The following is a 144179-nucleotide window of genomic DNA, read 5'->3' on the forward strand; positions in this document are numbered from 1 at the left end:
TTAAATGATGCATTTTTGAAACTGCTCTTTGCTTCTCATAATATAGGTTGTAGGGTGAGCTCATGGTGCAACAGTTGGTTTGTTGCAAATTACTACAAGCTGGAGAATAGCTCGAGTCCTAGTATAGCTATTGTATTGTCCATCCATTATCTGTAGCTGGTTATCCTGTCCTACAGGGTAGCAGGCAAGCTAACCTATCCCAGCTGACTATAGGTGAGAGGCGGGGTACACCCTGGACAAGTCACCAGATCATCGCAGGGCTGACACATAGACACAGACAGCATTTTTTAACATACTTACTGGGAGACCAAATGGTCTTTGGACTGTGGTGGAAACACAGGGAGAACATGCAAACTCCACACAGAAAGGCCCTCGCCGGCTGCTGGGCTCGAACCCAGGACCTTCTTGCTGTGAGGTGATGCTAACTGCTACACCATCGTGCCGGCCCAATCTGAATACAGTATTTATTTAATGTAACTACAAGACCATGATGCACGGTGGTGTAGTGGTTAGCACTGTCGCCTCACAGCAAGAAGGTCCTGGGTTTGAGCCCAGCAGCTGGCGAGGGCCTTTCTATGTGGAGTTTGCATGTTCTCCCTGTGTTTCCACAGTCCAAAGATATGCAGGTTAGGTTAATTGGTGGCTCTAAATTGACCGTAGGTCTGAATGTGAGTGTGAATGGTTGTTTGTCTCCGTGTCAGCCCTGCGATAACCTGGCGACTTGTCCAGAGTGTACCCCGCCTCTCACCCATAGTCAGCTGGGATAGGGTCCAGCTTGCCTGCGACCCTGTAGAACAGGATAAAGCGGCTAGAGATAATGAGATGAGATTAATTAAATGATGCATTTTTGAAACTGCTCTTTGCTTCTCATAATATAGGTTGTAGGGTGAGCTCATGGTGCAACAGTTGGTTTGTTGCAAATTACTACAAGCTGGAGAATAGCTCAAGTCCTAGTATAGCTATTGTATTGTCCATCCATTATCTGTAGACGGTTATCCTGTCCTACAGGGTCGCAGGCAAGCTAACCTATCCCACCTGACTATAGGCGAGAGGCGGGGTACACCCTGGACAAGTCGCCAGATCATCGCAGGGCTGACACATAGACACAGACAACCATTCACGCTCACATTCACACCTACGGTCAATTTAGAGCCATAAATTAGCCTAACCTGCATGCCTTTGGACTGTGGGGGAAACGGGAGCACCGGAGGAAACCCACACGGGCACATTATCATGCAAACTCCAGGCAGAAAGGGCCTCGCCAGCCACTGGGCTCGAACCCAGGACCTTCTTGCTGTGAGGTGATGCTAACTGCTACACCACCGTGCCGGCCCAATCTGAATACAGTATTTATTTAATGTAACTACAAGACCATGATGCACGGTGGTGTAGTGGTTAGCACTGTCGCCTCACAGCAAGAAGGTCCTGGGTTTGAGCCCAGCAGCCGGCGAGGGCCTTTCTGTGTGGAGTTTGCATGTTCTCCCTGTGTTTCCACAGTCCAAAGATATGCAGGTTAGGTTAATTGGTGGCTCTAAATTGACCGTAGGTCTGAATGTGAGTATGAATGGCTGTTTGTCTCTGTGTCAGCTCTGCGATAACCTGGCGACTTGTCCAGGGTGTACCCCGCCTCTCACCCATAGTCAGCTGGGATAGGGTCCAGCTTGCCTGCGACCCTGTAGAACAGGATAAAGCGGCTAGAGATAATGAGATGAGATGAGATTTTTGAAACTGCTCTTTGCTTCTCATAATATAGGTTGTAGGGTGAGCTCATGGTGCAACAGTTGGTTTGTTGCAAATTACTACAAGCTGGAGAATAGCTCGAGTCCTGGTATAGCTATTGTATTGTCCATCCATTATCTGTAGCCGGTTATCCTGTCCTACAGGGTCACAGGCAAGCTAACCTATCCCAGCTGACTATAGGCGAGAGGCAGGGTACACCCTGGACAAGTCGCCAGATCATCGCAGGGCTGACACATAGACACAGACAACCATTCATGCTCACTTTAGAGCCATAAATTAGCCTAACCTGCATGCCTTTGGGGGAAACCGGAGCAAACCCACGTGGACACGTTATCATGCAAATTCCACGCAGAAAGGGCCTCGCCAGCCACTGGGCTCAAACCCAGGACCTTCTTGCTGTGAGGCGAAAGTGCTAACCACTACACCACCCTGCCGGCCCAATCTGAATATAGTATTTCTCATCTCATCTCATTATCTGTAGCCGCTTTATCCTGTTCTACAGGGTTGCAGGCAAGCTGGAGCTTATCCCAGCTGACTACGGGCGAAAGGCGGGGTACACCCTGGACAAGTCGCCAGGTCATCACAGGGCTGACACATAGACACAGGCAACCATTCACACTCACATTCACACCTACGGTCAATTTAGAGTCACCAGTTAACCTAACCTGCATGTCTTTGGACTGTGGGGGAAACCAGAGCACCCGGAGGAAACCCACGTGGACACGGGGAGAACATGCAAACTCCACACAGAAAGGCCCTCGCCGGCCACGGGGCTCGAACCCAGACCTTCTTGCTGTGAGGCGACAGCGCTAACCACTACATCACCGTGCCACCCTGAATACAGTATTTATTTAATGTAACTACAAGACCATGATGCACGGTGGTGTAGTGGTTAGCACTGTCGCCTCACAGCAAGAAGGTCCTGGGCTTGAGCCCAGCAGCCGGCGAGGGCTTTTCTGTGTGGAGTTTGCATGTTCTCCCTGTGTTTCCACCACAGTCCAAAGATATGCAGGTTAGGTTAATTGGTGGCTCTAAATTGACCGTAGGTGTGAATGTGAGAGTGAATGGTTGTTTGTCTCCGTGTCAGCCCTGCGATAACCTGGCGACTTGTCCAGGGTGTACCCCGCCTCTCACCCATAGTCAGCTGGGATAGGGTCCAGCTTGCTTGCGACTCTGTTGAACAGGATAAGCAGCTACAGATAATGGATGGATGGATGGCTTTTGGGTGGCATGGTGATGTCGTGGTTAGCACTGTCACCTCACAGCAAGAAGGTCCTGGGTTCGCGGCCAGCAAGGGCCTTTCTGTGTGGAGTTCGCATGTTCTTCCCGTGTCTGCGTGGGTTTCCTCCAGGTGCTCTGGCTTCCACCATAGTCCAAAGACATGCAAAGAAATTTATATATATATATATATATATATATATATATATATATATATATATATAATATATATATATATTTTTTTTTTTTTTAATGAAATGACGCATGGTTGAAACTGCTCTTTGCTTCTCATAATATAGGTTGTAAGGTGAGCTCAAGGTGCAACAGTTGGTTTATTGCAAATTACTACCAGCTGGAGAATAGCTCAAGTCCTAATATAGCTATTGCATTGTGATATATTTAAATAATATTGGCTGGCATAGTGGTGTAATGATTAGCACTGTTGCCTCACAGCAAGAAGGTCCTGGGTTCGAGCCCAGTAGCCGGCGAGGGCCTTTCTGTGTGGAGTTTGCATGTTCTCCCCGTGTTTATGTGGGTTTCCACCACAGTCCAAAGACATGCAGGATAAGTTAATCGTTGGCTCTAAATTGACTCTGAATGTGAATGATTGTTTGTCTCTGTGTCAGCCCTGCGATAATCTGGCGACTTGTCCAGGATGTACCCCGCCTCTCACCCATAGTCAGCCAGCTTGCCCGTGACCATGTAGAACAGGATAAAGCGGCTACAGATAATGGATGGATGGCTTTTTTCGTGGTGTATCAGACATACTCAATTCAGCTAGCAAGGTATTAAATTCATCAATATATCATGCTAGCTGAATGGAATATATCTGACATACCACAAAAAAAGCCAGCCATTATTATTTATTTTTTTTCCATTTCCAGTTGAGAGTACGTCGTGCGCATTTTGGCTGCCGCTTCTCACCAGAGCTTTTCATTTTTCTTTTCTTTTCCTTTTTTGTGTTTGTGTAGTTTGATGGGTTTTTTTTGTTTGAGTGTTTTGTCCGTCAGTTGTGGCGTAGCTCCAGACCCAGTTTTGGTGTCAATTCCCTTCAGGCCTTGGTGCACCGTTGGTGATGCCTGTGCACTTTGTTATGGACTGCAGTGAGCTCGTTGCTCTTTTTAACTTCAGGGTTGTCTAGCACTCTGTGCGGCAGTGCTTTTGTGCTTGGCGCGGTGTTCCGAGCAATGTTGCCCAGTGGCATCACAGTGGCTATGCAGGTGGTTTGGGACATACCAGTGCTCTGTGTGGCGGTGCTTCTGTGCTCGTTTTGTGGATCCATGGTGTGGTGTTCCGAGTGATGTTGCCTGGCAGTGTCGCAGTAGCTGTGCAGGCGGTGTGGTATTTATCTTCGTGCGCCTGGTGGGACTGTGTTAGCGACGCCATTAGAATTACATCCTGACCCTCTTTTGGTGGACTTTGTTTTTCTTCCCTCAATTGTAAATTGACCTTGGGTGTGAGAAAGGCGTTATATAAGTTGAACTGATTATTATTATTATTATTATTATTATTATTATTATTATTATTATTATTATTATTATTATACATACACATTTGATTGAACAATTATAGATTTTACAAAAAGTTAAAAGTTGGTTACTTACCAATATCCAATGCTGATTCCCTGCGCATGCACAGCAGAAAACTTTCTCACTGAATACTCGCATCAGCTCCGACGTGTGACATCATGTTGTCTTGACAACCATGTAATATTGTAAACCATATTCAACGCTCATTCTCCATTGGGTAGAGTGATGTCATACATGTAGGATAAGCAATATGCGAACAATACTGCATGCTATCAAACCAAATGAATGAAACACGCTAGAAGGGAATAGAATACATGTTTTTATTCCATGGAAAAAGTGTCCTGTATGCATAATAATGTACTGTAATACATGAGTATTATACAGTACCTAGTGGTAGTTACATTATTAGAACCATGGATAGAGTCATATTCTGATTTTTTAAAATATAATTTTAACTAAGGTTACACTCAAAAATAAAAGTATCTGTAATAAAAGTAATAACTGCTTTTTCTTGATGCAGATGGACACTCAAAGGTAGAATGTGTATATAGTTTGCCTTTAAATCTTCATTCTAAGGTCAAATTGTATGCCTTGAATCATTTTTAAAAGTATGCTGTACTGTATTAATGTTTCCATGTAAGATATAGCGACATTCTAACTGTACCTTCTCAGCGTCAAGGAAATGTGGGCTACAGTTTGGTACCTTTATGTCTGAGAGTATACAAATACACCGATCAGCCATAACATTAAAGCCACTGAGAGGTGGAGTGAATTACACTGATTAGCTCATTACAATTGCACCTGTCAGTGGGTGAGATATATTAGACAGCAAGAGAACAGTCAGTCCTTGAAGTTGATGTGTTGGAAGCAGGAAAAATGGGCAAGTGTAAGGATCTGAGTGACTTTGACAAGGGCCAAATTGTGATGGCTAGATGACTGGGTCTGAGCATCTCCAAAATGACACATCTTGTGGGGTGTTCTCAGTATGCAGTGGTTAGTACCTACTAAAAGTGGTCCAAGGAAGGACAACCGGTGAACCGATGATAGGGTCATAAGTGTCAAAGGCTCATTGGTTCGCATGGGGCATGAAGGCTAGCCCATATGGTCCAATCCCACAGAAGAGCTACTGCAGAACAAACTACTGAAAAAGTTAACGCTGACACTTTTCTGTTTTAGCCAGCATTAACGTTTCAGCAGTTTGGTCTTGTCAAAGTCACTCAGATCCTGACACTTGCCCATTTTTCCTGCTTCCAACACATCAACTTCAAGAACTGACTGTTCTCTTGCTGCTTGATATATCTCACCCCTTGACAGGTGCCATTGCAATCCATCCATTATCCATAACCACTTATCCTGTCCAGGGTTGTAGGCAAGCTGGAGCATATCCCAGCTGACTATGGGCAAGAGGCAGGGTACACCCTGGACAAGTCGCCAGGTCATCGCATAGAGACAAACAACCATTCACACCCACATCCCCACCTCTGGCAATTTAGAGCCACCAATTAATCTAACCTACATGTCTTTGGACTGTGGGGGAAAACGGAGCACCTGGAGGAAACCCACACAGACACGGGGAGAACATGCAAACTCCACACAGAAAGGCCACTGGGCTTGAACCCAGAACTTTCTTTCTGTGAGGCGACAGTGCTAACCACTACGCCATCTGCCACTGTAATGAGATAATAAATGTTATTCATTGTTCATTTCATCTCTCAGTGGTCATAATGTTATAGCTGATATATATTCACCACTCGAAGATAAACTTCATATCTTCGTGTGACACATCGTCATGGGGAAAAGAAAGAAAAGAAAGCACACTCTCCTTTAATTCTATGTTTTTATTTATCAGTGCCTAAATAACAATTGTGGTCATGCCTGGTATCCTTTCTTCTTGGCATGATGCATACATTCCTGAGTGGTCCAAAACACCATACTGCTAAAAGATATCCTTTACACATCTTGATGATGACTTAGTCTTCTGCATTTCTGTAGTAATACCATCCATCCATCCATTATCTGTAGTCGCTTATCCTGTACAGGGTCGTAGGCAAGCTGGAGCCTATCCTCGCTGACTATGGGCACCTGATTGATAATTATTCTCTTAATAATTTTTGAATTAGGAAGGGCATACTTATTTTTTCCCATCTGGTCTTGGAATGTTGGTTTACTTTTGGGACAAAAAATGAGTATATTGTGGAATGTTTTTGTCACCTGAGGTTATTTGTTTGTGGACGGAAGTTGGTGAGGACCACACAATTGTTATTTAGGCCCTAATAAAAACATAGAATTGAAGGAGGGTGTACTTTCTTTTCACCATGACTACATATTTGCATTTCCTTTACGCTTTAATAAGTGTGGCAATCACATGATGCAATAGTCAGTAAACAACTGCAGAACCGTATCATTTAGATTTTGTCACATGACAAGTTGCATTTTATTTCAGTAAACAAAAAAGCTCTGTGATGTGGCAAAGGGTGAGTGATGTAAGTGGTCCATAAGGTCAGACTTGTGAAGGTGGTGTTTGCCGGTATACTGGGATGTGGTACATGATCCAGCCAGCAGGGACCAGGAGACCAAGTGCAAAGATGGACATGGTAAACACTGTCTGCTGTGGAGATACAAGTTGGAAATAAGAGTTTAAACACTTTTCACATTTTGCTAGATGTGATATATCTCCTGTTTTTCAGCACTAAAACCTATGAAGTTATTTGAGATGTATATACAGTAAACTGAAAAGTATACCCCGAGGTAAATATTCTAACAATAATTAACACAAATAATCAATGTCTTTTGTAATGAAAATAAGTGTCATTCCATTTAGAATACAACACCATTATGTGTTCATATGTTTTATGGAAAACTTATGAACAGAGAAGCTTACTTGCATTTTCACACCCATTTCACTACTATCAAAGAAAACCAAGGCACGTTTGCAAAATCACGACAAGCAAGTTTAATTTTCAGTTCCTCATATCATAGACCTCAAATCACTAAAAATTAATGGGCAATTTCAATGTTAATTGTGCCAAAAAATTGCAGCAGTAAATAACAATTAAAGCTTCAACCAAATAATTTATTTATTTTTTTACTTGTGATTGAGAGAGAGGAAAAATACCAAAAGAGATAGTAATAGCCAGAGGTAGAGCAACTGCTAAATCGTAAACAGAAAATAAAGAAACTAAGGTTGAGACTGAAAAACCACCACAAAATGTTGTCTGTCAAGCATTAAAAATAGAGTTTACATCTTGCGAGCGGAAACCACAAGTCATTAGGGTTGTGTGTGATGCAGGGTGAGTGGTGTGTGGTTCCTATTACTGCAGATCACAGAACTGGGTCCCAGTGTCAGCTCCTCGCCACTCTAAATATGAATCATTAATTGCCTCCATGCAAATGGAGAAGAATTGCAAAGAATTGTCCGCGTGGGTTTCCTCCGGGTGCTCCGGTTTCCCCCACAGTCCAAAGACATGCAGGTTAGGCTAACTGGTGACTCTAAATTGACCGTAGGTGTGAATGTGAGTGTGAATGGTTGTCTGTGTCTATGTGTCAGCCCTGTGATGACCTGGCGACTTGTCCAGGGTGTACCCCGCCTTTCGCCCGTAGTCAGCTGGGATAGGCTCCAGCTTGCCTGCGACCCTGTAGAAGGATAAAGCGGCTAGAGATAATGAGATGAGATGAGACTTGTCTTACTGTAACTTTTTTTTTTTTTAAAGTAAGGATCTTACATTTGCAGTGATAAACACCAAACATTATAGACATTAGGTGTGAGACAGATAGTGGACATTGCTGAATATTCTAAGGGACTTGTTTAATAATATTGATTAATACTGCTGTTTTAATTATGTACAATTCATAACTACTGCCAAATAAAGCAAGATGTTATAACCTCTGCTAATGATATACTGAGAGAACTATAGCATAAGTCCTGTAGTATTGCTACAGAGGTGGTGAGAAATAAAACTTGCATAAATACATAACAACCAAAGAGAATATACACAACACTGAAAGTATATAATTCTTATATAATATAGCCTGAGTAATGAACTCTTATAAATGTCATTCAATAATGTAGGCTACACTTAGAATAAATGTAAAAACCCTAATGTAGTATTTGGTTTGTCTCTTTGGGAAAACTATTAAATGTTATATATAGAACTTTTCCTAGGAAAGAGAGTCCTTTAAGAAGTGAAGAATTCTAAACAAAAAGCTTCTTTGAGAAACTTTTTAAAAAGAATCTTAAGTTATTTAGCCATTATAATATATCTACTGCAATGTTCATATCTCTATTGTCAATTTGTCCTGTTCTTGTAAGCTTGAATAAGATATCAGCAAGTGGAATAAAAGATTCTTAACTTTAACCATACAAAAATGTGGAAACATGGCAATGATAATACAAATATTTACCCCAGGTCCAATCTTTTCCTTAGGTGGCTTGCAGTAAATATTTGATCTGTGATCTTGTTTGGCAAGCTTCATTCGCACCACAGCTCTGACATGTCCTCGTAGGCCTGAAAACATTCTGAATGAGAATTCTATGGAGTAATGTGTGCACCCAAGAAAATCCTGAATGATTTATGTGTGTGAACCACAAGAGTGACTTGGAAAATGCACATCCTGTTTAGAAACCAGAAAATCAGTCTTTATCCTGGTATCAGGGAGGAGTCTTCACTTCTGGGCTGTGGTCATGATCCAAAACACTGTCTCAACAGGAAAGTTGCAAAAAGATTTTCTTTCAGACTTATATATTACATTTGAAAAGACATCACATAAATTAATTTACATATGTATTGTTATAAAATCTAAGGAGACAGCCTGGGTTAGCTGGGCCAGCACATGAGGGTTAAACACAAGGGTTCGTCTGAGTTTGCAGAACAACAAAATAATGCCCATCATGTAGCAACAGCTGGATTTTGTGTCCCTCAAGAGGAAGCCAGAAGTCATTAAGTTACCAGAACAGATGGCTCTTTGGAAGTGTATAAACACTGGACACTGCAAACATATAAATAAAAACACAATGGTTAGTTATGCGTTATGGAACAGTTTTCTATAATGCATTATGGAAAGAGATGACACATGCTCTCTGACTAAAACATCCCTGGGAATAATACATTGAATGCTGATTTTAGTCTAGGCCGACTGTGAATTAATTCTTTAAGATTGTCATTGATCATAAAGCAAAAATGAACTGATCAACGCACAAGGAACTACAGTGGTGCTTGAAAGTTTGTGAACCCTTTAGAAACCTTTTTCTATATTTCTGCATAAATTTGACCTAAAACATCATCAGATTTTCACACAAGTCCTAAACATAGATAAAGAGAACCCAGTTAAACAAATGAGACAAAAATATTATACTTGGTCATTTATTTATTGAGGAAAATGATCCAATATTACATATCTGTCAGTGGCAAAAGTATGTGAAACTATAGGATTAGCAGTTAATTTGAAGGTGAAATTAGAGTCAGGTGTTTTCAATCAATGGGATGACAATCAGGTGTGAGTGGGCACCCTGTTTTATTTAAAGAACAGGCATCTATCAAAGTCTGATCTTCACAACACATTTGTGGAAGTGTATCATGGCACGAACAAAGGAGATTTCTGAGGACCTCAGAAAAAGCGTTGTTGATGCTCATCAGGCTGGAAAAGGTTACAAAACCATCTCTAAAGAGTTTGGACTCCACCAATCCACAGTCATTGTGTACAAATGGAGGAAATTCAACACCATTGTTACCCTCCCCAGGAGTGGTTGACCAACAAAGAACAGTCCAAGAGCAAGGCGTGTAATAGTCGGCGAGGTCACAAAAGACCCCAGGGTAACTTCTAAGCAACTGAAGGCCTCTCTCACATTGGCTAATGTTAATGTTCCTGAGTCCACCATCAGGAGAACACTGAACAACAATAGTGTGCATGGCAGGGTTGCAAGGAGAAAGCCACTGCTCTCCAAAAAGAACATTGCTGTTCTTCTGCAGTTTGCTAAAGATCACGTGGATAAGCCAGAATGCTATTGGAAAAATGTTTTATGGACGGATGAGACCAAAATAGAACTTTTTGGTTTAAATGAGATGTGTTGGGGTGTTGTGGCTCAAGTGGGTAAGGCACCATACCATAAATCTGGGGACCCGGGTTTGATTCTGACCTGAGGTCATCTCCTAATCCTGTCTCTCTCTCCTGCTCATTTCCTGTCTCTATGCTGTCCTATCCAATAAAGGTGAAAAAAGCCCAAAAAATATCTTTAAATGAGAAGCGTTATGTTTGGAGAAAGAAAACACTGCATTCTGGCATAAGAACCTTATCCCATCTGTGAAACATGGGATAAGGCCTGTTTTGCTGCATCTGGGCCAGAACGGCTTGCCATCATTGATGGAACAATGATTTCTGAATTATATCAGCGAATTCTAAAGGAAAATGTCAGGACATCTGTCCATGAACTGAATCTCAAGAGAAGGTGGGTCATGCAGCAAGACAACGACCCTAAGCACACAAGTCGTTCTACCAAAGAATGGTTAAAGAAGAATAAAGTGAATGTTTTAGAATGGCCAAGTCAAAGTCCTGACCTCAATCGAAATGTTGTGGAAGGACCTGAAGCGAGCAGTTCATGTGAGGAAACCCACCAACATCCCAGAATTGAAGCTGTTCTGTATGGAGGAATGGGCTAAAATTCCTCCAAGCCGCTGTGCAGGACTGATCAATAGTTACTGGAAACGTTTAGTTGCAGTTATTGCTGCACAAGGGGGTCGCACCAGAAACTGAAAGCAAAGGTTCACATACTTTTGCCACTCACAGAATATGTAATATTGGATCATTTTCCTCAATAAATAAATGACCAAGTATAATATTTTTGTCTCATTTGTTTAACTGGGTTCTCTTTATCTACTTTTAGGACTTGTGTGAAAATCTGATGATGTTTTAAGTCATATTTATGCAGAAATGTAGAAAATTCTAAAGGGTTCACAAATTTTCAAGCACCACTGTATATATTTGTAGTACATATGGTTATTTATGCTTGAAGCAAATGAGACAGCAGCCTACAAACGCCCCCATCTGTCTGACTGTATTATTGTATTGTTATATGTCAAGACATCAGGTTCTTTGCAGCAGTCTTAAAAGGGTTTTCCAATAAAGTAAAACACACTAACATTAATTTAAGCTACTTAGGTCTACTAATTAGTATGCAGATATTTTTACTTGTGCTATTAGGTATTCGTGTACTGTATTCATATCATTTTAGAGATTGTTTTTTATATTTACCTTGTGTTATGCTGCTACTACAAGAAATAAATAATTAATTAATTACCATTATGTTCATATTGAATTTTAGAAAAGTGTGGTTATGAATTTGGAAATATTCAAGTATTAAAAATATTGTTGTGTAAATGTTACTGCTGTAAGAAATTCATTATAGAATGTTGCCCAGGCCAACATCTTAATATGTAGTAAATTGTACTTCGTCTTTTGTGTTTTGATAATATTAAAACATGCTGATGATGAATTTGGAGAATATTTTTGGGGAACTCCTGTTGTTGAAATGTGATTTACTGATGGTTTTAAAGATGTAGGCTAACTGAGGGTGAAACTAAAGGCCTAAACCTTTATCAGTTCAGTAATATACCAGAAGGTGGTCTGAACTGTATTGGAAGAAGAAGAAGAAGAAGAAGAAGAAGAAGAAGAAGAAGAAACCAGTGAAAATATGTATCCCACATTTCCAAACATGCCATTAAAAATGGTTTTTCCTTCACATGTAAACATTTTTCCTTCACATGGAGATAGTGAACACCTTGAGGATTTCTAAAATGTATTCTGAATGTGTTGAGGTATTTTGTTCTATTTATGGAAAACACTTAGGTAAGTTGGGAATTTAAAAAAAAAAGTCCCAATAGATATGAATTCACTCCATAACATGATAAAATAATATGGTTTTGTGCCTTCCACTAAGCTACTAATAAATATTAGGTATTTAAACAATCTTTGAGATAATTAAATAGCTAATTCTTGTATGTTTAAAAGAATAACAACTTAATTGGCCTTAACTATTCTTTGGTGGTGCAGTCGTTAGTACTGTTGCCTCACAGCAAGAAGGTTCTGGGGTTGAGCCCAGTAGCGGACTGGGGCCTTCTGTGTGGAGTTTATGTGTTCTCTGTGTGCCTGTATGGGTTTCCTCTGGGTGCTCCAGTTTCCTCCCGCAGTCCAAAAGCATGTGGATTAGGTTGATTGGCTATTCTAAATAACCCATAGGTGTGTATGTGTACCTGCCAACAGATGAGGGTTTGGGTCCCTCTGGTGTGCTGTAATCATCAAAAGAATTCATGAAAGCTAGCTGATGGCAACAGACAAGTAACCTTTATTTGTTCAGGGTGGCATGCTATGAAGAGGATGGCAGAGTGGTGTAGTGGTTAGCACTGTTGCCTCACAGCAAGAAGGTTCTGGGTTTGAGCCCAGCGGCCGACGAGGGCCTTTCTGTGTGGAGTTTGCATGTTCTCCCTGCGGGTGTTCCAGTTGTCCCCACAGTCCAAAGACATGCAGGTTAGGCTAATTGGTGGCTCTAAATTGACCATAGGAGTGAGTGTAAATGGTTGTCTGTCTCTATGTGTCAGCCCTGTGATGAACTGGTGACTTGTCCAGGGTGTGCCCCACTCTCGCCCATAGTCAGCTGGGATAGGTTCCAGCTTGCCCGCGACCCTGCACTGGATAAGTGGTTATGGATAATGGATGAATGGATGGACGATATGAAGATTATCCTTTTTAAAGAAAAAATAACAAACAGAAGTTTGTTATGTGTGTTATAATTCCACTGAATCCCAAATGAGGGTGGTATGCTGGTGTAGTGGTTAGCACTGTCACCTCACAGCAAGAAGGTCCTGGGTTCAAGCCCAGCACCCGGTGAGGGCCTTTCTGTGTGGAGTTTGCATGTTCTCCCCATGTTTGTGTAGGTTTCCTCTGGGTGCTCCAGTTTCCCCCACCATCCAAAGACATGCAGGTTAGGCTAACTGGGGGCTCTAAATTGACCATATGTGAATGTAAGTGTGAATGGTTGTTTGTCTCTCTGTCATCCCTGCAATGACCTGGCGACTTGTCCAGTGTGTACCCTGCCTCTCGCCCATAGTCAGCTGGGATAGGTTCCAGCTTGCCTGTGGCCCTGCACTGGATAAGTGGTTACGGATAATGGATGGATGATATGAAGGTCCCATGGCATGGTGGTTTGTTGATGCTTTAAACGGGCTCGTGGAGGTTTCCGGATGTTATAGATGTTCTCGAAATGAACCCTCGGCACGTAGATATAGCCTCCTGGGAGAAAGCCCCATTTCAGCGCTTTTCCCAGTGCGTCGTTTTGCTAATGAGAAGCAGGAGGCGGGGAAGGGTAGAGGGTGGGGGCGGGTCTTATCATTAATATTCATGACATGTAAACGTATTACCTCTGATTGGCTAACAGCACTGTGACGCTACCTTCAGTGGGTCAGAACAAGTGGATGTGGGTGTCTTACTATGGCAAGAGAGAAGGAACAAACCGCGAAGGGAAAAATACCGCGCGCTGACGTCATTAAGGTGCGACGCAAGGAAATAAAATAAATTCAACAAATGTTGGGGTTTTTACTGAACAAACAAACAAATAAAATGAACGAGTGACTTAAAAAAAAGAATGTGGGTGTCTTTGTAAAAACTGTTTTGATTGGCTATTATAACAGAGCATGCTGCATGCTTTTTGGTTTTGTAGCGCAGAGTACGTGGCTAACTGCAGGAAGCGGTTAGCTGCACAGCTAATGTAGCCATTGCAAGGCTAACGTGGCACCGATTTTAAAACACGGCAAAACATAAGCTCATAAGTTACAGTCAATTTCCAGACTAAACTCAGTTTAACAGAGCATGCTGCATGCTTTTTGGTTTTGTAGCGCAGAGTACCTGGCTAACTGCAGGAAGCGGTTAGCTGCACAGCTAATGTAGCCACTGCAAGGCTAACGTGGCACCGATTTTAAAACACGGCAAAACAACTTAACAGTTATACACTTACTTGTTCGGTGTTTGTGGCTGATGCGGCAGGGATGCTTGGTACGGACCCAGGCTTCAGTGACAGTTGATGTGCAAAACCTGCCCTGTACTGTCCCAAGTTGTGGAAACATTCCTCAGGAAAATGCTTCCGACAAATATACACCGTCTTAGGTAGACTCGACGGCGTATTATTGAAGTAAATAAAATTAAGCCACTGCGTCTTCAGGGGCTCTCCCATTGGCAGTAAAAACAGACTCTTTTCTGTGTTGTCACATCCATGTACAGCGCAATTTCCATGTTTCGCTCGCTTAGGTGATGCCATGTTGTGTCCTCTATGGTCTCCTCACTACAACTGGGCGGGCAATTCATACAGTGGGTGGGAATCCAGAGGGGGGGCGTGGGGATCATCTCCCTTGCTGACGTAGTAAAGGGAAGAGTTTATCAACACGCCGTTTTGACGCGCCATTCTCAAATGTTGGGCATAGTTTGGTTTACACATTATGAAATTTCTAGCCACTGGGGTGACTTAAGAAGGTCAGAGGAACTCATTTTAACGTTAAAAAACCTCAGAAAGTGAAAATTTCATGCCATGGGACCTTTAAAGAAAAAATAACTAATGGAAGTCTGTTATTCCACTGAATCCCAAATGAGGGTCGTACGCTGGTGTAGTGGTTAGCACTGTCACCTTACAGCAAGAAGGTCCTGGGTTTGAGCCCAGTGGCTGACAAGGGCCTTTCTGTGTGGAGTTTGCATGTTCTCCTTGTGTCTGCATGGGTTTCCTCTGGGTGCTCCGGTTTCCCCCACATGCAAGTTAGGTTAACTGGTGGCTCTAAATTGACCATAGGTGTGAATGTAAATGGTTGTCTGTCTCTATGTGTCAGCCCTGCGATGACCTGGTGACTTGTCCAGGGTGTACCCCGCCTCTTGCCCATAGTCAGCTGGGATAGGTTCCAGCTTGCCCGTGACCCTGCACTGGATAAGTGATTATGGATAATGGATGGATGATATAAAGATTATCCTTTTTAAAGAAAGTCTGTCATATGTGTTATAATTCCACTGAATCCCAAATGAGGGTGGTACACTGGTGTAGTGGTTCACACTGTCACCTCACAGCAAGAAGGTCCTGGGTTCGAGCCCAGCAGGCCTTTCTGTGTGGAGTTTGCATGTTCTCCCCGTATCTGCTTGGGTTTCCTCTGGGTGCTCTGGTTTCCCCCACATGCAGGTTAGCCTAACTGGTGGCTCTAAATTGACCGTAGGTGTGAATGTGAGCGTGAATGGTTGTTTGTCTTTATACATCAGCCCTGCAATGACCTGGCGACTTGTCCAGGGTGCACCCCGCTTCTCGCCCATAGTCAGCTGGGATAGGTTCCAGCTTGCCTGTGAACAGGATAAGCAGCTACAAATAATGGATGGATGGATGGATCCCAAATGACAGACTTCTCTCAATATAAATGCACAATGTACTGTAAGGTGTATAATAATGGTATCTACATGCTTTCTAGTGCACTGTATGTCCAGTAGGGAGCCATTCTGGATTTGTGCGTTTTCATTTTGTCAATGAGGGTCTGTGCGTTACTTCCGTTCACCGCTAGGTGGAGACAGAACACATATAAACAGAGCTCCATTGAAAGATTGCTGAAATGCAGCTCAGTAATGTAACGTCATATTCACTACCGCAGGCCACAACAACACAGAGCTGGCAGAAAGAGAGAGAGAGAGAGAGTTTCCTTTGAAGGAAAAAAAACCCTACTTCCACATCAGTGTGTTTACTTTGGGCAGGCACAGAAGAAAAGTCAGGGTTTTAGTAATTTCTAGATTGATATCCGGGTGGTGAAGAAGACGTGAAGTGCTTTTGTGTTTGTTGAAAGGAATCTCTAAACTTAATAAGCGGCAGAGAGACAGAAGGAGAGAAGGTTGCAGCCCCACAGTCCTGGAAGAAATATGATTCAGCGATGAAAAGGTAAAGGTTTGTGCTTTTGGTTGGCATGTGTTGCAGAACTTTCAGTCTGAACTCATTTTCTGTGCTTTTCTCCCTCCGGTTATACAGCGGGGACTCTCGGTGTGCACGGAGGATTAAAATCGCTTCATTGGCGGATTTGTTCCTGTGTTTTGTTTATTTATTTATTGCATATCCTGTAGTGTCATTTTGTCGCTGGGTTTCATGTGAATCGTGTGCACTTGAAGGCGGTTCTGAATGAGTCGGGTGCAGCGGAGAGGATGCGTTCGGTTCGGCTCCAAACATTGTGTAACCGGAGCTCGGGTGTAGAAAGCGCTCGTGCAGACAAAGCCATCCGGTTTGCTGTCCTCTATTCTCCTGAGATCCAGCATGCTCGGTGTGCGCGCGCAGAGGCTCATCCTGCAGGAGGCTGTTTCTATCACCGATTTCGAACTGCTCATCTTTCTTCTTTACGTCTGATAAGACTCCAGAGCGTCCGAAAGCTTTGCACTATGTGCAGCTGACACCGAGCGAACAGCATCCTGTTTCACATGCAGGTAGCCAAGCAGATAGGTGTGTGTGTGTGTGTGTGGTTAACATGGGCTGATTAACTAGTGTGTGAATATAGGGTGTTATGTGACTAGACAGGGGAAGCTGGTTTCATTTTCTTCTTACTGAATGATTTTTTTTTTGTATATCCAAACACACATTTGTACATCTTCTTCAAAAAATGGTTGCATTATTTAAAATTTCATATGGAATGGAAGTTGGGGAAATAAATTGTTTTTGCAACCTGAACAAAAAAAATGGTTGCATTATTTAAATTTTAAATAACTTCCATTCCATATGAAATTTTACATAATGCAACTTTTTTTTTTTGTCAGGTTGCAGAAACCATTTATTTCCCTAACTTCTATTCCATATGAAATTTTAAATAATGCAACCTTTTTTTTTTGTCAGGTTGCAGAAACCATTTATTTCCCTAACTTTAATTCCATATGAAATTTTAAATAATGCGGGCAGCATGGTGGTGTAGTGGTTAGCGCTGTCGCCTCACAGCAAGAAGGTCCTGGGTTCGAGCCCTGGGGCCGGCGAGGGCCTTTCTGTGTGGAGTTTGCATGTTCTCCTCGTGTCCGCGTGGGTTTCCTCCGGGTGCTCCGGTTTCCCCCACAGTCCAAAGACATGCAGGTTAGGTTAACTGGTGACTCTAAATTGACCGTAGGTGTGAATGGTTGTCTGTGTGTCAGCCCTGTGATGACCTGGCGACTTGTCCAGGGTGTACCCCGCCTTTCGCCCGTAGTCAGCTGGGATAGGCTCCAGCTTGCCTACGACCCTGTAGAAGGATAAAGCGGCTAGAGATAATGAGATGAGATGAGATTTTAAATAATGCAACCATTTTTTTTTTGTCAGGTTGCAGAAACAATTTATTTCCCTAACTTTAATTCCATATGAAATTTTAAATAATGCAACCATTTTTTTTGGTCAGGTTGCAGAAACAGTTTATTTCCTTAACTTCCATTCCATATGAAATTTTAAAGAATGCAACCTTTTTTTGGGGGGGGGGTCAGGTTGCAGAAAATTTATTTCCCCAACTTCCATTCCATATGAAATTTTAAATAATGCAACCTTTTTTTTTTTTTTTTGGTCAGGTGGCAGAAACTATTTATTTATTTGAAAAAATAATAAATTTGTTTATTTGAAAGAAAAGAAAAAAGGTTGCATTATTTAAAATTTCATATGGAATGGAAGTTAGGAAAATAAATTTTCTGCAACCTGACCCCCAAAAAAAGGTTGTATTTTTAACATTTCGTATGGAATGGAAGTTAGGGAAATATTGTTTCTGCAACCTGACCAAAAAAAAAAAAAAAAGGTTGGATTATGTAAAATTTCGTATGGAATGGAAGTTGGGGAAATAAATTGCTTCTGCCACTTGACAAAAAAAAAGTTGCATTTTTTTTTTTTTTTAACATTTCATATGGAATGGAAGTTAGGGAAATACATTTTCTGCAACCTGACACACACACACACACACAAAAAGAAAAAAGGTTGCATTATTTAAAATTTCATATGGAATGGAAGTTGGGGAAATAAATTGCTTCTGCCACTTGACCCAAAAAAAAAGGTTGCATTTTTTTTTAACATTTCATATGGAATGGAAGTTGGGGAAATTTTCAGCAACCTGACACCCACCCACCCCAAAAAAAGATAAAAGGTTGCATTATTTAAAATGTCATATGGAATGGAAGTTGGGGAAAAAATTGTTTCTGCCACTTGACCAAAAAAAAAGGTTGCTTTTTTTTTTTTTTTTTTTTTTTTAAATTTCATATGGAATGGAAGTTAGGAAAATACATTTTCTGCAACCTGACCCAAAGAAAAAAGGTTGCATTATTTAAAATTTCATATGGAATGGAAGTTGGGGAAATTGTTTCTGCAAACTGACAAAAAAAAATGGTTGCATTATTTACATTTTAAATAACTTCCATTCCATATGAAATTTTAAATAATGCAACCTTTTTTTCTTTTCTTTTTTTTTTTTCTTTTGGGTCAGGTTGCAGAAACAATTTATTTCCCTAATTTAAAATTTCATATGGAATGGAAGTTAGGGAAATACATTTTCTGTAACCTGACCCAAAAGGAAAAAAAAGAAAAAAAGGTTGCATTATTTAAAATTTCATATGGAATGGAAATTAGGGAAATAAATTTTCTGCAACCTGACCCAAAAAAAAAGGTTGCATTATTTAAAATTTCATATGCAATGGAAATTAAGGAAATAAATCGTTTCTGCCACCTGACCAAAAAAAATGGTTGCATTATTTAACATTTCATATTGAATGGAAGTTAGAGCAGCCTTTCTGGAGTGCCATCAAAAATTATATATTCTAACGTTAAGAAAAATAAAATGAATTAAAATTCCAAAAAAACGATAGTTACACTAATGCAGATCATCGCCGCCTCATGCATCATCAAAATTTGTCTCACGGCCCCCTTTCCCATGTCATCATCACTGCCGGGGTCAGCATGACTGTGTATATGAGTGCATCTCAAAAAATTAGAATATTGTGAAAAAGTTCAATGTTTTCCATCAGTTATTTAAGAAAGTGAAAATGTTATACATTATAGACTCATTACACATAAACTAAAATGTTTCAAGCATTTTTCTATTTTAATTTTAATCAGTATGGCATACAGTACAAAAACAAAAAAAACCCATCTCAAAATATTAGAATACTTCATTTCGAGTTTGAGTAAAACAGTATGAGCACAGTGTATCTCTCGGTCTAGTTCAGTACACACAACCACAATCATGGGGAAGACTGCTGACTTGACTGTTGTCCAGAAGATGATCACTGATGCCCTTCACAAGGAGGGTAAGCCACAAAAGGTCATTGCTGAAAAGGGTGGCTGGAAAAGGTGCACAAGCAACAGAGATGGCCGCAGTCTTGAGAGGATTGCCAAGAAAAGTTGATTTAAGAACTTGGGAGAGCTTCACAAGGAGTGGACTGAGGCTGGTGTCAGTGTATCAAGACCCATCACGAACAGACATCTTCAAGAAAGGGGATACAACTTTCACATTCCTAATATCAAGCTACTCCTGAGCCAGAGACAATGTCAGAAGTGTCTTATCTGGGCTAAGGAGAGAAAGAAATGGACTGTTGCTCAGTGGTCCAAAGTCCTCTTTTCAGATGAAAGTACATTTTGCATTTAATTTGGAAATCACGGTTCTAGAGTCTGGAGAAAGAGTGGAGAGGCACAGAATCCAAGGTGTTTGAAGCCCAGTGTGAAGTTTCCACAGTCTGTGATGATTTGGGGTGCCATGTCATCTGCTGGTGTTGGTCCACTGTATTTTATCAAGTCCAAAGTCAACACAGCCATCTACCAGGAGATTTTAGAGCACTTCATGCTTCCATCTGCTGACGAGCTTTTTGGAGATGCTGATTTCCTTTTCCAGCAGGACTTGGCACCTACCCACAGTGCCAAAACTACTACCAAATGGTTTGCTGACCATGATATTACCGTGTTTGATTGGCCAGCCAACTTGCCTGACCTGAACCCCATAGAGAATCTAGAGTCAAGAGGAAGATGAAACACTCAACCCAAAAATACAGATACGCTGAAGGCCACTATCAAAACAACCTGGGCTTCAATAACACCTCAGCAGTGCCACAGACTGATCACCTCCATGCCACACTGCATTGATACAGTAATTCATGGTAAAGGAGCCCCAACCAAGTATTGAGTGTATAAATGGACATACTTTTCAGAAGTTGGACATTTCTGTATTGTAAATCCTTTTTTTAATTGATCTTGGGGAATATTCTAATAATTTGAGATACTGGATTTTTGTTTATGAGCTATAAGCCATAATTATCAAAATTAAAACAAAAAAGGCTTTAAATATTTCACTTTACATGTAATGAATATAGAATATATGAAAGTTTACCTTTTTGAATTAAATTATGAAAAAAAAAGGAACTTTTTCATGGTATTCTAACTTTTTGAGATGCACTAGTATTTTATATGGGGTTGCCTTGAGAATTTGCATACTTCTGAAGGGTGCCATGACTGAAAAAAGGTTGAGAAACACTGAGTTAGGGAAATAAATTGTTTCTGCAACCTGACCAAAAAAAAAAAAAAAGTTACATAGTATGTCCTCATAATGAGAGTATTTTTTTAAAATATATAATTATGACTTGGCATCCTAAACTTTTTTTACTCTTTCATAATCATAAAGTTTTCTCGAAATGATCACTGGGATCATAACTTATTATGATCAGATCAGATACCAAGTCATTATGAGATTGTCATACTTCTGAACAGTTTGCAGAATTACTTCTGCCAGCTTTGTTGGAGGAGGTTGTTTTCGCCTCTGTTTGTCTGTTCCCATTATAACTCAAAAAGTAGTGAACATATTTTGATGAAATTTTAAGGCAAGGTGGGACAAAGAACAATTAATTAGATTTTGATGCAGATATGGATGTGGAGCCAGGATTTATTTATTTATTTATTTATTTATTTTTGTGTGTGCGCGCGTGTGTCTATTCTGATGTGTGGCTTGGCAGAGGTATGCACTCTATCAAGTGCCCTTCGAGTTATGAGAAGTACAACCCCAATTCCAAAAAAGTTGGGACAAAGTACAAATTGTAAATAAAAATGGAATGCAATAATTTACAAATCTCAAACTGATTTTGTATTCACAATTGAACATGGACAACATATCAAATGTCGAAAGTGAGACATTTTGAAATTTCATGCCAAATATTGGCTCATTTGAAATTTCATGACAGCAACACATCTCCAAAAAGTTGGGACAGGGGCAATAAGAGGCTGGAAAAGTTAAAGGTACAAAAAAGGAACAGCTGGAGAACCAAATTGCAACTCATTAGGTCAATTGGCAATAGGTGTGGCAGCGGCTCTGAGAAGTAAAGATGGGAAGAGGATCACCAATCCCCCGAATTCTGCGCCGACAAATAGTGGAGCAATATCAGGAGTTCGACAGTGTAAAATTGCAAAGAGTTTGAACATATCATCATCTACAGTGCATAATATCATAAGATTCAGAGAATCTGGAAGAATCTCTGTGCGTAAGGGTCAAGGTCGGAAAACCATACTGGGTGCCCGTGATCTTCGGGCCCTTAGATGGCACTGCATCACATACAGGCATGCTCCTGTATTGGAAATCACAAAATGGGCTCAGGAATATTTCCAGAGAACATTATCTGTGAACACAATTCACCGTGCCATCTGCCGTTGCCAGCTAAAACTCTATAGTTCAAAGAAGAAGCCGTATCTAAACATGATCCAGAAGCGCAGACGTCTTCTTTGGGCCAAGGCTCATTTAAAATGGACTGTGGTAAAGTGGAAAACTGTTCTGTGGTCAGACGAATCAAAATTTGAAGTTCTTTATGGAAATCAGGGACGCCGTGTCATGCGGACTAAAGAGGAGAAGGACGACCCAAGTTATCAGCGCTCAGTTCAGAAGCCTGCATCTCTGATGGTATGGGGTTGCATTAGTGCATGTGGCATTGGCAGCTTGCACATCTGGAAAGACACCATCAATGCTGAAAGGTATATCCAGGTTCTAGAGCAACATATGCTCCCATCCAGACGACGTCTCTTTCAGGGAAGACCTTGCATTTTCCAACATGACAATGCCAAACCACATACTGCATCAATTACAGCATCATGGCTGCGTAGAAGAAGGGTCCGGGGTACTGAACTGGCCAGCCTGCAGTCCAGATCTTTCACCCATAGAAAACATTTGGCGCATCATAAAACGGAAGATACGACAAAAAAGACCTAAGACAGTTGAGCAACTAGAATCCTACATTAGATAAGAATGGGTTAACATTCCTATCCCTAAACTTGAGCAACTTGTCTCCTCAGTCCCCAGACGTTTACAGACTGTTGTAAAGAGAAAAGGGGATGTCTCACAGTGGTAAACATGGCCTTGTCCCAACTTTTTTGAGATGTGTTGTCATGAAATTTAAAATCACCTAATTTTTCTCTTTAAATGATACATTTTCTCAGTTTAAACATTTGTCATCTATGTTCTATTCTGAATAAAATATGGAATTTTGAATCTTCCACATCATTGCATTCCGTTTTTATTTACAATTTGTACTTTGTCCCAACTTTTTTGGAATCGGGGTTGTATCTCATTATGGTGTATTAAGTCATAATTATGAGAAACCTTTTCATTATTATGGTGGCAGAAAAGGGCCTCTTTCGAGCATCGTGGTTCTTGGTGTGTGGGGTGTTTTTTAAGCACGCTGACAGTAAATAAATGTTATTACTCATGTCCCAGAATGGAAAGCAATGCTGCTACTGTGCTACTATGAAGAAGTTCTGGGTGTAAAAATAGAGGTGACTGATACAGTGCCACTTTAGATCCTCATGGGAGTCTGCCAAAAAGTTTGGTAATAGCTCTACTTGCCTAAGCCTGATTACGTCTGTTGAAGGTTTGTAAGATGGGGAATTGTATGTATGCCTCTTTCCACATGCTAGTTTTTAGCTCTGCCTGCTTCTCTCTCTCTCTCTCTCTCTCTCTCTCTCTCTCTCTCTCTCTCTCTCTGTGTCTCTGTATCTGTCTCTCAGACTCTACAGGGACTCCCCTGCTTCCCCAAAGGCGACTGTGAATTAAGCATGATCTCTCAGTTCCTTCAGACGAGCTCTGCTCCTGAAGTTTCCTTGATTTTGAATCCGTTGCTTAAGGCTCCAAGGGATAATCTAACAAAATGTCACAATAGCTGCAATGCTCTCTTGTGCATCTAAATGAACCCCTCTGTGCAGGAAGAAATTGAAGTAAGTGTTCTCCAGTTTCATTCTCTGGGAAATTACTTTTGTAGGCATCTAATTATTTCAGTTAAGAAACAGTCAGATCTATCTAGTGTTGTCCTACCTTTGATTCAAGTAGGCGGATAAAAGCCGTGTAAATTACAGCCTTCTATGTAATTTCAGTGTTGTATTTCTGACTCATTCATTTCTGCTGTAGTGCTTCTGCTTCCTTGGGGAGACCATTTACCTTCATTCAGGGTTGGTTTGTAATGTAGACGGATCGATGGTGCCAGTAAATGTAGCCCCATATTTATTGTTCTATGTGCTCATGTGCAAAGTCAGGATCTAAATCTTTGCAGTTTTTTTTGCATATTCAAAATGTGAGCATTCTTGCTTCCTTTAAGATTTCTTAAGGCTAAATGCACCAACTAAGTGTGGTGGTGCTTTGTCAGATTTTAATTTGTCTCAAGTATTTACCTCTGTCTATTGCTGTATTTAAAAACTGGGACTGCATGATCATTAAGATAAAGGAGAACCTTCTCACTCTCCAATGGTGGGAATGCAGTGTCTTGATAAAGCACTCCATTCGAAATAAGTCCTGATGTTGCATTTCTGTTTCATGGTTAATTACTTCTTTTATGGTCGTTTTGCATAATTTTGATGCATATTCATCAGTCGGATTAGTTAGAGCAACATTTCAGTGCACCAGGTTTCAAACTTATTGTCTGTTCAGCACAGTGTTTGTGACTGCTGTCCAAGTGATGCAGAAAATAAGAGACTTCTTCACATTTGTCAAACGTAAGGACCTTAAACAGCTACATGCTCCATGGAATGGGAGAGCATTTAAATGAGCAGCATGAACATGTCTCAAAATGCTGTTTGCTGTGTAGTGACTATCGTATGGAATAATTATATTGGAGCATTTCAGAACATATATTTTGTTTATTTGTGGTATTACAGTAATTTATTATTATAGGACACTTTTTGGCGGCACGGTGGTGTAGTGGTTAGCGCTGTCGCCTCACAGCAAGATGGTCCGGGTTCGAGCCCCGTGGCCGGCGAGGGCCTTTCTGTGCGGAGTTTGCATGTTCTCCCCGTGTCCGCGTGGGTTTCCTCCGGGTGCTCCGGTTTCCCCCACAGTCCAAAGACATGCAGGTTAGGTTAACTGGTGACTCTAAATTGACCGTAGGTGTGAATGTGAGTGTGAATGGTTGTCTGTGTCAGCCCTGTGATGACCTGGCGACTTGTCCAGGGTGTACCCCGCCTTTCGCCCGTAGTCAGCTGGGATAGGCTCCAGCTTGCCTGCGACCCTGTAGAACAAGATAAAGTGGCTACAGATAATGAGATGAGATGAGGACACTTTTCTCGATGGAATAAAAACCATGTACAGGTAGTCGTCGATTTACGACTGCGTTTGGTTACGACTGACCGGTCGTAAACCGATCTGGTCGTAAGTCGGCCTATGTTAAATGAACGTAAATATATTGTGATGTGTAATGATATTGTAATCATCTTAAAGTCTTATTTTATCAACATTTTCTTATTTCATTACCTTGGCTCATTATTTGGTTTAAGTCAAACACTGCGTACAGTACAATTCGTTTAATATGTGCAAAACAAAAAATACGAAATACAGGTGTGAAAAATGGAAAACATTTTAGTTTGAAACATACCAAAATACAAATGTAAAACATAGTAAAATACAAACTTTAGTGACCGCTGGCATCACTGGTGCTTGGCTGTGGGTCGTCTACGTCGTCATCAGCTGTTGCAGCGCTCGGGTTGGCGGGAGGATTTGCTCGTTTCATAAACCAGGAGCTGGGGCGGAAACTGTATGACTGAGTGCACGAGGGAGCGCGAGAGAGACTGAGCATGTGCCTGGAGCTGGGGCGGAAACTGTCGCACGCTCAGCTGGGAAACACTTGCCAGTCATAACCAGACGGTTGTAAAGTCAATCGGTCGTAAGTCGCATAGGTCGTAAGTCGACGACTACCTGTATTCTGTTCCCTTCTAGTGGGTTTCATTTGGTTTGATAGCATGCAATATTGTTAGCATATCGCTTATCCTATGTGTATTACATAACTCTACCTAATAGAGAATGAGTGTTGAATATGGTTTACGACATTGCATGGTTGTCAAGACAGCATGACGTCGCACGTAGAAGACATAAAACTGCCACGCTAGTGAGGGACTGTGACAATTTGTAAACAAACATGGCTGCCGGGTTTGCTTCGTTGAATACGGAAGATTTTGAGAGAATTTTGAAAGAGAAAGATGCGTTGAACATCTGAAAGGAATGTGTATGTACAGTATTATAATAATAATCTCATCTCATCTCTAGCCGCTTTATCCTTCTACAGGGTCGCAGGCAAGCTGGAGCCTATCCCAGCTGACTACGGGCGAAAGGCGGGGTACACCCTGGACAAGTCGCCAGGTCATTACAGGGCTGACACATAGACACAGACAACCATTCACGCTCACGGTCAATTTAGAGTCACCAGTTAACCTAACCTGCATGTCTTTGGACTGTGGGGGAAACCGGAGCACCCGGAGGAAACCCACACGGACATGGGGAGAACATGCAAACTCCACACAGAAAGGCCCTCGCTGGCCCTGGGGCTTGAACCCAGGACCTTCTTGCTGTGAGGCGACAGTGCTAACCACTACACCACCGTGCCGCCTATAATAATAATAATAATAATAATATTGGTTGGCTTTTTTCATGGTATATCAGATATAGTCCATTCAGCTAGCATGATATTGAATTTGTCTTCAAAATCTCTACTCGTCTTCTACGTTTACTCGTCTTTGACTCATTCAGTATCATGCTAGCTGAATGGAATACATCTGATGTACCACTCAACGGCAGCCAATATTATTTAATTATTGACACTGGCCATAAGTTATGGCGTTACTGGGTTATTTATCAGCCATGAACAGAAATGGACCCAGTTTTCCAAAGCTGTCATAAAGTTAAGATCATTTTAAAGGAAAAATCCATCCTGAATGACTTGATTTTAATTTTTATAATTAGCATGTTGTGTGATCTGTAGTGAGATTAATTTTGTAATACATTCTTTCAACATGTTGGTCCAACCCCCCCCCCCCCAAAAAAAAATTTTCCTACATTCCCCACAATGTTATTACCATTACCTGATAATAGTGGTACCTGTGGGATGCAGCAGCACTTTAGTCTTTCAGGCTGTCCTTCAAGAGAGTCTGCTTTCATGCTGCCCTGCTGTCCTTGATCAACACAATCATGCTGGTCAACTTGTAGGTCACTCAGCACTGTTGTTGTACAGCTGCAATGCATTTGGGAACTTTCTTGTTTTCTCTGCTGTGTTGGGGTCTCTATTACTTTGTTGGATTTCTCAATATGATGTTGAATGGGTGGTGTAGTGGTTAGCGCTGTCGCCTCACAGCAAGAAGGTCCGGGTTCGAGCCCCGTGGCCGGTGAGGGCCTTTCTGTGCGAAGTTTGCATGTTCTCCCCGTGTCCGCGTGGGTTTCCTCCGGGTGCTCCGGTTTCCCCCACAGTCCAAAGACATGCAGGTTAGGTTAACTGGTGACTCTAAATTGACCGTAGGTGTGAGTGTGAATGGTTGTCTGTGTCTCTGCCCATGTTTACATTAGACCGTATCAGCGGATCGTCAGATTAACGTTTTTAAAACGATTAGTGTGCACACAGCAACACCAATACACGATTTGCGTGCACACAGCAATACCAATACACGGATACGCTCGGCTCCGCAGGCATCCTGCGCTCCAAATCACTCCGCCCTGAACAGCGAGTGCCCTCTGGAGGGTGCGCACTCCGGCCTTGCGCAGCTCACAGAGTGCGCGAGTGAAGTGAACAAGCTGTGATTCGGGGCTGAGCCGCTGTGTGTGATATCCCAGCGCACATCACTTACCACTTGCAAGTGGAAGGATGGCAAGCCTAAAGACAATCATAACTACACAATGGGCAGCATTTGCAGTATTTTCATACTTTTATACTCTTTAATGAAAGGTGATACAAGGCGGAAGTCCGCGCCATTTTTCAGCAGTCGTGTCACATGACCAACGCCAGCGAATCAGGAAGGTGGATGTCACAGTGACGTTGTCCAATGAGACGCCAGCTAGAGCTCAGCACAGCGTATCCGCGTATTCTCAATGTTTACACAGCACCGGAGCTGACACGATCTGGATTGAATACGTGGACGCTGGCGGATTCCCGTTTCCCAGCGTTTCCAGGCAGTTTAATGTAAACGGACAGTGCATCCGCGAAGAAAACGAGACAGATACGGTCTAATGTAAACGTAGCCTATGTGTCAGCCCTGTGATGACCTGGCGACTTGTCCAGGGTGTACCCCGCCTTTCGCCCGTAGTCAGCTGGGATAGGCTCCAGCTTGCCTGCGACCCTGTAGAACAGGATAAAGCAGCTAGAGATAATGAGATGACGTTGAATGTCGCTAGAAAATGGTGAGTGAGGCGGGGGAAAAAAGTCTTGCTCTTTTGTTCTTAGACGCTAAGGAAGAAAACTAACCGTCACCCTTTAATGAGCTATTAAATTGAATGATTTTTGTGCTGCAATGCCTTTGGTGAAACACTGTCGTTAAAATGAGCGCGCTTCTCTTGCATGAATATGTAGGTTGATGATGTATCTAAAATTCTTGTGGACAGTGACTGTATGCTGTCACGCACTCTGGCTTTGTGCAGAGCTTTCTAACAGCAGTCCACCAGCTCCCGGTACATTTTTAATTGTATCCTCACGAGTTCACACACGTTCAGTGTTGCATGTCTGAGGTTTTTGTGCCTGTAAGTAATTGATTGGCTCTTTATCTTGCCCTGTTGTTTAACCACTTACTCATATCACTCCACAATGAACATTTTTTTTCTGCTTTTTTGAATCTGTGATTCGTCATGCTTTTGTCCCACAGGTTTCAACAGTGTGTGGTTTGTGTAGTTTCCACCATCTGACCCTGTGTGGGCTAAACAGGAGTGCAGTACACACAGGCTGCCATTGTTTAGCCTTTCTGTCTGAATGAGAAGTGTTGACGTTGCTGTATGTTGGGCTTCAGCCTCAGGGAAACCTATAGCTGTCTGTTACCTATTAGGTGGTACGTGCAGCAGACCTGTCGAATCAGCAGTCTTTGCTGAGGGAGAAAAAAATGGATATGGGCAACAAAATCTCATGAAGTACACTTTTTCAGAACTTGGAGTATTTTCATAGATTTGTACCTTTTTTTTATTTATTTATTTTTAAATCCAGATGGCATATAATGTGGGGGAATATAGCTATCGTTCTGTCTGTCCATCTGTCTGTCTGTAAACATTTTTAGTTTCTGGAGGATAACTCAAACTATAAGACCACCACACACGCACGCACGCGCGCACATCCTGACAGTTATGTTAAGTGACCTTGAGGAGTTGTGCCTTTTTGACATTTTTGGCATTTGTGAATTTATTTATTTATTTTTTTATTTTTTCTCTCATATTTCCATGGCAACCAATTCAACTTGGGAAAACTTGGAGTGGGGTTTCATATGGCGGGCGGGTATGTCATCTCCTGAGGACTCTTGTTTTTAAATGTGCTTCATTGTAAGTAATTTAATCATTTCCTTTTATAACCGTAAGTTACTAAAGCAATATAATGCAACAGTACTAATAATACTAGGATTATCATTATTGAACATGTTTAAAGGCTCTGACTGCAAAGTTGAATTCTGGGCAAAATGTTCTATTTCTATTGCTGTTGGAGTTTCGAGATGTTTCGCTGCTGTACACGCTGTGTATCCTATGTGTAAATGTTTTGCCGAGATAAAAAGCGTCCTGCATTGTACGATTCCAAAAGTTGCCGAAGCGAGCGAGCAGCAATATCGCGTGACAACCATGGGGCGTGTTTGAGCTACTTTTAACCAAAACAAGTCAGTGTGGGCAAACATGGCGGATTCTGCTGTCCTGCCTGCTAAAAGCCAGCGGAAAAGAAAAGGAAAGCCTGCCTAGTGAGTGCAACTGCAAGATGACGTCATTTTTCTGTAAAGATAACTAAATCATTCTAGCTAGTGCTTAGTTATCTTGGCCTTAGAATGCATGGGCTCGACTCTACAGTAGCGAGTATGGAGTTGTACACCTTGTGTTTTGATCTTGCAGAGAAAGAAATAACACAAGCAGTAACAGAGAAAAGATGCATTCATCTTTTGTTTCACAGATCTATTCATGGATGTCAACCACAAACTGCATACCTGTGACTCAAAACTCTCCAAGGTTGATGCAGAGTCACGATGCTTTCCACACGTCACCATCTTGGTGTGACCCAGTTCCATAATTATGCTAAGTAGTTCAAGTTCCTTGCATTTTGGCTTTCTGTGGGGCCATACTGTTTACCTCGGGAGGTAGGATATTCAGTCCTAAAACGGAAAAAAGCGGTCCTCAGCACATCAAAATGATCATCTCATCTGCACTGCATGATATTGTTCTTGCGAGACAGAGGAAAATGCCATGTACAAGAAAAAAATTTGCAGTCAGTGCCTTTTAAGGTTTCTGAATTAGGTTTCTAAATTAGTCAGGGTGTATGGAGTACTAGTTTCAATAAAAACATTTACTGTGGAATTTTTAGTAATTAATTTAGTTTAGAATGACGAGAGACCGAGGGGTGTACTTCTACCATCTGTTGGCAGATGCAGTGGTTGAAGCTAATGGGGGGGGGTGCATGTGTGGATGAGGGTGACTGATGTGAAGCACACCTCAGTGGCCCACATCTGCCATACAGATTGAGCAGAACCAGTGATAAACCTATCTTGAGCCAGATGTTTGTGTGCATGCTCTGATGCTTCCTTCAGCTTGTTGGCTTGTCTTGGCAGCTCTGGCACGTAACCTGGCAGTGGCATGCTCACACTGATTGGCATGAGATGGGAACAAGGAAAGCTCATTCACACTTCAGGACTCCAGAAAGCAGGGCATGTACATTTTTACTGATCACCCCGAATGAGGTCCTACTGCTTTGGAACTACCTCAGAGTGCTTGCACGAATGCATTTATTTGATTTTGAATTGAATCCCAGTGCCTTATCTCCCCCAGCGATCACACTCTGGTATGGATCAAAACTAAACCGATCCAAGAGTGTCTGAGTGAGTTGGTCTCGGTCTAGTTCTGTATGAACTTGAGTGTGGTTTGATTGCAATGGGGGAGCCATTCAATACCCGCACATGAACCAAACATGCTATGTATTTTGGGCTGCAGTCAGACTGCAGAAATGTGATGTATTCATGGACTGACAGACAAAAAGAGAAAATAAATCTGGATGCCAAACACGATTTAAGAGTTTCTATGCTATTCAAGTGTGTGTGTGTGTGTGTGTGTGTGTGTGTGTGTGTGTGTGTGTGTGTGTGTGTGTGAGAGAGAGAGAGAAACCCCTTTGGTTCTGTCCAATTGAGCATGTGAGAACAGCATTCACCCTCAAGTGCAGACCAACATATTCAGCCCAAGGCCATTTGATAAAAAGAGTCTCTGTGAGAAATTGGATGAACTCTGATTTTCCTTGGTGCATGATCCAATGACATGGTATATGATCCAATAAAGGTTCAAATACAAAGTGGCTTTTGCTCAAGACGGCTTTTTTTTTTTTTGCAGACCGTTTCTATGGCTAAATGCAGACATTATCAGTCTGCACACAGTGTTGGAGGTCATAGGTTATATCTGGCATGTTACATCGGTTATTCGATCCACATTCACTGGATATGCACAGTCGCATGCTCTGATTGGCTACTCTACTACTAGGATATCCTCTCATATACCGTGAGTAGAGAAGAAACAAAATGGCAGAGCAGATCAAGTCAGATATATCACTTTATCAAGTAAAAGAAACAAATAGCTAAAAATAGTTCCCCCCCCAATATCTCCTGTTCCACACGCCAGTCAACTCAGTGGTGATGATGCACCTTTTAAGTTGGTTTGCCAACCGCTAAAAAACCCTAAAGAAGAAGAAAATGGCGGAGCCTGTTACTGATCCAACCGAGGGTGAGATAAAAACTTTACTGAAACACACAACCTCAAAAAAGCAACAAAATATGGAATTAAAGTATTTGATGGTAAGAATTTTTTTTCTCTTTCCAAGAATTATAGCGTTTTTCACAAATTGCTACTGTAAATTTGCTGGTTTGTTTCATTCTAAGCGGGAGTGATTTTGTCTGACGTTTGGTATACAGTTTTTATTTATCGAATTTGCAAAAAAAATAAAAATGCATCTCTCAGAATTCAGTGAATGTGCATAGAATAAGTTATTCCACTCAGTCTCGTAGTACTTGGTGCTACGTGCCTCACTGGCTGTCGGTTCATGTCAGACTTGATTTTGTGGAATAACTGTTAATTGTAAAGTGGCTACATGGAGCTCACAATCTACCTTAATCCAATTTTACTGGTGGAATTTTGCTTTACTGCACTGAATCTGCTCACCCTCAGGAGAGAGCAGTATCACAGTGCTTTGCCTCAATAAAGAACGGCATTTGCAGTTTGAGCTATTCCTATCCTCAGTGGAGAACAGTACCAGAATTTCTCATCCTCCACAGGAAGGAGTGTCAACACTTTGAGCAATTGTCACCATTCTTCATTGGGGATATCACGACTATTTATTTATGTCTGGTATTATATGGCGGGGGGCGGCACGGTGGTGTAGTGGTTAGCGCTGTCGCCTCACAGCAAGAAAGTCTGGGTTCGAGCCCCGTGGCCGGCGAGGGCCCTTCTGTGCGGAGTTTGCATGTTGTCCGCGTGGGTTTCCTCCGGGTGCTCCGGTTTCCCCCACAGTCCAAAGACATGCAGGTTAGGTTAACTGGGGACTCTAAATTGACCGTAGGTGTGAATGCGAGTGTGAATGGTTGTCTGTGTCGGCCCTGTGATGACCTGGTGACTTGTCCAGGGTGTACCCCGCCTTTCGCCCATAGTCAGCTGGGATAGGCTCCAGCTTGCCTGTGACCCTGTAGGACAGGATAAAGTGGCTAGAGATAATGAGATGAGATTATATGGCAGGGTGCATGATCAGAATGAGTTAGGACATTCTCTTTTTGTGAAAGAAAATGCCAGGATATAAGGAAGTAGAATGGAAGGCTACATTTGTAACCTTGGTTCTTTTGGCTATATAGAGGTCCACCAGGCCTCCTGGATTGATGGGGGTGTTTGATCACGAGAACTTTGCTGTTGGGACTCAAAAAAGGAACAAGTGCATACCAGTACTGTTCCAATTTTGCATGCCTCACTGAACAAAGTTTTTCAAACACCTGTGATGCATTGGGTTTTTTTTTTTTCCCCATAAATAGGTTTAGGCTTATGATTTCGTTTGATTCATTACCCTCAGGCTTGTAATTAAATGATGATTGAAAGCTAAATGCTTCTTATTATCATAAGTTAATGGACCTCATTGTCATCACACTGCTTCAAGTAATTGTTTAAAACGTGGCAGTTTTAGATTTGTTATAGCAATGTGCAAAAGTGAGTGAAATCTTAGTTTGAAGCTCTACTATTAGTCACATCTTTATGGTAGCCTTTTTTGATTTTAGGAAGTGTTTCATACTAAATTACTCATGACCCGCTGAGTCGGTGGGAAGTCAAAATCCTACATATCTTGTGTAAACAAGGCAATCATGATTTGAATGAAGGATATTGTTAGAATGATTGGTTTGAATGGTGTGGTGATCATGTTTGTTTGTTTGTTTGTTTGTTTTTGGGGGGGGCACTAGTTCAGAGTTTTTTTGGGGGGGGTCTGAGAAACACTATGCCATTCAGGATTGGTTTAATCCATTGTTCTTTGGTTATCTTAAAGTGTTTTGAATCTTTATTACATTGGAGAGAGGTTAGGTTGGGGGGGAAGGGGGTTGGTGATGGTCCATGGGATTGCACCCGAACAAGGCTCAGTCTGTAGCCTGGTCCTGTCCCCTCTCATTAGAGTCACATTGTGCAGCCTCAGTGGCCATCACAACACACTTCCAACCCCACCGCCATTTCCAAACTTCCAACCAATTCCGATTACAGTAACTGTATTCAGTGCATAGATTGGTAGACTGCAGCATTGCATGTGGTTTCTTTTTTAAGTTTTCTGTTTGGATCCTTTTATCTTTTGTTCTTGTGTATTAAGTGTCTGTTTTCTTTTATCGTAGCATGTAGCCATCATGCCAGAGTATTGAGTAGTCAGTGTCATATACATGGTGGATTAATGCTGAACAGAGACTGAGTGCTGGGTAAAAGCTTGTTTCACTTTACTGAGCAATTGAATGGCTGTGCGACTGAAGATTCATCTGTGTGTGCACAGGAAAATTATTAGCCTACATGAGAATGAAGAACTAACATAAATACCACTCTGAACTAAATCCGATCTCCAGAACTGTGTGTGTGTGTGGTTAACATGGGTTTGTGTAGTGTGAATATAGGGTATCGTGAGTAAACAGGAGCAGCTGGTCTCGTTTTCTTCTTTCTTAATGAGGTCCTTGTGTGTACACACACACACACACACACACTTGTCTATCTTCTCAAAATTGGTTACATAATTTAAAAATTCACATGGAGTTAAATTATGAAATGTGCACTTTAAGCTGAAAAAGATGAGGTAAATCTGTCCAACGCAGTCAGTGGTGGACAAATCCTAAATAATTAGCTATCCTACTGAACAAGTAAGATTTATTGTGCCGCCCAGTCTGATGTTTTTGTTGCCTGGAAACCTACAGTAATTGATGAGGATAAAAATGGTAGCTAGCATAATGTAGTTACATATGGTCAGCTAGTTGGGTAGTTAAGGGCATTATTGCAAACCAAGAGAAAAGAATGAGTATGAATTCCTGGGAGAGGACGACTCTGTAGCCAGTTCTTGTCCTCTCCTGATAAAGGTTTTTGTGTAGCATTTTGTCTTCAATAACAAACTCACCATGTTGGTGAGTGTTTTGTCTCTGAGCTGCAGTGTTCTTTCACTGTACTGTTTTATATTGATAGCATACATGTTTATACTGTATATTATAGATTACTGTTATAGATATTTTTGTGTAATATGTTGAATATAATATCTATCTATAATATATTTTGATTATTTACTACTTATTTACTGAGTGTGAGGTCTTTACAGGACAATATCAGACTGAGGTCTTGACAGTATGGACCTGGTCCATACAAAAAGACAGGTCTGGTACTTTTCCTGTAATAACCGAGCAAGCGACGTTAATGAGGTTATATGTTTGTGGGGGTTTTTTGTTTTGGTTTTTTTTTTTATTTCTAAGCTTAAAACAGATGGTCATTATAATGAGGCGTGGCGCTGCTTTCAGTCACATCATATTTGTAAAATAGTTGAGTCCCGCATGCGGAATAAACAGCTAGCGGTTTCAAAACTGAATTTTTGTTGGTGGTTTCTGAATGCTCTTTGTTGCTCATTTGTTAAATAACTTGGGGACTCCTCTTATTTGTTTTGTGTTTCGGCTGTTTTTGATTCCTTTTTGACTTCTAATTAATCGTTTGTTTGTTTTTTGCGACATTTAAAGCTGGCATCTTGGAAAGAAAGTCCGTAATCGCCCACGGGCATTACAGGAAAATGCTGCCTACCAAGGAGCCAATCAGAGCGCATGATTTTACCGGAAGTAGCTTGTGCAATATAATAAAGAGAGATATTTTATATAATAGATATTTTAGGGGCGGCACGGTGGTGTAGTGGTTAGCGCTGTCGCCTCACAGCAAGAAGGTCCTGGGTTCGAGCCCCGTGGCCGGCAAGGGCCTTTCTGTGTGGAGTTTGCATGTTCTCCCCGTGTCCGTGTGGGTTTCCTCCGGGTGCTCCGGTTTCCTCCACAGTCCAAAGACATGCAGGTTAGGTTAACTGGTGACTCTAAATTGACCGTAGGTGTGAATGTGAGTGTGAATGGTTGTCTGTGTCTATGTGTCAGCCCTGTGATGACCTGGCGACTTGTCCAGGGTGTACCCTGCCTTTCACCCATAGTCAGCTGGGATAGGCTCCAGCTTGCCTGCGACCCTGTAGAAGGATAAAGCGGCTACAGATAATGAGATGAGATGAGATATTTTAGGCATATTATCCATAACACAGGGTGTGTGTATGTGTATATATATTGTGGCAGCGGGGGCGTGGTCAAGCGTCGGTCTGTGACCGGAGGGTGGAGTCAGGGAAGGTAAGTGGCAGAATCACTGCACCTGATGTTGGTTAATCTGTGTTTGTATGTCTTCCCCAGTGACCGCGCCCTATATGAGGAGAGAGAGAGCAGAGAAAGGAAGCTCTCTCCCCAACCAGACGACTGGTGTGTGCGCGTGCATGACTAGAGTTGACAACATCTGAAAAGACTAAGAGTTTGTGGAACTTAATTCTGGCCTGCCGTCTTTCTGTGCTTCACCCACTTTTTATTTATATATATATATATATATATATATATATATATATATATATATATATATATATATATATATATATCTCATCTCTAGCCGCTTTATCCTTCTACAGGGTCGCAGGCAAGCTGGAGCCTATCCCAGCTGACTACAGGTGAAAGGCGGGGTACACCCTGGACAAGTCGCCAGGTCATCACAGGGCTGACACATGGACACAGACAACCATTCACATTCACACCTACGGTCAATTTAGAGTCACCAGTTAACCTAACCTGCATGTCTTTGGACTGTGGGGGAAACCGGAGCACCCGGAGGAAACCCACGCGGACACAGGGAGAACATGCAAACTCCACACAGAAAGGCCCTTGCCGGCCATGGGGCTCGAACCCGGACCTTCTTGCTGTGAGGCGACAGCGCTAACCACTACACGACTGTGCCGCCCTAATTGGTAAATTCCTCGGTAAAATAAGTATTTGCTCACCTACAAACAAGCAAGATTTCTGGCTCTCACAGACCTGTAACTACTTCTTTAAGAGGCTCCCCTGTCCTCCACTCGTTACCTGTATTAATGGCACCTGTTTGAACTCGTTATCAGTATAAAAGACACCTGTCCATAACCTCAAACAGTCACACTCCAAACTCCACTATGGCCAAGACCAAAGAGCTGTCAAAGGACACCAGAAACAAAATTGTAGACCTGCACCAGGCTGGGAAGACTGAATCTGCAATAGGTAAGCAGCTTCATCTCATCTCATTATCTGTAGCCGCTTTATCCTGTTCTACAGGGTCACAGGCAAGCTGGAGCCTATCCCAACTGACTACGGGCGAAAGGCGGGGTACACCCTGGACAAGTCGCCAGGTCGTCACAGGGCTGACACATAGACACAGACAACCATTCACACTCACACCTACGGTCAATTTAGAGCCACCAGTTAACCTAACCTGCATGTCTTTGGACTGTGGGGGAAACTGGAGCACCCGGAGGAAACCCACGCGGACATGGGGAGAACATGCAAACTCCGCACAGAAAGGCCCTCGCCGGCCACGGGGCTCGAACCTGGACCTTCTTGCTGTGAGGCGACAGCACTAACCACTGCACCACCATGCCACCCAGGTAAGCAGCTTAGTGTGAAGAAATAAACTGTGGGAACAATTATTAGAAAATGGAAGACATACAAGACCACTGATAATCTCCCTCGATCTGGGGCTCCATTGCAAGAGCTCACCCCGTGGGGTCAAAATGATAAGAATGGTGAGCAAAAATCCCAGAACCACATGGGGGGACCTAGTGAATGACCTGCAGAGAGCTGGGACCAAAGTAACAAAGGCTACCATCAGTAACACACTACGCCGCCAGGGACTCAAATCCTGCAGTGCCAGACGTGTCCCCCTGCTTAAGCCAGTACATGTCCAGGCCCGTCTGAAGTTTGCTAGAGAGCATTTGGATGATCCAGAAGAGGATTGGGAGAATGTTGTATGGTCAGATGAAACCAAAATAGAACTTTTTGGTAAAAACTCAACTTGTCGTGTTTGGAGGAGAAAGAATGCTGAGTTGCATCCAAAGAACACCATACCTACTGTGAAGTATGGGGGTGGAAACATCATGCTTTGGGGCTGTTTTTCTGCAAAGGGACCAGGACGACTGAGCCGTGTAAAGGAAAGAATGAATGGGGCCATGTATCGTGAGATTTTGAGTGAAAACCTCCTTCCATCAGCAAGGGCATTGAAGATGAACCGTGGCTGGGTCTTTCAGCATGACGATCCCAAACACACAGCCCGGGCAACGAAGGAGTGGCTTCGTAAGAAGCATTTCAAGGTCCTGGAGTGGCCAAGCCAGTCTCCAGATCTCAACCCCATAGAAAATCTTTGGAGGGAGTTGAAAGTCCGTGTTGCCCAGCGACAGCCCCAAAACATCACTGCTCTAGAGGAGATCTGCATGGAGGACTGGGCCAAAATACCAGCAACAGTGTGTGAAAACCTTGGGAAGACTTACAGAAACCGTTTGACCTCTGTCATTGCCAACAAAGGGTATATAACAAAGTATTGAGATGAACTTTTGTTATTGACCAAATACTTATTTTCCACCATAATTTGCAAATAAATTCTTTAAAAATCAGACAATGTGACTTTCTGGATTTTTTTTTTTCCTTATTTTGTCTCTCATAGTTGAAGTGTACCTATGATGAAAATTACAGGCCTCTCATCTTTTTAAGTGGGAGAACTTGCACAATTGGTGACTGACTGACTAAATACTTTTTTGCCCGTGTGTGTGTGTGTGTGTGTGTGTGTGTGTGTGTGTGTATCAATATTATTTGAGCCTTGCAAGGGTCTTTATTTTCTTAATGTTTTCACATGCCTGTGTTCCTGAATATTAGTCATCCATGCACGTTAATTAAGGAGCCTAGTAAGTCATCAGACAGATCAAACCACAGCTAAAGTGTATAATGCGTCAGACAGCAGAATTTGGAATGAATAGCTTGTGCTGTAGTTACATGAGGAGTGAAGGATGAGTTGCACCACTGTGAAGCGCACTAATTCTAAACATGTATACCAAATGAAAACTTGTTTTCCAAACCTCAACAGGGACTATTTATTTTCATTCTTTTGTCCACTGCACAACTAATAAATAAAATTAAAAAAAGCCCCCAACATGAAATCTGCTTGTACATCCCTGCGTAATAACCATGTGCTTTTGTTTTACCACCTTCTGAAATCAGTATGATTTTTGAATTGGATTACCTTGACATTTTCTTATTTTAATGACACAATTTCTCAAAACCATTTAACCTGTTTTAGGCACTCTCAGTTTTATTGCTTGCTTTATCTATCTCTCAGTCTCTCTTAAAATATTAATGGCCTAATTGAGCACCGGATTAGAACGGTGTTACTTACAAGGAAAATGACTGACTGTAACCTTTTATAGGCTAATGGCTAAATGCTCTTGTTTAATGCTGCAAGGCAAAAAAAGAAACAGCCACATGTATTTTTTTTTTTTTTTTTTTTTTTTATTCAGAGGATTAGTTTAGTAATGTAAGATCTAAAAGGGAAGAGAGATCTAAAAAGGAGAAATCAAACACAATCAAATGATTTTTGTGTTATCTGAAGGAAGTTGCAGTTTTAGTTGATGGATGATTAGATTGTCATAGTTCACTTCCAGAGAAAAATTCTACAGGTTAAGCTGTTAACATTCATGGGGATGTCATGGCCTAAAGGTTAGCTTTGGAATCAAAAGGTCACCAGTTCGATTCTGTGGACCAGCAGGAATGGCTGAAGTGCCCTTGAACAAGGCACCTAACCCCCAGGCTGCTCTGGGTGTGTTATGTCGCTCTGGATAAGAGCGTCTGCTAAATACCATTCATGTAATGGTAACTGCTATAGACCACTTGCACTGTTGCACAGACTGTCACTTTGATAGTATTACTGTACATTTAAACAACTGTACATGTGTTCAGTATTGCTAACTGTACATACAGCCCTACTGTATAGTCCTTATTTTTAGCAACCATACTGTCCATCACTGTATCGACCCTTTGCACTGACGTCACACTTGCGTTAGCAACCGTTGCCACCCTTGTCCTGGGGGACAAGCGAACTTTGTTTACATACTGAAGACAAGCAATATTGAACATGTCAGACAGTTGTAGTTCAAAGAAAGCTCCAGCTAAAAAAAAAAAGCTTTACTACTGGGCTACTTGGACAATCTAAGTAAGAAGGAAGCAAAGGATAGATGTATGTGGAAATTTAGTTTTAGTGATTGATTCCGAACAGTAAAGAAGGAGGATATAAAAATAAAAAAAAATAAAAAATACAATAATCAAAACCTCTTCATAAACAAACAGAATAGCGTAGCCACAAGGCAGTAACATAATAATGTTCAGAAAGGATTAGGTAGAAGTAAATAACTTATCAAATCCTAACCCTCTATACCACCACTAATCAAACGTCACTTTCCGCCATAATAAACGTGTGTGTGTGTGTATATATATATATATATATATATATATATATATATATATATATATATATATATATATATATATATATATATAAAAATCTCCTTCTCACCCCCGGCGGGGGGGTGGTATCCATGTCATCCTCAAGCTCGGGTCCTCTACCAGAGGCCTGGGAGTTTGAGGGTTCTGCGCAGTATCTTCGATGTTCCTAGGACTGCGCTCTTCTGGACTGAGGCTTCAGATGTCGTTCCTGGGATTTGCTGGAGCCACTCTCCCAGTTTGGGGGTTACTGCCCCAAGTGCCCCCACTACCACGGGGACCACGCAACCCTTGACCTTCCACATCCATTCCAGCTGCTCTTTCAACCCTTGATACTTCTCAAGTTTCTCATGTTCCTTCTTCCTGATGTTGGCGTCAGCTGGGATCGCCACATCTATCACCACCACCCTCTTCTGCTCTTTGTCCACCACCACTATGTCCGGTTGGTTAGCCAGGATCTGTTTGTCAGTCTGGAAGCTGAAGTCCCACAGAATCTTGGCCCTGTTGTTCTCAGCCACCTTCTGTGGTATGGCCCATTGGGACTTGGGTATTTCTATTCCATATTGGTTGCAGATGTTCCTGTATACTATCCCAGCCACTTGGTTGTGCCTCTCCATGTACGCTGATCCAGCTAGCATCTTACACCCTGCTACTATGTGCTGGACTGTTTCAGGGGCTTCTTTGCACAGTCTGCATCTTGGGTCTGATCTACTCTGGTAGATCCTGGCCTCTATGGCTCTTGTGCTTATGGCCTGTTCTTGTGCTGCCATGATTAGTGCCTCTGTGCTGTCTGTCAGTCCTGCATTATCCAGCCACTGGTAGGATTTCTTGATATCAGCCACTTCCTCTATCTGACGGTGGTACATGCCATGTAGGGGTTTGTCTCTCCAGGTTGTCTGTTCCTCCTCCTCCTCTGCACTCTCATCAGGGTTCTGCTGCCTGAGACATTCACTTAGCAGTTCATCCTTTGGGGCCATCTTTCTGATGTATTCTCGGATTTTCGATGTTTCATCCTGGACCGTGGTCTTGACGCTCACTAGCCCTCGGCCTCCCTCTTTCCGCTTAGTGTATAGTCTCAGGGTGCTGGACTTGGGGTGGAACCCTCCATGCATGGTGAGGAGCTTTCTAGTCTTGATATCTGTGGCTTCTATCTCCTCCTTTGGCCAGTTTATGATACCAGCGGGGTATCTGATGACTGGTAGTGCGTACATGTTGATGGCTCGGACCTTGTTTTTACCATTCAGCTGACTTTTCAGGACCTGCCTTACTCTCTGGAGGTATTTGGCTGTGGTTGACTTCCTTGTGGCCTCTTCATGGTTTCCATTAGCCTGTGGGATGCCAAGGTACTTGTAGCTGTCTTGGATATCACCTATGTTGCCCTCTGGTAGGTCAATCCCTTCAGTCCGGATCATCTTGCCTCTCTTTGAGACCATCCGGCCACACTTGTCCAATCCGAATGACATCCCTATGTCATCGCTGTAGATCCGGGTGGTGTGGATCAGCGAGTCTATTTCTTGCTCATTCCTGGCATACAGCTTGATGTCATCCATGTAGAGCAGGTGGCTGATTGTTGCCCCACTACGGAATCGGTACCCGTAGCCACTCTTCGTGATGATCTGACTGAGGGGGTTCAGGCCTATGCAGAACAGCAGTGGTGATAGCGCATCTCCTTGGTATATGCCGCACTTGATGTTGACTTGGGCAATGGGTTTTGAGTTGGCCTCTAGGGTTGTCTTCCACATTTCCATTGAGTTCTGTATGAAGGTCCTTAGGTTCCTGTTGATCTTATACAGTTCCAGACATTCCAGTATCCATGTGTGTGGCATTGAGTCATAGGCTTTCTTGTAGTCAATCCAGGCAGTGCACAGGTTGGTCTGTCTCTTCTTACAGTCTCGGGCGACTGTTCTATCGGCCAGTAGCTGGTGCTTGGCTCCTCTGGTGTTACTGCCAATTCCTTTCTGTGCCTCGCTCATGTATTGAGCCACATGCTTACTCATTTTTGCCGCAATGATGCCTGACAGGGCCTTCCATGTTGTGCAGAGACAGGTAATTGGCCGGTAGTTGGATGGGATGGGTCCCTTCTGGGGGTCCTTCATGATTAGGACTGTCCTGCCTTGGGTTAGCCATTCTGGGTGGGTTCCATCCCTCAGCAGCTGGTTCATCTGTGCTGCTAGGCGTTCATGGAGTGCAGTTAGCTTCTTCAGCCAGTACGTATGGATCATATCGGGGCCTGGTGCTGTCCAGCTCTTCATCTTTGACACTCTTTCTTGGACGTCTGCCATTGAGATGGTTACTGGTTCTTGTTCTGGGAGGTTGCTGTGGTCCGCTCTTAGGTCCACTAACCATTGGGCATCGGTGTTGTGTGATGCCTTTCTTTCCCATATGTCTTTCCAGTATTTTTCCACCTCAGCTCTTGGTGGGTCTGACCGGTTGTTGTTCCCCTGCCATTGAGAGTACACCTTGGCTGGTTCAGTGGAGAACAGCTTGTTTATTCTCCTGGCCTCTCCTTCCTTGGTGTATCTCCTCAACCGGGTGGCCAGAGCTGTTAGTCGCTGTTTGGCAGTTTCGAGTGCCTCTGGTATGGAGAGTGAGTTGTACTTCCTGGGCGCCCCTTTATTCACCATGTTCCCTTTCTGTAGTTCAGCTAGCTGGCTAACTTCTCTCCTTGCTGCCTTTATCTTGGCCTCTAATCGTCTCTTCCATGGTGGATACTGTTTATGTCCCGAGCCCACCTTGTGTCCAAGCATCTCCATGATTACTGTTCTGTGTATCAGCTTGTTGGTCTCAGTGATGGTTCTTGTGGAGATTGTCTTCAGAGCAGCATTCACATCTACTAGTAGATCTTCTGAAGGTACTTGGCAACTCAGCTTCGGTATTCGTCGGGGGCTCCAGGTTTCCAGTTGGGTCACGATCTTCCTTCTCAGGTCAGCAGCTCTTGTGCTGAGGCTGTTAGCTGTTGGGGCTTGGTATCCAATCTCTGGTTGTGGGGATGATGACATCTCCCCGCTGACCTGTCTTCCTGGCTCCCCCTTGCCGTAGCATCGTTGTTGTATTTCATTAATCTCTAGTTGTGATAGCAGATTTCGATTATGGATGTTGGAACACTGGGCTAATAGCTGTTTCTTTGTTAGCCTTGATTGTGGGTTTCGAAGTATCCAATGGTCCCACATTCTCTGCATGTATCCCCTCTCTCTGGGATTGCTTGTATAGTAGCATTCCAGCAAATCCGTATTTTCTGTCCTCGTCCATCGATGTCTTGTTCCAGTAGCCCATTTCTCATCAGTTTGCCCTGGTTCCCTAGCAACTGACGCAGACCTTGTTGACCCGGGCGACGTCTGAGCCGGTATGACTCTATCAGTTATGTTTTCACTCATTCCTGAGGTAGGCTGATATATCATGAGGGGTTTTGCCTAAGGACCCTTACTGGATGATGTTTTGCCCCGACCGGGATTCGAACCCCGATCTCCTGCGTCGTAGTCAGTGAGCATTACCACTGTACTATCCAGCTGATATATATATAAAATATTAGTCGCGTTATTATCACGTTAACTTGACTCAATTTTAATGGCGATAATTTTTTTATCGCGAGATTAACGCTCTGTGACATGATGTAGGTTTTTCATAAGCTTTTGAAACTGCCAGGAACTTGGAACAGAGACTTTGCTTAGAAAAACGATAGCAGCTAGACTGTAATGCCCCGCACAGCCAGAGTCCTCTGCCCTCCCCCCAAAGAACCAGCGCGGGCAGGGCGCGCTCGCCCTGCGCCTCGGGACGAAGAGCCACGGTGCTCGGCTTAGGTTTCGTTTTCCCATCGGCGGCTCCAGCCCGACTTTGCAGTGGCTGTGACAAGACGTGTTATGCTCTGCAATAAAAAAAAAACATAGTTCGAACACTGGTTGTACCAATGCCGATATTTTCGGGGGGGCGGTCCCTTTTTTTCCCTTCGGGGGGTGTGTGCTTGCGCTTGTGCTTGTCTCAGAGCACGGATCTCCATCGCGTGCTCTGAGACAAGCGCGCGCTCCACCGCGGATCTCCATCGCGCAGATCTCCACTGTTGGCACACTTCCTTTCTACTAGTTTGTGTCCCCAACCTGGCAGCAGCAGTCGTTGTCATATCGGTTTATTTTATCTTTGATGTAAACACAACACTTCGGATATGCAAATGCCTCCCGTTACACACGATTGCTATGTCAATAAACATCATTTTGCCAATATTTTAGAGACCATCCAACACTTCCCAAATCATGTTTTCAAGGGATCTCATGTCTGTTTCAGGGGATCTCGGATCCCCCGAGTACCCCCGTAGTTCGAACGGTGAGCAAGCCCATTCACTTTTTTATGCTGATAAGAGAATTACAATGGTTTTTCATGTGACAAAAATGTGCGATTAAATTGCGATTAATCGCGAGTTAACTATGACAGTCGCGACATTAATCGCGATTAAATATTTTAATCGCTTGACAGCACAAATATATATATATATATATATATATATATATATATATATATATATATATATATATATATATATAAAAACACACAAGCAACAAACAAAAAAAGAAAACATACCAACATGGTATAATATCGATCAAATCATATATACAGATACTTATGCATATATACACACATACAATACATATATACAGTACATACATATACACATACCTATAACTATACACAAAATACAAGACCAGTCACAGACTTGCTCTCAATTTCATCATCACCTATATAGTCTGCCTGTCCTGTCCTCTCATCTCATCTCATTATCTCCAGCCGCTTTATCCTGTTCTACAGGGTCGCAGGCAAGCTGGAGCCTATCCCAGCTGACTACAGGCGAAAGGCGGGGTACACCCTGGACAAGTCGCCAGGTCATCACAGGGCTGACACATAGACACAGACAACCATTCACACTCACATCCACACCTACGGTCAATTTAGTCACCAGTTAACCTAACCTGCATGTCTTTGGACCGTGGGGGAAACTGGAGCACCTGGAGGAAACCCACGCGGACATGGGGAGAACATGCAAACTCCGCACAGAAAGGCCCTTGCCGGCCACGGGGCTCGAACCCGGACATTCTTGCTGTGAGGCGACAGCGCTAACCACTACACCACCGTGCCACCCTCTGCCTGTCCTCATTCTCATATATTTTTAGTAACATGTTTTTATATAATTTTTTAAACAGTTTTATGTTGGTGCTATTTTTGAGCTCATTATCCAGACCATTCCACAATTGCAGCCCACAGACTGTTATGCACATACTTTTCAGAGTTGTTCTAACTTTTACTCTCTTAAAATTTATTTCCCCTCTCAGGTTATACCCACCCTGCGTTTACATAAACATATTTTGTACCTCACCCAGAAGAAGGTTATGTCTTGCTTTATACATAATTTGTGCAGTCTTGTTTAACCAGATCAGTGAATTTCAGAGTGTGTGCTTTTACGAATAATGCGTTTGTATGCTCAAGATATCCCGTATTATTGAAGATTCTTATTGCTCTTTTTTTGTAATGTGCATAACGGCTGTAGGTTAGATTTGTAGGTATTACCCCATATCTCCACACAGTAGCTCAGATATGGAAGTATGAGTGCATTATACAGAGTATGTAGTGATTTATAGTCCAGAATGTGTCTTGGTTTCCCCAAAATTGCAGTAATCTTTGCTATTTTTGCTTTAACATGATTTAATATGTGGTTTCCAGCAGATTTTATGATCAACAATCACACCCAGAAATTTTATTTCATAAACTGTTTCTATGGTTATGTTGTCAATTTTCAATTCAACTTGAGGGTTCGACTTATATTTTCCAAATAACATAATCTTTGTTTTACTCAAATTCAATGACAATTTGTTTACATTAAACCACCTTTTTAATTTATTAATTTCGGTTGCGATTGTCTCCATAAGCTGCTGTACATTGTCCCCGGCTCAAAAGATGTTTGTATCATCGGCAAATAAAATGCATTTCATTATACATGATACATTACATAAGTTATTAATATACAATATAAACAGTTTAGAACCTAAGACAGACCCTAGTGGTACTCCACATGTTATGGGCAAATAATCAGACGTGTGATCTTCAATTTTTACAAATTGCTGCCTGTTGCTTAAGTAGCTCCTCACCCAGTCCAAACCCACCCCTCTGATACCATACTTCTCTAATTTGTTGAATAGAATGTCGTGATTTATTGTGTCAAATGCTTTCTTTAGATCTATGAAAATTCCCATAACATGTTTTTTATTGTCTATACCATTTGTGATTTTCTCGATAAGTTCCATTAATGCCAGGGTTGTTGATCTGTCTTTCCGGAATCCGTATTGACTGTCAGCTAAAAGTTTGTGTTTTTCAATAAAGTTATCTAGTTTTGCTGTAAACAGTTTTTCGAGGATCTTGGAGAACTGAGAGAGTAAAGAAACTGGCCTGTAATTTGTGTAATGGTGTCTATCCCCACATTGATATAAAGGTATAACTTTAGCTATTTTCATGTTGTTTGGAAATTTACCAGATTGAAAAGACATATTACATATGTGAGTAAATGGTTCTGCAATTTCTTCAATAACTTTTTTTTTTTTTACTAAACTTGTATCATTCCAGTCAGTGGAGGTTTTGTTTTCACTTCTCCTTACAATGTCTATGACCTCTTTTATACCAACTGCACCAGTGAATATAGATTTAGGATTTCTCTCCCATCGAGCAGCCTCCGCCCCTCCAGGTGTGTCTGTATCCGGAATCTTTTCTGCCAGATCTGGTCCCACATTTAGAAAGAATCTATTAAAACCATTTACCACTTCTTCCATATTATTTATTGATCTGTCATTCTGAATATAATGATCAGGGTAGCTTGTGTTTTTGTTTTTAGCTCCATTCCTAATAATACTATTCAGAACATTCCATAGCCCCTTCATGTTATTTTTATTACTATCTAATTTATTATAATATTCCTTCGTACATGTCCTCATAATGCTGGTTAATTTATTCTTGTATTTTTTTATTTAATTTCTGCCTCTAAGGTTCTTTTTTTTTTTATGAATTGTCTATACAGCGTAATTATTATTATTATTTTTTTTAAATACACAGGCATTTTTTAATCCTTTGGTGATCCATGTTTTAGTGGCTTTGATCCGTACAAAATTCCTCGAAAAAATTGGAATGACGATATAGATTTGTGGCCTAGTGTTACCTACATAGATGGTGGAATATATCTTCTCACTGCATTTTCTGTTTTAGTAAAAAATAAATGAACTTAACATTTTGCTGGAAGAGAAGAGCAGGGAGGATTGAGAATTGAGTGGGTGTGGTTTGTTTAAACCCAATACTAAAACTTATGTCCTAGCAACCACCAGAAAGATGTGTACAAAGCCCAAAAAATTCCTACCTACCCAGGCATAAACAATCCAGGATTTATCTTGTGTCCTGATCCCCAGATCTTTAACCCAGCCACATATTAAAAAGTTGTACACCTCCATGCTCTTCCAGGTTTTCATCTGTTTGTGTAGAACGATGTCTGCAGCACCAGTTACAGTGGTGCTTGAAAGTTTGTGAACCCTTTAGAATTTTCTATATTTCTGCATAAATATGACCTAAAACATCATCAGATTTTCACACAAGTCCTAAAAGTAGATAAAGAGAACCCAGTTAAACAAATGAGACAAAAAAATTATACTTGGTCATTTATTTATTGGGGAAATTGATCCAATATTACATATCTGTGAGTGGCAAAAGTATGTGAACCTTTGCTTTCAGTATCTGGTGTGACCCCCTTGTGCAGCAATAACTGCAACTAAACATTTCCGGTAACTGTTGATCAGTGCTGCACACCGGCTTGGAGGAATTTTAGCCCGTTCCTCCGTACAGAACAGCTTCAACTCTGGGATGTTGATGGGTTTCCTCGCATGAACTGCTCGTTTCAGGTCCTTCCACAACATTTCGATTGGATTAAGGTCAGGACTTTGACTTGGCCATTCCAAAACATTTAACTTTATTCTTCTTTAACCATTCTTTGGTAGAACGACTTGTGTGCTTAGGGTCGTTGTCTTGCTGCATGACCCACCTTCTCTTGAGATTCAGTTCATGGACAGATGTCCTGACGTTTTTCCTTTAGAATTCACTGGGATAATTCAGAATTCATTGTTCCATCAAAGATGGCAAGCCATCCTAGCCTAGATGCAGCAAAACAGGCTCAAACCATGATACTATCACCACCATGTTTCACAGATGGGATAATGTTCTTATGCTGGAATGCAGTGTTTTCCTTTTTCCAAACATAACGCTTCTCATTTAAACCAAAAAGTTCTATTTTGGTTTCATCTCATCTCATTATCTCTAGCCGCTTTATCCTGTTCTACAGGGTCGCAGGCAAGCTGGAGCCTATCCCAGCTGACTACGGGCGAAAGGCGGGCGAAAGGCGAAACTACAGCGAAACTACGGGCGAAAGGCGGTGTCCAGGGTACACCCTGGACAAGTCGCCAGGTCATCACAGGGCTGACACATAGACACACACAACCATTCACACTCACACCTACGGTCAATTTAGAGTCACCAGTTAACCTAACCTGCATGTCTTTGGACTGTGGGGGAAACCGGAGCACCCGGAGGAAACCCACACGGACACGGGGAGAACATGCAAACTCCGCACAGAAAGGCCCTCGCCGGCCACGGGGCTCGAACCCGGACCTTCTTGCTGTGAGGCGACAGCGCTAACCACTACACCACAGTGCCACCCTATTTTGGTTTCATCCATCCACAAAACGTTTTTCCAATAGCATTCTGGCTTGTCCATGTGATATTTAGCAAACTGCAGACAAGCAGCAATGTTCTTTTTGGAGAGCAGTGGCTTTCTCCTTGCAACCCTGCCATGCACACCACTGTTGTTCAGTGTTCTCCTGATGGTGGACTCATGAACATTAACATTAGCCAATGTGAGAGAGGCCTTCAGTTGCTTAAAAGTTACCCTGGGGTCCTTTGTGACCTCGCCGACTATTACACATCTTGCTCTTGGACTGATCTTTGTTACCCTCCCCAGGAGTGGTCGACCAACTATGGTCTTGAATTTCCTCCATTTGTACACAATCTGTCTGACTGGATTGGTGGAGTCCAAACTTTTTTAGAGATGGCTTTGTCACTTTTTCCAGCCTGATGAGCATCAACAGCACTTTTTTTTTTTTTTCTGAGGTCTTCAGAAATCTCCTTTTGTTCATGCCATGATACACTCACACAAACGTGTTGTGAAGATCAGACTTTGATAGATCCCTGTTTCTTTAAATAAAACAGGGTGCCCACTCACACCTGATTGTCATCCCATTGATTGAAAACACCTGACTCCAATTTCACTGCTAATCCTAGAGGTTCACATATTTTTGCCACTCATAGATATGTAATATTGGATCATTTTCCTCAATAAATAAATGACCAAGTATAATATTTTTGTCTCATTTGTTTAACTGGGCTCTCTTTATCTACTTTTAGGACTTGTGTGGAAATCTGTTTGTTTTAGGTCATATTTATGCAGAAATATAGAGAATTCTAAAGGGTTCACAAACTTTCAAGCACCACTGTAGTTTGAGATGTCGGGGAACTCAATGCATGGATAACTTTTTTTCAAATCAAAGGAAAAGTCCTTCTTTACTCACATGTAAGGCTCTATCCCATTGCAAAGATCAACTTTCTGATGGTATCTTGACCATGCATTGGCTTCTAAACTGCGAAAATAATCGGAGATGGTTTCATGAGCTTTATATGTGCTGGCAGCCAAATCGCTTTGTCTGGCCACTTCATTCACTGGAAGTAAACTCGCAAGCAAAAGTCACGTGACAACCTGTATTCTGTTCCTGGTTAACCACTTGCAAAAAATGACTGACTGACTGACAAACCTTTTAACTCCGTGGATTGTCAGTGGAAAAAAATTAATGGCAAGATGGTGGGCGCACATTGTGACTGTATGGTAGGCCTTGGAGAGAGCTGTTCTCACATGGCATCATTGTTGTGGGCTATCAAAACTGGAGTGAAAAAGGGGTTCGCTGACAGTTACAGATAAAAAGGTGAACTGGGTTCTTCCTAGTGCTGTTGTGGTTTTAGTTATTTGATTTGATTTTGATTTATTTTTCTCCCCTCTGTTTGAACGATTGGAGCAACCAAAAATGGACCATATTTAAAATGGATTAAGCCTTGCTTACAGGAAAGACTGTGTGTGGTTGTCCCCCAGGAGAAATTCACATGATGCGTGACGTCACACACAAGGGGTCTATATACTGTAATGTATAGCATTATGCTGCAGTACTTACAGTTGTGCTCATAAGTTTACATACCCTGGCAGAATTTTTGCTTTCTTGGCCGTTTTTCAGAGAATATGAATGATAACACAAACTTTTTTTCTCCACTCATGGTTAGTGGTTGGGTGAAGCCATTTATTGATAAACAACTGTGTTTTCTATTTTTAAATCATAATGACAACAAAAAACATCCAAATGACCCTGATCAAAAGTTTACATACCCCAGTTTTTAATATCGTGTATTGCCCCCTCTAACATCAATGACAGCCTGAAGTCTTTTGTGGTAGTTGTGGATGAGGCTCTTTTATTTTCTCAGATGGTAAAACTGCCCATTCTTCTTGGCAAAAAGCCTCCAGTTCCTGTAAATTCCTGGGCTGTCTTGCATGAACTGCGCGCTTGAGATCTCCCCAGAGTGGCTCAATGATCTTGAGGTCAGGAGACTGAGATGGCCACTCCAGAACCTTCACTTTGTTCTGCTGTAGCCAATGACAGGTCGACTTGGCCTTGTTTTGGATCGTTGTCATGTTGGAACGTCCAAGTACGTCCCATGCGCAGCTTCTGGGCTGATGAGTGCAAATTTGCCTCCAGTATTTGCTGATAACATGCTGCATTCATCTTTCCTTCAACTTTGACCAAGTTTCCTGTGCCTTTGTAGCTCACACATCCCCAAAACATCAGCGATCCACCTCCGTGCTTTACAGTAGGAATGGTGTTCCTTTCATCATAGGCCTTGTTGACACCTCTCCAAATGTAACATTTATGGTTGTGGCCAAAAAGTTCAATTTTGGTCTCATCACTCCAAATTACCTTGTTCCAGAAGTTTTGAGGCTTGTCTCTGTGCTGTTTGGTGTAAATTTTTGTTGGTCTACCTGACCGTGGTTTGGTTTTAACAGAGCCCCTGATTTTCCATTTGTTAATCACAGTTTGAACGCTGCTGACTGGCATTATCAATTCCGTGGATATCTTTTTGTATCCCTTTCCTGTTTTATACAGTTCAACTACCTTTTCCCGTAGATCCGTTGACAATTCTTTTGCTTTTCCCATGACTCAGAATCCAGAAACGTCAGTGGCTGGATGAAAGATGCAGGAGTCTGTCTGGATCCCAGAAACTCACTCAGCTTTTATGCACACACACTGATTACAAGCAAACAGATCACAGGTGAGGACGTTACCTTTAGTAGCCATTCAAACCCATTTGTGTCAACTTCTGTGCATGTTATCAGGCCAAAATCACCAGGGTATGTGAACTTTTGATCAGGGTCATTTGGGTAGTTTCTGTTGTTGTCATGATTTAAAAAGAGAAAACAGTCGTTTGACCATAAATGGTTTCACCCAACCACTAAGCATGAGTGGAAAAGATGTTTTTGTGTTATCATTCATATTCTCTGAAAAATTGTCAAAGAATCATAGATTCTGCCAGGGTATGTAAACTTATGAGCACAACTGTACTTCTGGCACTTATCTGTAAATAATACTATATTTTGCACTTCTGGTTGGATACTAACTGCATTTCATTGGCTTCGTACCTGTACTCTGCACAATAACAGTTGAATCTAATCTATAGATACTTGTAGTAAGTATGTGAGCATATACATAATACAGAAGAAAGACTACTGGCATTTCACACGCTGCAGAAAGGGGTGGAGGAGAGGGATGCTTCAGTGCTGCTGCAGCAGCAAAGAAGGCGACGTGCTCATCTTGATAAACATGACCATTTACAAGAAACTGAAGTATTTACACGTGTACAACAGCATGTACAGGATTACAAAATTAGCTGTATGATTTTAGTTTTTTAAGTGATGGTAGTCAGAATAATAGTACAACCAAGGGAGCAGTAATCAGTGCAGTGTGACTTGGTATCGTTCTGACAGTAGGGGGTCTCTGCATCCCTGACAGTAGGATGATGCGTTATAGAGCTTAATTGCTGTTGCTGGTCAAGACGTAACACTTCTTGTCCTGACAGCGCAGGCAGAGTCGGTGTCAGAACAAATCTAATTGGAGAGTATTAAGTCCCATAGGCTAGGAAAGACTGTCGTTTTAAATAATACTCGCTGAAGTAAAATTGTTCTCGCGTCTTCCCTTTCTCTTACTCAGACATTAGACTGTGTGTACTGTACCACAACAGCACAGAATTGCTCCATGTGATTAAAATAACCATTTTTATTAATCACAAGTGGGAAATTCCAATGTTACAATGATGCATTATACAGTTTCACTCAGAATTTTACATATTCATCATGGATATGAACGTCATGGCAATACTGGGCTTGTGGTTAATTTTTATTCCCCCCCCCCCCCCCCCCCCCCCCTCATTGAACTGTTCTTTTTCTGGGGCAGAATGATTGTACAACATGCATCTTGATTAGAAGAAAAACAAGAATTTGGTACACAAGGTGTAACTTTATTTAGGTTTTTCTGAAATCTTTACAAGATCATGAATATACAGTACTAGTCAAAAATTGACACTGACTCGTTCATAGGTTTTTCTGTAGTTTGACTATTTTCTCCATTTGTAGAACAATACTGAAGACATCAAACCTATGAAATAATGTGTGGAATTATATGGTCAACAAAGGTATGGGTGTGGTGTGGCTTCTATTTATTAAAATACAACATTTTAGGTTTTTTTAGATTCTTCAAACTAGCCACCGTTTACCTTGACGCTTTGCATGCTATTGGCGTTATCTTAACCAGCTTCATGAGGTAGTCACCTGGAATGCTTTTCAATTAACAGGTGCCTCATAAGTTTAATTACTGCAATTTCTTGCCTCCTTAATGCATTTGAGATCAAATGGTAAATACAGTAAATAGTCCTATTCCCCAACTGTAGCAATCCATATTATGTAAAGAGAAACGACATCTATCATTACTTTAAGACATGAAGTGTGGGGGTTTTTTTCTTTTAAATTAATAAAAATAAAGAACCCATTGAATTAGGTGTGTCCAAACTTAACTGGTATAGTACAGACACCCACATGGATTATTAATTCAGTGGTGCTGAAAGTTCCAAAATGTCTTTAACTCTGTTTGGAAGAGTAAAGATGAGGCACTCAACCCCAAGAACAACACTGTACCAACTGTGAAGCAATGGTTAAACAAAGTGGATGGAATAATGAAGGAAGACTACTTCAGAATTATTCACCGTAACTTCAAAACCTCAGCTAGACATAACTTAAACACAATTGGATATTCCAACAGGACATTGACCCCAAACGCACATCAAAACTGTTTGTAGAATGGATAAAGAAGGCTAACGTTAAGCTTTTGCAATGGCCTTCCCAAAGTCCTGACCTCAACCCTATCAAAAATATGTGGCCTGTGCTTAAGTCAGGTTCATGCCAGGAAACCAACAAATTTAATTGGACTCTTCTAATGCTGCAAAGAAGAGTGATCAAATATCCAACTAGAATTCTGCCCGAGGTTTGTTGATTGCTACCAAAAGCAGCTGGTCAAGGTGAAAATTGTGAAGGGACATTGAACCAAGTATTAGGTATGCTGTAATGTGTATTTTTGACCAAAAATAAATTAACTTGTGTAATTCTTGGGTTTTTTTTTCTGTTCACGTTATACAACCCCGATTCCAAAAAAGTTGGGACAAAGTACAAATTGTAAATAAAAATGGAATGCAATGATGTGGAAGTTTCAAAATTCCATATTTTATTCAGAATAGAACATAGATGACCATATCAAATGTTTAAATTGAGAAAATGTATCATTTAAAGAGAAAAATTAGGTGATTTTTAAATTTCATGACAACACATCTCAAAAAAGTTGGGACAAGGCCATGTTTACCACTGTGAGACATCCCCTTTTCTCTTTACAACAGTCTGTAAACGTCTGGGGACTGAGGAGACAAGTTGCTCAAATTTAGGGATAGGAATGTTAACCCATTCTTTTCTAATGTAGGATTCTAGTTGCTCAACTGTCTTAGGTCTTTTTTTTTTTTTTTGGTCATATCTTCCGTTTTATGATGCGCCAAATATTTTCTATGGGTGAAAGATCTGGACTGCAGGCTGGCCAGTTCAGTACCCGGACCCTTCTTCTACGCAGCCATGATGCTGTAATTGATGCAGTATGTGGTTTGGCATTGTCATGTTGGAAAATGCAAGGTCTTCCCTGAAAGAGACGACGTCTGGATGGGAGCATATGTTGCTCTAGAACCTGGATATACCTTTCAGCATTGATGGTTTCTTTCCAAATGTGTAAGCTGCCAATGCCACATGCACTAATGCAACCCCATACCATCAGAGATGCAGGCTTCTGAACTGAGCACTGATAACAACTCGGGTTGTCCTCCTCTTTAGTCCGAATGACACGGCGTCCCTGATTTCCATAAAGAACTTAAAATTTTGATTCGTCTGACCACAGAACAGTTTTCCACTTTGCCACAGTCCATTTTAAATGAGCCTTGGCCCAGAGAAGACGTCTGCGCTTCTGGATCATGTTTAGGTACAGCTTCTTTGAACTATAGAGTTTTAGCTGGCAACGGCGGATGGCACGGTGAATTGTGTTCACAGATAATGTTCTCTGGAAATATTCCTGAGCCCATTTTGTGATTTCCAATACAGAAGCATGCCTGTATGTGATGCAGTGCCGTCTAAGGGCCTGAAGATCACGGGCACCCAGTATGGTTTTCCGGCCTTGACCCTTACGCACAGAGATTCTTCCAGATTCTCTGATTCTTTTGATGATATTATGCACTGTAGATGATGTGTTCCAACTCTTTGCAATTTTACACTGTTGAACTCCTTTCTGATATTGCTCCACTATTTGTCGGTGCAGAATTAGGGGGATTGGTGATCCTCTTCCCATCTTTACCTCCGAGAGCCACTGCCACTCCAAGATGCTCTTTTTATACCCAGTCTTGTTAATGACCTATTGCCAGTTGACCTAATGAGTTGCAATTTGGTCCTCCAGCTGTACCTTTTAACTTTTCCAGCCTCTTATTGCCCCTCTCCCAACTTTTTTGAGATGTGTTGCGGTCATGAAATTTCAAATGAGCCAATATTTGGCATGAAATTTCAAAATGTCTCCCTTTTTGACATTTGATATGTTGTCTATGTTCTATTGTGAATATAATATCAGTTTTTGAGATTTGTAAATTATTGCATTCTGTTTTTATTTACAATTTGTACTTTTGTCCCAACTTTTTTGGAATCGGGGTTGTATGTTGGACAATCATTCTTCCCCAGACAAAGAACAGTTCAAAGAAATCCTTGAAAGCCTGATGTTGCTGTGACCATGTCCATAATGAGTGGACCTCTGACCGCAACTGTATCTCTCCCCACTCCAGCTCCACTATTCCTATTGATTTTCATAAAATCCTAAGCAGCCATATCATTGTCAGTGTAGCCATGTTTCAGCTTGCAGCCATATTCTGAACTACCAATGGTTTCTGAATACCAAAGGCACTTCCAAATAACTGGCTGCCCTCACTTCCTCTCACTGTCACTGCTGAAGGCCCAGAAGCCCGGTGGAAATTTTTTTTTTTTGGTCTTTCTTTAAAATCTCCTGCTGGCCAAAAGGCCTGACACGAGATTGTCGTGGCAATTTCCATCTGTCCTGGAAAGGGTGCTCACCTTCTGAAATCAACTCCTCCCTCTCAATTTTTGGAGGAATTTCACAAAACTTGGCAGGATTCTTTGTCCGTACTATGCATATTGTAATTTCATTAAATTCGGTCGTATTTTACCAGTTACAGCCCTTGATTAGCAAAATTATAATTTGACAATTTCATGAGTGTATTTTCCTTCTGAAATCAATTCATCTCAATTTTTGGATTAATTTCTCGAAGCTTGGCAAAAGGCCTTGTTATATGACTGTAATACACACATTGCGATTTAATTTCGTTTGTGAAAATTTTACCAGAGTTTTGACCCTTGATTAAATAACTTGTACTTTGACAATTTCATGAGGGTGTACGTTCTTCTGAAATCAACTCCTCTCACAATTTGTGGAGGAATTTCACCAAACTTGGCAAAAGGCTTTGTTATGACAGTTACATGCATATTGAAATTTCATTTAATTTAGATACATTTTTACCAGAGCTATGCCCTTGATTAACAACAAACTTGTAGTTTGGCAATTTCATCAAGGTGTGCTTGCTTTCTGAAATCAACTTCTCTCAATTTTTATTATCACCCGCTAGCCGAAAGGCCCGAAGGGGGATTATGCTGTGGCGATGTCTGTCCGTCCCAGGAAGGGTGCTCACCTTCTGAAATCAACTCCTCACAATTTTTGGAGGAATTTCATGAAACTTGACAGGATTCTTTGTGTTATGTCGGTAATACGCATATTGCAATTTTGTTCAATTCGGTCGCATTTTACCAGAGTTATGGCACAGTTGCCAGTGAGGGATCTTATGCTCTCAGAGCACTCTTGTTTCTGTTTAAAGCCAAGTAATTCACTGGATATTATTGTGGCCATTACATTTTATCAACCACAGATGTCTGTAGTCACAGCAAATTCAACCATAGCCTAAGAAGCTCCACACAAAAAAAGTTGAGGTTTTTCAACATTTTTATGGAGGAAGGAAAAAAATTGTATAAATCCCCCCCCCCCAATTCTAGAAGCAGCAGTTCTAATAACTTTCCACTGTTTGCAATTTTTACAATTGTTTATTGTTAACATTTCAAAAGTTAAAAGGACCTTGCAACAAGGATAAAAGTTCCTGTTATCACTTACATTTATACTGGAGCAGCTATAAGCAATCATTTGCTTGTGCAAGACCTTCGTTAGGAGTGGTGGGATACTGAAGCAGTGGGACAGGTGGGTTAGTTAACTTTTCAGCATGCAAGGCTCACTTTGGCAAGTGCGTATGCACACGAACACAGTGTGCAGGGAAGCTCCCTTCCACTCTGCTTCCTCCCACCATATAGAGGTTTTCGACCCACGTGACCGTTGCCATGTCAACAAGTAGACGGCGCCGTTTTGACGGTCACAAATATGGCAACTACCGGTAGCGATACACATGTTGATCATGACGAAGTCTCATTGTCGAGTATTTTATCCGGCCTAGATGACGCGAGTAAGAAGCGATATCACCAGAAAATCAATGATGCTGGTGTACGTGATCCGTACACATTACCAGGCTATCTTTTTCTGGCTTTGCAGCGCGGGTGATCTTCCTGACCTGCAGTCAGGCGTGTGGGAAATACCAGGGAAAAAACATAAAAGAAAAAGGAGCGAGATGCAGAAAACACCTTCACTATCCAGCGATGTAGGGCATTTACAGGGCAAGCAGAGGGAGAGGTATTTGCAAAAATTGAGGTTAGCAGGCTTAGAGAACGACGTTTACCTGCTTCCACCAGAATTGTTCACTGACGTACGGAAGTACACGAAGCCCTCGTCTTTACCTGACTTCGGCTCACATGATCTGTATACCCATGTCGTTAAAAACCAGGCTGGGTAACATGCCTACATCAGCGGGTCGTCCCTGGAGCCAGTGGTCGCCATCTTATTACAGCTAAGGTTTGTTCACATTTTCATTTACTTTCGGTCCTCAGGATAAACAAAATGTTATTAAATGTCATTGAAATAACTTCTTAGTCTGTTGAGACATGGCCCGTTATAAATTTGCTGTTACCAGGCAATGACCAAGAATTGTATTGTTAGGGTCGGTGTAGTTGTAGCAGTGCACTAGCAGCTAGCTGTTAGCACTAGCTAATGTCAACAACAGTAGCTAGTATGTTACTGTAGCAATGTTTACGTTCAGTCATTTGGATGACTGTTAAAACCTTTCAGTCTCAAGTTTTTCCTTTACTGTATTTACTAGTTTACTGAGCTAGCGCACTCGGGCAGGCTGGGAGCTAGTGCGCTCGCTCCCAGCCTGCCCGAGCTAGCGCGCTCGCTCCCAGCCTGCCTGAGCGCTCTAGCTCAGTAAACTAGTAAATACAGTAAAGGAAAAACTTGAGACTGAAAGGTTTTAACAGTCATCCAAATGACTGAACGTAAACATTGCTACAGTAACATGCCAGCTACTATGTTGTTGACATTAACTAGCTTGACCTTCAAAATGGCGGACACCGGGGCGTCACGTGACCTGTGACGTCACGTCGAAATCCTCTATAAGCCCTCAGCTGTCACTGCAAGACACACACCATTAATATGACCGTGTGATCACTTTGCCATTCACCATTCGCCTTGCCCTCCATTCAGAAACTGGCGCTCAACCACACCCCCGCTGTCACAGTTTGTTTGGGGTGTTTTACATTAATAAGGCAAAAAAAAAAAACCTACAGCTTGCCATTACTTAGAAACCAGATGGCACAAACTCCTCTGTCCTAAAAACTGGATTCGTTCATATTAGTAGTGGACAAACGTGTACTACTTATCTAATCTTGCACTACATATACAGTGGCATGCAAAAGTTTGGGCACCTGTACTGAAAATGTCTGTTACTGTGAATAGTTAAGTGAGCAGAAATGAACTGATCACCAAAAGGCATAAAGGTAAAGACGATACATTTCTTTTCAGTGTTTTCTGCAAGATTTGTGTATTATTTTTGTTTTGTACAATTGGAGAGTGAAAAAAAGAAAAGGAACACCATGCGAAAGTTTGGGCACCCCAATACATTTGAGTTTTCAGGTAACTTTTTTACCAAGGTTCCAGACCTTAATTAGTTTATTGAGCTGTGGCGTGTTCAAATTCTTCATTAGGAAAGGTCAGATGATGCAGATTTCAAAGCTGTATAAATTCTCTGACTCCTCAAACTTGTCCCTAAAATCAACAGCCATGGGCTCCTCTAAGCAACTCCCTCGCATTCTGAATAATAAAATAATTGATGCTCACAAAGCAGGAGAAGGCTACAAGAACGTAGCAAAGTGTTTTCAGGTAGCTGTTTCCTCAGATTGTAATGTTATTAAGAAATGGCAGTTAACAGAAACAGTGGAGATCAAGGTGAGGTCTGGAAGATGAAGAAAACTTTCTGAAAGAACTGCTCGTTGGATTGCTAGAAAGGCAAATAAAACCCCCTGTTTGACTGCAAAAGACCTTCAGAAAGATTTAGCAGACCCTGGAGTGGTGGTGCACTGCTCTACTATGCAGCGACACCTGAACAAATATGACCTTCATGGTGAGTCATCAGAAGAAAACCTTTCCTGCATCCTAGCCACAAAATTCAACGTCTGAAGTTTGCAAATGAACATCTAAATAAGCCTGATGCGTTTTGGAAACAAGTCCTGTGGACTGATGAAATCAAAATAGAACTTTTTGGCCACAATGTGCAAAGGTATGTTTGGAGAAAAAAGGGTGCCAAATTCCAGGAAAATAACACTTGTCCAACTCTGAAGCATGGGTGTGGATCGATCATGCTTTGGGGTTGTGTTGCAGCCAGTGGCACAGGGCGCATTTCATTGGTCGAGGGAAGCATGGATTCGAATAAATACCAGCAAATTCTGGAAGCAAACATCACACCATCTGTAAAAAAGTTGAAGTTAAAAAGAGGATTGGTCCTACAATAAGACGATGATCCAAAACACACCTCAAAATCTACAATGGAATACCTCAAGAGGCCCAAGCTGAAGGTTTTGCCCTGGCCCTCACAGTCCCTGACCTAAACATCATTTGAAAATCTGTGGATAGACCTCAAAAGAGCAGTGCATGTAAGACAGCCCAAGAAACTTGAAGAACTGGAAGCCTTTTGCAAGGACGAATGTATGAAAATCCCCCAGGGAAGAACTGAAAGATTATTAGCTGGCTACAAAGTGTTTACAAGCTGTGCTATTTGTCAAAGGGGGTGTTACTAGGTACTAACCATGCAGGGTGCCCAAACTTTTGCTTTGGGCCCTTTTCCTTTTTTGTAATTTTGAAAATGTAAAAGATGAAAATAAAAAAATTGTTTTTGCTTAAAATATAAAGGGAATGAGTCATCTTTAACTTTATGCCTTTTGGAGATCATTTCATCTTCAACTTGCTTAATTGTTCACAGTAACAGCAATTTTGACCAGGGGTGCCCAAACTTTTGCATTTCACTGGAAATATCAGAATCTATATTGTTCAAGAGAGGGAGATTCACACCCCTACTTCTAGTTTTCTGCATATTAATATCTGCAAACACAAATCACACACATTTTGAAGGTTTGTTTTTAAATGTAACTGTACTGTTTTGGTGGCTGTTCATTCGCAAGATATTTATTATATTTGATACGATGTGCCACAGAAATGTATGCAAACGGTGTGATTTTGATTTTGTAATGTCATGGTGTGCTGATTTGTCTGCATAGTGTTGGAAGCAAGTGCTTGTTGAAAGAGCTCACTTTTTAAATACTATTCCAGCCGGATTTTTTTTTTTAAATATACATATTTAACAGTGCTTAAATTAAAATCAATCAGTGACTTAGTTTAAGCTTGTGGAACCTTTTGTAATACAGTTTTACCCACCACCAGCATTAGTCTTGGCTGATTTTCATAACCAAATAGTTATGTCTTGCTACAGACCAGTGATCTAAGACTGGAAAGACCAGCGATCTAAGATCCAAACATGACTTCCTTTAAAACATGCTCAGAGTGGAACAGGATCTTTCTAATTCCTTGCTTCTCCCCTGAATTCCCCTTATTGGGATTTAAACTCCACTGTAGTGTTTTTTCTCTTAAACAGTTAAGTATCTTGTTTTGATAAGCAAATCGGAGGCATTTTAATTCAGCATAGTTTCACCTTCAAGTCACGTAATCATGTATTAAAGCAGTGGTTCAGACATTCCAGGGGTGCAGATAGACAAAGCATCACCACAGGAGCAGCACAACAGTATTTACTGGGGTCTTCAGAGGTTTGTCCATGGAAAAGAAATGTCCGTGCTCATGTGGAGCCACATGCCAAAGTTCACCCTCAAGAACCAGCAAAGCATTCCAAGATATACAGATATAAATTGCATCTTGGATTAAAAAAAAAAAAAAAAAAAACCAAAAAAGTACAAGGCTGAACGGAGACCATGTCATTTCAGTTGAAATATCTCAAGATATACAATAAGTCCAAAAGTATGTGGATATCTGACTATCAGACCATTATGTACCCATTCCAAAACCATGGGCATCGCTGATCTAATGGTGTCTTCAAGGAAGGCTTTCCACTAGATTTTGGAGTATGGCGGTGGGGATTTGCCCATTCAAGCACAAGAGAATTAGTCAGGTTAGGCACTGATGTCAAGTGAAATGACCTGGTGTGAAGTCGGCATTCCGGTTCATCCCAGAGGTATTCAGTGAGGTTGAGGTCAAGGTTCAGGATACCCAAGGTCTTCCATAGCAACCTTGGCAAACCATGGCTTTATGAACCTTAATTTGGTCATGCTGGAACTTGAGTTTCATGAAGAGAAATTTTAATATTGTGATGGTCAGGTGTCCACATACATTTGGGCAATAGTATAGTTTACACCATAGTGTTCATGGTATTGCATTGTGGTTTTCATTTATATATAGTCAGTATTTTAATGGAAAACCTTACAAAACATTTTAATATATTTTTGCATGTACAGTTATATAATATGCACACTGTGTGACATCAGTGGGTCACATTCCCCATATATTGAGAACCCTAAATGGACATGTTGACATTACTGCCATCCTATGCCTTGAACACACTGTAGTACATATTTATAATTCAGGGATTATTGGAACCTCTGAAATGTATGCCAGGAACATACTGCATGTGTAACATAGTTGATGCCTACAAACTTTGCAGAGTGGATGTATAAATCCTTTGTCAGGAAATGTTTCCACACATTTGTCGTTGTTTCCTGTTAATGCACTGAGTCAGGCACTCGTGTTGTCTGGAAACTATTGAAGGGATACGGATGGAGAAATGAGTCAAATTTTACTGGTGAACTCCTATGCTAGTGCTGTGTGATGAAAAAGATAGCATGTGCACGCTTAAATTTAATTTGAAAACTAAATGAAGAGGAAATTGGAAATACAACTCCATTTGTAAACCAAGTGACCCAGTGTTTAGTCATGACCTCTAGTTTGGGAACTCTTGATATAAGGTGGTGTCTTTTCTCTGTATTGAGTGAAGTCAGGTTATTAAGCCAGTTAATTAAATCACATCCAATTAATTCTGGCTCACTGATACCAGGCTGGGTACTCTGAAATCAGAAACCTTGGGTTATCTTGATTAGTTTAAGACTGTAGTCAATGATTAGTTTACCAGTGACTCAGTTGTCCCCTTTGTCACCTTTTATCTACAGCAGACATGGCTATTTTGTCCTTGACTTCAAGTGTGACTCCAGTCCAGGCACTAATTTCCAGAGAAGGCAGCTGAGGAAGCAAGCTCCTTGCTGGGCCGTAATGACGAGGAGGCAAGTGAAGAAGTGACTAGGAAGAGGGAGAAAGAAGATGGGAGCCAATGTTTCCAACTACCCACACTCATGCTCTCCACGCTTTGGTGGAACCGCACAAGCTCAGCAGACCTTCATTGGTGGGTATTGTAAATAATCATTCAAGTTAGGAAACTGTGTGGAACTGCATGTATAATCCACTTTTGTTGAAGTACTCATCAGCGAAATGTCAGATTGCACCAAATTATATATTCCTCTTGACAGTCCAGAGACGTTTTCTAAACAGTTAAGACTTTCATAGAACCTCACTCACTGATGAAACTGTAAATTGAGTGTTTCAGGGCAGCTTTGATTACCAGTGAATAAACACTGGATGTAGAAAAAAGAAATGAAATATATTTGGTTCAGTGCATTGCCTGGTTATGGAGAATGCAAGAAGGATAGCAAAGCTCACAGATTTTTCTTGATGATTAACTTTGGCATATGAAATTTGGTGACATTTCTGTAATGATTTAAATTCCCCACTGTGGAAAGTGCAGTTCAATTACCAGTGAAATGGAGCTGGAGACTGTGATTAACAGAGTGTCACCAAAACCATTAAGAGAAGAAACTGCTAATGTGCTGTGGAAGCCTGCTCAACTGCTTGCTTTTTTTGGGAGTAGCTCATGATCAGGTCAGACAAGTTCAAGGAAAATGTGTTCACGCAGCCGAAATGGCTGGTAATTCCGTGTTTTAAAGACACAGGAGGCTGTAAATGAATGGCAGAGGACAAGCATTGTATGTTAGAGGTCATTGTTTATTTCAGTAAATTGAATTTAAAGGCTTGATTTTTATTGAGACTACGGTCACAGTACAATACAAACCACTGCAATCCTCACTGATGGACACATTTATTTCCTTTTATTTTTCTGTGTCTGTCCCAATTCATTTGTATGAAACAAAATACTAAGACAAATATTGGGGGGGGTGGTCGGCTTGGAGAGCACGCTAATCATGCCATTCCTTCCAGAAGGCAAGAATCATCTACTGTAAGGTTTAAGTTTCATGGGAATCTATGACTTTTTATAAGTTGCAGCTGTTTAAGCCAACCAAGCTCAGTTCCAAAGGATTCATTTTCTTCTTGCAACCATAGTATTTTTGAATGAAAAATTTACTTTAGATAATTATTGCAGTTCAGACTGTTGCACATGTTTTAGCATCAATTCAAGTTGGAGACTCGTTCACAAAATAGAATGTGTACTGTTCAACTTCCTTCCTACCAAATTTGATTTCTAGGTTGTAAAGTCTCTGTAAAAAGTTAGGGGTCGCTGCTTGGACCCCTAATATTGGCCCCTTTCTCATAATGCTGCGTACAAAAAAATTTTTTTTTTTTAAACAATCATGCACACAGGCATCATTCTTTTCGCTCAGAAAAGAATGCAGGTGTGGTATCTAAATTAATTAGTGCATTGGATGGGACACATGATAAAATGTAAACTATGCATAGTAAACTTGCATGTATGACGTTTTAAGGCTAATGAGGGGTACAGAATTATTACAGCATTGTTTGTCTGATCCTGTCAGGAACGTCATTGTACTCGCAGCAGAGTTACACGTGGGAGCCAAAGATCTACAGCCTGGAGCATGGTGGCCATGACCGTGTTCCTGAAAGGAAGAAGAAGAGCTCTGGCCTGGCCACGCTGAAGCGCCGCTTCATCCGCCGCCGCAGGGCGAGCCGCTCAGCCGACCATGCACGGCACATGCGTGAATTGCTCTCAGGTTGGCATGTTTGTGATGCCAATGCCCTAGTGGAGGAGTACGAGGGCACAGCTGCCCTCAAAGAGCTGAATCTGGCCACGAGTCTGGCTCGGCCTGAAGCTGCCACCCTGCGATCCTGCATGGCCACCCTCTTCCAGCACAAACACTGTGCTGATGTGGACCTGCTCTTTCAGGATGCCTGCTTCCCTGCCCACCGTGCCATCCTGGCTGCCCGCTGCCCTTTCTTCAAGAGCTTGCTGTCATCGACAGGATCAGCCAATTCAAGCTACAATGGACCAGAGGTGCTACTTGATATGGGCACAGCAGGAATGGACGTCATGATGTTCTCTGCCCTGCTACATTTCTTGTACACGGGTGAACTGGGAGGTACCAACAGGGAGGCGGAAACACGGCTGAGGAACGTGGATGTCCTCAGGCAACTGAGTGAGGAGTTTGGCATGCCTAACCCTCTGGAGGAAGATATGAGGGTGCTGTTTCACTCCATGTACTACTATGACTCTGTACTCAGCTTCTGCTCTGAGCCTGAGAGTGTCGACGCTTATGATGCTGTAGGAGGGATTAGCGGTGGAGGGATTGCTGGAGTTGGCATTGTAAAAAGTGATCAGTCAGCATCCCCAGAGGAGGACCTGAAAGCCCATAAGGCCGTGCTCTCGGCACGCTCTCCTTTCTTCCGGAACCTTCTGCAGCGCCGTGTCCGAACCGGTGAAGAGCTAACGGAGAGAACACTACAAACACCTACACTCATTGTCCTGGACGAGTCAATCATCCCACGGAAGTACGCCAGGGTCATCTTGCACTGCATGTACACTGATGTTGTAGACCTAGCACTAGTGATGCGTGGCAGTCCTTCAATGGGCAGTCTGAGTGAAACGCAGTCCCTGGGGACGAGTAACACTGCTGGCAAGGGTGCTGTCCCTATACGCACAGAGGAAGCCATGGAGCTCTACCACATTGCCTTGTTTCTGGAGTTCAGTATGCTGGCACAAGGTAAGTGCTGTTTCACATGCACTAGGGCTGTAACAGCAATGACGTGCTATCTGTGTCTGTATCTGCTTGGTGCACGAGCAAACCTTAAGTGGGTGTGGCCTGTTTTTAATTAGATTAAATATGAACCCCACTATTATGCCTTAAGAAATGGTGGAAATGGTCTGTGAATTCTATAGCTCTGACTGTTTCATACCCACATGAAAGAAAAAAAGAACTCTTTTTGTTTTCCCTGAGATCCCAGTGCAAAAACACACATCTAGTCTCAACCATTTTTAACAAGCATTCTTTAAAAAAAAAAAAAAAGTGTCTTCTATTTATATTGGTTTAGAACACCCCCCTTTCATACTGCATCATGCATTCATATTCGGTTCCATCTCTAAGTGTATCCCTAAAGATTTGTACACTCGGATTATGCCAATCAAGAGACGTTAGATGGAAGCATAACGATACGGGATCAGTTTTCCGTTTTTAAAGCTATATGGAGCACGTTGAGTGAGTTTAAGGAATGTCCTTGTCTTCTGTTGGTGAAATTTGTATTGTATGAAGTCCATCTGATGTAATTGTTTCTCTTTCTACAACTCATTGCCTACCCAAACATTTAGCAAATAATGGATTTCCCAAAAAAAGTGACTCTTACTGCTTAGTCATCAAGAGATTTGTTTTTCCTCTGACACCAAGTAGGGAATAGATTTCAGGGATTGACATCAGATTTTTACGAATTAGGAGCCTGTGGATATCTCTGGGGGCTTAATGCTGAAACAAAAGCTCTTTTATGGCTGTCTCGAACACTCTTTTAGCCCACTCAGCATTTCCATATGGCCTTATTCTTTTGGTATCACCCCCCCCCCCACACACACACACACACATATATATATATATATATATATATATATATATATATATATATATATATATTTATTAGACTACATTTCCAAACCTAAAGCTACGCTCATTGCCTCCCTACCATTTTCTCTTTCGCTTTTCTGCTCAGTAATTTCCCAGTTCTGGTTTCTCTTGGATTGTTTATTCAAGCTTGACCTGTAGCAGTAGGTCAGCACACAGGCCTGGGAGGAGTCTTTTCTATGTGAAAAGTCTCCCTCCCTTCGCTCCTTCTCGTGTGTGTAATTGTTTTAAGATTTAATCCGCTTTTGTTCCATTCATGAACTTGCAGTGAGGGTTTTCTTTGTTGTAGATCCCAGCTTATTGCCCATGTTCTTTGTGTGCCAGAAAAATGAATACGACTCGTAGTAGCCCTCCATCTGTAAACAATGAAAACAACTAATACACTTTTTTTCATAAGCCTGTGTTTAGCTCACTGTTGAATAAATAGATGAGCAATATGGGAAGGTTTGAATATGTCTTCAGAACTGTGGGTTTTGTTTTTTTTTTTTTTTTGGACAGCTTGTCTTGCTGTGAAATTTAGCCTTTTTTTTTTCCAAGTTAATGCTTCTTTGGTCAATATTTTCATGCTTTTGAAGATGAGAAGTAAATTTACTTTCATTGGATTTGAGTGATAAGCTGATATTCATGATGCCTTCAAAGGCACCGTCACTGACAGGAAATGCATTACTTTTGTGGATAAGGAGAAGTAACAGACTGTGTTCCCCAGTGGGGATTTTTTTTTTTTTGCATTTATTAAAGTGCACAAAATTTGATGATGCACATGTTCGAGTAGTATCCAATAAAGATACAATGTCGCACTGACAGGCAATAGACAAACCGGTAAAATGGCAGAATTTTGCTTTGCTTAAACCCTCCTGTGTTTAGCTGGGACAGGTAATTCATCTCTCTTGATTTGATTTAGAGCAATACAGTTGCAAGTGTGATTTGATGTGGGTTTTTTTCTTTTACATATCTAAAATATCCTAGCTCGGTTGGTGTAGGCAGATGTAAGGGTGTAATGAAGTTTATGGAGTGTGCCTGTGACTATAATTTGCAATTCCCATTTTTATTTTTGAGTCACAATAGTGAAAGAATCATCTTTTGCTATATAAGTGTCATCCCTAAAAATGGTTTTGTTTCATATTTAGAATCAGGGGTGGAGCCAAGGGGTGGCCAGTGGTGGCCAAGGCCACCCTAAATTAATGTCTGGCTGCCTCTCCGGCCACCCCAACATTGCTTTGTCGGCAACTTTTTTGCGGAACTGTCTCTGTAGGCAATTGTTCCCATACGAACGCAATTCAACCACGCACTCTCAAACCAGTAGTTTTCCACCCAAACAGTAGGTGGTGGTAATACACTCAACTTGAATATCAACCAACACAATTACAGAAGAACAAGTAGCTGTCTATAGATGACTTGCAACCACATGATCAAAATGTGCTACGTCATGAGCGTCCACCATGATGGTGGATATACAAAGCAACTATAAGATGGTAGCTGCTGAAAGCGTGTCTGTAAACAGTGCTGAATTTTCAGTATTACCACGATTTCAACGATTGAGCGAAGATGGATATGTGTGGTTTTGACCCATATTTTAAAAAGTCAGACTTTTCTGAAGATAAGATGCTTCTACCGACCAAGTACGAATACAGGTGATTTCGTCCAAAGCCTTTTTCATACGCACGATCAGTTATTTTATATTTCAGGTATTTGTTCGAAAAAAGGAGGAATTCTCAATGGGATTTGACTGAAGCAAAACGTTTCTTAACGCAAATGAGTGCCATAGTATAGATCATGTTAAATCTTTAGGCGCCAAGCAGCACTCTTGCGGGGGCTTCGTTCACGAATCCCGGGCCGAGGCGCAGTCCTACTGACCCGAGACCATGCTTTTTCGGGGGAGCTTAGAGGGAGGTGCCTGTAAAATTTGGCTTCACTATGAGCTCCGTTGGCAGAGTTATTAATTTTTAAAGCCAGCCGGATCATGTTAAATATTTAGGTGCGGAGCAGTGCTCTCGTGGGGGCTTCGTTCACGAACACCGGCATACCTGAAATATAAAATAATTGATAGTGCGTATGAAAAAGGCTTTGGATGAAATGTCTTAACTATTGGATGAAGCGTCCTGATCCCCTTGTCTCCTCACCATACTAAGCCTCATAGTTTCCTCTGATGGACAGAATTCTAAAAAAAAATCGGAATGTGCCACTGTCAGAAGTATAAGTACCCTTTTTTTTTTTTAAATAATATTTAATTGTTGTGCGAGCTTTATCACCAATTAAAAAGGCACAATTTTCACAACTGCTTAAGGGTTTTTTTTGTTGTTGATGTTTTTTAAATTGGCTTAGTAATATATTAAGCTTATTATGCAAGTCTTCATGATGTAATTCTACATGGCAGTCACTGCCTGCCCAAATTAATGAATGAGTGACCAAGAAACACCACAAGACCTACAGTGACTTGGCACACAGAAAAATGAGAACAAGAAGATATCAGTTTATGTGCCACCCCTGTGTGAACAATGGTCTGTCTGGCCACCCCTAGAAAAATTGCCTGGCTCTGCCACTGTTTAGAATGCTGATATGTGAACTGCGCAGCAAAGGGTGAAATAAAGATCTGTGCAAAACTATGACTTTCATTCAGGGCATGTTGGGCAGCCAATGACTAATCTGAGTTTCAGTTGGATTGAAAGGTGGGTTTTAAACACCCCCAGGTGTTGTCTAGTACAACCTCAAATCAGGAACAGTCGGGACGGTATGGAAAATGTGAATAAAATAAAACTATGATTTCTAAATTTACACTGACTTGTATTTCAGTGCAGACAGAATGAACACACTGTTGTCTGGTCAACTTCATTTCATTTGTTAATATACATCTATTCCTGTGTTTCAGGCCTGCAACACATTCCAAACAAAGTTAGGATGGGGTCAATTTAGGGCAAGTAATGAGGTAAAACTAAGTAATGTGATTTGAAACAGGTGATCGTAATCATTATTTGGTACAAAATCAGAATCCAGGAAAGTCTGAGTCTTTAAGAAGCAAAGATGGGCCAAGGAGCTCCAGTTTGTCGTCAAATGTGTGTGAGAATTTATAAAAGAAAAATAGGAAGCGATGGTTCACTCTCTATGGTGCATAATATCATTAAACGATTCAAGGATGCTGGAGGAATTTTGGTGTGTAAAGGGCAAGGGCACAAGCCGAAGCTGAACACCTGGGATCTCTGATCATTCAGACGGCACTGCATCAAGAACGGTCATTTATCTCCAGCTGATATAACCACACGGGCTCAGGATTACTTTGGCAAACCTTTGTAAAACCTTAACATATGGAGTTGCATCCATAAATACCAGTTAAAACTTCACTGTGTAAAAAATGAAGCCTTATGTTAATTATTCTGAAGCACCATTTACTTCTCTGGACTCCGAGGTATCTAGAATGGACAATCATACAGTGGAAAAATGTATTGTGGTCGGATGAAGTATTCTTAAAGGAGATGCGCAGAACCTTTTATTTTTAAGTAAATTTCTGAGTGGATAGAATCTCAATCCTTGACTCTTGTATGCTGCATAAATAGGAATTAAAAAATATATATTTTTGAGAGTTAAAATTGACCACAAAGTTGGCATTCGAGCTGCCCCGCTGAGCCAGCCAGCAGAATGTGTGACGTCACAGCGGTAACCGGTTTTAAGGCCGAGGCCTTTTACAGCTACAGACCAAAGTCATATAAATAAAAAAAAATTCATGGTAAAAGTAAGAAATACTGTTACTGACTTGCTCAACTAAGACTGATTTGACTTCATTGACTGTGGGTTGAGACTTATTAAAACAGGATAGGTGTTATAACTTATGCAATGTCCATGCATGCATTTTCACTGATGAAACGTAAAAGGCTAATTAAATAATCAGATGAACTGAGACGATCACATTCTGAAGCAAATTAAATAATCTTATATCGGTAACTTCAATACAAGTTACATGTATTAATCTAAATGCAGGTAAACAACAAGTGTTTTTGTTTTGTATCCAAATGAGTCGCTTCTTACCCATCTGTGTTCTTGCTTCTTGAAGGCCGATCTTGTGGCCGATTTTGTTTTGAAACAATCTGACTTTTTTTAGAAGAAGAAGAAACCTTTATTTGTCACATGCACACTTCAAGCACAGTGAAATTCATCCTTTGCATTTAACCCATCTGAAGCAGTGAACACATGTGCACACACACCCAGAGCAGTGGGCAGCCACACTACAGTGCCCGGGGAGCAGTCAGGGGTTAAGTACAGTACCTTGCTCAAGGGCACCTCAGCCCAAAGCCGCCCCACATCAACCTGACTTTCAGTTGTTCGTTCAGTTCTCCGTTCATTCGCTGCTTCCACGCAAGGGCGAGGTATTGCTGCTGAGGCAAGCATATCCAGCGGAGAAATCAGACGGCTGGTCCACTCATTTTCCATTTTCTCCATACTGAGTACAGGTAGTCGTCGACTTACGACCTATGCGACTTACGACCGATCAACTTTACGACTGTCTGGTTATGACTGGCAAGTGTTTCCCAGCTGAGCTAGCTGAGCGTACGACAGTTTCCGCCCCAGCTCCCGGCAGCGCCCAGCATCCAGCTAGTGTTGCCAGATACTGCTGATGGTTTCCAGCCCAAAATATGTTCAAAATGCACTTAAAACCGCCCAGTCTGGCAACACTGCATCCAGCCTCTTCTCTTATGTGTGCAGTGTTTCGCTGGACAAACAACGAGCGAGCTACAGCGCGCGTACGGCTTAACCAGATCTTGTGCTATAACGTGCGCAGCTGGTAATCAAAGTAACTTTTCTGTTCTGTTACACTGTTCTGTGTCCATTGTCCAAAATGAAAAGTTAGTTTTCAACTGTTCAGCTAAAAAAAAAAAAAGTAATTAAAACGATTGTTGTTGAAATGATGTTTGCAATTTATTTATAATCAAAAACTGATGCAGGTGGATGAAAGAGTAATAGTGTGATAAAGTACTATACTAGTACTACTGAGTGATGAAGTCCTAGTGAATGCTTGATAAGTAGACAATAATAAATAATTAGGTGTATTTTTTGGCACGCAGTGTACGCGCGTACTTTGGCTCAAAATAATAGTACCGGCAAGAAACAAAAGTTACTTTCACCCCTGAGTATGCAGTGTTTGACTTAAACCAAATAATGAGCCAAGGTAATGAAATAAGAAAATGTTGATAAAATAAGACTTTAAGATTATTACAATATCACTACACATCACAATATACTTGCGTTCATCTAACATAGGCCGACTTACGACCAGATCGGTTTACGACCGGTCAGTTGTAACCAAACGCAGTCGTAAGTCAATGACTACCTGTACTCCGCCATTACTGCTCGGCTCAGGCAATTACTAAAACCTGGGACGGGACGTCACCGGTTTTAGCAACAACCGCAGGGAGGTCCCTGCCCGAGCGATATGTCCCGTTCCGTCCCAGGTTTTAGCAACAACCCTCGGCTCATGCTCCAGGAGAACTGGTGCAACTGTGAACTTGCTTTCCTTTTTTTATAGTTTTATTTTCCTTTAATTGTTGGTACTGCACCCTCTTTCAATACGGGCTTATAGCCAATGCTCAACAGATCAGAGGTCTCGTACGAGTCTTCAGTAAAATGTGCAGAGCAGAGGAGAGACCACTTCATAGGTGCCCAGTGTGCCCGTGAACTGCTTGCAAAACGTGTCCAAATCTTTGCAGTTTGAACATTCCTGGGCCATGAATACAACGTAAATTCACCTTTTGTCATGTTGCTGGACCCGCCAGCAACACATCTATATGGCATGGTGATAAATTGGCTCAAAATGGAGGCTCAGGGTTGCAGTCAGCTCTGTTTTAGTATAGCGGAAATGGCGATGAGACCGATAGATTTCCTGCTGTGACGTCATGGATGTCAAGGTCATTCACTCAGACCGCTACCTATATGAATCACTTTAATCGTAAAAATTCATCTCATCTCATTATCTCAAGCCGCTTTATCCTTCTACAGGGTCGCAGGCAAGCTGGAGCCTATCCCAGCTGACTACGGGCGAAAGGCGGGGTACACCCTGGACAAGTCGCCAGGTCATCACAGGGCTGACACATAGACACAGACAACCATTCACATTCACACCTACGGTCAATTTAGAGTCACCAGTTAACCTAACCTGCATGTCTTTGGACTGTGGGGGAAACCGGAGCACCCGGAGGAAACCCACGCGGACACGGGGAGAACATGCAAACTCCACACAGAAAGGCCCTCGCCGGCCCCGGGGCTTGAACCCAGGACCTTCTTGCTGTGAGGCGACAGCGCTAACCACTACACCACCGTGCCGCATCGTAAAAATTGCTGTATTAAATTTATTGTTAATACTTAACCATTCTTGAGGTCTCAAGGCATTTATAAACAAAGTGAGGCCATGGTTCTGTGTATATGCTTTAAGTATTCCAAATCTTTTTTGTAAGAAATGGATGTGCTCTGCCATGTGCTCTGGACCAGATGAAAAGGACCATTCAGACTGTTACCAGCAATAAGTCCAAAAGTCAGGGTCTGTCACGGTATGGGGTTGTTGGTGCCCTTGGCAAAGGTAACTTGCACTTCTACATTAAGAGGTTTAGAAGAAGCTTTTAAATTGTCACTTGTATACAAGAGCACAGCAAAATTTCCTTTGCATTTAACCCATCTGAAGCATTGAACACACATGCAAGTGAGCAATGAGTGCACATGTATACTCTGAGGAAGACGACAGTCGTACGTCGAAACATGTCAGGTAAACAAACCTAAAAACTAGATGTCTGATTGATTAAAAAAGAAAAAAAAACTAACTAGTGAGCAGGTATGCTACAGTACCCAGGCAGCAGTTGGGTGCCTTGCTCAAGGGCACTTCAACCATGGATGCAGAGGGAGCGGAAAGTGCTGTTTGTTCACTCTCTCTCCCCCCATTTTTCCTACCAGTCCAGGGAATCAAACCGACGACCCTTTGGGCCCAAGGCTGCTTCTCTAACCATAGCTGCCCCCATTTTGGTGTAACATTTGCTGCCTTTCAGGTGACCTCTTTACCAGGGATATTCAACAAGACAGTGCAAAACCACACTCTGTACACGTTACAAAGGCATGGCTGTGGAAGGAGAGGGCGCCTGTCCCCTCTGTCCCCAATAGAGAATGTGTGGCAAATTTTGAAACGAAAAATATGACCAGGTACCTTTTTATACCTTTTCGCAGGAAAAATGGGACAAAAATGACATCTGCAATACTTCAGCACTTGGAGTCTACAGTCCTTAAACATCTTAATGTTATCAAAAGGAAAGCAACATTTTATAAAGTGGTAAATGCTTTATTGTCGCAGCTTTTTTTTTTTTTTTTATAAATATGTTGCAAGAATCTCATCTCATCTCTAGCCGCTTTATCCTGTTCTACAGGGTCGCAGGCAAGCTGGAGCCTATCCCAGCTGACTACGGGCGAAAGGCGGGGTACACCCTGGACAAGTCGCCAGGTCATCATAGGGTTGACACATAGACACAGACAATCATTCACACTCACATTCACACCTACGGTCAATTTAGAGTCACCAGTTAACCTAACCTGCATGTCTTTGGACTGTGGGGGAAACCGGAGCACCCGGAGGAAACCCACGCGGACACGGGGAGAACATGCAAACTCCACACAGAAAGGCCCTCGTCGGCCACGGGGCTCGAACCCGGACCTTCTTGCTGTGAGGCGACAGCGCTAACCGCTACACCACCGTGCCGCCCTGTTGCAAGAATCAAAATTGAAATGTTTATTTGGGGGAAAAATAATTCATGAGGTAAAACATCAGATGATGTACTGTTTTGAATGGAATATTACAGGTCAAAGATTATTTACAAATCATTTTCAGTTTTAATTTCAACATGCTATCCCATTCAACAGACTGCAGCAATGCATTTGTTCAGGAGCAAGCAGGAACTGTAATATTCCCCCATGTCTTCCATTTTTGGTGTTTGAAAGCACAGTGTACCAAATCCACAGACGGTAGAATATCCTGGCACAAATACCACATGCACAGTGTATCTGTGTTGCTATCACCTTTCCATATATGTCAGTATAACTTCATGAAAACACAAAGCCACACACGTTGTCTGCCGCATTCACGGTTCTCTCTCTCTCTCTCTCTCTCTCTCGTGCTTGCTTGCTCCGGCCCCCCCACGCGTTCAGAGTGGTGGTGTGTTAAACAGTGACTGTTTTTTCTAGTTTTTGGATTCAATTTAGTTCACTGTTTGCTTAAAGCTTAGCTTTTTGTCTGTTGCGCTCAAGTTTAAAACGGATCTGCGGCTTAGGATGACTCCTAGCCATGCTTAGGGTTATTTTTTTTGTTTATCCAGTCGTAAAGTGTAGATGCTACAAGATCATACTCAAGTAAAATGCCAAGTATTTACTCCATAACTATTAAAGTTCCCCTTAATTTTCATTCACCAAGGAGGGATTTTAGAAAGAAAATGACTTTGGAGGGAGAGCAAGCAAGAGTGTGGATACAGGAAAGCAATTTATTAAACTTTTTATTCTTTAGATGTCTGGAAATTACATGGACAGATCATTTCTAACGAACATGCATGGCAACATGGAGATCAAAGCAGTGCATTTTCCCCCCCTCTTTTTCTTTAAACCGTTTTTTTTTTTTTTTTTTTTTAGCCAAAATGTCTTTTTTTGGGGGGGGGGGTTGATTTTGGCGCAAATATTTTCCTTATTTTCAAATCCACTTGCTTAAAGTTTGAAGCTTGAGCTCCAGATTGAGGATGTTAATGTTAAGACCAGTCAGATAGGTGTATATTGTGTATGCGGTACTTTTTAAAGGGGGGGGGGGTAATATAGTCTTGTGAATCTCAGTGAGCTAATGGGGAACAGAGGCAGCTTTCATCATAGCATGACCTCCAAAGCAAAAGCAAGGTTTTACCCTTCAAAGGCGTGTGCACAAGAACTGTTGTGGGAGATGGAGTTGGGGAATGTGTTAAAAGCAGATAATGGATGGATTATTGGCGGAGAGGTGGGAGACAGGATGCAATAAATGTAAAGGCAAGTGGGAGGTGGGTGGATGGATTGAGGAAGAAGGAAAGGGAGAGAATCCATGTCTTTCGCTTCAGCCTGTTACTAATGATGAAGGCAAAACCCTGATTTTTACCTTCATCAATTTAAACAGCCCCTTAAGGAGTGAAGACTTCCTCTGCATCTCCTCTACACCACTTTAATACAGAAAGTCAGACTTTAGATGCAACGTGATTGCTCATTTTGCAAATGTATGCATGAAATGTAAATCTGTATTTATGATTAAAGCAGTGAATTTCCACTCATGTCAGGCGGCGTGTATATTGGGTTCATTATTCCCCGTGTTGAAAACTATATCGCAAACGTGAACTGCATTCCTAATCCAGTTTTATCAGTTATGCCATGTCCTCATTTCAGTGTTTCTAGCCTTTGAAGATGAAACCCTTTCATCTAGTTACTGAAAAACTCTCCAGAGTTGACCGACTAAAGCGGATCCTCACCTCTGTCCAGCAAAAACATCAGCTATTAAAATGGAATCAGAAAAATGAGGTATGATTATTGAACAGGAGAATGCTGGGGTGGTGCTAAATTCCCTTGAATTCAGGGGATTGCATTGTATGAAATATCCAGCACTAGCCCAGGGAGGTGACCTTTTTAAAAACTCTGCTCTACTATTGCCAGCAGCTGACAGACAGGGAGGGGTCTGTCTGACATCACCTTTCCAATACTTCGAATTAACCTATTTTGGCTTGTGTGCCCATAAACAATATACAGGTTTTAAAATGATTTACCACTTTGGCTGCTTTCTTCATATGTCTTTCTGCATGAGCTGACTGCTTATGTAGCCTCACACCCCTTATCAGGAGTTAATCCAAATATATTAAGTCAGTAGTGTACACTTCTCTGTGGCAGCACTGTATTTGGAGAATGTGGTACAGGAATGAGGATGTTGATGGGAGGTGTGAAGAAGTCAATGGCATTGCTATGGTTTCGTAGTTAGTGGAGTCAAAGAGGGTTTTTTGCTTTTTTTGGGGGGGGGTTGTACCCTGCCTGTAGTAGCGTTTAGGGTGTGGCATCAGACAAGTTGGAGGACTTTTATTTCCCAGTCTGTTAAGTCTTGGTGGATGCCAGCTGTCCTTTTATTGATTAATTTGTATTGTTTTTATATTAACTATTTTTTTTTTCCTCATCTCATTATCTCTAGCCGCTTTATCCTGTCCTACAGGGTCGCAGGCAAGCTGGAGCCTATCCCAGCTGACTCCGGGCGAAAGGTGGGGTACACCCTGGACAAGTCGCCAGGTCATCACAGGGCTGACACATAGACACAGACAACCATTCACATTCACAACTACGGTCAATTTAGAGTCACCAGTTAACCTAACCTGCATGTCTTTGGACTGTGGGGGAAACCGGAGCACCCGGAGGAAACCCACACGGACACGGGGAGAACATGCAAACTCCGCACAGAAAGGCCCTCGCCGGCCACGGGGCTCGAACCCGGACCTTCTTGCTGTGAGGCGACAGCGCTAACCACTACACCACCGTGCCGCCCGTTTTCTTCTTCTGAGTAATGATTTGATTCAATTAAATTCTGATTCAAGGTACCACCTTGGGATTATTATCCCCCCCACCATTGTGATTCGATTTTTATTTATTCATTTTAAATACCTAAAACCTGTTATTAATCTAAAGGCATTTTCACTTCATCACTTGCGTGATTTGAACCTTCATTTACACATTGCAGTTTTATCCTGCCCTGGCCTTGTGTTTGTGCACACACAGCTGTTGGGTGGATGAGACTCTGCCCTGCTGGTGATAACATCAGCAGTGGCCTGTGGTGCAGAAAGCATTAGCCTTTGCAAAGCTCTGGATTATTACTGGGTTGGTGGTGTTACCACTACATGCAGCGATCCCCAGGTGTCAAGCTATGCGTGTGCTGGGCTGGGGCTCTGTAGACAGCTCAGGCTGATTCTTATCTCTCCCTTCCAAACCCATCTGTCCTTGAGATGTTAATGTGTGAAGGATGCATGTTAGAAGATTTATAATGGAAAAATTCAACTATCTGAAGGCAGTGGAATAGTATGCAGGCTGAGATTATACCTTTTTACCTTTTGTGGAGAACTTTTTTGGGAAAAAAATTTCACTCTTATTCTTTCTGTCCAGGTTGTGAGGATATCGTTGTGGAGAGCATCTCTCTGGAGTCGCTGATCTCCATTCTGAAGTGGAGTTCTCAGCCATACGGCTCAAAATGGGTCCACAGACAAGCCGTGCATTTCCTTTGTGAGGAGTTCAGCCAGGTCATGACCTCAGATGTGCTCTATGAGCTCACCAAGGATCAACTGCTTACAGTTATTCAGTCAGACTACCTGCAGGTACGGCTGTATGGCTTTCCCCTCTCTGATGACCATGGCATATAAAAGCTCACCTTGTAGGCTGAGATAAAGTTGAAACATTTAAACCTTAGTTTTAAATTGGGTGGCTGGTTTGATTTATATATGTTGACCTAAAGTCTCACATTTCCATTTCAAATACACACTCTACATTGTATTGTCACACTTAAGCTTAGTGAGTGATGTCAGTAAATAACCTCCATTTCAGTGGACCAATCACTTTTTTGACATTGAAAGGAGGATGTTGTGGGACATGGAAACTTTTACCTACCAAACCTGTCCAAAGTTCACTAATCCTAGTGTTATGAACCATGAGGAACATGGCAGTATAAAACTGTTCAAGATGCACAAGTCCTTTCTGTTTACCTGGTGATTAACTGTTAAAACTACCTTGAATTTAGTAGCCTGCTAGCTATGTTGGTTAATATTCGTGTTATTAGGCTATACTTTGTGGCAAGGACATGAGTTTTTCCAAATTGTCTCTCTCTAGCCGCTTTATCCTGTTCTACAGGGTCGCAGGCAAGCTGGAGCCTATCCCAGCTGACTATGGGTGAAAGGCGGGGTACACCCTGGACAAGTCGCCAGGTCATCACAGGGCTGATACATAGACACAGACAACCATTCACACTCACATTCACACCTACGCTCAATTTAGAGTCACCAGTTAACCTAACCTGTATGTCTTTGGACTGTGGGGGAAACCGGAGCACCCGGAGGAAACCCACGCTGACACAGGGAGAACATGCAAACTCCGCACAGAAAGGCCCTCGCCGGCCACGGGGCTCGAACCCGGACCTTCTTGCTGTGAGGCGACAGTGTTAACCACTACACCACCATGCTGCTCCAAGTGAGCATTTATTTAAAAAAAAAAAAAATCCATGAAGACTAACCAGTTGCTTAATGTTTCTGTTGATAGAAATTTTAATAACGGCAGTGTTTTTAATCACATGCTCTAATTTGCAGTTTGTGGTATAGTGTTTTCCAAACATCTGAAAGCATTTAAATGTGTCTGTTTTTACATTCGTTTCTAATTATGTGCATTTCATTACAAATCATGATACAATACCAGTCAAAAGTTTGGACACAGCTTCTAATTCAATGTTTTTACTTTATTTTTATTAAGACACTTCATGTCTTAAAGTAATGATGGATGCCGTTTCTCTTTACTTCGTTGAACAGTTCTTGGCGTAAGATGGATTACTGCAGTTGTGGAATAGGGTTATTTACTGCATTTTAAAAAAAAAATATTTACTATTTACTGTTTTTGATCTCAAACTCATTTCAGAAGGCAAGAAATTGTACTAATTAACTTTTGATGAGGCACTTGTTAATTGAAAAGCTTTCCAGGTAACTACCTCATGAAGCTGGCTAAGATAACGCCAATAGTGTGCAAAGTGTCCTCAAGGTAAACGGTGGAGACTTTTTGAAGAATCTAAAATATCAAACATATTTTGTTTAACACTTTTTGGTTTACCACATAATTCCATACATGTTCCATGTGTTTATTTCACAGTTTTGATGTTTTCAGTATTGTTCTATGATGTAGAAAATGGTCAAAATACAGAAAAACTTATTGAGTAGGGGTGTACAAACTTTTGACTGGAGCTGTATGTACATGAATTTCAGCGTTTGTTACTCTCTTCTCCCCACCCACCCCCCTTTTTGGTTTAATGACAGAATGCTGCTGTGGACTTCACAAGTTTGTGTAAAAGCTGATGATCCATGTTGGAGCAAATCCATGTTGTCTGAGGCCAAGTTTACATTAGACCGTATCTGTCTCGTTTTCTTCGCGGATGCACTGTCTGTTTACATTAAAACGCCAGGAAACGGGAATCCGCCAGGGTCCACGTATTCAATCCAGATCGTGTCTGGTCCGGTGCTGTGTAAATATTGAGGATACGCTGTGCTGAGCGTCGTCATTGGACAACGTCACTGTGACATCCACCTTCCTGATTCGCTGGCGTTGGTCATGTGACGCGACTGCTGAAAAACGGCGCGGACTTCCGCCTTGTATCACCTTTCATTAAAGAGTATAAAAGTATGAAAATACTGCAAATACTGATGCAAATACTGCCCACTGTGTAATGATGATTGTCTTTAGGCTTGCCATCCTTCCACTTGCAAGTGGTAAGTGACGCGCATACCCGATATGCACTGAGAGCACACACACAGCGGCTCAGTCCCGAATTACTGCTCGTGCACTTCACTCGCACGCTCTGTGAGGTGCGCACTCCGGCCCTGCGCAGCCTCCAGAGGGCACTCGCTGTTCAGGGCGGAGTGATTTGGAGCGCAGGATGCCTGCGGAGCCGAGCGTATCCGTGTATTGGCGTTGCTGTGTGCACGCGAATCGTGTATTGGCGTTGCTGTGTGCACACTAATCGTTTTAAAAACGTTAATCTGATGATCCGCTGATACGGTCTAATGTAAACCCCACCTGAATATGTACGTCAATGGAAGGGATTAGACTCGAGGAAAATCTGACCTTTTGTACAAAGTTGACATGATCAGTGTCCTTGATTGATTGCCTACATTTAAATAGTAACTTAGAAATAAATATTCTACAACTATTTCCTGCATCCCCTTTCATTTTAAATATTTTCAGAATTTTAAGACTTTCTTTTTATTTCCAGTTTTAAATTAGTTTTTTTTTTTGGGGGGGGGGGAGAAACACCTTCCCCTCCCCACACCCAGAATCTCCAGTGTTGTGGTATTTCCCACATTACAATGGGTGCAGTATAATGGTGAGCTGATGACCCATTTTCCTATTTTAATTACTGTGCATCTCCAAGAGACAATCTGTCTGTACTACATGGATACTAATGCAAAAAAAAAAAAAACCCTCTCATTTTGTAGTGGACTCATTTCAACCACTTTGAGTTAGGGCTTAAATACAGATTTGAAACCCCTTTTAAATTTCTCATGTAAACGGGCTAGTAAATTACAAGGTCTATTCATGCAAAGATGTCTGCTGTTTTCAAGTATTCAAGGTAGGTCACAGGGCCAGACATTCAGTACATGGAGGAGCCACTGTGCGAGTTTAAGTGGTGTCTCTGCTTCAGTCTGTCATTAAAGTCTCAAATCTTTCAGGGCACCTTTTGTGAAATGAGTGTGGTGGTAATCCTGTGCTGTGCTGTGCTTCGCGGTCTCCACCGCCCTCTCTTTCACAGGCGAGCGAGCAGGACATTTTGAAGTATGTGATTAAGTGGGGCGAGCACCAGCTCATTAGGAGGATGGCTGACCGAGGTGAGATTGCTGTTCCCATTGACCCTCATGCACTGCATATTTTCACCTCTCACACATGCCCTCTTAGAGTCATAAAGCACACCAATGACCGATGTCGTTATGGTCATAGGGATGTGTTCCGATTAAGGCATGTACTATACGGTACACAGACGTCGGATAGCGTTTGTGTAATGGCATTTTCTGTGTGTGCGTCAGAGCCCAATCTACTGAGCGGTACAGCTCACAGTGTGAATAAGCGTGGAGTGAAAAGAAGAGATCTGGATATCGAAGAACTGAAAGAGATTTTGTCTCCTCTGCTGCCTTACATCCGCATGGAGCACATTCTCCCAGCCAATAGTGACATCCTCGCTGACGCAGTGAGTGTTCGTTCGTCATGTAATGAGTTTAGATCTCATGTGTGAAAGTGTAAACTGATGGAGCACAATCAGGAACCCATGTGACCTTTTTAATCTCCCTCCTGCTGCTCGTTATTGACTGCTGAATGAAGGTTTTTGTGGAGACCCTGTAGGCAGCAGAGCTTGGTTTGCTGAGATGGCTGTGCTTTTTTTTTTTTTTTAAACAGATGAAGCGTGGCTTGATCAGCACTCCTCCATCAGACATGTTGCCCACAGCAGAGGGAGGCAAAGTAAACGCCTGGCTTAGGCAGAAAAACACAGGCATTTACGTGCGTCCGCGTCTCTTCTCTCCCTACGTGGAGGAGGCAAAGGTAGGCCTGTTTTCTAACTTAACTTGTCTCACATGTCTTGCTCAATATCAAAATCATGATTATAAATTACTTAATTCAACAATTAAGTTTATTGTACTTTGATGTTGATTTGGAACTTGTATAATGGTCACAGTAAGAAAAGTGGCTTTTCACTCATTGTACGTTATTCTAGCCACATTCACTGGATATGAGCAATCATGTGCTCCGATTGGCTACTCTACTACTAGGATATCAGCTCCTATACCGTGAGTAGAGGAAAAACAAAATGGCAGAGCGTGTTGCTGAATCAACTGAGGAAGAAATGAAAACTCTACTTGAAAACGAAACCTCAAAAAATACAAAAAAGCAACAAAATATGGAATAAAAGTATTTGATGGTAAGAACGTATCTTCCCCCCTAATAATAATTATTATTATCATTATTATTATAGCATTTTTCACAAATTGCTACTGTCATTTCGCCAGTTTGTTTACGTTCTAAGTGGAAATTTTGTCAGACGTTTTGTATAAAGTTTTTATTTATCAAATTTGCAAAAAATAAAAATGCTCTTTCTCAAAATCCAGTGAATGTGGACAGAATAAAAGTTATTCCACTCGGTCTCGTCATATATGGCTTATACCAGATAGGTCATTTATGACTCGATTTCGTGGAATAACTGGTAAAGTAGTATTTCTTCTTTATAAATCCCTGAATCAGACGCACCCCCCCTTCTTTCTTTTTTTTTTTTTAAAAACTTTATTTATTTATTTTTTAAAAAGGATCCAGGCCTGTTTGCACCAAAAGTTAGGAACATTTAGGCTACGTTCACACTGCAGGCTGAAGTGACTCAAATCCGATCTTTTCGCCCATATGTGACCTGTATCCGATCTTTTATTGACAATATGAAAGACACCGATCCGATTTTTTTCAAATCCGACCCAGGCCGTTTGGATATGTGGTCCTAATTCCGATTCCTATCCGCTCTTTTCATATGCGACTTCAGTCTGAACCGCCAGGTCGCATTCATCCGACTTGCACGTCATCAACAAGCCACAAACGTCACTATTCTGCGCTGAAGTAGGCGGCGGGTCTCTCAAAAAAAGTTACAACAACATGGCGCATAATCACGGGCGCAGATAGAGGGTGGGACTCGTCCCACCCAGATTTAAATTCACCTCGTTCGGTCCCCCCCACTTATAGGGAGGAAAAAACGTCTATGCTGTCTTTCTTTGCATAAGGCAAACCTCACGGAAAAATCAAAAGACTAATTACCATTCGGTTTATTGAGGTGCACAGCAGTGTATACATAGTTGCAACAACTCACATAAAACAAAACAAAGACTGATATTCGGTTGGTTGAGCTGCGCAGACTGCACAGGTTGCGAGCTCAAGCTTGGTTGCTATGGTTACTAACAACAAGTTTGACAGGCATATCGGGGTTGGGCTTGGTTTGCTGGCAGCTTTGTCCCCCCCAGTTCAAAAAACGTATCTGCGCCCCTGCGCATGACATCAATGCGAGGGACGCTTCGGGCTGTGAAGGTTCTGAATCTTCTCAGTGGAAGGACGCAGAGGTTAGGGAGCTGATTTCCATTTGGGGGGATGCAGCTATTCAAGCTAGATTGGATGGGTCATACCGCAACCGGGCGGTTTTACTTCCGTAAACACTGGCCATGCTCACTGCGTGTGACGTCGTCGTATCCTGCAATGCGCATGCGGAACACTTTTAGGTCGCTTTTCGTTCATACTGAGGATCACATACAAGTCGCATATATTTGTTAATGTGAACGACCTCACAAAAAAATCGGATTTCACAAAAAAATCGGAATTGAGCATTAAGCCTTGCAGTGTGAACGTAGCGTTAGTTGTATGACGACTAGGAACCCAGGAACCAATCTCTGGTCCACTTAATGTTGATGGTTCAGGGTTTGCTTCAAGTGAACTCTGCGGTGAACTGTACCATGTGTGAAAGCCTCCACTAACCAGTTCTTATAAGCAAGAAGGTTTAATCTGAATGGCTGATCAGCATTCAGCCAAAGTAAAGAAAGCTGAATTGAGTACAAATATTAATTAAACGAACATTTAATAAAGGTATATTGTCATTTATTTGATGAGGGTTTTGCCCACAGCAGAATTGACTGAACAATTTGCAGTTAGGATTCTAAAAGCCCAGAATCAACCCTGATTATAGGTCTGATCGTTTAGTTCAAGGGTGAAAACACCTAACTAGTGCTAAATTTAAACAAATAAATAAGGATATCGTAGCATAAACCAGTCAATAAAACACTGACCGATTTTAGCAATGCTCACCAATATTAGTCTTGTTTTTAAATTTTCAGGCAGTCAAAAATTGTGATCATGATTAAAAGTACTATTTGTGTCTGTGTCTTTAGTCAGTCCTTGAGGAGATGATGGTGGAACAGACGGATCTGGTACGACTGAGAATGGTGCGCATGTCTAATGTGCCCGACACACTGTACATGGTCAATAACGCTGTGCCCCAGTGCTGTCACATCATAAACCACCAGCAAATCCCTGGCAACCAAACCACTGCCCCATCTGTCGTGGCCAATGAGATACCAGGTGAGTGACAGTCCCACGTCATGCTCCTAAGTAAAGCATTTCAGAGTAGTGTAGCGGTTTAGAGGATGTGACTTTGAAAGTGATATTTTCTGTCAAGTTCCCTTATTAGAAGAGACATAAAGGAACTGAGAGTCATTCAGTGGAAAATGAGAAAATGTGATGTCAAACACATGATTGTGAAAACTATCAGAAAGTCATATGCATTATTCCATTGAGAGAGATTGAGGGAATCTTTTAAGTGTGATCATTGATGTAACCTTTGAAGTCCTTCTTCCTATTTGTATTTTTACATGCGTGTGTAACAGTGCCCAGCTTGGCAGTGGTTCGAGAGATGATTTCCAGGCTACAGGAGCTCAGGCACACCGATCAAGTCCAGAGAGCCTATGCGCTGAACTGTGGGGAGGGAGCAACAGTGAGCTATGAGCTTCAACTCCGTGTTCTCCGAGAGTTTGGCCTGCCGGATGGAGCCGCAGAGTTGCTGCAGGTGAGTCCGTTAGAGCACCCACAAATTGTTAAAACTGGGGAATTGAAATGACCGTGATGTAATAACACCATTCTTTTGACCTTTGTTGGCAGAACCCACACAAGTTCTTTCCAGAGGAGCGTTTTGGAGATGAGAGTCCTTTACTTGGTCTGAGAGCAGTCAGCCATTGCAGAGTGAACAGCTCCCCTGCTATAGAGACTATGTTTACAGAATTAGAGAGCCTTGGGAGTCTTAACCCCCCTCTCCCTCCTCCACCTCCTCCATATCATGCCATGTCAGCTCAGGCCCAGCACAGAGTAGCCTGGGGCTCCAGGGTGGCAGTGCCAGCCCCATCTCGCTCCTTCTCATACCCCTGTAACCACACACTACTCCAACAGAGAGGCTCCTCCATGCCCAAATCCGGCAACCCACCACACCAAGCTCCTGACTACGGCATGGCACAGAGCATGGGGAAAACACTTAATGCAGAGTCATGTGAGGTGAGTGTCACACAGTAGCTTTGTAAAGAGTTAAATAGTTTTATCAACTGAACAGCATTGATGTGCCCCAAAAAAGGACTTCTGTGTGGTTCTTTGGACAGCAAAGTTTCATCTGTAGGTATGGAAAGTCTGCAAAAATATGGAACTTAATTTTAAGGCCAAGGATATGTATGGGAATTCATCTTATCTTACCATGAGAGAACAGTTTGTGTCAATCGGAGACTTTAGATCCCCTAAATCACCCCTCCTTTATGGTGTCCCTCAGAGCTCTGTCCTGGGACCCTTACTATTGAGGTTTTTCACCTGACGTCACAGGGTCGCGTGACGCCCCGGTGTCCGCCATTTTGAAGGTCAAGCTAGCTAATGTCAACAACAGTAGCTAGTATGTTACTGTAGCAATGTTTACGTTCAGTCATTTGGATGACTGTTAAAACCTTTCAGTCTCAAGTTTTTCCTTTACTGTATTTACTAGTTTACTGTAATTATGATCCGGCAGCTATTTACACCGGATCCAGTGTAAATAGCTGCCGGAGCCGATGTCCCAGCCTGCCCGAGCGCACTAGCTCCGGCAAGCTCAGACGTTGGCTCCGGCAGCTATTTACACTGGATCCGGTGTAAATAGCTGCCGGATCATAATTACAGTAAACTAGTAAATACAGTAAAGGAAAAACTTGAGACTGAAAGGTTTTAACAGTCATCCAAATGACTGAACGTAAACATTGCTACAGTAACATACTAGCTACTGTTGTTGACATTAGCTAGTGCTAACAGCTAGCTGCTAGTACACTGCTACAACACAGACACCGACCCTAATAATACAGTTCTTGGTCATTGCCTGGTAACAGCAAATTTATAACGGGCCATGTCTCAACAGACTAAGAAGTTATTTCAATGACATTTAATAACATTTTGTTTATCTTGAGGACTGAAAGTAAATGAAAATGTGAACAAACCTTAGCTGTAATAAGATGGCGACCACCGGCTCCAGGGACGACCCGCTGATGTAGGCATGTTACCCAGCCTGACACAAAATATTTGTAGGCATCCAAACTCTTGTACGCTTTCAGATCAATACCTGTGTATGGCGATGGGTTTTTAACGACATAGGTACACAGATCATGTGGGCCGAAGTCAGGTAAAGACGAGGGCTTCGTGTACTTCCGTACGTCAGTGAACAATCCTGGTGGAAGGAGGTAAACATCGTTCTCTAAGCCTGCTAACCTCAATTTTTGCAAATACCTCTCCCTCTGCTCGCCCTGTAAATGCCATACGTCGCTGGATAGTGAAGGTGTTTTCTGCATCTCGCTCCTTTTTCTTTTGTTTTTCGTTTGTCACCTTCCTCGCATTCAAACTGATTCGAGCCGTGACGTCCAAAATGGCAGCATCACATGACTTGGTCACGTGGGTGAAAAACCTCAATTTGTAATATACATCCTCCCTCTTGGCCACATAATGCAGCATTATGGGCTCAACTTTCACGGTTATGCAGATGACACCCAAATTTACATTCAAACCAAACCCTCTCACCCACTCCCTCTGTCCAATCTTGTCAACTGTCTAAATGCAGTTAACAATTGGATGGTGCAGAACTTTCTTAAACTAAATCAAGATAAAACCGAAGCCATCCTTATTTCCACCCCTTCTATCTTGAAAAAACTGGAGCACTCACAGCTATCTATTCCTGGTTATTTCACCTTCACTACTGTTGAAGTAAGAAATCTGGGTGTTATTCTGGACTCTACTCTCTCTTTTGACTCGCACATTAAAAATATTACTAAAACAGCTTTCTTTCACCTGAAAAGTCTCTCCAAACTCCGTCCCTCTTTAACTTCATCTGCAGCTGAAACGCTTATACATGCTTTTATCACCTCAAGACTGGACTGCTGTAATGCCCTACTCGATGGCATCCCAGCCAAGCGACTAAATAGGCTGCAATATGTCCAAAACTCAGCTGCTAGGGTACTCACACACACCAGGCCCTGGGATCATATTACTCCTATTCTCTACAACCTGCATTGGCTCCCAGTCAAATACCGCATCCAGTACAAAATTATACTGCTTGTCTACAAATCCCTACATAACCTGGCCCCTCCCTGTTTATCAAATCTCCTAACTCCATATCAACTACCTCTAAATCTTCGTTCCACAGATGTCCACCTATTAGTAGTCCCTTACTCTCGGCTCTGCTCTATGGGTGACAGGGCTTTGTGTTAATGGTCCCAAGCTGTGGAATGCCCTGCCACTAGCATTGCGCCAATGCTCAACACTGTCCAGTTTCAAAAAAAGCGAAAAACTCATCTTTTTAGCTTGGCCTTTTTTCTCTGATTTTTTTAATAACGTTATTATTGATTTCTCATTATTGTTCTTATCTTATTGTTTTGCTTTTTATAGTTTTTTTTTTTTTTTTTTTTTTTAAACTGTTCAGTGTCCTTGGGTACCTTGAAAGGTGCTTATAAATAAAAATTTATTATTATTAAGGGGTGGCACGGTGGTGTAGTGGTTAGCGCTGTCACCTCACAGCAAGAAGGTCCGGGTTCGAGCCCCGTGGCCGGCGAGGGCCTTTCTGTGTGGAGTTTGCATGTTCTCCCCGTGTCCGCGTGGGTTTCCTCCGGGTGCTCCGTTTTCCCCCACAGTCCAAAGACATGCAGGTTAGGTTAACTGGTGACTCTAAATTGACCGTAGGTGTGAATGTGAGTGTGACTGGTTGTCTGTGTCAGCCCTGTGATGACCTGGCGACTTGAACAGGGTGTACCCCGCCTTTTGCCCGTAGTCAGCTAGGATAGGCTCCAGCTTGCCTGCGACCCTGTAGAACAGGATAAAGCGGCTAGAGATGATATGAGATTATTATTATTATTATTATTATTATTCTAAGATGTGGAGAAACTACTAGAGCGGCGGCTACAATTATCAACACCTTAACGATCTTTTAGCCATTGCAAAAGTAGAAAAGACTTTCAATATGTAAATTGTGCATGAATAATTACTCAAACTTCCACTGGAAAAAAAAAAAAAGTTGATTCCCGATTACTTGGCGTATCGGATCAAGTGACCCTGTTCCACAGTTATCGACATTTGTTCTATAATTATCCAGATTATTTATTTTAAAAAAATTGGTATGTGTAATTGGTAAGTTTAAACAGTTTTTAGTTGAAATTTGTTTGACGTAGATTTATATTTAGTACAGAATATCTTTTTATATAAATATATTGATGTCGGTACTTACATAAATGAAGTAATTCTAATGTTTGGAAACAAATGAACTGATAATGTTTAACCTGTGTCAAATCTTTTTGTTCCACTTTCTAAGTATTTTTGTAGATCACATTTTGTTAATCATTCGTTGTTTTGTATTAATTTCTAGTTTTGTAGTTTTCCAATAAATGTCAACAAACCACATGAAAATCCAGGTCAAAGGTCATGTCATTCCTCGAACCAAAACTTTTTTTTTTTTTTTATATTTTTACATCTAAAAATTATAAAATGTCTACTGATATTGTAATATGTGGTAGATATTTAAAAGAAACTGCAAAAAAAAATATTCTGAATGGAATAGAAAAATCTGAATATTTCACGCATCTAATTTTTTATATGCTCGGAATTTAATTCTGGTCTAATTCTATTTACTGCAACAGGATTCCAAATACTCTATAAACTTTCTTTTCTGTTATGAATCAGAAAAAAAATTATTATAAATCACAGCACTTTTATTTTAACCTCCTAAGACCCAAGCTGTTTTTTTTTACATGCATTTTTTATTTCTTTTTGCTATATGGGCTTATTAGAACCTGATTTGAATAAAAACTAAGCATCATCTTTGATAAGATGTACTTTTTGAGAAAAAGTATGTCCACATATGTGGATTCTTGTTCTGAATTTCTAAAAAGTGCTGTCCACGTATGTGACCGCTAGGCCCTAGGCGGTTAAAGTACTTCATCTACTTCAACAGTGTTGCACAAAGATCGATCCATAACAGTTGTAAATGTCACTTAATTCCACAGGGTGTCGATAATGGTGGACACCGGTGAAAGTGGTCACAATTATCGACGCTTCACGTGACATTTCAAACGTGCGTTTAGATACAAAATGGCGACTGTCAAATGAAGGCGTAAGAAACAAAGTAGGTTCCGACAAGGAGATCATGAAATATCAGTGAAATTTGAGAAGTAAAAACATGTCCATGATCTTTCCACCATGCTTACCTGTGGTGATGACGTCCAGGTTTTCCTCAAATTGCTGATCGTGATTAAAAAAAAAAAATTCCATATCAGGTAATGAGGCATGTCATCAGACGACAAGATCAAAGGGTGAGGCGGGGTCTTCCGGTTAATTTAATTAACCAGTAATAACTGTTGTAACTGAAACTCACCTTTTGTAAAATTGTTTTTTATTGGCAAATCTGAAGGTGTCTAATTATGGACTGTCAAGATAATTGTAGCCACTGCTCTTTTTTTTTTTTTTTCTAAAACTAATACACTCGTGGTTCTGAATCCATTGTCTTTTGTTTGCCTCCCTAAAACAGATCCCCTTTCACTTTTTTTTTTTAATGATGTACTTGACATTTATGAAAAAAGTCTGGAAAGTTAATCTTTCCAAGAGGGTGTGACTCTGTATGGTCTTCCTCAGATGGCGTCGCATCAAAATGCTGCAATTTTGTTCAAACATACAACAAAGTGCACCCACTACCCATTACTACCAACCATTTACTCCCCTGTCCCCTATATTTGATGTGGAGCCAGTAAATGATGAACCTCCTACTGTTCTGAAGAACCATTAACATTCCATGATTTTCAGAAGTCCATTTTGGATGGTTCAGGAGCACTTTTGACGAAACATAAGCCAGGCTTTATTACAGCAATCTGATATTGTTTTCTTTTATGAAGGACATATGAGATCTATGAATTTTTTCAAAGCGCTGTTTGGTGAGGGGAAAAAAAATTATGTATTCATGAAGTTTAAAATATCCCTGTAAAAAAAATATTATACTTGATACTAACTGAATCTTTGTTTGTTTTATATGTAAGCGTCTGGAACCTCTGATTAGTGATTATATGCCGGACATTGCTCTCGGGGTGTCCTCTATGACTCTGTCGGAGCATGGCAAAGCTCAGGACACCACTCTTCATTCTCTTCCCAACATGGTCTCTACTATCCCCCACTACCCACCTGGACCATGCCCCAGTGGACGATATTCTCTCACTCAACTGTCCCACACAAGACATGTCCCCAAACAAAAAGCAGAGCCTCCATCTGATTATCCAGACGTTTCTGACTTGGCGAATCAAGACACTCTTGTATCTAGCCTTTCTACTCAGGCCACCTACACAGGTCCAGACTTGTACGGACAGCGCAGAGGGCCATGTAATAACATAACCCTTTCATGTCTCCCTGACACGTTGTCAGTTCCCACGCACACGAGGCTTGGACAGCCATCGGACTCCCTTCATTTGGACGTCTTGGGTCAAAGGTTGGATTTGGACCATACTTCCTCTGGAGTATCCTCACTAGGGGGAGCATTTGTGCCCAGTGGGTGCTCAAAAAATGACTCGGACCTGACATGTGGCCTTGGACCTTCAAAAGGAGGTGCTGAGTCATACGACGAGCACAGCTCCGTTCCAGATATGAAAGGGGATGTAAAGGAGGCCTCTGGAGGAGCTGGACACCACAGGAACGGGAGTGAAGAAACGGGAATAAGCCGGGATCACAGGTCACCCAATCAGCCAGAGTACCAGTATAGGAAATCTGCACTTTAAATCAGATCATGAAAAGACATTGACTTGGACAAAGACTGTTTTTAAAACCTCAAGTCTATTAAACAAGTGCTGAGTTTCAGTGTAATCTTGCAGGTAGCTACAGTACATCTCCCTTCCATTACAGCTTATTCGAAAGGGATCAGTCCTTTCAGAAAGTTGGGAAATGTTTCAAAGAGGTTGCTTAAGAATGAGTGGATTTTCATAAGGGTTCGTATTTGTGGAGTAAGTCGTAATGCAGAGGGTTTGGGCCTTTTTTATTTTAATGGATCCTTCTTGATACCAAAATTCATTAATCTGAGTCTGTGACTGATATATTAACTGATGGTAACATCAATAAAATATGCCTCCCATTAAAAATGGGAATCAAATAAGCTCCTAGATGAATGCCAGAAAAAGAACACTGCAAGTCAAAAATTTGGACGCCAGCGTATAGGTTTTTCTCCATTTTGTTTGTGCGATTTTAGAATAATAAGACATCAACACTATAATATATCAAACTAAATTATACAGTAACCAAGCAAAGTGTTAAATCAAATCTAGTTTGTATTTTAAATTCTTAAGTCTTCCTCATTAAGGATTGCACATTCTTGCCAATTTCTCAACTAGCTTCAGGCAGGCGATTCCTAAATAAGCTGAGTACTCCTTCTTGAAGGCTGATTCTCTTGTTTGGGGTAACAACATATATAATTTTAATTAAAAACAACTTGTTTAGGGGTTTAAAAAAAACATTTGGTTCAGAAATGCATCTATAAATGGGTATTAACGTCACTCTTTTTACATTAGTCTTTGAAACAAATATCAGCAAGTTTTCGAAATTTCTCTTCGCCATTGGAAAATATACGATCAATCATTGTGTCCAAACTTTTTGACGAAGAACTCTATTTCCTTTAGGCCTGTAACCAGTACACTGAGAAGAGATCAGTTGTAGGTCCTGGAGACAGGAAGAGGACACGTTTTTTTCACTTTTTCTTATAATGGGCTGGATAAATGCGAATGACTGACAGCATAAAATGTGCTGGCAATATAATGTGTTCGTCAGGAGTTGGGCCACCACGAACCACTAGAACAGCTTCAGTGCACATTGACATGGCTCCTTCAAGTCTCTGGGACTGTACTGGAGGGATGAACTACTCCCCACCCCTGCTCAAAAGATGCATATTCCCTCATTTGATGTTCTGATGGTGGTCAAGAGTGCTTTGTAATGACCCTTCCATCCTGACCCTTGTTTTGGATGCAAAACATAACACAGCAACTCTTTTTTTTTTTTTTTTTTTTTTTTTTTTTATCACCTGTACATGCACCCATCTGCACATTCTCTACATGTTTTGCATGTATGAACGAGGCACTTTTTTTTTTTTTTTTTTTTTTAATTGCCAGCTCTTTGTGTATCATGAGAACTTGCATAAAATGCAGTTCCAGTGTCGATGTAAAATTCCACACCATTCCAGAGTTACTCTTTTGTATTTAGAAAATATCAAACCAAATGCTACTGGTTTTTACTGGTCAAACATTTATATTATAAGCATAACATCCCTCGCAAAATCCAAAACTTAATTGTGCCACAGGCTAAAAGTCTTTGAATACTGGCAAGTGTTAACAAAAACTTTTTTTTTTTTAAATCAAGCATCCCATGAAAGGTCAAAACATCAGATGTTGTTCCAGTTAGTATAGTATAAAAGATAAGCATGTTTATAAATGCACCAAGTGACACCAGTCACTGCACAGGAGAAATGGATTGATTTTGAAATTCGTAGTTTTGGCTCTGACAGTTTTAACAGTATAATGCACCTTTTCTGGTAATATAAGAAATTTAGGGATGTTTTTAACAGTTCACACCCTTCTTAAGTACATATTGTATCTGCAATCAATCACGACTGTTCAAATATTTACATTAGCACCAGCCCTGAGAATGATTAATCCATGTACTGTAGAAAACATGATGAACATGCGTAGGTTCACCTCGTCCTCCTCCTCTTCACATCCAGTGGCCTTAGCTGTGGATTTTGAGCTCAGAAACCAAGAAATGTGTAAGCCATTATATATTTTTTTCCATGGAATTAAGTTGTGGAGTCTTTTGGTCCAGCATTACAGAGCTCATGGATCGTGAATAGTGTACATTTGTGGAGGCAAGTTTTTGCACTGCCCTCTTCTATGGAATCAATTTTGTGCCAAAATGTTCATACAATACTTTCGAAATGTCAAGCAAAAACGACAAATCAAAATACAAAGTGTCAATTTTTTTAGACTGGCAAACAAATTATTCGTGTAATCGTGCAAAATATCAGTCTATTACTCTTCAGAAACCTTTTATTTTTGTTCCGCGTCTTTCTCAGTTTTGTTTGACGTAATTTATTTCGGTTGCGATTCCAGCTTTCTCGTTTGCGCTCCCTGACTTTTTGCTTGCAGTTTTGGCACAAACTTCGCGTGTGGGTGGGCTGTCCAGGAATGCATTTGTAACTTGTGTTTGACTGACAGTTACGCTCAGCGATTCCCCCGGAGGCTGTTGCGGCCATTTCCTACTCGGATTTTGGCGGACTGTTTGACGAGTGACCGATCCATTGACGGTAAACAAGGATCGAGTGGACATACAAGACATTTGTCCCGTACTTACACTTTGTTGAATTAATTCAATATCATAGTCGCCACTGAAGTCCACTCGATCCTTGTTTACCGTCAATGGATCGGTCACTCGTCAAACAGTCCGCCAAAATCCGAGTAGGGAATGGCTGAGCGTAGCTGTCAGTCAAACACAAGTTAGCCAATGGGAATGCGTTCCTGGACAGCCCACCCACACGTGAAGTTTGTGCCAAAACTGCAAGCAAAAAGTCAGGGAGCACAAACGAGAGCTGGAATCGCAACCAAAATAAATTACGTCAAACAAAACTGAGAAAGACGCGGAACGAAAATAAAAGGTTTCTGAAGTGTAATAGACTGATATTTTGCACGATTACACAAATAATTTGTTTGCCAGTCTAAAAAAATGGACTCTTTTGTATTTTGATTTGTCGTTTTTGTTTGATATTTCAAAAGTATTGTATGAACATTTTGGCACAAAATTGATTCCATACTCTTCCTCCCTCACTCCATTTTGTACTTATTACAGTGCCACCTAGTGGTACAGAAGCATGCCAGAAATTTTTGTAGTAGTGCCTGCACTTTTTTGGGGGGGGGCTTGAAAGGTCTTCTCACAAAAGAACTTCTCTCCTTCGCCTAAAATCTAAATAGTAAATGATTCACCAGTACAGCATTTAATACATGACGTTCGTTAGACTGCATGTTGATTACTGATGATACATGTACGCAATGTAGCAATAGAGGATTTTGTAGCTAGATTTTTCAATGCTTGATCCAAAGTGACACGTCATGATCCACATTTTATACACAGTCTTTTCTTGGATTTATAAATGACCATAATCCTTATTTGGCTGCATAACTGTCAAGAACAGATTTAAGTGCGACACTGAAGTCATGACTATTTTTATCTGTATTGTGGAAAAACCCTTTAACACAGTAAAATGCTGCTAATGCACGCTAATGTTCCGTTTTGCTGCTCGTCATTGGTGTACTTTAGTAGCAGAATAAGAGTTTGCATTTGTATCCATTTGTTAGAAAAAAATAATTTCCCCGCCAAGTTGTCCGAATTGAAATCAGAGGGCTTCGGCATTCGTTACTGCATCTATTTAACACTGCAGATGACCCAAGTGTGTGCCTTGCGTGTTCAGAGGCCAAGTGTTTTATTAAATTGGTGATTTTGGCCTATGCAAGCCTTAGGAGCCATGTATCCATCTACCAGTTTTTAAATGGCCTGTACTGCCTCATGTGCATCTTTTTTGGAAAATATTTTTAAACTCTTGGGTACCTTTTACTTGTATTCGTGTTGTGGTTTGATACGATTGTTTCTGATAAATGTTGATTGTACTTAAACTTTAATATAATTGCATTTCTTGTAATGAATTTACCAGTTATATTTTTCTACTGTTACCTCAGAGAGGGTAAATAAGTTACCAGCTTTGCAGCTAGAAAGCATCCTTAGAATAAACATGCTTCAAAATATTGATGCATCTTCATTGTGTTGATTTGGTGACTGATTTACGTATCTAAACCCAAGTCTTGATCGTGCATCTGAAAGCTTTGATTACAATGATGACATGAAGCAACATGCATTCCGGAGTTGTATTTAATCATCCAGTTTGAGGAAAGCATAATAATCAACAAATTGAACGTTCAGGTTGTTGCCATTAAAATGTCTGCAGCTTTTGGATCCCATCCAGCTCATCATGATCAGTCCAGGCTTTTTGACCACCTTATACATGAGTTAATGTGGACATAAACTGATACCCACTCCACCTACCTTTAGGCTACGTTCACACTGCAGGCTGAAGTGACTCAAATCCGATCTTTTCGCCCATATGTGACCTGTATCCGATCTTTTATTGACAATATGAACGACACAGATCCGATTTTTTCAAATCCGACCCAGGCCGTTTGGATATGTGGTCCTAATTCCGATTCCTATCCGCTCTTTTCATATGCGACTTCAGTCTGAACCGCCAGGTCGCATTCATCCGACTTGCACGTCATCAACAAGCCACAAACGTCACTATTCTGCGCTGAAGTAGGCGGCGGGTCTCTCAAAAAAAGTTACAACAACATGGCGCATAATCACGGGCGCAGATAGAGGGTGGGACTCGTCCCACCCAGATTTAAATTCACTTCGCTCGGTCCCCCCCCACTTATAGGGAGGAAAAAACGTCGATGCTGTCTTTCTTTGCATAAGGCAAACCTCATGGAAAAATCAAAAGACTAATTACCATTCGGTTTATTGAGGTGCACAGCAGTGTATACATAGTTGCAACAACTCGCATAAAACAAAACAAAGACTGATATTCGGTTGGTTGAGCTGCGCAGACTGCACAGGTTGCGAGCTCGAGCTTGGTTGCTATGGTAACCCACAACAAGTTTGACAGGCATATCGGGGTTGGGGTTGGTTTGCTGGCAGCTTTGTCCCCCCCAGTTCAAAAAACGTATCTGCGCCCCTGCGCATGACATCAATGCGAGGGACGCTTCGGGCTGTGAAGGTTCTGAATCTTCTCAATGGAAGGACGCAGAGGTTAGGGAGCTGATTTCCATTTGGGGGGGGATACAGCTATTCAAGCTAGATTGGATGGGTCATACTGCAACCGGGCGGTTTTACTTCCGTAAACACTGCCCATGCTCACTGCGTGTGACGTCATATCCTGCAATGCGCATGCGGAACACTTTTAGGTCGCTTTTTGTTCATACTGAGGATCACATACAAGTCGCATATATTTGTTAATGTGAACGACCTCACAAAAAAATCGGATTTCACAAAAAAATCGGAATTGAGCATTAAGCCTTGCAGTGTGAACGTAGCGTTAGACATTAGGCGTGCGCCGTGCACACTAGCAGCTTAAAATTAAACACTTGCAATTGCGTCTCCTCCTTAAAGCCAGTCTTTTTGAATTCACATTCTACGTATGCTTAGAAAGGAAGAAACAGGAAGGCAAGGATGGCCATCCATAAACCACATCAGCTGCAGTAATATGGCCCAGCACTGGCCCGTCTCCTTTTCTTCAACTGAAGCTCTTCAAAAAACATGTGGATAGCCTCAGGGGTCACATCCTATAGCCACAATGAAGAATTTTTATTACTTTTTTTTTTTTTTTGCACTGCATGTGTTAATTTCAAATGTGTACTTTAAGTTAGAAGCCAAAAAGCCTATGTGTCCTTACCTTTCCCTGGTCAGCAAACTGCTGCAGGAACTCGCGTAGCTCTGCTTTAATATCATTGTACTCTGAAAACAAAATCACCAGAATATTTTAACCAACAGGTCATCCTACCATAATATTAAACCATGAGCAATGCTCCAAATTCATTATCAAATGCTCTTTTATTGAGTAGGACGAACATCTTCCCATAGACCTCCATGAAAAAAATACATTTAAGAAGTTTTTATTAAATATTACCCAGAGGCCTGAGGAGTGTATTACTTATGCTTTATACCCTTTTTTTTTTTTTTATAATATAAAAAAAAAAAAAAGTTTAAACTGCTCCATTAAATGTTGTGGGCAGTAATGCATTTCTGCACCTCCTTGCTTTCCCTACAGAATGAAAACATGTGGAGCCGGTAAGAAAGTCATTGTCCTGTCCCAACTTGCCAAAGGGATATTCTGAAATGGGTTCTGAAAGGGTTTTTTTTTTTTTTTCCTTCCCCCAAATCTCTAGAGATGTTGTCTTGCGGCTAGTGATATTACAGAGATACACACTACCTTATACGCATTGGACATTTTTGCTGGAGTTCTTCCAAACCAAGCAGCCTTGAGAACTGTTAGAGAAAAATATTTTATTTAAGAACTAATATCCTGCTGATGTAAAACTACCTTGGCTTTGAGAAAGGTGCTGCTATAATTATCATCAATAATAAACGTTTTAAGACCAATCCCATCCAGAAACCAGACGCCACCGTTTGTTGAAATGTAAGCTACTACAAAACTGCTTTTTGGTTGGTTGTCCCTCCTTTAATTCCAACACGTCAAAACACTAACAATGATGACCCATGCTTGGCAGCAAATTTCAGTATTAAATGTCAAAATGCATTCATTGGCATTTTCCACCTCGTCCCTGCTGTTCCTCTCCGGGAACTCCAATACTGAAAACGTTTTGCTCTTTGTACAATTTAGCGTCTGTCTTTGCACAACAATATATAGTCAGTTCAAATAAACCTTGATTTAATCTCCCATGTTATTGTTGGACGTGATTGTTTACATGTAACAGCAAGTGCAATGGAAATTGCAGGTGTGACATGAAAACGATAATCAAGGATAAAATCAACTCCCAGCAAAGTAAGACAAATACCTGGAGCATATTAAGCGTTTACAAAATTAATTTTCTAAACCAACAGAAGATAATCAAATTTGTTCAATTTACTTAAAGCTATTTAAAATAATGAATACTTGAGTACAGTGAGTTATAGGCAAAGGTCGTCTTTTAAAAACAGCTGTTTATGCTCCGTTACTTACGGTAAATGATCTCCAGTTGCTGGACATGGTCCAGGGAACTGAGGCAGGACATGAGCAGGTCTTCCTCCAGCAATGCCTCGCCCCTATTCTCGTATGCAAGCACTGTGTCTGACTCATCCATCAGGAACTGAACGCCAGCCTCCACATACGATCTCTAAGGGAATTTAGAAAACAAAAACACCAGACGATGGGTGAGCTTATTTTATCTTAAGTTCAACTACAAATTAACATTGTTTGGCATTTGCAAAAACATGCCAAATGAAAATAAGGAAGACTACTTTAATACCATAGGTTTTGGGCAGTATACGTTAGAGGGCCCCCACCCTTCCCCAAGAGGTTTTGCCAGGCTGCCACTTTAAATAAGAACTCGTTCTTCGTGACTTGCCTGTTTTAAATAAAACTTAAATAAAAAGGGTCAGGACTGGGATCCTGTAGGAATCAACAAGTTACAGGAGTTGGCAGTTTATAGTCTCAAGAGGGAGGTCAGAGATGAAGCTTGCAGGAGGGAAAAAAAAAAAAATGGCCAGGTTGAATTACATGTAGGCTTGTCACTGGAGCAGTACCTCTCAGGTACTTATTTATACCCTTTATATGCTGCTTGGGAACATGTATATCTTTTTGGCCCTAAACCGGTACATATGGTTAGCTTGAGGGCCAATAATTAAAAAAAAAAAAACAAAAGGACTCCTACTATACCCGTGTGTGACAGTACTGAGCATTGTGTAAATGGTTCTTTACTCCATTCAGGTCAGGGTCCCTGTGGTTTATATTATGTTTATAACAAGTTTATTAGGAAGCATCTTAGATGGGTAGAATTTAAGGAAATAAAAAAACAAAACCACACTACATCCAGCACAAGCATCGAGCATTCTAAAGAGATAATAAACTGTGTTTTTACTGAAACAGGACAAATTTTTAATAACCTACCTTGCAGCTTGTGCAAGTACAAAGCTTGGACCGCCAGTCGTATGGCCAGAACGCTGCCCCCACCCTTGGCCTCACCAAGCCTTTGGCCTTTAACTCCTTCAGTTTACATGGTGCAGTTTCAGACTGGCACTTAGCAGGACGCCTCTCCATCTCCTCACGCGTCCGCTTGTAGTTTACAGCTTTAATTCCATTACTAGTGAGCTGTTAAAGTGAATGAAATGCGCCATTTAATTTAATGATGTATAAACTAAGTTCAAATGGAAATTAAAATGTCCTTGTAAATCTTGTCTTGTAACGTGTGAATTAGAACCAAGTCCAGTTTAAACATTTTGCACACTCTGCTGGTGGAAAAGTGAAAAAGCAAGCATTTTTCTTTACTGAAGGTTCGTGAAATGATGGTACATTTCTCCAGTTGTTAATTACATCTACACAGTAACCAGTGCCCAGTGGCAGACAATGTGGTGAGGGAGTGATTGATTTTATTTTATTTTTTTAAAGCCATGTCAGTACCTAAGGCTATTTCAAGGTGAGAGCATTTCTAAAAAGATACTATAATTTCTTCATAAATAAATTTTAAAAAGTTACATAACTAAAAATGAGATGCTTAATATACATACAACTTAAGTCTAAAACTTTCTGTAGTGGCACCTTGTTAAAAACCTCATCCAAAGTACTTTGAGAATAAAATCACTCCTTTGTGGCATCTAGACCTGGACACGACAGTAAAATATGCTTGATTGTCAGAGATATCCTACAGAAATGGCATGATAGTGGTTCACCCTTTTTTTTTTTTTTTAATTAAAGATGAACCTTGAACGACCAATACGACACCTCATATACACCATTGGATTATGTCTGGTTTGAAATGAGAATAGGAGAGTCTTTTTGATCATAGGGTTGATTTCATACAATTTGTTTCCAGGGCACTCAGTCGGTGTAGACAATGCGGTAACTTCATCTTTTGTATTGATACGTTTCTCACCTTTGCTTCCTTTTGACAGTCTTTACTTGTGGAGGGTCCATCATGGCCATTAGTGCATGAAGGCAACATTGAATCCTTCACTTCTTTGTTTTCTGCCACAGTATCATTATCATCTTTACAAAGACTCACTTTGGTTACTGGGGGACCTTTAAGAAATAAAAAGACATACACATTACCTCATCATACCTTTTAAAGAACTGTTGTGAAGTACAACCCCAATTCCAAAAAAGTTGGGACAAAGTACAAATTGTAAATAAAAACGGAATGCAATAATTTACAAATCTCAAAAACTGATACTGTATTCACAGTAGAACATAGACAGCACATCAAAATGTCGAAAGTGAGACATTTTGAAATTTCATGACAGCAACACATCTCAAAAAAGTTGGGACAGGGGCAATAAGAGGCTGGAAAAGTTAAAGGTACAAAAAAGGAACAGCTGGAGGACCAAATTGCAACTCAATAGGTCAATTGGCAATAGGTCATTAACATGACTGGGTATAAAAAGAGCATCTTGGAGTGGTGGCAGCTCTCAGAAGTAAAGATGAGAAGAGCATCACCAATCCCCCTAATTCTGTGCCCACAAATAGTGGAGCAATATCAGAAAGGAGTTCGACAGTGTAAAATTGCAAAGAGTTTGAACATATCATCATCTACAGTGCATAATATCATCAAAAGATTCAGAGAATCTGGAAGAATCTCTGTGCGTAAGGGTCAAGGCCAGAAAACCATACTGGGCGCCTGTGATCTTCGGGCCCTTAGACGGCACTGCATCACATACAGGCATGCTTCTGTATTGGAAATCACAAAATGGGCTCAGGAATATTTCCAGAGAACATTATCTGTGAACACAATTCACCGTGCCATCCGCCGTTGCCAGCTAAAACTATAGTTCAAAGAAGAAGCCGTATCTAAACATGATCCAGAAGCGCAGACGTCTTCTCTGGGCCAAGGCTCATTTAAAATGGACTGTGGCAAAGTGGAAAACTGTTCTGTGGTCAGACGAATCAAAATTTGAAGTTCTTTATGGAAATCAGGGACGCCGTGTCATTCGGACTAAAGAGGAGAAGGACGACCCAAGTTGTTATCAGCGCTCAGTTCAGAAGCCTGCATCTCTGATGGTATGGGGTTGCATTAGTGCGTGTGGCATGGGCAGCTTACACATCTGGAAAGACACCATCAATGCTGAAAGGTATATCCAGGTTCTAGAGCAACATATGCTCCCATCCAGACGACGTCTCTTTCAGAGAAGACCTTGTATTTTCCAACATGACAATGCCAAACCACATACTGCATCAATTACAGCATCATGGCTGCGTAGAAGAAGGGTCCGGGTACTGAACTGGCCAGCCTGCAGTCCAGATCTTTCACCCATAGAAAACATTTGGCACATCATAAAACGGAAGATACGACAAAAAAGACCTAAGACAGTTGAGCAACTAGAATCCTACATTAGACAAGAATGGGTTAACATGCCTATCCCTAAACTTGAGCAACTTGTCTCCTCAGTCCCCAGACGTTTACAGACTGTTGTAAAGAGAAAAGGGGATGTCTCACAGTGGTAAACATGGCCTTGTCCCAACTTTTTTGAGATGTGGTGTTGTCATGAAATTTAAAATCACCTAATTTTTCTCTTTAAATGATACATTTTCTCAGTTTAAACATTTGATATGTCATCTATGTTCTATTCTGAATAAAATATGGAATTTTGAAACTTCCACATCATTGCATTCCGTTTTTATTTACAATTTGTACTTTGTCCCAACTTTTTTGGAATCGGGGTTGTAATAATCTGAATGAAAGAGATGTGCGATCACATGTAACTCACATGCAAAGTAGGCGGCGTAGGTCCACAGGAAGGGAGCTCTGTTCATACAACCCTCACACACCATCTCCAGCAAGTCCTCAGAGTCCACAACTGCACAACCCAGATGCTATAAGAAGACAGGCGGTAAAATCTGAGGCATACTTTTAGAGATGGTAAATTGTTCTGCATGAAGGACTTTGATACAATAAAGAAAAAAATATCCTCGCTGGACAGCAGCTTACCTTTGAGTGGTACCAGTCTTCACAGAGAATACACTGAATCATTGCTTCACCAACCTTCCACCACAGTGAGAAATAAGACCAGTGTTTGATAAAGGGAAACAGCACCTGTCTCATTTAGAAGTGCTAAAATTGAATGAATTTTGACTCCAATATTGACTAAAAGCGCACCAATATTTCACAAAGCAAGAAATGAGTGGAGTATTTGCACTACATACCTTATCATCCTCATCAGGGTAAGGTCTGTCACAGGAGCAGTAACGACCAAAGAAATTGTGATTATACACATTCTTGATGTTTTGTCCCTCTTTGTCCTGTAAACAATCAATACGCGGGCAAAACAAATGAGACGAATGCAGGACTCGGGCATAATCAACAACTAGTATTATTCAGAGCAAGAGTTTCAAGTGACGCATGGTATAACTTATCAGACAGGTAAGACTGCATAACCATGAAGAAGGACATGTGACATTTGTGAACAAAGCGCTGGAAACGCATAATATTTATCAATTCCTGGCAAAAGCAATGTTTTTTAAATGAAAGGTGTGTAAACTAGCAAATCGCTTTACAAATCGACAGAAAAAGGGTCAGTTCTGCATTTCGGGAAGTGTAGTGGGAACAGCGGTTGAGCTTTTTAATGGCTGGTAATGAAATGACTTTAGAAAGGAAGAAATGTTCGGAACGCATCCAGCATACACGTACAGGGATCAGCTTGCACTTAAACGAGCCAAATTTGCGGTTCCCACAATCACAGCGAAAGTTCCTGTGAAAAGAAAATCAAATAGACAGAAAGACAAGTCATGGTGTTGTGTACTAAATTAGTAAAATGTTAACAGTGCAAACTGGCAGAAGTCATTTTAAAGCGAGGTGTACCTTTTCGTGTACAGTTCGTAGATGTGGTGGCCATCGTGGCAGGTGTTAGCACAGGCAAGGCAGACGCCAGCTGGATCCATGCCCTCACCTGTGCAAGTGCTGCAAGCAAACACAGCCTGTCTTTTCACATATCCCTGTAACATATAACCAAAAATCAAGCTAGAGACATATACAGACTGTGTCCAGTGGTGCTTGAAAGTTTGTGAACCTTTTAGAAATTTCTATATTTCTGCATAAATATGACCTAAAACATCAGATTTTCACACAAGTCCTAAAAGTAGATAAAGAGAACCCAGTTAAACAAATGAGACAAAAATATCATACTCGGTCATTTATTTATTGAGGAAAATGATCCAATATTACACATCTGTGAGTGACAAATCTGGGCGGCACGGTGATGTAGTGGTTAGTGGTGTCGCCTCACAGCAAGAAGGTCCGGGTTCGAGCCCCGTGGCCAGCGAGGGCCTTTCTGTGCAGAGTTTGCATGTTCTCCCCGTGTCCGCATGGGTTTCCTCTGGGTGCTCCGGTTTCCCCCACGGTCCAAAGACGTGCAGGTTAGGTTAATTGATGACTCTAAATTGACCGTGGGTGTGAATGTGAATGGTTGTTTGTGTCTATGTGTCAGCCCTGTGATGACCTGGCGACTTGTCCAGGGTGTACCCCGCCTTTCGCCCGTAGTCAGCTGGGATAGGCTCCAGCTTGCCTGCGACCCTGTAGAACAGGATAAAGCGGCTACAGATAATGAGATGAGATGACCCCAGGTACTAGGTGTTTGTTTAACTACAGGGCTCGACATTAATGCTTGTCCGCTTGTCCGGGACAAGTGATCCTTTATGTCGGACAAGTTCATCATCTCAGTTACTTGTCCGATCGGACAAGTGCCAAAATACGCCGATATTCGGGTTACATCTCAAATTTATCAGTTTATTCACATGATTTCCGAAGCATCTCACTCGACATACTGTTTTGATGAACCACCGGATGTTTCTCTTCGGAAAGAGCGATGTGCGCATGCACAATATTCCGCTTGCGAAACCGGCCAATACCGCTTCGTGTATTTGAGCTGAAAAGTAAACGGTCGTTTAGCAGACCCTCCAGGATTTCACGATGTTGCGATTTGCAACTTCAACGCAAATTCAACCAATCCCCGCGAATTCAGGGCGGTGTTACAATTATATCCAATCACCGCAACTTTCCCGCAAATTTGACCAATCGTTGGCGTCGACAAACTACCTTTCACCTTACTTCCGTGTATACGTTCAAGAGAAGCAGCATGTGCGAGTCAGTGTTTATATAGGCTTAAATTCTGTTACTGAAAGTGTGTTGTGTTTACAGTGAAGGACTGTGTGCACTTTACATTATTTTTTACTTAATACAAGAAATTAATGGATGCCAACATTTTTGCCAAAATGGTATTTTATTTTCCATTGTTTAGGCAGCTTCAGCATCATACTGTGAGATTCTGTTCAAATTGTTTTTTTTCTTCTTTGAAGCCTGAGCCATTTATTTTATTAGTTTATAATTATTGTTTAATTTAGTCTTCAGGAGAGACTGCCTGCACACAGTACTAGTATTAATAGTTTTTTTTTCTTGCATGAAAGCTGAGGCATTTATATTATATTTTAAGGTAACTTCATGTTGTGCTGTGAGGTTCTATGCACTTTAACTTTTGAACCAACAGGAGCATTTGGATAAGTAAAGCCTATTTTTCTGCATTTTTGTAGTCCTGGTAATCTTTTATATTGGTAAAGTTGTTTATAGGACCATTTCTCAGTGTCTGTTTATTTTAATCAATAGTTTTTCAATAATAACTTAATATTTAACATATCACTCAATTGTTCAGTTTTGGGATGAAGTACATTCTGTTATTGTTTCGGTCTTGGGTTATCAAATACCCAAGACTTCCACAGTATTATATCTTGGTAACTTGGGAGGAAACATTGTGGTTAAGCCAGACAGATATATATTCAAAATCTTGATTGCAGCCAGCAAAAAGGCCATAACGAAAAAATGGTATAAGCCAGAACCACCAGACAGGGATGACTGGTTGAAACTTGTGAAAGAGATGTACATAATGGAGGACTTGACACATAGGATAAGACTGCAAGTTGACACATGCGTAGAAAAATGGATGAAATGGAATGTATACATATCAATGACAGAATGACTGAAATTATACTATATTGAATACTTCAGAAACATGCCCATCCAGATTGTACCGTATATATTTTTTAATTTTTTAATTTTTTTATTTTTATTTTTTTGTTGGTTTGTTCATTTTGTTTTGATGTGTTTTTGTAATGGTAACTGATGGCAATTATTGTTTTTTCTTTACCTAAGTGTACCACTAAAAAATATAAAAATAAAGTGTTAAAAAAAAAAAAGATCACTCCAAGAGCAAGGTGTGTAATAGTCATCGAGGTTACAAAAGACCCCAGGGTAACTTGTAAGCAACTGAAGGCCTCTCTCACATTGGCTAATGTTAAGGTTCATGAGTCCACCATCAGGAGTACACTGAACAACAATGGTGTGCATGGCAGGGTTGCAAGGAGAAAGCCACTGCTCTCCAAAAAGAACATTGCTGCTCATCTGCAGTTTGCAAAAGATCACGTGGACAAGCCAGAAGGTTATTGGAAAAATGTTTTGTGGACGGATGAGACCAAAATAGAACTTTTTGGTTTAAATGAGAAGCGTTATGCCTGGAGAAAGGAAAACACTGCATTCCAGCATCAGAACCTTATCCCATCTGTGAAACATGGTGGTGGTAGTATCATAGTTTGGGCCTGTTTTACTGCATCTAGGCCAGGACGGCTTGCCATCATTGATGCAACAATGAATTCTGAATTATACCAGCGAATTCTAAAGGAAAATGTCATGACATCTGTCCATGAAGTGAATCTCAAGAGAAGGTGGATCATGCAGCAAGACAGCAACCCTAAGCACACAAGTCGTTCTACCAAAGAATGGTTAAAGAGGGATAAAGTTAATGTTCTGGAATGGCCAAGTCAAAGTCCTGACCTTAATCCAGTCAAAATGTTGTGGAAGAACCTGAAGCGAGCAGTTCATGTGAGGAAACCCACCAATATCCCAGAGTTGAAGCTGTTCTGTACGGAGGAACGGGCTAAAATTCCTCCAAGCCGGTGTGCAGGACTGATCAACAGTTACTGCAAACGTTTAGTTGCAGTTATTGCTGCACAAGGGGGTCACACCAGATACTGAAAGCAAAGGTTCACATACTTTTGCCACTCACAGATGTGTAATATTGGATCATTTTCCTTAATAAATAAATAAATGACCAAGTATAATATTTTTGTCTCATTTGTTTAACTGGGTTCTCTTTATCTACTTTTAGGACTTGTGTGAAAATCTGATGATGTTTTAGGTCATATTTATGCAGAAATATAGAAAATTGTATGTAGTGCACTATATGTTCAATAAGGACAGGTTTGGGATTCAGCCACAGAGTGACAATCAAAAAGCAGAAACACTAGGCAGCACTTTTATTAAAGTTGTTTGCAATACGAAAAAATAAGAGACCAATTTCGAGACTTAATCACTAAGAGAATTACTGAGATGTTGTGTCTTACCCGAGGATATGAACACTTATCCGGATCACTACCAGCCAAAACAGCTAGAGCTTCACACAGCTCCTCATCCTCCAGCTCATCCATGGCCCCACTGTCCTCCTGTGCTTTATTTACATCCATATTCCTTACACTACACACACGATACTGTTCTAACAACACAGAACCAGCAATCAACAGTAGAACAATAACAAAGCAAAAACATGCAGCACACAACTTCCGGTTTGAAGCCGGTGACAAATTTGGCGCGAGACAATGCTATATTCACGTGCTCCTCAGTTTCTCCTGATTACGTATGTTTTCAAAATAAAACAAACAAACAAGACAAAAACTAATAAAATAAAATTAAAATAAAAAACCCACCACTGTCGACCAACGAAACTTAAAAGCGTGAAGATTAATAACAAGTTGTAAATCTGAACCTCAAAATTACAGAGATGTGCGCCATGTGCTTTGAAACTCATATTTATCCAAATTTGGAGAGCACGTGAAGGCAGCATGAATGATGAATCTGCTTTGTTTTATTCTGAGCAGTTCAGCCCAGAGCAGCTTTTCCTCATGAATAATACACTGTTATTACATACCTGTATGTCTTCTGGTCTTTGACTGTATAATTTAACAATTTAAAAAAAAAAAACTTTTAAACAAAAGTCCTTCCGTGTTTAGTGAGAAGCAGCAAGTCAGATCCATTCATTCAGTTCATTGTGTCTCCAAAACAACACAGAAGGTTCTCCTGCGCCTGAAACATGGAACAAACCAGACATTGTGTCTTTATAACTTCACACACAGTTAAACAGTAGTATTTGATGTGTGTTATTTAATCCATAGGCATTTAACGTAGTGTCCTGATTTCTACAGTATAGGAATCCCATATGAAAATGAATGGTCTGTTCACACAGCATCAGCATGGGTTTCTTCCAAGGAGGTCTACAGTGACACAAATGCTTGACTGGAAAGAGTGGTTAGACCAGGTTTTGCCAGTCGATGCTATATATTTGGACTTTTGTAAAGCCTTTGACTTGGTACCAAAGATCGAAAGCTCCGGCATCGAGGGCAATTTGCTACACTGGATCAATTCCTTGGCAGCACGGTGGTGTAGTGGTTAGCACTGTCACCTCACAGCAAGAAGGTTCTGGGTTCGAGCCCAGCAGCCGGCGAGGGCCTTTCTGTGTGGAGTTTGGAGAAGAAGCCTTTATTTGTCACATGAACACTCAAGCACACAGTGAAATTCATCCATCTGAAGCAGTGAACATGCACACGCATACCCAGAGCAGTGGGCAGCCATACTACAGCGCCCGGGGAGCAGATAGGGGTTAGGTACCTTGCTCAAGGGCACTTCAGCCCAAGGCCACCCCATGTTAACCTAACTGGAGGAAACCCACGCAGACACAGGGAGAACATGCAAACTCCACACAGAAAGGCCCCCGTTGGCTGCTGGGCTCAAACCCAGAACCTTCTTGCTGTGAGGCAACAGTGCTAAGCACTACACCACCATGTTCTCCCCGTGTCTGTGTGGGTTTCCTCTGGGTGCTCCGGTTTCCCCCACATGTTCTCCCCATGTCTGTGTGGGTTTCCTCCGGGTGCTCCGGTTCCCCCCACAATCCAAAGACATGCAGGTTAGGTTAACTGGTGGCTCTAAATTGACCAGAGGTGTGAATGAGTGTGAGAATGGTTGTTTGTGTCTATGTGTCAGCCCTGTGATAACCTGGCGACTTGTCCAGGGTGTACCCCGCCTCTCGCCCATAGTCCGGTGGGATAGGCTCCAGCTTGCCTGCGACCCTGTAGAACAGGATAAGCGGCTACAGATAATGGATGGATGGATGGATCAATTCCTTTCTTAGTGAGCATAAGCAAAGAGTCTGTGTTAATGGAACCAAATCAGGATGGGCTGAGGTAAGCAGTGGAGTGCCACAAGGCAGTGTGTTGGGACCAGTACTATTCACTGTCTTTGTTAATGACATGCCAGAGGTAGTATCAAGCCACCTAAAATTATTTGCGGATGACACAAAGATGTTTCGCCTAGTCTGTCATGAGTGAACTGCTACAACAAGACCTTTCTAGCTTACAAGGATGGGCAGGAAAGTGGCAGTTGTGCTTCCACCCTGACAAAGGTACAGTGATCTGAATTGGTTCAGGGCATCCCGACTACACGTATACCATGACTGATAAAACAAGAATGGTGCTGTTAGCCTTCACGCTACAGGAAAAAGATCTGGGGATTCTGGTGGACAACGAGCTCAATTTTGAGAACCATATAGCAGCTATAGTCTCAAAAGCCAACCAGATTGCAGGACTTATGTGGAGATCATTTGAATACGTGGATAAAGATGTCTTCTCTCTACTGTACAAGTCACTGATATACCCACATCTTGAGTACGGTGCTCCACTATGGTCACCCTACACGTGGAAATTTGCAGAACAGATTGAGAGTGTTCAGAGATGTGCCACAAAACGAGTACCTGGACTGAGGGATCTTCCATATGAGGACAGACTGAAAGCTCTTAAGCTACCTACATTAGTGTACCACAGACTACGAGTCAATATGATAAACACCTACAAATATGTACAGTGGCATGCAAAAGTTTGGGCACCCTTGCTGAAAATGTCTGTTACTGTGAATAGGTTAAGTGAGCAGAAGATGAACTGATCACCAAAAGGCATAAGGGTAAAGATGAGACATTTCTTTAATATTTTCCACAAGATTACATTTTTATTTCCATCATTTACAGGTGTAAAATACCAAAAAATGAAAAGGACCTGAAGCAAAAGTTTGGGCACCTGACATGGTCAGTACTTAGTAACACCCCCTTTGGCAAGTATCACAGCTTGTAAACACCTTTTGTAGCCAGCTAATAATCTTTCAGTTCTTACCTGGGGATTTTCACACATTTGTCCTTGCAAAAGGCTTCCAGTTCTATAAGTTTCTTGGGCTGTCTTGCATGCACTGCTCTTTTGAGATCTATCCACAGATTTTCAATGATGTTTAGGTCAGGGGACTGTGAGGGCCAGGGCAAAACCTTCAGCTTGTGCCTCTTCAGGTATTCCATTGTAGATTTTGAGGTGTGTTTTGGATCATTGTCTTATTGTAGGATCCATCCTCTTTTTAACTTCAACTTTTTTACAGATGGTGTGACGTTTGCTTCCAGAGTTTGCTGGTATTTATTCGAATCCATGCTTCCCTCGACCAATGAAATGTGCCCTGTGCCACTGGTTGCAACACAACCCCAAAGCATGATCGATCCACACCCATGCTTCAGAGTTGGAGAGGTGTTCTTTTCCTGGAATTTGGTACCCTTTTTTCTCCAAACATACCTTTGCACATCGTGGCCAAAAAGTTCTATTTTGATTTCATCAGTCCACAGGACTTGTTTCCAAAATGCATCAGGCTTGCTTAGATGTTCATTTGCAAACTTCAGACACTGAATTTTGTGGCTAGGACACAGGAAAGGTTTTCTTCTGATGACTCTGCCATGAAGGTCATATTTGTTCAGGTGTCGCTGCATAGTAGAACAGTGCACCACCCCTCAAGGGTCTGCTAAATCTTTCTGAAGGTCTTTTGCAGTCAAACAGGGGTTTTTATTTGCCTTTCTAGCAATCCAATGAGCAGTTCTTTCAGAAAGTTTTCTTCATCTTCCAGACCTTACCTTGATCTCCACTGTTTCTGTTAACTGCCATTTCTTAACATTACAATCTGAGGAAACAGCTACCTGAAAACACTTTGCAATGTTCTTGTAGCCTTCTCCTGCTTTGTGAGCATCAATTATTTTACTATTCAGAATGCTATGGAGGGCGGCATGGTGGTGTAGTGGTTAGCGCTGTCGCCTCACAGCAAGAAGGTCCTGGGTTCGAGCCCCGGGGCCGGCGAGGGCCTTTCTGTGTGGAGTTTGCATGTTCTCCCTGTGTCCGCGTGGGTGTGCTCCGGTTTCCCCCACAGTCCAAAGACATGCAGGTTAGGTTAACTGTTGACTCTAAATTGACCGTAGGTGTGAATGTGAGTGTGAATGGTTGTCTGTGTCTATGTGTCAGCCCTGTGATGACCTGGCGACTTGTCCAGGGTGTACCCCGCCTTTCGCCCATAGTCAGCTGGGATAGGCTCCAGCTTGCCTGCGACCCTGTAGAAGGATAAAGCGGCGAGATGAGATGAGATGAGAATGCTATGGAGTTGCTTAGAGGAGCCCATGGCTGTTGATTTTAGGGACAAGTTTGAGGAGTCATAGAATTTATACAGCTTTGAAATCTGCATCATCTGACCTTTCCTAATGAAGAATTTGAACAAGCCACAACTCAATAAGCTAATTAATGTCTTGAACCTTGGTGAAAGTTACCTGAGAACTCAAATGTATTGGGGTGCCCAAACTTTCGCATGGCGTTCGTTTTCTTTTTTCACTCTCCAATTGTACAAAACAAAAATAATACACAAATCCTGCATAAAACACTGAAAAGAAATGTCTTGTCTTTACCTTTATGCCTTTTGGTGATCAGTTCATCTTCTGCTCACATAACTATTCACAGTAACAGACATTTTCAGCAAGGGTGCCCAAACTTTTGCATGCCACTGTACATGAAAAATACGATACAAGGCATGCATAAGGCGGGCGGCACGGTGGTGTAGTGGTTAGCGCTGTCGCCTCACAGCAAGAAGGTCCGGGTTCGAGCCCCGTGGCCGGCGAGGGCCTTTCTGTGCGGAGTTTGCATGTTCTCCCCGTGTCCGCGTGGGTTTCCTCCGGGTGCTCCGGTTTCCCCCACAGTCCAAAGACATGCAGGTTAGGTTAACTGTTGACTCTAAATTGACCGTAGGTGTGAATGTGAGTGTGAATGGTTGTCTGTGTCTATGTGTCAGCCCTGTGATGACCTGGCGACTTGTCCAGGGTGTACCCCGCCTTTCGCCCATAGTCAGCTGGGATAGGCTCCAGCTTGCCTGCGACCCTGTAGAAGGATAAAGCGGCGAGATGAGATGAGATGAGAATGCTATGGAGTTGCTTAGAGGAGCCCATGGCTGTTGATTTTAGGGACAAGTTTGAGGAGTCATAGAATTTATACAGCTTTGAAATCTGCATCATCTGACCTTTCCTAATGAAGAATTTGAACAAGCCACAACTCAATAAGCTAATTAATGTCTTGAACCTTGGTGAAAGTTACCTGAGAACTCAAATGTATTGGGGTGCCCAAACTTTCGCATGGCGTTCGTTTTCTTTTTTCACTCTCCAATTGTACAAAACAAAAATAATACACAAATCCTGCATAAAACACTGAAAAGAAATGTCTTGTCTTTACCTTTATGCCTTTTGGTGATCAGTTCATCTTCTGCTCACATAACTATTCACAGTAACAGACATTTTCAGCAAGGGTGCCCAAACTTTTGCATGCCACTGTACATGAAAAATACGATACAAGGCATGCATAAGGCGGGCGGCACGGTGGTGTAGTGGTTAGCGCTGTCGCCTCACAGCAAGAAGGTCCGGGTTCGAGCCCCGTGGCCGGCGAGGGCCTTTCTGTGCGGAGTTTGCATGTTCTCCCCGTGTCCGCGTGGGTTTCCTCCGGGTGCTCCGGTTTCCCCCACAGTCCAAAGACATGCAGGTTAGGTTAACTGGTGACTCTAAATTGACCGTAGGTGTGAATGTGAGTGTGAATGGTTGTCTGTGTCTATGTCTCAGCCCTGTGATGACCTGGTGACTTGTCCAGGGTGTACCCCGCCTTTCACCCATAGTCAGCTGGGATAGGCTCCAGCTTGCCTGTGACCCTGTAGAAGGATAAAGCGGCTAGAGATAATGAGATGAGATGAGAGATGAAGGCATGCATAACAGGAATGAAGACAAACACCAAGACAAGAGGGCATAGTCTACAACTAAAAAAGAACACTGTCAAGAGCAACAAAAAACTGTATTTCTTCAACAACCGAGTGGTCTGTTGGTGGAACAACCTGCCTGAGACAGTTGTTACAGCGCCAAATGTTAACATATTCAAAGCACGGTTGGACAAAACATATGGATGACCATCCCATGGTTTACAACCACAGGGCATTAGACAACCCACAGAGACCTGAAATGGCAGTCAGCTGAAAATAGGAGTGGCTCAACTTGGAATACTACAATTCATACCCAGCTGAAAGACTCTACTCTACTCTACTCTACTCTACAGTGTATCCATCCATCCATTATCTGTAGCCGCTTATCCTGTCCTACAGGGTCGCAGGCAAGCTGGAGCCTATCCCAGCTGACTATGGGCAAGAGGCGGGGTACACCCTGGACAAGTCGCCAGGTCATCGCAGGGCTGACACATAGAGACAAACAACCATTCACACCTACGGTCAATTCAGAGCCACCAATTAGCCTAACCTGCATTCCTTTGGACTGTGGGGGAAACCGGAGCACCCGGAGGAAACCCACCCAGACATGGGGAGAACATGCAAACTCCACACAGAAAGGCCCTCGCCGGTTGCTGGGCTTGAACCCAGCACCTTCATGCTGTGAGGCGACAGTCCTAACCACTACACCACCATGCCACCCCGCTGTTATCTATCTATTTGACTCAATATCTCATCTCATCTCATTATCTCTAGCCGCTTTATCCTGTTCTACAGGGTCGCAGGCAAGCTGGAGCCTATCCCAGCTGACTACGGGCGAAAGGCGGGGTACACCCTGGACAAGTCGCCAGGTCATCGCAGGGCTGACACATAGACACAGACAACCATTCACGCTCACATTCACACCTACGGTCAATTTAGAGTCACCAGTTAACCTAACCTGCATGTCTTTGGACTGTGGGGGAAACCGGAGCACCCGGAGGAAACCCACGCGGACATGCGGAGAACATGCAAACTCCACACAGCAAGGCCCTCGCTGGCCGCTGGGCTCGAACCCAGAACCTTCTTGCTGTGAGGCGACAGGGTGAACCACTACACCACCGCGCCGTCCCACTGTTATCTATCTATTTGACTAAATATAAACGTCTCAACTCCACCTAGTGGACGAAAATAAAATTAATTCACGACATAAGTTCAAAATTAATCGATCTATTCAGGGTAAAACCAAAACCTTGTGTATGTTATTTTGAACACCGGTCACTGATAAACATGCCATCAAAAGTCCGTACCAGTAGGTGGCGGTAATGCACCAAAACGTTGTTTGCTAACCGCCATAAAACACCAAGAAGAAGACAGACATGCGCATGCGTCAAAGGCTGACTTGTGTTGCTGGGGTAACGGGACGCTTGAGGTTTAGCTCAAGCGGCTTTAGCTAATTAACTCAGCTAAGCTAAGCTCAGAGCAAGCGATTTATGAGCGCAAATATCTAACCAAAATTCGCTTTAGGATAAAAATGGAAGTGAAGTTATCTATGGATCCTCTTTTCCTTGCATGGAGCTGTTTTAGGAGACGGAAGTTCCAGAAATGTTCGGATCTTTGCACAAAGGTGTTGGAGGACAATCCGTACGACCAGGTGAGTGTGATTATGGATCTAACATGGCTAACAGAGCTGCTAATGCTAGCTCGCTCAACGACCTACAAGTAACTGCAGTTAAAATAACAATAAAATGCAGGTAGCTTACAAACAGTAGTGGTCCTAGGTTGTAGCTGTTATTCGTGTCCCTTTTCTGTTACAGCACCTCATTTTGCTTGTTAGATAGATAGCCAAGTTAATAGTACATGGTTTAATTTACATTGTCTGGTGGTCATTTATGCCAGCTTGTCTGGACAGTATGGAAACAACCCTGGTGAAAAATCCAGCTTGGTCTGACCAGCTATAGTAGATACCAAAACACAGGCTGATGTGGTCAAGCTGGTAGACCATGGACCACTACATTGATCAATCAGATTGCCTTACTTTTGTGTTAATTTCTTTAAAACGTGCCTACAGTGTAGCAAAACTTTCATTTTTACCAGCACTTACCAGTTTGGCCAGTGTTTATGCAGCTGGTTGGTCAGACTGTAGTGGGTGGATGGATGGATGTATTTATTTATTTATTTATAGCAGAGCAGGTACAGTTAGGTCCATAAATATTTGGACAGAGACAACATTTTTCTAATTTTGGTTCTGTACATTACCACAATGAATTTTGAACAAAACAATTCAGATGCAGTTGAAGTTCAGACTTTCAGCTTTAATTCAGTGGGTTGAACAAAATGATTGCGTAAAAATGTGAGGAACTAAAGCATTTTTTAAACACAATCCCTTCATTTCAGGGGCTCAAAAGTAATTGGACAAATTAAATAATTGTAAATAAAATGTTCATTTCTAATACTTGGTTGAAAACCCTTTGTTGGCAATGACTGCCTGAAGTCTTGAACTCATGGACATCACCAGACGCTGTGTTTCCTCCTTTTTAATGCTCTGCCAGGCCTTTACTGCAGCGGTTTTCAGTTGCTGTTTGTTTGTGGGCCTTTCTGTCTGAAGTTTAGTCTTTAACAAGTGAAATGCATGCTCAATTGGGTTGAGATCAGGTGACTGACTTGGCCATTCAAGAATATTCCACTTCTTTGCTTTAATAAACTCCTGGGTTGCTTTGGCTTTATGTTTTGGGTCATTGTCCATCTGTATTATGAAACGCCGACCAATCAGTTTGGCTGGATTTGAGCACACAGTACGTCTCTGAATACCTCAGAATTCATCCGGCTGCTTCTGTCCTGTGTCACATCATCAATAAACACTAGTGACCCAGTGCCACTGTCAGCCATGCATGCCCAAGCCATCACACTGCCTCCGCTGTGTTTTACAGATGATGTGGTATGCTTTGGATCATGAGCTGTACCACGCCTTCGCCATACTTTTTTCCTTCCATCATTCTGGTAGAGGTTGATCTTGGTTTCATCTGTCCAAAGAATGTTCCTCCAGAACTGTACTGTTTTTTTTAGATGTTTTTTAGCAAAGTCCAATCTAGCCTTTTTATTCTTGAGGCTTATGAGTGGCTTGCACTGTGCAGTGAACCCTCTGTATTTACTTTCATGCAGTCTTCTCTTTATGGTAGATTTGGATATTGATACGCCTACCTCCTGGAGAGTGTTGTTCACTTGGTTGGCTGTTGTGAAGGGGTTTCTCTTCACCATGGAAATTATTCTGCGATCATCCACCACTGTTGTCTTCTGTGGGCATCCAGGTCTTTTTGCATTGATGAGTTCACCAGTGCTTTCTTTCTTTCTCAGGATGTACCAAACTGTAGATTGTGCCACTCCTAATATTGTAGCAATTTCTCGGATGGTTTTTTTCTGTTTTCGCAGCTTAAGGATGGCTTGTTTCACCTGCATGGAGAGCTCCTTTGACCACATGTTTTCTTCACAGCAAAATCTTCCAAATCCAAGCACCATACCTCAGATCAACTCCAGGCCTTTTATCTGCTTAATTGAGAATGATATAACGAAGGAATTGCCCACACCTGCCCATGAAATAGCCTTTGAGTCAATTGTCCAATTACTTTTGGTCCCTTTAAAAACAGGGCACATGTTAAGGAGCTGAAACTCCTAAACCCTTCATCCAATTTTAATGTGGATACCCTCAAATGAAAGCTGAAAGTCTGGACTTTGTCCATGTCCATTATATAACTATAACTTGAATATGTTTCAGTAAACAGGTAAAAAAACTAAATTTGTGTCACTGTCCAAATGTATACGGACCTAACTGTGTATAGGAGAATTTCGCATGTCCATTTGTTTTGTAAAAAAAAAAAAACACTTTTCCAGCATTATAAGGTATTTGCTTCTAATTAAAGCATCTAACTTTGATTTGATGTATCACTCCTCTCCGCCTCACCTTTTTGCCAAGGAACCTCATACGTCACTCCACATTTCTGAGGTAACAGCTCATGTCCCTGATGTCCCTCAGATCCCTGATGCCCAATGTTCCTGTCAGTGAGATTTAGTAGAAGTAGGCTCCGAACTAGAACCCTAAGCACACCCACTTCACCCTTTGGTTTACTCCATAGTGTTACTTAATGTACAGCGCCCTCCACAATTATTGGCACCCCTGGTTAAGATGTGTTCTTAGGCTTCTAATAATTTTTTTTTAAATAATATAGGACAGCAGTGCAAAAGAGAAAAATCCGACCTTTAATTCAAGTGCATTTATTCAGTGGGGAAAAAAATCCCACATTAAGAAATAATTCTTTTACATGAACTTGTGTGCCACAATTATTGGCACCCCGATGTTAATACTTTGTACAACCCCCTTTTGCCAACAAGACAGCGCTTAATATTCTCCTATAACATTTCACAAGATGGGAGAATACAGAGAGAGGGATCTTCGACCATTCCTCTTTGCACAATCTCTCTAAATCGTCCTGGGTCCTCTTCTATGCACTCTCCTCTTCAGCTCACCCCACAGCTTTTCAATTGAGTTGAGGTCTGGGGACTGAGATGGCCATGGAGGAGCTTGATTTTGTGTCTGGTGAAACATTTTTGTGTAGATTTGGCCACATGTTTAGGGTCATTATCTTGCTGAAAGACCCAGTGACAACCCATCTTCAGCTTTCGGGCAGAGGCCACCAGATTTTGATTTAAAATGTCCTGGTATTTCAAAGAGTTCATGATGCCATGCACCCTAACAAGGTTCCTGGGGTCTTTGGAAGAGAAACAGGCCCACAGCATCACCGATCCTCCCCCATACTTCACAGTGGGCATGAGGTGCTTTTCCGCATACTCATCTTTTGTGTTACGCCAGACCCACTTAGAGTGTTCGTTGCCAAAAAGCTCTATCTTGGTCTCATCTGCCCAAAGCACACGGTCCCAGTTGAAGTCCCAGTGCCGCTTAGCGAACTCTAGACGTTTAAGTTTATGCTTGTAAGTGAGAAAAGGCTTTTTCCGTGCATGCCTCCCAAACAGCTTGTTGGCATGTAGATAGTGCCTGATGGTTGTTATGGAGACTTTGTGACCCCAAGATGCTACTCTTTGATGCAATTCTGTAACAGTGAGCTTTGGAGAACTTTTTACTTCTCTTACCATCCTCCTCACTGCGCGTGGTGGCAAGATGAACTTGCATCCTCGTCCAGGCTTGTTTGCCACTGTTCCAGTTGTTTTAAACTTCTTGATGATTCTTCTGACTGTAAATATGGGCCGGTGTAGGCGAGCGGCTATTTTCTTGTAGCTGTTGCCTGACTTATGAAGGTTGACACATGTCTGCCTTACTTGAATGGTGTGTTCTCTTGTCTTTCCCATGTTGAAGAGTGGATAAGAGAAATAGGCCTCTGTGTCACATCATATTTATACCCCAGGGAAACAGGATGTGATGAATTACTAATTAAAGGTTTGTAGATACTCTGATCAACTTTATAAACTACAGTAGAAATGACAGAAATGCTTGAATTACATTTATTTTCTAGGAATTATGGGTGCCAATAATTGGGGAACAGGTGATTTTCTCCTCTCATTATCTGTAGCCGCTTTATCTTGTTCTACAGGGTCGCAGGCAAGCTGGAGCCTATCCCAGCTGACTACGGGCGAAAGGCGGGGTACACCCTGGACAAGTCGCCAGGTCATCACAGGGCTGACACATAGACACAGACAACCATTCACACTCACATTCACACCTACGCTCAATTTAGAGTCACCAGTTAACCTAACCTGCATGTCTTTGGACTGTGGGGGAAACCGGAGCACCCGGAGGAAACCCACGCGGACACGGGGAGAACATGCAAACTCCGCACAGAAAGGCCCTCGCCGGCCATGGGGCTCGAACCCGGACCTTCTTGCTGTGAGGCGACAGCGCTAACCACTACACCACCGTGCCGCCCACAGGTGATTTTTATGAAAAATAATTATTTCTTAGTCAGGGATTTTTTTTTTTTTTAATTCACTTGAGTTGAAGGTTACATTTTTCTACAATTTTCAGTGTGGAGATTATGCTTCTGCAATAAAAATTGAATTTATTTCAAGGCTTTTAACACATCTTCACCAGGGGTGCCAATAATTGTGGAGGGTGCTGTATATCTTCCCTAATCTGATCCTATTCAACACTTCTGTATCCATAGGCTGAATCTCTGTCAGTGGTCCTAAGCTTATTAATTCAGCACAGTTCTGTGATTTTACTGCTTTAACACATCTACTAAACGTTTCATTGCTTAATGAGTAAAATTAAACAGGGAAATGTGACTGTGTGAAGGAATGCAGTGCACCCTTCCTCATCTCATCTCATCTCATCTCATTATCTCTAGCCGCTTTATCCTTCTACAGGGTCGCAGGCAAGCTGGAGCCTATCCCAGCTGACTACGGGCGAAAGGCGGGGTACACCCTGGACAAGTCGCCAGGTCATCACAGGGCTGACACATAGACACAGACAACCATTCACACTCACATTCACACCTACGGTCAATTTAGAGTCACCAGTTAACCTAACCTGCATGTCTTTGGACTGTGGGGGAAACCGGAGCACCCGGAGGAAACCCACGCGGACACGGGGAGAACATGCAAACTCCACACAGAAAGGCCCTCGCCGGCCACGGGGCTCGAACCCAGGACCTTCTTGCTGTGAGGCGACAGCGCTAACCACTACACCACCGGTGCACCCTTCCTCTTTTTTGAAATTACATCAGCATACAGGCTTCGTACAGCACCTTTTCAGTCTCCCAGCTGTATACTCTCAGAAAATAAAGTACATTATTGTACCTTTAGGGGTACAACGGCTTGTCACTGGGGCAGTACCCTATAAGGTACTTATTTGTACCATTTTATATACTGATTGGGAACATGTATGTACCTTTTTGACCCTAAAAAGGTACATATAGTTACCTTGAAGTCCAATAATGAGCCCAAAGAGATACATTAGTGTATATTGTACCTTGGAGTATGGAAATGGACTCCTACTGTACCCCTATTTCTCAAACTGTAGGCTTTATTTTATTAGAAGAACTTTTATACAAAAGAAAGGGAACCATTTTGTTGAAAGACACTTTGCTAAAGTTTGTTTAAATAGTTCTTCTGGTTCCATGAAGGCAGCCTGGAGCCTGAAGACAAGGGCTCTGACTGAGATGGTGTACATCGATGAAGTGGAGGTTGACCAGGAGGGCATTGCAGAAATAATGTTGGATGAAAGTGCCATTGCACAAGTGGCACGTGAGTACATCCATATTGCCATCTTTTTTTATTTATTTATAAATGACGTCAACTCCAGCATGCCCCATTTATGAGACTGCTGCACTGTAAAATGAACCAAACTATTTGTATTTTTGGCAGGTCCTGGAACGTCACTGAGACTCCCTGGGACAAGTCAGGGTGGAGGACCTACTCCGTCTGTCAGGTTCATAACTACTAATGGATTAATTTTATTGATAGGTTTTGAGCATACCTAACCAAATATTCATTATGAATAAAGGTGTATAATGAATGCAAGTCTAAGACAGGGGCTCTTAATCTTCTTGCAGCCAGGGACCCCATTAACTATATTTAAAAAAAAATTAAATTCCAAGACCCCCTCAGTTATCAATCCATCGGTTTGTATTAAATCTATGCAACCAGTTAAATAGACTAATAACTATAAGAATTCAATAATAAACACAATTTTTATAATGGTGGGTTGTGATTTCCACCATTGTATTTAAAAAAAAAAAAAAAAAAGGATAACAATAAATAGATAAATCATGGTTCTCATCACTTTGAGCTCAAATTATCAAAAAAATCAAATCAGGCTCACTGGAAGTAATACACACAATTTGTATTTTTAATGTGACCTTTCTCTGATGGTTTTTTTTTTTTTTTTTTTAGACCAGTGACCCAGTCAGGACGCCCCATTACAGGATTTGTAAGGCCCAGCACTCAGTCTGGTAGACCAGGGACAATGGAACAAGCCATCAGGACACCTCGAACTGCAAACACTGCCCGCCCAGTCACCAGTGCTTCTGGGAGATTTGTCCGATTGGGCACGGTACGCTGTTCCACAGTGTAATATTTGGATATTCTGATGTTCACATTTATATTCTGTTTAAAGAATAACATTAGACCTCATAACAGCAATTCTACGTATACGTTGTTTCAAAGTTGTAACCGGTTGTTTTATCAATATTTCAGGCTTCTATGTTAACACATCCGGATGGACCGTTTATAAACTTGTCCAGGTTAAATTTGGCCAAGTATGCACAGAAACCAAATTTATCCAAGGTATTTCAACTGCAAATCACCCGTCTGTAATGGATTTGGGAGTCAAAGGATAATTTCTTAACTCCGGTCTCAGATGTCTGCTGTGATTGCAAATCTCTTTCTCTCTTACTCTTCTGGCAGACCTTGTTTGAATACATCTTTCACCATGAGAACGATGTCAAAAATGTAAGTACTTGGCACCACTTTTAGCTTATAATTAACAGGTACAATATCTGGCTTTGGGTGCTGGACGAAGTATGTTTTCAGTAGGTATTTAGCCTTTACTGTCTCAGATTGATTGATAGATTTTGTGTGATAGGTGAGACTCGTTTAGTGGGTGGAAATTGGCGATAACTCCGTGTGTATGGTGGGTTGTAATGGTGGGTTGTGATTTCCACCATTTGTATTAAAAAAAAAAACGATAAATGGATAAATCATGGTTCTCATGGTGTGTGTGTGTGTGTGTGTGTGTGTGTGTGTGTGTGTTTAAAGGAGAACTGAAGGCAATTTTTTTATCAAAATTCTATTTATCTCATCTTATTAAATATAGGAATGCATTTTTGATCGCTATTTTGTTACTGCTATAGCAAGTTATGAGTGTTTGAAATATGCTCTGTAATATATCAGTCCAGGGCGGCACGGTGGTGTAGTGGTTAGCGCTGTCGCCTCACAGCAAGAAGGTCCTGGGTTCGAGCCCCGGGGCCGGCGAGGGCCTTTCTGTGTGGAGTTTGCATGTTCTCCCCGTGTCCGCATGGGTTTCCTCTGGGTGCTCCGTTTTCCCCCACAGTCCAAAGACATGCAGGTTAGGTTAACTGGTGACTCTAAATTGACCGTAGGTGTGAATGTGAGTGTGAATGGTTGTCTGTGTCTATGTGTCAGCCCTGTGATGACCTGGCGACTTGTCCAGGGTGTACCCCGCCTTTCGCCCGTAGTCAGCTGGTATAGGCTCCAGCTTGCCTGCGACCCTGTAGAAGGATAAAGCGGCTAGAGATAATGAGATGAGATATATCAGTCCATATGTCAAAGCAATGGCCATAAGCGAGATTCGTTGAGACCTGTGCGAGACATCGTAGGACAGAAGTAAAACGTACAGCAGAAATCAAAGTGACCAACATCTGCCAACGTTGTCAAAAGACGTGCGCGCCCTCTTTCAAATGCTGACGTAAACAAGTTTTGTTTGTTTTGATGGCGATCAGGAAAGTTTGAAAAAAGTAGGCGGTAATCGTCATTTAAACTCGTTTTTGTGCAATATTTCATTTGGAAAACAGTTTTCAAAATGGCGGCACTGACACCTGGCTGACACTTCATGTTTCGAAGTCTCGCACAAGTCTCGTGAAGATCGCACGGATAAGCGACGCCTGCCGTGGACCAAACGAACTAAATTCAACATGGCTAAAAACCGAATAGGCCGATAAGTATAATATTTAATTGCAATTAGTTGCCAATACGAGTCATGATATAAGGTTACTAAAACCGAAAACGTAATTGAATAACACGTTAATTAAGATATAAAGCAAGTTTAAAAATGACTTCAGTTCTCTTTTAAAATAAGCAAGACAGCGTATATTTGTTTGCAGTCCATGTATTAAGTCCCCATTGTGGAACATTTCAGGCTTTGGACCTAGCTGCACTCGCTACGGAGCATGCACAGTTCAAGGACTGGTGGTGGAAAGTCCAGCTTGGGAAATGTTATTACAGGTGACAAAACACCATTATAACGACCTGTTGCTAGAGTTGAGACATTTATTTGAAACATGTCCCATTAAATGCATTGAGAAGAAGATAACTGATATTTATATGCTGCGTATTGACTGTAATGATTGGATGATTGGAGTTTGTATTTGCAGGCTTGGTTTATATCGTGAAGCTGAGAAACAATTCAGATCAGCCCTCAATCATCAAGAGTTTGTTGATACTTATCTCTACCTTGCGAAGGTACAAAGTTAATTCTATTTAACCCATTTACAATGGTGCTTGAAAGTTTGTGAACCCTTTAGAATTTTCTGTATTTCTGCATAAATATGACCTAAAACATCATCAGATTTTCACACAAGTCCTAAAAGTAGATAAAGAGAACCCAGTTAAACAAATGAGACAAAAATATTATACTTGGTCATTTACTTAGTGAGGAAAATGATCCAATATTACATATCTGTGAGTGGCAAAAGTATGTGAACCTTTGCTTTCAGTATCTGGTGTGACCCCCTTGTGCAGCAATAACTCCAACTAAACGTTTCCGGTAACTGTTGATCAGTCCTGCACACCGGCTTGGAGGAATTTTAGCCCATTCCTCTGTACAGAACAGTTTCAACTCTGGAATGTTGGTGGGTTTCCTCACATGAACTGCTCGCTTCAGGTCCTTCCACAACATTTCGATTGGATTAAGGTCAGGACTTTGACTTGGCCATTCCAAAACATTAACTTTATTCTTCTTTAACCATTCTTTGGTAGAACGACTTGTGCGCTTTGGGTCGTTGTCTTGCTGCATGACCCACCTTCTCTTGAGATTCAGTTCATGGACAGATGTCCTGACGTTTTCCTTTAGAATTCGCTGGTATAATTCAGAATTCATTGTTCCATCAATGATGGCAAGCCGTCCTGGCCCAGATGCAGCAAAACAGGCCCAAACCGTGATACTACCACCACCATGTTTCACAGATGGGATAAGGCTCTTGTGCTGGAATGCAGTGTTTTCCTTTCTCCAAACATAACGCTTCTCATTTACTCAAAAAGTTCTATTTTGATCTCATCCGTCCACAAAACACTTTTCCAATAGCTTTTTGGCTTGTCCACGTGATCTTTAGCAAACTGCAGAAAAGCAGCAATGTTCTTTTTGGAGAGCAGTGGCTTTCTCCTTGCAACCCTGCCATGCACACCATTGTTGTTCAGTGTTGTCCTGATGGTGGACTCATGAACATTAATATTAGCCAATGTGACAGAGGCCTTCAGTTGCTTAGAAGTTACCCTGGGATCCTTTGTGACCTCACCAACTATTACATGCCTTGCTCTTGGGGTGATCTTTGTTGGTCGGCCACTCCTGGGGAAGGTAGCAGTGGTCTTGAATTTCGTCCATTTGTACACAATCTGTCTGACTGTGGATTGGTGGAGTCCAAACTCTTTAGAGATGGTTTTGTAACCTTTTCCAGCCTGATGAGCATCAACAAGGATTTTTCTGAGGTCCTCAGAAATCTCCTTTGTTCATACCATGATACACTTCCACAAACGTGCTGTGAAGATCAGACTTTGATAGATCCCTGTTCTTTAAATAAAACAGGGTGCCCACTCGGACCTGATTTCAATCATTGGGATGACAAACACTTGACTCTAATTTCACCTTCAAATTAACTGCTAATCCTAGAGGTTCACATACTTTTGCCAGTCACAGATATGTAATATTGGCTCATTTCCCTCAATAAATAAATGACCAAGTATAATATTTTTGTCTTATTTGTTTAAATGGGTTCTCTTTATCTACTTTTATGACTTGTGTGAAAATCTGATGATGTTTTAGGTCATATTTATGCAGAAATATAGAAAATTTTAAAGGGTTCACAAACTTTTAAGCACCACTGTATGCTGTGCCACAGGAAACCGATGTGCTCTCTTTCCTTGTGCGCAGGTGTATCAGCGACTGGATCAACCCATAACTGCCCTGAACCTCTTTAAACAAGGCCTGGACCATTTCCCAGGAGAAGTGACTTTGCTGACTGGGATTGCCCGCATTCATGAGGCACGTATAACTGTCAGATTCTGGTGGATACATTTATAGATGTCAGTTTGAGCGACAGATTTATGCAGACTTATAATGAAACTTTATTTATGCCAAGGGTAGTAATTGAAAACTTTGATCACTTTAGGAGATGAATAACATCACTTCAGCTACAGAGTATTACAAAGATGTCTTAAAGCAAGACAACACACATGTGGAGGCCATTGCCTGCATAGGAAGCAACCATTTCTATACAGACCAGCCAGAGATCGCCTTGCGTTTCTACAGGTTCAATGAATTCCTCATGTAGAAGGAAGAGTGTTATTGTATTAGGTTATACAAATATGTAATGTTACTTTTTATCCCCCGCTGGTCGAAAGGCCCAAAGGGGGATTGTGTCATGGCAAGATCCGTCCGTCCGTCCCAGGAAGGGTGCTCACCTTCTGAAATCAGCTCCTCTCAAGTTTTGGAGGAATTTCACAAAACTTGGCAGGATTCTTTGTTGTATATCGGTAATACGCATATTGTAATTTCGTTAAATTGGGTCACATTTTACCAGAGTTACAGCCCTTGATTAACAAAATTATACTTTGACAGTTTCATGAGTGTGCTTTCCTTCTGAAATCAACTCCTCTCACAATTTTTGGAGGAATTTCACCAAACTTGGCAAAAGGTATTGCTATGTCAATAGTACGCATATTGTTATTTTGTTCAATTCAGTCGCATTTTACCAGAGTTACAGCCCTTGATTAACAACCTTGTACTTTCACAATTTCATGAAGGTGTGCTCGCCTTCTGACATCAACTCCTCTCGCAATTTTTGGACGAATTTCTCGAAGCTTGGCAAAAGGCCTCGTTATATGACGGTAATACACATATTGCGATTTTAATTTCGTTTGTGAAAATTTGACCAGAGTTTTGAGTCTTGATTAAATAACTTGTACTTTGACAATTTCATGAGGGTGTACGTTCTTCTGAAATCAACTCCTCTCTCAATTTGCGGAGGAATTTCACCAAACTTGGCAAAAGGTTTTGTTATATGACAGTTATACGCATATTGAAATTTTGTTTAATTTAGGCAAATGTTACCAGAGTTATGCCCTTGATTATTAACAAACTTGTACTTTGGCAATTTCATCAAGGTGTCCTTGCTTTCTGAAATCAACTTCCCTCGCAATTTTTATCCCCCGCTGGCCGAAAGGCCTGAAGGGGGATTATGTCGTGGATGTCCGTCCATCCGTCCTGGGAAGGGTGCTCACCTTCTGAAATCAACTCCCCTCAATTTTTTTGAGGAATTTCACGAAACTTGACAGGATTCTTTGTTATATGTCGGTACTACAGATAATCCAATTTCGTTCAATTCAGTCGTATTTTACCAGAGTTATGGCATAGTTTCCAGCGGGGGATATTGTGCTCTCGGAGCACTCCTTGTTTTATTAGCTTCGCCATCAATCCTAAAGTTAATAAAATGAGTAATAAAAAAATCTTTACAAGTTAAAGAAAGGGGGGGAAAAATAGATATGTGTATGACAGGGTAACCACAACAGGGTTAGCCAATTACTGTGGGCCCAAGGTATTTTAAAAAATAATAATAAAGAAACTATATTATTATAAACAAAGTTGTCTACTGACAACATAAGACAGGATGTGCAAGACTACGGACTGAATTACATTTCGGACATATGGATTTAAAAGTGCGAGGGTTGTTGCTTTAAATGATTATGATTGCAACAACCAACACTCTTTTAAATCTATACGTCCGAAAGGTAATTCAGTCCATAGTCTTGCATGTCCTGTCTTATGTTGTTGGTAGACTACCTTGTTTATAATATAGCTTCTTTTTTTAAAACTCTATCTACTTTTGCTTTCTTTTCTTTCTCTTTTTGTCCCAGACGGTTGCTGCAGATGGGTGTGTACAACTGCCAACTCTACAATAATCTGGGCTTGTGCTGCTTTTATGCTCAGCAGTATGACATGACTCTGTCCTCCTTTGAGAGGGCATTAGCTCTGGTTTCCAATGATGAGGAACAGGCTGACGTCTGGTATAATATTGGGCATGTCGCAGTGGTGCGTCTGACTCCAACATGGCTACATTCAGATAAAAACTCAAGCTCATATGAAGTTACTGTGGAAGTTACCAATGGAAAATTAGTAGCTCTTTAAACCAGCTCTCTGTTCTGTTGTATCTCTTTCACATAGGGTATTGGTGACTTGACTCTAGCTTATCAGTGCTTTAAACTAGCTTTGGCATTTAACAATGATCACGCTGAGGCTTACAACAACTTAGCAGTGCTGGAGCTACGCAAAGGCCGCATTGAGCAGGTAAGGCACTCTGATCAGCACCATGAACCTCATGATTTTAGCAGAGTTCCATACTTAAGAGAATATGGGAATGCATCGACCTGATTTTTGATGGTTTTTGCAACTGTGTGACGTCTGTACATACAGTATGAATGACGTACATATAACACTCCAGGGAACCTGATCATAAGTGCAATGCAACGTATTTTGTAAACATATGATCACCGGCGGGCGGCACGGTGGTGTAGTGGTTAGCGCTGTCCCCTCACAACAAGAAGGTCCGGGTTCGAGCCCCGTGGCCGGCGAGGGCCTTTCTGTGCGGAGTTTTCATGTTTTGCCCGTGTCCGCATGGGTTTTCTCCGGGTGCTCCGGTTTCCCCCACAGTCCAAAGACATGCAGGTTAGGTTAACTGGTGACTCTAAATTGACCGTAGGTGTGAATGTGAGTGTGAATGGTTGTCTGTGTCTATGTGTCAGCCCTGTGATGACCTGGCGACTTGTCCAGGGTGTACCCCGCCTTTCGACCGTAGTCAGCTGGGATAGGCTCCAGCTTGCCTGCGACCCTGTAGAACAGGATAAAGCGGCTAGAGATAATGAGATGAGATGAACACTAGTAGGCCCTACTTTTGAGAAATACAAAGGCCTACAGAGCACAAAGAGGGGATTAGAAATAGTCTTTATTACTTTTTTTTTATTGAGTGTACAGATTTAACGTTTTTACCCAATTAGCATAATTAATACCAAATAAATACTAATTTTGTTTTAACTAATTTTTCAAACTTTGTATTCAGTATACAACCAACTATGTGCCTGCCAATTTCCATGTAAATATCTTGAAAAATAAAGTTATTAAGAAAAAACATTTGATCTCATTCATTAATGAGGCCCATTTTGGACCATGTGATCCAAATACAGAATATTATGGCAGTTTTCAAAAAAATTAAGCCACTTTTTCAATCTTTGATTTGTAATATCTCAAGAACAGATAAACATATTTTAAATCCGTAAAATAGTATGTTGTTCTGAATTCAGTGAGGGCAGTTTCAAGCAGTTTGAATTTTCACCTGATATGCCGAATACATGTGCCAAAGACTTTTGCACAGTACTGTATATACATACATACGTACATACATAGATTTATTTAGTTGTTCATGTGGGGATGTAATTTAATTATTGGAACTGGCTAGCAACATGATAGATGGGAGTTCAGTGGGAAATGGACTTGCTGCACTGTTCTAAGGTGACACTACTATAATGTACTTGCGAGGGAATGTGTATGTGGCGCAAAGAATATTATTAAAGCTTTTTTTGTAATGAGGTTATGAGGCTTTGACTGACTTTGGAACAACTTTAGGTGCTTTGCTCAAGGTTACAGTAAATAATCTTTAAAATTGGTCATCTAATTTATCTTCCATTAAAATCAATTCACTTACGAGAGCAGACGGAGTATAAATGTTCTCTGCAGGTCATTTGAAATGATTAATTTTTTTGATTTGTTTATTTGGTTTAAATGCCAATGATGTTGCTTTTTGTTACAGGCAAAAGCTTTTTTGCAAACGGCTGCTTCTCTCGCTCCCCACATGTATGAACCACATTTCAACTTCGCTGTATTGTCAGATAAGGTCAGCACTGTTCAACTTTTATTGTTCTTGCAGGTATTTTCACATGATGATGGCTGACTTTGGACACTTCTGTGTTCGAGCATTTGGCTATTCGTGTTTACTACATCATTAAATTTAAAGATACACTCGTTGACCAGTTTATTAGGAACATCTGTTCATTTCATGCAATTATCCAATCAGCCAATCATGTGGCAGCACTGCAACATATAGTCATGTACTGTAGATAGAGATCAAGAGCTTCAGTTAATGTTCACATTACACATCAGAATGAGGAAAAGTGTGACAGCAACGACTTTGATGGGCTGGTTTGAGTATTGCTGATCTCTGGGGATTTTTCACAGTTCAGCAGGCAGAAAGGCCTTATTGATCTCAACTGGTTCAAACTGGCAGAAAGTCGACAGTAACTCAAATGATCACTTTACTGCAGCTGTGGTGAGCAGAAAAGCATCAGAATGGACATGTTAAAGTGCATATTCTGGACTAATTTCGTGGGGTTTTTTTATATGAAAGTATGTCCCTTTACACACTCATCCAGAAGGGTAATTTTGCACAAGGCCATCTGTCTACAGCAGAAAAAAAATAAAACGCGTCTGGAAAAATCCCAAGGGAGTCTGGAGCCAGATTCGTGACGTCACCTGCGGAAGCGCCAGCAGGCTGTGCGAGCTTGCACGGTTTCAGTGCACAGCCTGTGTAGACCAAGTGCTCCCATTTCTCTCTCATTGTCCGGTCTTTTGGAAAACGATGAGTACTAATCCCATCATGACTGGTGTTGCTACACCCTCCTACGATACATCTGTTAACCATTTTAATAATTACGCGATAACATTGAAGAAATTTGCAGAAAACCACCAGGTCGTTTTCTCATAAACAAACCAGCGCTGACGTAGGATTCAGAGGGAGGCGTCCCGCACGCGACGTCATGAAAATCAATGTTTCCCGGGAAATCCAAATGCCAAGTTTTTTCAGAGGCGGACCAATTTGCCTCAAATGGCTTGATTTCAACTGAATTTTTCTGGTATTGCACAAGGTAAAAAAAAAAATTGCAGAGAATTCAGAATGTTACAGATATTTGACCAAAGTTTAATATAAAATAGGAGAATTACATCAATCTTACTCCTGAATTTACCCGTGATATGCACTTTTAAACCTTTCAGTGGATGAGCTATAACTGAAGACGCATCCCTGCTGGAATCGAAGAACAGGAAACAGCTGTGTGTGAAAATCTCAGGAAATGGTAGTTTGTGAAATGCTTCACCAGCCCATCTGGCACCAATAACCATGCCACGGTCAAAGTCCCAGAGATCAGGTTTTCCCCCATGTTTGATGTGAACAGGATCTGAAGCTTTTGACCTGTATCTGATCATTTTATGCTTTTCAGTGATCTCTTGTGTGTGTGTGTGTGTGTGTGTGTGTGTGTGTGTGTGTGTGTGTGTGTGTGTGTGTGTGTGTGTGTGTATTAAAAGGAAAACATGGTAATCAATACTTTTTTTCCTATGTGTATCTACATTGTGTGTGAAAGGTGGGTGACCTTCAGAGTAGCTACATGGCTGCCCAGAAGTCAGAGGATGCCTTTCCTGAGCACGTGGACACTCAACAGATCCTGAAGACCCTCAGGCAGCACTTTGCTGTGCTCTGAGTTTGGTTTTTTTTTTTCATCGAAATCTTTTCACATTATGTAAAATGCCACTTTCATATTTTTCTAGACAGAACAAAGATTTTAATTATTTCAGGAAATAATGTAATAGGAATTATAAATCACAGTGAATAATTGTAGTTAACTTGTGGCAAAATCTACAGTGTAATGAATGGTACAAAATTGGACCTCAGTTTAGTTTTTGAAAATATTATGTGAAAGGTGGCACAGTGGTGTAGTGGTTAGCACTGTCGCCTCATAGCAAGAAGGTCCTGGGTTTGAGCCCAGTGGCCGGCAAGGGCCTTTTTGTGTGGAGTTTGCATGTTCTCCCACAGTCCAAAGACATGCAGGTTAGGCTAACTGGTGGTTCTAAATTGACCGTAGGTGTGAAATGGTTGTTTGTCCTCTATGTGTCAACCCTGCGATGATCTGGCGACTAGTCAGCTGGGATATGCTCCAGCTTGCCTGCGACCCTGCACAGGATAAGCGGTTATGGATGGATGGAATATTATGTGAAATGTAAATGTGTTTTGCATTAAAATGTATAGAGTGTAAGTAAAACAGTTATTTTACTCCTTTCAGTGTCAAGTTCTTGAACGGGGAAAAAAAAAAAAAGAGTAATGTTTTAGTTGATGTTGTTGTTTCAAAACCCTGAACACGTTCTATGACTCGGAAGTGTGTATCACTTGGAACATTTAAGATATGAGTGGATAGATGGCAGTTGTGTGGGTTTTTTGTTTGTTTGTTTGTTTTAAATAAGAACATCTATTGTGAACAAACAAAAGCTAATTAGTTGAAGATAATTTACTTGGAAATTGATTTTCTCAATTTGCTTCAGGTTGTACAAAGTCACAGTAGCTTTGTAACTCGGCAGCTTTTTTCTGTTTTAAAGAGAAAATGACAATCTTTTCGTCTTAACTAGTCCTACTGACCGCTCTGCCCTTCAGTGGGTATAAGACTCTGCACCATGATTGCATTCATTTAATTTTTTCCATTTAAATTAAAGTAATTATTGTTACTATTGGCGGCACGGTGGTGTAGTGGTTAGCACTGTCGCCTCACAGCAAGAAGGTTCTGAGTTCGAGCCCAGGGGCCTTTCTGTGTGCAGTTTGCATGTTCTCCCTGTGTCTGCGTGGGTTTCTTCCGGGTGCTCCGGTTTCCTCCACAACCTAAAGACATGCAGGTTAGGCTAATTGGTGGTTCTAAATTGACCGTAGGTGTGAATGTGAGTGTGAATGGTTGTTTGTCTATGTGTCAGCCCTGTGATGACCTGGCGACTTGTCCAGGGTGTACCCCGCCTTTCGCCCGTAGTCAGCTGGGATAGGCTCCAGCTTGCCTGCGACCCTGTAGAACAGGATAAGCGGTGACAGATAATGGATGGATTATTACTCCCTGAATTTTGCCCCTAATTCTTTTTGCCAAGTAGAGTAACAAAGTAGCTGTGTACCATCTAATTCCAAAAAGCACTAAGTGTGTGTGTGTAAAGGAAGTGCTTTGATGAATTATTATGGGTCACCAAGAGTTGTTTTTTTTTTTTTTAGTGTCATAGTTAACTGAGGATTCTAGTATTATCTATTTCCTTCTCACAGATCCATTTTAGTGGGTGTGAACATGGTACATCATTCCAGGCCTTCATTGGATTACTGGTGGGATACACAGCTGCGCAGTCCTCTATGGAATACTCATCATTTGGCTCCCCTTCCATCCAGTACCTATAAATACATGCTCTTTTTAACTTAATACAATAATATATTCCTAGCCATAAATTTTTATTTATCTTGTACTCCAATAACAAATGAAATGAAATTGGTTACCCTTCTATCAATGTGGTCTCATTCAGCCATCTCCAGATGCCTTCTGTATGGTCATCCTTCAGTCCCATCCAAAATCCATTATTGTAACTGAAGGGTAGGTTGTATCGAAGTGCTTTTAAACTCTCTACGATGAACTCCTATGCAGAAGAGTGAATGTTAACAGTTAGTATTATTAGCTTGTGATTCTTTCCAACTTCTAACAAGGAGAAAAGAAAACTCAAAATTCATACTTATAAATTCAGGATGGTCTCCTCAACCCCAAGTGCAGCAACTGACATCAAATCAGCATGGCTGCTCATAGCATCAACAGTAATGAGAATAAATATTATTACCTTTTAAATGTGTTATGTTTGTTCAATCTACTGGATTATTAAATCTGTAACATTGACTAGACGACTTGATGTTTTGAGCAGGTGAATATACATCACAGCTGACATTTTATTTTAAATGCAGGACTGTATTCAATCATTCGTTTTCTTAGATTCTGATTTTTCAATAGGTGCAATTTTATTATTGAACGCGAGAACAAAAAGAAATATTATCGGCCTTTAAAATGCAGAAAGAAGAAGCAATTGCCGTAAATACTATATCTCATAATATCAGTGTCATGTGATTGGTCATTTTGGATAAATCCATTCTCTAGGAGATGCCACACCATCTAAGAATATTTAAAACAATATTCCTGGTTTTCTTCCACCAGCTGTCATCTAAACCAACTACAGGTACCTTCCTCATCTCATGGCAACTTGAATATTTATTATTGAGAACAAGCACATTTTCTTCCAAAACATGTTAAGCCAGTTACCATATCTTGTGTCGAATCATTCCCCCTCAGTATTATCCATCTATCCATTATCTGTAGCCGCTTATCCTGTGCAGGGTCGTGGGCAAGCTGGAGCCTATCCCAGCTGACTATGGGTGAGAGGCGGGGTACACCCTGGACAAGTCGCCAGATCATCGCAGGGCTGACACATAGAGACAAACAACCATTCACACTCACATCTATGGTCAATTTAGAGCCACCAATTAGCCTAACCTGCACGTCTTTGGACTGTGGGGGAAACCGGAGGAAACCCACAGAGACATGGGGAGAACATGCAAACTCCACACAGAAAAACCCCTGTCGGCCACTGGGCTCGAACCCAGAACCTTCTTGCTATGAGGCGACAGTGCTAACCACTACACCACCGTGCTGCCCCCTCAATATTATGCACAATATATTGTGATTTGAGAAGATAAATAAATGCTTGAATTTGTATATCTCATCTCATTCATCTCATTATCTCAAGCCGCTTTATCCTTCTACAGGGTCGCAGGCAAGCTGGAGCCTATCCCAGCTGACTATGAGCGAAAGGCGGGGTACACCCTGGACAAGTTGCCAGGTCATCACAGGGCTGACACATAGACACAGACAACCAGTCACACTCACATTCACGGTCAATTTAGAGTCACCAGTTAACCTAACCTGCATGTCTTTGGACTGTGGGGGAAACCGGAGCACCCAGAGGAAACCCACACGGACACGGGGAGAACATGAAAACTCCGCACAGAAAGACCCCCGCCGGCCACGGGGCTCGAACCCGGACCTTCTTGCTGTGAGGCGACAGCGCTAACCACTACACCACCGTGCCGACTGGCGAGAGTACAACTTTCATTTCAAAAAGACCTTGAAAGAGCATATTTAGCAAAGATATCATCCTGGAGAACCCACAACCCGCAATGGATAAGCAGCATAGAAAAATGAATGACTGAATGAATGATCCAAGAGAAATTAGCTTTCAGTAGGCCTCGAACAGGTCTGCATTGCAGTTTTCCATTCAGAAGTGAAAATCTCATCTCATCTCATTATCTCTAGCCGCTTCATCCTGTTCTACAGGGTCGCAGGCAAGCTGGAGCCTATCCCAGCTGACTACGGGCGAGAGGCGGGGTACACCCTGGACAAGTCGCCAGGTCATCACAGGGCTGACACATAGACACAGACAATCATTCACATTCACGGTCAATTTAGAGTCACCAGTTAACCTAACCTGCATGTCTTTGGACTGTGGGGGAAACCGGAGCACCTGGAGGAAACCCACGCGGACACGGGGAGAACATGCAAACTCTGCACAGAAAGGCCCTCGTCGGCCCCAGGGCTTGAACCCGGACCTTCTTGCTGTGAGGCGACAGCACTAACCACTACACCACCGTGCCGCCAGAAGTGAAAATGTATAGTATATTTAACAGTTATTCCAAGAAATCAAGTCGTACATGAGCTGATAGCCAACAAGGTGTATAGCTCCGTGTTGGCTATAAACCATGTACGACAAGATCGAGTGGAATAACTGTTTTATTCTATCCACATTCAGTGGATTTTGAGAAACAGAGCAGGTTTATTTCTTGCAAATTTGATAAATAAAAACTTTATACAAAACATATGACAAAATGATAGTAGCAATTTGTGAAACATGCTATAATAATAATTGTTGAAAAATAAAAAAGATACATTCTTACCATCAAATACTTTTATTCCTTTTTTAGTGGGTGTCTTCTTCTTTAGGGTGTTTTTGGCGGTTGGCGAACCAACTTAAAGGTGCATTACTGTCACTGACTGGGCTGGAGTGTGGAACAGGAGATATGGGGGGGCTATATACTTTTAATGATTTCTGTTTATTTTGTTTTTCTCTACTCACAGTATATGAGCTGATAGCCTAGTAGTAGAGTCGCCAATCAGAGAACACGATTGCTTATATCCAGTGAATGTGGATAGAATAATAAAAATTATAACCACACTTTTACAGCCACAAAAAAAAAATCTAAAGGTTTTGTATGCATTTTGAAGTGACGTTGTTGGACGCATCATCGTTATCAGTACACTCTTCTTCTTCTGCTTCTTTCGGCTGCTCCCATTAGGGGTCGCCACAGTAGATCTGTTCCACATATTTGATTTGGCATAGGTTTTACACCGGATGCCCTTCCTGACGCAACCCTCCCCAATCTATCCAGACTTGGGACTGGTACTAGGTACCGTATGCACTGGCTTGTCCAATCCCAGTGGCTGGGTATTTTTACTTAATCTGCATGTCTTTATATCATTATCAATACACTATACAGCCAAAAATTTGTGAACACCTGATCATTACACCCCAACTTGAATATCCCATTCCAAAATGATGGACATTAATATGAACTTCAGCCCCCACCTCTGTTATAATAACCTCCATTCTTTTGGGAAGGCCTTTCACTAGATTTTGGAATTTGGCTGTGTTGATTCTGGTGCACGCACACACACACATGCCTTATGTTCTTCCACGCCTACCTTGACTAACTAGGTCTTCATAGAGCTCGCTTTGGGTTTGGGTCTCTTTGTTCCAGTGAAGGGAAATCTCAGTGTTGCAGCATACAAAGACATTGTAGACAATTGTGTGCATCCACCTTTGTGGCAAAAGTTTGGGGATCATCACATATGTATGTGATGATCAGGTGTCCACAAACTTTTGGCTGAATAGTGCAATTATTTTTTCCATGACATGCTACTCAAGACTAAATGTTTAAAAAGAAAATTCTAATTTAATACATTTCAGAAACAGAATTTGAAACAGTGGAGAAAACCATGTACGATGAAAGTGAAGGTTTATATTTGACCTGTTTTTCTTTTGAGTCGATGATGACTAAGTCAGCTCCTTTTTTCTTGCAGTCTTCCCTTCCTTCTTGCCAGCCTTTGCGTGGAGTCGTTGAAGATACAGCAAAGTAAAAACATGTGCTGTTCATCAGCACCCAGTTGGGCAAGCACCTGCCACAATTTGCTTCTGTTGAAATAGAACAGAACACAAAAATGTGCAAAATACCTCAAGTTGAAATGTCAGAAGAATATGAAACGGGGGAAGACAGAGAAGTCACATCTAACAGGTTTACTGCTGTGTGAATGTATTCTTTATCTGTATGAGTCAGTGCATGGAATTCTGGAAAGAAACGCTTCGTTTTTAGGCTGCAGTTATTTTAAATAAAATAAAATAAAAATCTTACCGAGATTTGAAATTTGAGATTGCATTTTTCTTTTGTCTTCTCCTAATTTTTGTTTTTGTGAGTTTAGATCACTTTTCAATCTTGTCTCTCTGGTCAAATCTATCTCCAGGGATCTGATCCGGTTTACATCTTCATCATGCTTTTTCTGAAGTACACTTTTTAACTCAGTCAGCTTTCTGTGTTCTGACTGCAGCTGAGCAAGTTGAGAGCTGATTACTGATGAGTTGAGAGACAAGATGTCATGTCTGTCCTTCACCCTGTTAACTGAGGAAGGAAATAAGTTAGAGCTCTACCTTTCATCAGCTCAGTCTATATTAAGTCTGGGCTATATAATTTTCTTAATTTCTTTTGTTGCCTTTTACAGCAGACATTTTTTTTAGCATTTCAATATATACTAAAGTAAAGTAAAAAAGTAAGGTAACTTTATTGGTCTCCTTAGGGAGAAATTTAGCTTAGAGTCAAGGAACATTGCTGCATCAAGAAAGGGACACAAACACACATCTAATTAACTAAAAGAACATATGTGCAATCCGGCATTTTTGCTCCAGGTGAACTGTGCAAATTAAAAATCCTAACATTGATACATACAAACATTCAAACAAGTACCATTAATACATTCATACGGTACATATAGGGTGTGATTTGTCAAAAAACCAGAAGGAGGGATGTTTTTTTTTTTAAATCATGAAACGTCACAAAATTAAGGTAACAATAGGCTAACAGCTCAATAACATCCGATGATATCAAATGAATAACACTAAATGAAAACGAACACTAAACCAGAGATAGTACAGTAAATTCATCTTCCTATCTCTCTGACTAAATACACGAACACTAACACAACAAAGTTCGCATTGCTTGTCGCGTTGCTGTGATGTTTCTCTCCCTCCGGATTAAATGGACAGTGACTCGAAAATCACTGAAATACATGAATACTAAATGAACAGTTTGCGCTGATGGCGCAGTTCACATTGTGCGCAGCTTTCCGATTTAAACTGTTTTTTTCTCATCCTTATACTTCCTGTTTCATGGACTGTAACGGATTTGCTTATTTAGTAATTTTAATACAGAATTTACTTTGAAACTATAATCAGACACTCCAACGCCCCCCCTAAAAAAAAAAATCGGCCGTGAAAAAGGCGGCATCCGCCAAAAGGCGCGCTGTTTGCATCCCTGCAGAACGCAAAGATATTGTTATTATCTACAATGTATCTATTTAATGGGGACGTTCGTGAACATCAAAGCTGCCACTTCGGGTCATTTTGAAAGTGAGTGCAATGTAGACCATAGAAAACTGTGTCACAACATGCCTGTCATGTCAACTTTTTTTTTGGTTTGTTTTTATTGACGGGGTTGTCCCCGAGGATTTTTTTTCAGCAGAGATAAAAACCAGAGGGGGGGATTGATTCCCCCCAGCAAATCGCACCCAGGGTACATACATACATACATACATACATACATACCTACCTAACATCCACTCAAGTAATATCCATACATACATACCTATCCATACATCTAATCTAATAACATCTATACATTCCTAGATATCTCACAAAAATTAATACCATTCCTACAGTCAGACCGACTAGTGGCCTAGTGGTAGCATGTCCGCCTCTCAATTGGGAGATCGTGAGTTCTATTCACGGTCGGGTCATACCAAAGACCATCATAAAAAATGGTACCTACCGCCATCTGGCAAGGCACGCTGCAATACAGATGTGCATGGGGAGTTAAACTCTCGTGGTTACCAGAGGACTAGCCCCCCACTGTAACCCTAGCTATGTAATAGGCGAGAGGCCGAGGGCTATGGAAATGGAGATCGGCGCCACCCGATGCACCACATACAGGTTGGGCCTGGTTAGTACTTGAGTGGGAGACTGCCTAGGAATACCAGGTACTGTAAGGCGTGGGAAGGACTTTGACTTTTTTTTTTTATTCCTACAGCCATATGTATAAATTACATTCATACATTTCCATTCATGTACAAAAGAACCATAGTTCTAAATAACCTGTGCAAAATAGCCAAAGAGGGGGCGGCACGGTGGTGTAGTGGTTAGCGCTGTCGCCTCACAGCAAGAAGGTCCTGGGTTCGAGCCCCGGGGTCGGCGAGGGCCTTTCTGTGTGGAGTTTGCATGTTCTCCCCGTGTCCGCGTGGGTTTCCTCCGGGTGCTCCGGTTTCCCCCACAGTCCAAAGACATGCAGGTTAGGTTAACTGGTGACTCTAAATTGGCCGTAGGTGTGAATGTGAGTGTGAATGGTTGTCTGTGTCTATGTGTCAGCCCTGTGATGACCTGGCGACTTGTCCAGGGTGTACCCCGCCTTTCGCCCATAGTCAGCTGGGATAGGCTCCAGCTTGCCTGCGACCCTGTAGAAGGATAAAGCGGCTAGAGATAATGAGATGAGATGAAAATAGCCAAAGAAAGATAACACATTCTAGTCTTCCATACATACATATACATACATACACCATCCATTTATTAGCCCACATACATTCACCTCTGATCATTCAGAAACTTAATTGAAAGAGGGAAGAATGAATGTTTATACCTGTTGTGTTTACATAAAGGGACACTATATCTCCTCCCTGAGTGTAAAAGTATATATTCAGAATAAAGCACATGGGAACTGTCAGATAAAATACCTTTAGCCTGACTAATTACTGATTGCTCAAAAAGCTCCTGCGGATTCAGAGGAGCGGGAGTTCCCATGATCTTACCTGCTGTCTTAACCAAACTAAAAATCTGAGCCTTCGACTTTACTGTTAGATTTCCAAACCAACTGGAAATACCGTAACGGAGAATTGATTCTATTGTTGCTCTCAAGAAAATCAACATGATATTTTTACAGACACCAAACAGACAAAGTCTACGCAAGAAATGGAGGCGCTGGTGAACTCGGGCACATACGCTAGACACCTGTGTTCTCCAACTCAGGCTACTGTCAATATAAATACCTAAGTATTTGAAGGTGGTCACCTGTTTGAAATCTTGACCATGGATGAGCGCTGGCATTCTGTCACCCACTAATCTAGGATCAATAAGCATTTCCACAGTCTTACTTGTATTAATGTGAAGTTCATGTGAATCACACCAGACCACAAACTTGTCCACTGCCACTTGGTGGATACAAGAATTACCGTTTTTTGTAAGTAAGCTTAAGATAACAGTGTCATCAGAGTATTTCACTATAAACTGATTTGGATCAGAGCTGACACAATCATTTGTATAAAGTATAAACAAAAAAGGTGAGCTAACACACCCCTGAGGGGCGCCTATACAGCTCTCTGTAATATCTGAGAGAGCTGCATTAAATTTTACTTGCTGTGGCCTATTAGACAAAAAGGAGTGATACCACCTAATTAGAAAAGGATTTACATTCAACTTAATTAACTTCCTGAGAAGGATATGTGGCTGAATTAAATTAAAAGCAGAACTAAAATCAGTAAAAAGGAGTTTAGCATATGTAGCAGGACTCTCCAAGTGTCTCAATATAAGGTGCATTATTGTCAATATAGCATCATTTGTACTCCGATTTTTTATATAAGCAAATTGGTATTTATCTAGCTGTGGTTCTACATATATGCGAAGTTGCTCAATCATTAGCCTCTCCAATGACTTAAACACATTTGAGGTAATCGCTACCAGCCGGTAGTCGTTGTCCTCCTGAGGACATGCTTTTTTGGGCAATGGAATTATGATGGATTTTTTCCAGAGTTTTGGGACTGAATGTGTATCAATGGAGAGCTGAAAAAGTCTATGCCAAACTGGAGTAAGTTCCTCAGCAAATGTCTTCAATACGACAGCAGATAGATTATCTGGGCCAGTGGCCTTGTTAGCATGCATTGATTTAAAGACCTTGGCAACAGCGTGTGGTTCAATTACTATCCTGTCTGTGTTCCCATTACAAACTACTGTCTTTAAAACTGCAGCACAATCTCCAGTATTATCAGTGTTAAAACGCATGTAAAAATCATTTAGTTCATTTGCCCTTGCCCTCCCATTATGAGCAAAAAGGGGCTTCCTTTTAGTATCCATATTGGTCATTTGCCTTACTGAATCCCACAGTTTCTTTGTGTTGGAGTTGGACAGATCATGTTCTGCCAGCTCCTTATATTCCAGTCGGGCTGCTTTTATTTGTACAACCCCGATTCCAAAAAAGTTGGGACAAAGTACAAATTGTAAATAAAAACGGAATGCAATGATGTGGAAGTTTCAAAATTCCATATTTTATTCAGAATAGAACATAGATGACATATCAAATGTTTAAACTGAGAAAATGTATCATTTAAAGAGAAAAATTAGGTGATTTTAAATTTCATGACAACAACACATCTCAAAAAAGTTGGGACAAGGCCATGTTTACCACTGTGAGACATCCCCTTTTCTCTTTACAACAGTCTGTAAACGTCTGGGGACTGAGGAGACAAGTTGCTCAAGTTTAGGGATAGGAATGTTAACCCATTCTTGTCTAATGTAGGATTCTAGTTGCTCAACTGTCTTAGGTCTTTTTTGTCGTAGCTTCCGTTTTATGATGCGGCAAATGTTTTCTATGGGTGAAAGATCTGGACTGCAGGCTGGCCAGTTCAGTACCCGGACACTTCTACGCAGCCATGATGCTGTAATTGATGCAGTATGTGGTTTGGCATTGTCACGTTGGAAAATGTAAGGTCTTCCCTGAAAGAGATGTCGTCTGGATGGGAGCATATGTTGCTCTAGAACCTGGATATACCTTTCAGCATTGATGGTGTCTTTCCAGATGTGTAAGCTGCCCATGCCACACGCACTAATGCAACCCTGTACCATCAGAGATGCAGGCTTCTGAACTGAGCGCTGATAACAGCTTGGGTCGTCCTTCTCCTCTTCAGTCCGAATGACACGGCGTCCCTGATTTCCATAAAGAACTTCAAATTTTGATTCGTCTGACCACAGAACAGTTTTCCACTTTGCCACAGTCCATTTTAAATGAGCCTTGGCCCAGAGAAGACGTCTGCACTTCTGGATCATGTTTAGATACGGCTTCTTCTTTGAACTATAGAGTTTTAGCTGGCAACGGCGGATGGCACGGTGAATTGTGTTCACATATAATGTTCTCTGGAAATATTCCTGAGCCCATTTTGTGATTTCCGATACAGAAGCATGCCTGTATGTGATGCAGTGCCGTCTAAGGGCCCGAAGATCACGGGCACCCAGTATGGTTTTCTGGCCTTGACCCTTACGCACAGAGATTCTTCCAGATTCTCTGAATCTTTTGATGATATTATGCACTGTAGATGATGATATGTTCAAACTCTTTGCAATTTTACACTGTCGAACTCCTTTCTGATACTGCTCCACTATTTGTCGGCGCAGAATTAGGGGGATTGGTGATCCTCTTCCCATCTTTACTTCTGAGAGCCGCTGCCACTCCAAGATGCTCTTTTCATACCCAGTCATGTTAATGACCTATTGCCAATTGGCCTAATGAGTTGCAATTTGGTCCTCCAGCTGTTCCTTTTTTGTACCTTTAACTTTTCCAGCCTCTTATTGCCCCGTCCCAACTTTTTTGAGATGTGTTGCTGTCATGAAATTTCAAACGAGCCAATATTTGGCATGAAATTTCAAAATGTCTCACTTTTGACATTTGATATGTTGTCTATGTTCTATTGTGAATACAATATCAGTTTTTGAGATTTGTAAATAATTGCATTCCGTTTTTATTTATAATTTGTACTTTGTCCCAACTTTTTTGGAATTGGGGTTGTAGGTTTAAATCCTTTTGTGCAGAACGAACTCCTGCAGTGTGTCCACTTTTAAAAGCTGTTCTTTTCCTGTTAATGCATTCTTTCATCTCTTTTGTAAAATACGGTTTATTATTAGGATATCGCTTAACAGTTTTCTGGGGAATAATGGAGTCAACACAGAAAGAAATATAGGCAGTGATGGATTCAGTAGCCCCATCATCTCATACTCACTGTGAATGCTGAGTCCTATTATAACCAAAAGAAATACAGAACTTAGGACCCCCAAAACTATAGCTGCCAGTCGATAAGGCTTCAGGCTTGGTCCATCTCTGACAGTAAACCTGGTCACTGGATAAGAAAATAAATCAGCCAAATATACAGTCAGCATGGTGTCAAAAACAGGGTAAAAGTCTGAGAGTTATCGCTCCTAGCCTATTAATGATTACTGATTTGATCGGTGCTTTTGTCATTTGTGTGGTGATCTGGGAAAGCTTGTTGCTGTGGCTTAATTCTGGCAAATAGCCAATTATGTCACAATTCTGAAGCAGTTTCCCAGGCCCCTACACATGGCAATTTATGCTTTCCACTTGTATCATTGTACTGTATTTGTATACTGTACTTTATCAATTTGATTCAATAAAATATTAAATGTGAGAACATTTTGGCAATGAAATGAAATGAAATGTCAGTTTAGTGGGGGGGGACGAGTGTCTTTATTCGATAATTTCAGTTAACTCACATTAATTCTTTAAATAGAGTAATTTCAGGGTTACAGTGTGTGTATAGTCTGTAATTATTTTATGGGTGAGATATACTCTATTATAATATATATATATATATATATATATATATATATATATATATATATATATATATATATATATATATATATATAAATAACTACAGAAGTAGTTTACAGTTCCTGTACATTTAGAATTCGTGGCTACTGGTAGAAATGTCACGATAAAAAGAAGTTTAGTTTTCCAGATCATTAGAATGGTGACCAAATCTATCAGAAGTACTATAAAATCAGCTATAACCACATGACCTCTCAAAGTCCATAAAACATGCGAAATAATAAACTGAACCTAAATTTTGTAACGTTTGATAGATAAATATTTACTTACTTTTTGAATATAGAGGATAAACATCTCCAGTGAAATCATCTTGTGGCTCTAATTCATTGTATATCACATTTCCTTGGTTTTCAGAGTTTGTCATAATTGCCACTTTTTGAACATAACTCTAGAAACTGTGATTTATGTGTCAGTGGTCTTTACTCTTTAATCTGCGCAGTTTGTTTGTCCTGACAGTGTCACTGAACTCATTTATTGTTGATTGTGGGTGGTCCTACAGTTTTTTCACTGATGTTTTTTTCCTGTGATGTAGAAGTAAATGGCATAGAATTTTCTGTTGGTTGAAATAAAGTAAGATTTAAATAAAAATTAAGTCATTGTGTAATAAAAAGTTTAGAAATGCCAAGATTTAAAATTATAGCATGGAAACAAATTTGAAAAATCATCATAAAGGACTCTAATCACCCAACCCACAGTCTCTTTTTACTATTACCTTCAGGTAGAAGGTACTCCAGCACTAGATCACACAAACATCTGTATTATTAAAATACTTTAATATTCCATCTTCTTCTTCTTCTTCTGGCTGCTCCCGATTAGGGGTCACCACAGCGGATCTTTCATCTCCATTGCTCCCTGTCTTCAGCATCCTTCTCTACCACACCTGCCACTTTCATGTCCTCTCTCACCACATCCATGTATCTCCTCTTTGGCCTTCCTCGTTTTCGTGTGCCTGGCAGCTCCATCCTCAACATTCTCCTTCCAACATGCTCTGCATCTCTTCTCAGGATGTGCCCGTATCATCTCCGTCTCATCTCTCTTAGCTTAATTCCCAAGCTTTCCACATGTGCTGTCCTTCTGATGTGCTCATTCCTTATCCTGTCCAACCTCGTCACTCCCATCGCAAACCTTAACATCCTCAACTCCGCCACCTCTGACTTTGCCTCCCGTCTCTTCGTTAAGGGTACGGTCTCCAATCTGTACATCACAGCTGGTCTCACTACTGTCTTATACATCTTACCTTTCACTTTTGCTGGGACTTTCCTATCACAAATGACTCCCGAAATCCTTCTCCAACTGCTCCACCCTGCCTGCACTCTCTTTCTCACCTCACTATCGCAGCCCCCATTTTCCTGCACAGGTACTTGAATTCACCAACTTTCTTTACGTCTACTCCTTGCATCTTCACTACACTCTCATCCCCGTTCTCATTGATGCACATGCATTCTGTTTTGCTTCTGCTCACCTTCATTCCTCTTCGTTCCAACACATCTCTCCAAACCCAACTCAACCTCCTTTCTACTTTCACAACATATTACCTGCAAACATCACATTCCATGGTGACTCTTGCCTCATTTTGTCCCTCAAGCTATCCATCACTATGGCAAACAAGAAAGGACTCAAAGCAGATCCTTGATGAAGTCCTACCTTCACCTTGAACCATTCAGTCATTCCAACTGCACACCTCACTGCTGTTTCACTGTTCTCATACATGTCTTACACCACTCTGATATACTTCTCATTCACTCCACACTTTCTCATGCAATACAATGGCATGCAAAATTTTGGGCACCCTTACTGAAAATGTCTGTTACTGTGAATAGTTAAGTGAGCAGAAGATGAACTGATCACCAAAAGGCATAAAGGTAAAGACAACACATTTCTTTTCAGTATTTTCTGCAAGATTTGTGTTTTATTTTTGTTTTGTACAATTGGAGAGTGAAAAAAGAAAAATAACACCATGCGAAAGTTTGGGCACCCCAATACATTTGAGTTCTCAGGTAACTTTTACCAAGGTTCCAGACCTTAATTAGCTTATTGAGCTGTGGCTTGTTCAAATTCTTCGTTAGGAAAGGTCAGATGATGCAGATTTCAAAGCTGTATAAATTCTCTGGGGCGGCATGATGGTGTAGTCGTTAGCGCTGTCGCCTCACAGCAAGAAGGTCCGGGTTCGAGCCCCGGGGCCGGCGAGGGCCTTTCTGTGCGGAGTTTGCATGTTCTCCC

The 144179-nt window shown here is 41.5% G+C and overlaps 3 protein-coding genes and 1 long non-coding RNA gene across 4 annotated transcripts; 2 read left to right on the forward strand and 2 right to left on the reverse strand.

The window, feature by feature from the left end:
* Window positions 1-6891: 6891 nt before the first annotated feature.
* LOC132893967 (uncharacterized) lies at window positions 6892-9077 on the reverse strand. The gene is made up of 2 exons (XR_009655601.1): window positions 8889-9077; window positions 6892-7095 (listed from the first exon to the last, which is right to left on the reverse strand). It is a non-coding gene; the product is annotated as an uncharacterized LOC132893967 (long non-coding RNA).
* A 7091-nt stretch (window positions 9078-16168) lies between these two features.
* LOC132893968 (BTB/POZ domain-containing protein 7-like) lies at window positions 16169-92062 on the forward strand. The gene is made up of 11 exons (XM_060933149.1): window positions 16169-16425; window positions 62456-62685; window positions 64109-65290; window positions 77348-77556; window positions 80742-80817; window positions 81013-81173; window positions 81380-81523; window positions 83893-84082; window positions 84388-84566; window positions 84659-85045; window positions 90067-92062. Exons 2-11 carry the CDS (start codon window positions 62604-62606, stop codon window positions 90793-90795), a joined length of 3339 nt encoding a protein of 1112 aa, XP_060789132.1. The 5' UTR covers window positions 16169-16425; window positions 62456-62603; the 3' UTR covers window positions 90796-92062.
* Window positions 92063-94954: 2892 nt separating this feature from the next.
* Window positions 94955-106464, reverse strand: LOC132893969 (putative E3 ubiquitin-protein ligase UBR7). Its single transcript, XM_060933150.1, has 11 exons — window positions 106251-106464; window positions 102664-102797; window positions 102493-102553; window positions 102009-102104; window positions 101794-101847; window positions 101573-101678; window positions 99745-99890; window positions 98763-98963; window positions 97836-97989; window positions 96549-96610; window positions 94955-96438 (listed from the first exon to the last, which is right to left on the reverse strand). Exons 1-11 carry the CDS (start codon window positions 106368-106370, stop codon window positions 96346-96348), a joined length of 1227 nt encoding a protein of 408 aa, XP_060789133.1. The 5' UTR covers window positions 106371-106464; the 3' UTR covers window positions 94955-96345.
* A 6968-nt stretch (window positions 106465-113432) lies between these two features.
* On the forward strand, window positions 113433-130136 carry ttc8 (tetratricopeptide repeat domain 8). The gene is made up of 14 exons (XM_060933151.1): window positions 113433-113683; window positions 119160-119280; window positions 119401-119464; window positions 119929-120088; window positions 120232-120321; window positions 120442-120486; window positions 121913-121998; window positions 122148-122235; window positions 123920-124030; window positions 124158-124297; window positions 125902-126076; window positions 126209-126331; window positions 127848-127931; window positions 129451-130136. Exons 1-14 carry the CDS (start codon window positions 113564-113566, stop codon window positions 129565-129567), a joined length of 1524 nt encoding a protein of 507 aa, XP_060789134.1. The 5' UTR covers window positions 113433-113563; the 3' UTR covers window positions 129568-130136.
* The last annotated feature ends 14043 nt before the right edge of the window (window positions 130137-144179 follow it).

This window comes from Neoarius graeffei, chromosome 11, assembly GCF_027579695.1.
Source record: "Neoarius graeffei isolate fNeoGra1 chromosome 11, fNeoGra1.pri, whole genome shotgun sequence".
In the NCBI taxonomy this organism is placed as follows: domain Eukaryota; kingdom Metazoa; phylum Chordata; class Actinopteri; order Siluriformes; family Ariidae; genus Neoarius; species Neoarius graeffei.

Excerpts from the sequence above, each read along its gene's own strand:
- LOC132893968 (XM_060933149.1), top strand. The coding sequence starts at position 62,604 with ATGGGAGCCAATGTTTCCAACTACCCACACTCATGCTCTCCACGCTTT. Across the intron at positions 65,291-77,347 it reads GTTCAGTATGCTGGCACAAG|GTTGTGAGGATATCGTTGTG; the intron begins GTAAGTGCTGTT and ends CTTTCTGTCCAG. Across the intron at positions 84,083-84,387 it reads CGTGGCCAATGAGATACCAG|TGCCCAGCTTGGCAGTGGTT; the intron begins GTGAGTGACAGT and ends CGTGTGTAACAG.
- LOC132893969 (XM_060933150.1), bottom strand. The coding sequence starts at position 106,370 with ATGGATGTAAATAAAGCACAGGAGGACAGTGGGGCCATGGATGAGCTG. Across the intron at positions 102,554-102,663 it reads TACGAACTGTACACGAAAAG|GAACTTTCGCTGTGATTGTG; the intron begins GTACACCTCGCT and ends TTCTTTTCACAG. Across the intron at positions 99,891-101,572 it reads CTACGCCGCCTACTTTGCAT|GTCCCCCAGTAACCAAAGTG; the intron begins GTGAGTTACATG and ends TATTTCTTAAAG.
- ttc8 (XM_060933151.1), top strand. The coding sequence starts at position 113,564 with ATGGAAGTGAAGTTATCTATGGATCCTCTTTTCCTTGCATGGAGCTGT. Across the intron at positions 120,322-120,441 it reads AGAAACCAAATTTATCCAAG|ACCTTGTTTGAATACATCTT; the intron begins GTATTTCAACTG and ends CTCTTCTGGCAG. Across the intron at positions 120,487-121,912 it reads ATGAGAACGATGTCAAAAAT|GCTTTGGACCTAGCTGCACT; the intron begins GTAAGTACTTGG and ends GGAACATTTCAG.